General features: G+C 46.5%; 1 protein-coding gene and 1 pseudogene across 1 annotated transcript; both read left to right on the top strand.

The window, feature by feature from the left end:
• Nucleotides 1–35,842: 35,842 nt before the first annotated feature.
• On the top strand, nucleotides 35,843–36,631 carry LOC120848984. The gene has a single exon (XM_040221055.1). The coding sequence runs from the start codon at nucleotides 35,843–35,845 to the stop codon at nucleotides 36,629–36,631; it is 789 nt and encodes a 262-aa protein (XP_040076989.1).
• Nucleotides 36,632–37,183: 552 nt separating this feature from the next.
• On the top strand, nucleotides 37,184–138,588 carry LOC120848985 (annotated as a pseudogene).
• Nucleotides 138,589–144,179: the final 5,591 nt, after the last annotated feature.

Here is a 144,179-nt window from a genome sequence, read left to right as displayed (position 1 = left end):
TGCAACCTTCTGCAATGAAGGTATGTCATAGGAACTCCCAATTTTCAGAATCGTCCATTAGCAGAACATATGTAAGAGTGCAAGGGCTTCCTCGCTGCACATTTCTAGGGTTATTCGGTGACACAAAGCTGGAACAAACTCCCCTAGGACCTATATGTGATGTATAACCTTTCAGTTTGGTTCTCGGACATTTGGAAGTTCAAACAAAGCTGCAAAATTACAAAGAAGTCTATGTTAGAGGTTATATTGTAAACTCGTTAATGAGTACAAAACGCACAAAAGATGCAGTGAATATGCGTTCACTTTGGTCTAAAAAAACTTCCCGTAGGCCCGACGTCCGACGCATACCTTTCGCATAGATACTTTTAGATATTCCAACGTTAACTAAGGCTAAGAGAATGCGAAAATGTAGTGATGAAAGTTTAAAATTTACATCGATCCTCGAACACATTACGGAATCCGAGCACCGCTATGGCGAAACGACTGCTGCGGTCTCACGGGTGCTTATATCCAGATGATCCAGAGCGTTCTTGCGCGAAAAGGGTATAAAGTCTGATTTATTCATATATCCCAGAGGTACCTGCACCAGAGAGCACGAAGAAGCCTGAAATCGTCGGCTAGCAACGGCAAATCACGACTACCACGCCAACCGCGCACCGAACAAACTCGCATCTACCAGCTTGGGAATGTACCATCTTACCGGTGACGTCATGACTCTTACGAGGTCACGTGCGAGGAATCACTTTTGCGCACAACATGGTGAAAACCGGTGGGGTGCAACCCTCGAACGTCCGGTTTATCACTCCAAAGCCTGTAACTCATTGGTCTGAGTGTTGTGGAGAGGGAAAAACAGAGTGGGGTTTGGGGGGGGGGGGGGGGGGGGGGGGAGGAAGCTCTAGGCTTGTCGTAAGGACGTTGGACTGACGTACGAGCAACACGTTGAGACTCAAGGAGTAATAATGTTTAAAGGCGGACAGATGACGCAACTAAAGTAGAATATAGTAGGTAAAATACTTCAGCTTGTGCGAGTTGGTGGTTTATGCTTACACTTCTCAGCGCACAAAAACAGACACACTTCAGGCGTTCACTGACACAACGAAAGAACACTGACACTAAGCACTGTAAGTATTTTTTTTTTGTGATAGTGAACTTTTCAAGTGTCTTTGCTCTTGCGCACAGTGCGGTGTAACCGAATATTGTGCAACTTAGCCGATGATATGAGGCTTTTTGGCGCATTAACTCATGTTAAAACGACAACGTTTTTCAAATATAACATTAGGTTGAGCACATAATGCCACAACTTGTGAACCTGTGATAATGCACCCAGCTTTCCGTCAGGCCTTCTTTCCAATGATCGCCACCCCGCAGCTGCAAATCGCGAAATATTCAAGCTCTTTGGTTTGCTAATTGTCAACAGAATCGCGCTATTGAAAAATATTGAGGATGTATCTCCGTCCCCTTTTCTAAAAGAAGCAATTCAAAAATTAAGAACTGCAAACTCTTTCTAAGTTAAAAAGTTCGCATTTTCTTTTTGGCGTGGAGAAACTACGAAACACTATAATAAAAAGTGTCAGCCGTTTTTATTACTTATGCAGTTGATCTTCCTTATGAAAAGAGCTTAGTGGCGCGTTCCCTTCTTAGGGTGATGCACTTGCTTCAATATATTACTAATTAAACCGTGTTTTGAGGGTGGAACCCTAGTTTAGGCAGTTTGTCGAAAACCAGTTTGACCCAGTTCTCTTAACATTGTATTGATTCAGTTCAATTGGCGTACTCGGTTTCCCCTTCTCATAGTGCAGAACATGTTACAAGTCATCTCCGCGAACTGAACGCATCACTTTACAACGTGTCACAGGCGCCTCTGTAATAGGTCACGTGGCACTCGCACTGGATTGGATTGACTTCGAAGGCTTCTAACTTTATCTGCGGTCCGTCGTAAGGTAAAATAGTGGAAGGGAAAGGCTACGTAATGGCAATCTTCTGCATTACGATTTGGGCGTGATGACGACGGAACAAAAGCAGGTTGTGCCTTAAACACAGTGGCAAAAAAGTGAATGCAATGTAGCCTCATTGGTGAAGCGTTCTGCTGCCGCATAAATGATGCCTCGGGAGCTTTTAGCACCGCTAAAGCGCATCAGGTAATGTTTAAAGGCCTCGTGCTTAATTAAAGTTAAAGGCTTCGTGCAATACTAAAAAGGGCTCTAGAGAGTGGATATCTTTCTTTTATGTATAATTCAAGGCAGCATATCGTTCCTGGTTATACAAGATCACAAAAAATAGGTGACTTAAATGAAAAAAAAAAAAACAAGTTTTTAACCTTTGACAGAGGTATTTTGTTTTTCGCTATTTACACGTGTTCGCAGTTTATAGCTGACCAACCGTTTTTCTAAAAACATAATATCAATATGTTGTTGTAGCTGCAGGTAAATTGTGCATTTTAACGTTCGACCATCGGATATAGAGATCTCATAAATACAGGTTATTTAATTTACCGAAAAGTCGTTCGAATTCAGGTGTTTGATACGATTTTCTTATAGAGCACACGTAAGGTAACAAACAGCTATTATTCTTTTTCAAGACTTACCTGCACCGGATATTTTTTTTAACTAATAGGCCTCCCCTTGCGAGTTTTAAAATAGCGTAACCAAATGCTTCACAAAAGTAGCATCTTCGCCATGCGTCAATTCAAAATGCGGGTTGAGATCGGTGCAGGTGTCGTAGGGTCGACACTAGATTTTATATACGCTATTCTAAATCTTCCTCGTGCCATTACTTAGCGGATTCAGTACCCAGCATGACCACACTCGCGATAAGTGGAAATACAGGTGTCCACCTATTCATGGTACCTAACTGTCTGTGGGAAACATTTCCTATTGGGCAATTGTTCTGCATTTATTTCCACTAAAAATTAGGAAATTACCTATAAAATATTAAGCTAAACATGTTGAAAGGCACCTTTCGTTCACTCTCAAATCAATAACGAAACAGCATGGTATATCAGAATCACTTCCCCATCGCTCGGGTCAGACGTTTTCACAACAGTTCAGCTTCTAGGGTGCCTTGGCAGGTTATTCAAAGTAATTGTCAAAAACTCACAGCATTCAAAAATATTACCTTAAGAAAGGTACTTACTGCGCAAAGAAAATGAATTGCGCTAAGTACAACAGCCCCTGTCTCCTTGCTCTCCCTGAAATCCCGCTTACGATACTGTTTACTCTCCCCCCTCTTCTTAATATTACTAGCTATGCTGCCTCAACACACTAAGGACCGGACCCGCGACGAAGTAAAGTTGTCACCGAGACGTTGTATGGCTCATGCTGACGAACTATTTTATACAATCAACTGATAAGGCCCTTGCATGCATCTGTCTTCTAGCCGTCATTAATTCGCTCAGACCGTGACCAGATGAGCGATACGTCGTCTTCTAGCGTTTCTGTTTAAAGTTCAAATTTCCCAGTATCGCTGCAGAGTTTACAAAGCATCAAACTACAGTGCAAATAACAAAGCGAAATTTGAAGATGAAGTTTAAAGTCGGGTGCTGAGCTTTCCTCGAAAATTACAAAAAAAAGGACTTTAACTAAAGTACAATTATATACTCAAAATATTATACTCCAAGCAATGTACAACCTTTGTAAACCTCATTGAAGTAGTACTTTAAGTATTTTGAACTTAAATTACTTCCCAATGCGGGTCAGTTCTCATTCACACAAGTCACAGTGGAAGTTTCGTTTTTATATAAATCAATTCAAGCGTAAAAGTTCCCAAATCGGTAATCATCGTGTCAATTTCAGGCGCCTTAGACTGTTTATATTTCAGGGAGTTTATCAATGTCGTGCATTTGTATGTACATATGCTTTAGTACATTTTATTCTAAAAAAGTGCCCCAGTTTCATAGAAATAAATCGAATAGGTGGTGTGCTTTTTTGTTTGTTATTTGGGAACTGACTTGAACAGCTCCTTTTGTATTAGTTTATATCAAACACTTCTGCTTACCTCAAGGTCTTTTAGAAACGTCTCAACGTTTAAGTTGTACTTCTTTTCCAGGTCCTGTTTAAGATTCAAGAGCAGAATAAATTAACCAGAGCCTTGACGTCGGTAAATTAATTGCTATTCAATTCTAAATGATCCAATGGTGCTCATAGCAAAAATCCCCGACAAGGTTAGCGGAGGACTAAATAAATTAGTGTACTGAACCAAGAAAGTTCAGCAGATAACGGTGCTGCAAATAGTCTTTAGCAACAAAGTCGTCGATCAATCACTGGACATCAGCCGAATATATGAAAGAGTGGGCTGAGCGTTATGTCACTTGTTATTTTTAAACTGAAAGAATTCTCGGTTGTCCCAATTACACGGCCTTCTTCGCAACCTGTTAGCGATACAAGTTTGACGGTTATCTTGAAAAACTGCTCTGTTTTAGAGTTGTCCAAAAGGAGAAATTGACGATTTTCGGGTGGTTAGTTTTGAGCGGTTTTAAGTATTGTTCTTTCCGGGCTATACATGTGTCAAAGTTGAAATTTCGGGCAGTGCGGACTAACTACGTGTGCGCACTATACAAAAATATTGTGTTTCAAGCTAGTTGATTTGACGAGACGTGACAGAATTTGTGAATTAAACACTGCGTTAATCATGATTTATGTATAATAAAAACTTCTTTGTGAGCTACGAATGCCGACATCTGACAAGGTGGGCCATCTGTGAAAAGATTTTCCTGCTGAGTAAGTGAGCCGTGCGAAATATACACCGGGTGGGGACCATCTAAGCAAAAATTTTTGTTTTCGGCCCAAATTGGCCCCTGCGGACTATACGCCGGCTGCGGACCGGAAAATACGTTAATGTTAGCGTGTTTTAGAACGCAGCTCTTTGGGTCCCATTTTTCTTGTTTCGTGGCATCGGCATCCGCGTAGCTGCGCTAACTTTAGCGGAAAAACTGAGTTCACGTGACCGCAACGTTAGTTCCATTCGCCGCTAAATGTGGCGGGGAAGTTCAGTTCCCGCACTACATTTAGGGTACAAATTCATTTTCTCCGCTAAATACAGCGAGAAACTGAATTTCTTCATAGGTCACGTGACACCAAAACACGTGACGTAATTTTTCCCGCTAAATTTACCGGGGTACCTGAATAGGTGTTGTAGTCACGTGGTGTCAATTTTTCAGCTAAATTCAGCAGATAAACTCTGGGAGAAGGAGAGGGAATGGAGGAGGAAAAAGGGGAGGGTACGGAGGAGGAGGGACGTACCCTCCCGTCCTTCTCCTCAAGAGCTCCGCTCTAACTGAACGTTACAGAGATTCGTAAACTACTTTCTCTTTTTTTTTACTATAACATGTTCTAAAGTCGTTTCTTTAGTCCTTAATAGCTTAAAAGTTCCCGTAAAATTAGTGATCGGATTGTCGCTCTTGCTTAGTTTTAACAAAATCGTTGTACCCAATAGTAAGGCTCCCTAAGCCTTTCAGAAATTACACTAGCATACGGTGGGACACATTTTAAAATTATTTTTTACGCCAGTATTTATAATAAGCCGAATAAAAATGTAACAATTCCAAAATAAAAAGAATGAGAGCATACAAATATAAAGATTAATAAAGCTTGAACTTGGTTTTGGGCTAATTGGTTGTGCAACTTCGCAGCGCGGCACGTCTATCAATACAAATATGAAACTAGCTAATGGATGTCAAATGAGTCTATACTCAAATAACATATTATTTTGCAAAACACGTGTGTTAGGTAGTTGAAACTTCGAACTAACACCAAACGTCGCACAAGATGGCGGAAAGATGTTAATGTATCATAGCAAATACGGCAAAGCATTAGAATGTTGAGACCATGCAGTGCAAATCGCTAATTGCACAGAGGCGGTCTTAGAAAAAAACATAATTATTTAAATGTTTTTTTATTTATTTATTACTGTGTTTCTAGATTAATTGCAGAATGAATTATGGAGCTTCATTCCTGCTCTGCATGTGCAGTTTAGCGATTTTGAAAATTCTTTTGGGTTTCTTTGCGCTGAAAACTTTGGCAGCAATTGCCTTATTTGACTCTCTAACTGGTTCCCGTGTTTTACATTAGATCACGTTCATTTTTATTATGCACGTCATTATCCCTGCAAGTTTTCCGTAGAATAACAGAGACAGTGGTGATTTTTACCAATGGGCCTGGCAATATTTTGTTGAATTGCCCCATCCATTTTTTTAACATCGAAATCGGCCGAGAGCATGCAAGGTTCTTAGTAGTATGTCACAGCCAGGACTACTCTATTTATGGACTATACTACGACTTGGTGTCTTTGGCGAATTCAAGTTAGAGACAAAAAAAAACAAAAAAACTTGGAGAACGCTAAAATTTTGCCTTTATGAGTGGAACGCGAAAGCTACACATATAAGCTCCCGTTCGTTCCCGATTTCTGCAAGCGTCTCTGGGTAGGCCATGCAATAAAGAGAAAAAAAATTTCTGCGTGGCCTGGTCAGTAGAGTGTCTGCCTCGCAACTGAAGGGTCGTGGAATAAAATGGCGCATAAAATTTTTCAGCTTTTTTTTAAGGCAAATTAAATTTTCTTATAAAGTGAATTCATTTGAGACTTGCGGGGACCTTCATTTCGCAATAGTGCAATGCTCTATAAACTCGCATTCTACGCGTCATGTCATGTTTCACGTGAGCGTTGTGGGTTGTTTGAAATTCCCGCGCGAGGTCATATGGCGTTGACGTCATGACCCTATTGACCAATCAGAGTTTTTTCATCATAACACCACCGACACAAACGCCCGCTTTTCTGCGACACGAGCTCCTTAATGCTCTCGCGTTAAAAAAGATGTTTCCTAGTTAGGCTGCCCCTGGTGCATCACCCGCTTTTTAACATCCTTACAAATGCCAGCTTTATTACCTCACAAAGAACTTTTTTTATAAACACATCATGACTGACTCGCCCCTTCGTTAAAAAAAACAAACAAAAAAACATCACGACTCACTACGATGAACATCAAGTAAGTGACAAATATTGGTTTGTCCGCACCTGCAGATAGTCAGCCCCCTATAAAATTGGAACGTTTAGATTTGAAAGGTGCGCTGACAATAGACAGGAAAATACGGTACGCAAGAGCCTAACAACATTCCAGTTGTGCGCACAGTAAAGATATAAGTAGTATTTGTGTTCGAAGCGACGCGCTTGAATCGAGAGGTGTGTTAATACATAGACTTTCAAAATGTTAAATATGTTATCAAGTATGAAATACAGAAAAACAAATTTGTGAATCCATACCCAATTGCGTCTACATTGTAATACGATTTAGTACCGCAAGATGTTTCTCCATAGTGATGGCTGAAAATGATCTTGAAACTCACCGGATAGAGTGTTTTCAGGCCAACCAAATATGTTTGCAGGCAAGCAAATGCTTTTGCTCGATACACCTGCGTGTTCTTGATGTGAAAATGTCGTCAAGCCGAAAGAAAATGAGGTTGTCAAGATGCATTTCTAGCGTTTTGAATATTTACCATATTCTGCTTATAAAATGCATTCCCAAAGTAGAAATATAAATTAAAATTCAGCCATTCAAAGGGGGGACAACATAATATTTGTGTCATATAATCTCTTCTCTAATATCAATAGAAAAACACTTGGTCATGCTGACAACTCTGTAATGTGTGAAACACATTTTCTTGAGAGACTGCCTCGCAGTCGTCCACGTACATAGCGCATTCTGCGATGCTAAAGGGCTATATTAACTTCGGCCTGGTAGTTTACCGAGAAACACGGTAAGGATTATCGAAAAGTTTGTAACGGCACAATATAAGGGGTCCGTGAAACAGGACTTATACCTTCATGTAAAAGACACACGTCAAACACTATGTTTAAATGAAGTCATGAGTTAAGGGTCACTTGCGGCGATGAACCTGTACTACCTAAGGGGTGGCCTGCAGATTGTCTTAACTGGCCTCTCTTCCACGTAATTCTATATCCTTCACGGTGTTTCTATACTCCATTCACCCATACGATGAAGATATGGTGTTGTTTACCGGCTCCTTAGACCAATTGACTTTGTTAATAAGACATTGTCGTTTTCGATGAATAAATTAGTGTACCACTTTGTGAAAACTCCTATTACTCGCTTCGGCAAAAGCGAGTCCTGCTGCTTAGGCTTTCTAGCTTCAATGGCGCAAGTTATGAGTATCGTGTCAATCTCTTAGACCTATGTTGACCCCGAGGCTCGGACTTATATACAATACATATAAGTTCTTATAGCTGAAGCGAGTAACCAGCCGAGCCGGTTAAGCATAGTCATGGTGACCCTGAATCGTTGGGACAAAAAGGACGGACAAACATGAAATTCGGAAGAAAGATTAATAATCAGTTTTCAGACCACATCTCTAAATGCTCTTACAACCACACAATGATAAACACGCATTCTGAGGTCACACAACCGTGGAAGATGGCAGATAAGACCAAAGGCGGTCGCCAATATTGCGGAGCGGATGTGTTATGGGCTGTGGTCGACTTGTGAAACTAAGTATATTTTGATATCATTTTTTTTTAATTTATAGCATACATGCTGTAATAGCGGTAGTCAAGGTTAGGGATTTAGGTTATCATAGGCGATCGGGTGGGCCATGGGAAGGTAGAGTAACATGGGTTTTGTGCAATTATTAGGTGGGCTTTTAGTTTGTGATAAACGCGCGGGATTTCAGGTAGCTAGGCGATGAGCCGAAAAGGCAGGAAGGTCAAGGAGGACTTGAACATGGTAGAATGAAGAGAGCGCAAGCGGTTGGGCTAGTTATAAAAAACCGACTTCGAGAGCGTACCTGAAGCAGACAACATAGCTTCGCTATACGACTTTGTGAGAAGACTGAGGAAGGCCTTAAAGGGATACTGAACCAAAGAATTTAGTGCCGATAATAAGTGGCGCACGATTTTTCCACGAGCCAGCAGCCGCCGGTGTGTGCGAGCACACGCAACGAAAATGACCTAAAAGACATCCATTCGCGCTTAAGAGGACAGTGAAATGCATGGGCTTCCGGCCAAAGGAGAATAAAGACAGGCTTTTCATCTCTACAAGTGAAAGCTACGCCCTAGTTAGACGAATTAATCGCTTACCTTTTACACCAGACACCACTGTGCAGATAAAAAACTTTTCTTTATTCTCCTTTGGCCCGAAGCCCTTACATTTCACTATAATCTTAACCGCGAATAGAGGTCTTTGACGTCATTTTTTGTTACGTATGCAGGCGCACACCAGCGGCTGCTGGCTCGTGGAAAGAACGTGCGCAACCTATTATGGACACTAAATTCCTTGGCTCAGTATCACTTTAAAAGGCTAGAAAGAGGGTAGAAGGGGTCAAGATTTTAAGAGATGAGGGAGGCTTTAAAAGGGATACCACACCCAAATTTCGGCGCTTATTTTTCGGTTTATATCTGTTCAAAGGAGCGTATCACGTCCAACACACCAATACCTTGTTAAAAAAAGGCACGAAAAGGAACTTTAAAACGAATTAAACGATTAGCAAAGAGCACCTGGTGAATTTCGCTAACTCCTCGTTTGTAATACCCGTCTAGGAACCTTGAGATGTAGTGACAGTAACTGTCTTGCCTCCGGCCACGACAAGAGAAGACGGGAAGGAGGAACTCCCCTCTTCCCAAAAATCCCTTTTGTGTGACCAAGAAGTCGCTATTGTCCCTCTACAAGCTTATAGAAGATTAACCCATCACTCGAAATTCGTACAAAAGCAGCCGCTTCGGTAGCTGGAACGACTACGCCATCCTCTCGACGTCAGCCTCGCCGTAGCTTTGCTCGTTCCGAGACGAACTACTTTACTATTGCGTTGGATGTCACGTGGTCTCCGCTGGCTGTTCTCCGAGCACTTGGAAGAGTGGGCCGCTTATAACGAAAAACACAGCCACCAGGCTGAAATACAAACAAGCGATTGTCATTTACGGATATTGTGGATCATATTCAACCTATTTTTGAACACGACGGGTATATTTCAAATTTCGTTGAACTATCCCTTTAAGGAAGAGAGGGAGAAGCGGGTCCCTCTCGAGACGCAAGTCGGGGAGTTGACGAAGAGGGGGGATCGTGAAGCGATGTGGCAGGAGCTCACTAAGGACTTTAAAGGCAAGCTAGAGCCAATGAAGGCTGACATTGACGAGAAACGAGAGAAAAGGGCCTAACTTGAGAAGCAGATGGAGAATTTCAAACAGGGCTGGACGAGAGGAAAGGGGAGTTTGAGGATAAAGTGGAGCGTCTCATTTGTGTGCTTAAAGAGCACTCAAGCGGTTTTTGGAGAAGCTACTTTTTGGTGCGATGGCGTTAAGGAAGTGTCAGTGAATGAGTATCTTCAGTTTTAGAAGGCAGAACCGCCTATTAATCACGCAGGAATAAAATACGTGCGCACTCTTTTCTGTACTTGCGAGGACCAATGAAATTATCGTATGTTTGAAACGTTTGGCGGTCTTTGTAAAGTTTCGCTAAAAAAACAATTTTCAGTTCATTTAAATATGTTGTGCATGATAATTTCACCAGACGTAAAATATTTCTAGTTTAGAATACGCGATAGTGCAATTATCGTTTCACAAACAAGGGACTACGTTCTCTCCTTGCCTACCTCCGCGGGGAGTGAATTTCCCGTTCCCCAGGGATGCGCGGAAGCACACGCATCTCCGCGCTTTGCAGGCCGGTCGTGCCGGTCGCGGGCCGGCCGGCTCCTTCTATCCGCAAACGTGGCGTCGGTGGTGATCGTTGGCGTGGTGAAAGCTCATCGTTCCGCGTAAAAGCGCTATCCTTGACTGTGAATTTTCGTCGTGTGTCGCTATGATAACCCAGCACGTACTAGAAGGGAAGGTCCACCAACGCGTGTGGCGATGTCGTGGCGGCACCCTCAAGACAGCAGAAATGCCCGTGCCGTCGTGTTTGTTTACTTCGACTACAGTGGTGCTTTCTAAGCATTTGTGTCCTCGAACATCACCCGGATTTCTTATTTGGCGCGTTTCATGCATGTGCTCAAGTTCAAGGTATTACTGGCGCGCACCGTATGAAGGATGCGAATTTTCACGCGTTTTCATCACCGGAGAAAAGAGATTAGTGTTAGCAATCCTGAACGCTCGCAACGTCTATCTGATTACGAAATCATATTTCTACGTTGCTATGTCGCTGCTAAGATTACATTGTTTTTTTTATAATCGTAGAAAAGGCATGTGGCGATATTTGTACTATTGCAATGTCGTGTATTAGAGTCGTGATCGTCCAAGACGGCGCTGCATCTTTTTATTTTATTTTTTTCATCCACTGTACCCTGCAAGCCTATCAAGAAAAATAATAATAAAGCTTTAGACTATAGAAAACTGTCTGTCTATGTTCTGTTATGGCATTGAGTAGCAGTGCGTCCCCTTTTTAGAGGGGCCACTGACACAGCTGACGGCGGCGTATAGAAGTGGTCGCCGTGCTGACGACCTGCTGCGCTTGTTGCAGTGGTTGCAGGTGTGTGTACGCGCGGCGCAGAGCGGTCGTTCCGTTGCGTTTCGTCGTCCTCGGAACTCGAACATGACTCCGAAGGGCTGCTATCGTCCACATCGCACGTCGGAGTGGCGTCATAGGAAATCATCCCCAGGTCGGCTGTCCGCAGAAGAATTTCAACCTCTAACGGCGTCAGGTCATGATCGAAGCTCGAATGACAAAAGGGTTCGGCCGATGCGGCTACCTCGGGATCACTGCGCGACGGAACGTCGTCCAACGCCATTGGTCCGAGATCCTTTTGATAAGCGTGCGAGGACCAATGAGAGTGGTTTCGTTTTCGGATGGATCCGAGGTTTGGCGGCCTTCAATTACATTTTTAATAAAAAAATAATCACCGTATGACTATACTTTTTGGTTTTTAGGGATACTTATGGCGTCTAAATTCAGCTTTCATCATCAAAACACGAATTCAAAAATCACTTGAGTGCCCCTTTAAGGAAGACAAGGGTAAGCGCGAGGAAGGAGAAACAATGATGGCAGATGTGCAGTGTATTCTCGGAGTAGAGATCGATTAGGGGGTCGACCTAGAAGCGTTGTGAGGTGAGATGAAGAGGGAGTCGACAGCGACGGTAGTGTTAGAGGTGCAAAGGGCTAGAAAGCAGGGAGCGAGGAGTTCCAATTTGAAAGAAATTTCTCGGGCCAATAGCGAAGCAGCGCAAAAGAAGAAGGAAACAGATGGTTAGATGGAGCCTAAAGTGGTACCGGAGGTAAGTGGAGGGGTAGTAGCGTAGCGCCCTGGAGCGGAAGGCCAGCCGCCAGTATTTAGAAGAGTTCTTGCAGTGGGATTCTCTAACGTGCCGAAGATAGTAGAGGGAGTGCTAACCAAGGTATAATATAGCAAAAGGGTGTGAATCGAGGTCCATCCAGATAAGTACATGGTAGATGTCATTGCCAAAGCGGCCCCTGGGCGCGGGGGGGGGGGGGGGGGGGGGCGTCCCCCACCGCGCCCAGGAGCCGCTGCCGACTGTCCAAATTAGACAAAAAGTCCGAAGCACACAACAGCGCATAAAATATAGGCGAGAAAGTCTATAGAAGGGGGACACGCCCACGGAACGGGGGAGGCGGACCTAGAGCACAAAAGCGTGTAGGTGGCCCCTATGACATCGTTGTATATGACTACTAACAAACCCTTCCTGTTTTACAAATAAATGCACTTTATTTTTTTAGAAGTCCCCGCTTCGAGTTGTTCTTCCGGAATGGGTATGTAGCAAGGTGACCCTGCCACTTGGCTTCCAACGTTCCTTTGCTGCCCTTCTGTCGGAGCGACTCCGGCTTTAGTTTCTTTCCTTGGTAGATTTTGTTCTTTTTTTTTTTTAACCACGGTGTTTCTTTGTAGTACTGAACCGTGTCAGCGTTGCGTGTATTTGTGAAAGCGCGACTTCTCGTTTAATCGAAACCTCAAAGTGTTGCTTAGTCACGCATTTAACGATTCGGGGACGTGTTTTTCTTTTTCGACTCAAGTTACCGTTTGTTGCCGCACACGTTTTTCTTTTTTCGTTGTTTTGTCTGCTCGGAGTTTTTGCTTATTCCGCCATGCATCCGAAACTACGGTTGGAGATGTAAGATGGCGAGGAACGTAAACCTTTCGTAAATCCGGTAGCAGGCTCGGCTGGTGCTCAACCAAATTGCTCTTGAAGGTGGCAGTCTTTTATAATGCGATCACACAGCGCCTCGCCGTGCAGCAGTCACGTGAGCCGGAGCACCGTCCCAGATAACGGTGCCGGTCTAGACTGGCTATAATGACGTCAAGTCAATCGTCGACTTCCTGGGTGAGCTCGATGTCTACCAAGCCGCCTCAGGCGAAACGAATTCCCTCGTAATAAGCCGAATACTCCCACTCACTTTACAGTCTGGCGCTGCGCGCTGGTTATGGCTACAGCCCAAATTCACGAGCCTGGAGGAATTCCAGCGGCGATTCCGAGCAGAGCTTCTGTCGCCTGTTTACGAGTTACAAATCTAGAGAGAACTCGAGTCCCGAACGCAACATCCGCACAAAAAGCCTGGTTAAATATGTTCGCGCATTGCAGGAACTTAAACGAAGGGCGCAACCTAGTACCTTCTAGTGGGAGATTATAGCTTGGGTCCTGAGACGATCTCACCCAAACTACCACGTGTAGCTCTATGGCCGCACCTTTGAGACCATTAAAAAGCTAGCTCGGCATGCTTGCAGCACAAAGGAAATCTTCGTCGCTTAGAAGAGCGATCTTCCACCGCCTTTGGCTGAAAACTGTCTTGAATCCGCATGTGTTTCGCGGGGCCCCTAGGCAATCCAGGCGCCAAGGCCTCCACGGGGCGGGCACAGAATACCAATCAAAGCAGTCGTTTTTTAAAGAAAGTATTTTTTTTTCTGTCCAAACTAAAGGCAACGCTTTCAAAGCAGGAGGCTTCATGCCCAATCAAAGCAGCCAGAGGCGCTCTAGTTATGCTATAATGCAAGGGCACTGGAGGATGTCCGAAAACAGCGCTGGTACTGGCGTCTCAAACAGGTATTCGGACCAATGCCACAACAGCGCGGCCACTTCTAAAGAGAGTGCCCAAATACAAACCCGAGACACAAAGAAACAATTAGCGGAAGGGCTGGAAGTAAGTGGAGGTATCGTGAATATCCGGTGAACCCTCGCGCATCTATAGGCCGCGAAAAGTCGCGTGGCCACCTGGCAACCCAAATGGGAAATCATACAGTCGGCGCCAATGAAACCCACTACAGAGCCGCGGATGGCCACTATCACAACCAGAATTACGCACGCAGCTTCACATGTTCCATCTGTATGTCGCATTCAGCGTAATGCCGCAATATTCGAGCCACGCATGGCGATCACGTGGCTCGGTTTTCCTTTTGCCGAGATTTTGGATACCGGGGCTTGTATCTCGCTCAGAAGAGACGCTGGTAATGAATTATGCAAAAAAAAAATAACAATAATAATACTTCGTTCGTCAGACACACATCCGCAGCTAGCGTCCGATCCAACAAAATCGGCGGGCGGAGCCATAAGGCTAAAATTAATTTAATGAGAAGGAACAGTGTCAGCGCTTTCTTTATCTGCCAGGTCTCGCCGTACCCATGATCTTGGGTAGAGATTTTATTACTGTCCAAAACATGACGTGCGACATTCCTGGTGGCGGCTATCGTCTGGGCGACCGGGCGGACATGCATGACTGTTCACCAGACGAGAGAACAGCATCACTGGCCCAACCCTCCCAGCCCATTTCACAAGACCTGCAGATGCCTTACCATCCGAAATCTCCGAGACTCTGCACAAGTGTCCGAACAATGACCTCCAACAGAGGCAGCTGAAAGTTGAACTCCGGCCGTTCATTTCGCTGTTCGCAGAGCTACCAAGAAAGACGGACATCCCTCTGCATTCCATTGAAACCTGCGACGCACCGCCTTGGAGGTGCAATCCACGCCCCATCAGCGTGCGCAAAAAAGAACTGCTGGGCGCTGCCATTCAGGAGGTGCTTGACACCTGTGCGGTAGGTGAGTCAAAAAGCCATTGGGCATTTCCTCTCGGTCTCGCTCCGAAAAAAAAAAATGAAACTGCCAGGCTTTGCGTAGATTACAGACGGCTTAACAAAGTATCAGTACGGGACACTAAAGCTCCGTTCACACTCTTGCGACCGAGTAAGACCAAGAGAAACCAGACCGGTTTTTAAGCCTTTGGCGACTTCTTAAGGCCCGTTCACACTCTTGCGACCGAGTAAGACCGAGAGAGGCCAGACCGGTTTGTAAGCCTCTTGCGACTTCTTAGGACCAGCTCCGCTGCATCGCGTCCGGTTCTGAGAGGTCGCAAAAGGCTTAAAAACCGGTCTGGTCTCTCTCGGTCGTACTCGGTCGCATATATGTGAACGGCGCTTTAGGACCGGATGCGCTGCAGCGCGGAGCTGGTCCTAAGAGATCACAAGAGGCTTAAAATCCGGTCCGGTCCCTCTCGGTCGTACTCGGTTGAAAAAGTGTGAACGGGCCTTTATCCTTTTCCCAGTGTTTTCTCCGTAATGGACGCGCTCGGCAACGCCACAGTGTTCACCACGTTGGATTGCAGCCGGGGATTCCTTCAGATCAAGGTGCATTCGTTAGACGTGCAGAAAACCGCTTTCATTTAATTGTCACAGAGGGCTGTACGAGTTTTGCTGCCTGCCATTTGGTTTGTCCAACTTGCCAGCAAGCTCTCAGCGTTTGATGGACGTTGTGCTCGGAAACACAAAAAGCGCATTCGCGATAGCATACATGCATCACGTTGCTGTTTTCCCACCTAAATTCGAGAAACATTTCGAACACTTGATTATCGTGCTTGATCAGACGCAGAACGCGGGCCCATTAATTACCCCAGGGAAATTAACCTCCTCAGAGCTCTTATCGATAGCGGCACGCCCCGTCCCAACAAAGGAGATTCGCGTGCACTAACGAGTACCTGTGCCCCCATGACGGAAAAAGTTTGCAGCAATATTGCCGCGCGCACAGCTGGCGAAGTAGGCAGCGCGACCGTGGCCTAACCAATAAAAAAAGAAAAAGCGCGGCCGTGGCCTAATAATTATCGTGTTTGCCCCCCCCCCCCCCCCCCCCCCCCTCCCCGCGAAGAGTAAGGGTTCGAATCCTGCGAGCGAAGAGTCTTTTATTTAGTCTTGCAATTTCGTGTTCTGGTAAATTCGAGAATCCTGTTGCTTGTTCGAGGTCCGAATGATCTCCGCGCCGAACCTTCTACGCCGATTGTTCTAGAATTCCACGCGCGTACATACGGGGCTCCGCGTGCCGATGCGGAGTGAGTCTCGCCCCAGCGTGTGATCCTGCTGTTACTCCGCCATCGAAGCCCGCGACGCTGTAATGTTATTTTCAGTTTCCTTTTTCTTTTCTTGGTCACAAGTTTGCTCCAGTAAGCGTTTAGTTTCTTCAGTTATCATCGCCTTCTCAATTGTCATTCCTGGCATTCTGGTAGAGGTGCGGAGTGTAGCTTTATATGCCCGTTAAACGTACACCTCCGAAGGCAATTTCGGCCAAGTGAGGTGCTCAGCCCCGGAAGGCTACCCTTCGCAGAAGACGCCGTCGCCCGAGCAAGCCGCCGTACCAGAGGCCAATCCCCGGAACTGGGACCCCTGCCGCAGAAGCAGAAGACCGCGAGGATGACCACTTTACGCGTCGTTGTCCTACTCGTCGCTGCCCGTACGCCTGTGTCCTTCCATGGCGAGCCTTATGAAGACGTCGAGGACTGGCTACTGCAGTACGAGCGAGTGGCCCAGCACAACCGATGAACGGAAGAACAGCGTTTAGAAAGTCTTTAATTCGCGCTCGAAGGAACGACCAGGCACTAGTTCAAGAATCTCGAAACTTCTCTGACCTCGTGGACCGCCTGCAATGATGCTCTGAGACGGGCTGTCATCAACCAATATCGACGGGAGAGCGCCGAGAACCTTCTACGAATGAGTACCCAGGGCGCAAGCGAAACGATCACCAGTTTTGTTGAACATGTTCTGCGCCTTGTTGCCCGCGCCAACCCTCAAACCACCGACGAAAAGAAGCTTCGGATCATGATGCCAGGTGTAAAAGATGACATCTTCGGTGTCCCTGTCCGCAACCCCCTAGCCACCGTCGAAGATTTCGTTAAGGAAGCCACAAACAACGAACGTGCCCTTCAAGCACGGGCCTCCCATTACCAGCGACTTCCCGGCCTCGCTGGCCTCTCGACTTTCAAATTTTTCCTGCTGGCGCAAGCGCGGATTCGCCCTCAATCGCCGAGATTGTCCGGGAAGAAGTTCAGCAGGCGCTGCACCCACAAGTCCTTGTCAGCGCCGCTCCCGAACCACAGACTCTGAGCTACGCCGCAGCCACCCGACGACCACTGCCCTCTGCTCACCGGTATAAGGCGCCACACCGACGCGAAACTCCAGCACTGTAGTTTTCCCGGCGCCAGGAAGATCGGGCGCACGCCCACCAGCACAAACAGCACCACGAAAAACCGACGTGTGTAAGACGGCCGATCGACGCCCGTTGTGCTATCACTGCAGTGAAGCCGGCAACATTTACCGTCGATGCCACTACAGACAACTGAGACTGCGCGGGTTCCACCCGAACGACCCGCGCCTAAGGTACGAGGAACGCCCTCGCGACATCCAGGAGTACCTCCGACGCTCGACCTCCCCAGTGTCGTCTCTCCTCCGTGAAGCCCGCTCGCCATCGCCACGAAGTTCAGCGTCTCCAGCACCACGACCCCCCCCAAGACAACCTGTCTCCCCTGCGTCGTCGGGAAAACTAAGTGCGACAACGCCTGTAGGTGTCGTTGCCGAAGACGACCATAGTAAAGAGCCTCCAAGAACGCCGGAGCGCTCCCACTCTCCCGTCGCCACGCATTACAACGGCGCCCGCATTACAACGGCGCATTTGCGACGACTTCGAGCTGCTCTCCAAGCCATTCAAACCGCCGGACTCACACTCAAGCCGTCAAAGTGCATGTTCGCCTATGACGAACTGAAGTTCCTAGGCCACGTGGTTAGTAACAAATGCGTCCGCCCAGACCCCGAGAAGATTCGCGCCGTCGCGTCATTTCAAGCGCCGACAGACAAGAAGACCGTGCGAAGATTCCTTGGACTTTGCGGCTACTATCGACACTTCGTTCGGGATTTCGCGCAAATTTCCGCACTGCTCACAAACCTGACGAAGGACGCCGAGAAGTTCGAATGGGCCAAGGAGGAGCAGCAGGCACTCAACGACCTGAAACGACGACTCAAGATTCCTCCTGTGGTTGGACATTTCAATCAGAATGCGGAAACCGAGATTCACACAGAAGCAAGTAACGCGGGACTGGGTGCAGTACTAGTCCAAGTGCAAAAAGGCATCGATCGAGTCATCGCCTACGCAATTCGGACACTGTCCAAGGTGGAGAAACATTACTCCACGACTGAGAAAGAATACCTTGCGGTCGTCTGGGCAACCACGAAGTTTTGTCCGTACTTGTACGGGAGCCCGTCTCGCGTGGTAATGGACCACCACTGGCTTTGCTGGCTTGCGAACCTCGAGGACCCGTCAGGACGCCTCGCTCGATGGAGTCTCCGAGTACAAGAGTTCAACATGACTGTGGCCTAAAAGTGAGGCCGTAAGCACCGCGACGCCGAGTGCCTGTCCAGATCCCACGTCGCGACACATTTCGGTTGCAGCGACGACGATGGCGACGAGTGCTTTCTAGGAGCAGTTAACACCGACAACATGGCACGACGTCAACGGGGTGATCCGAAGCTGCGCGCATTCATCCAGCACCTGGAAGCGGGCGGGAGTACCGTGCCACGTGTCTACTCACGAGTACTGCCGACCTTCGCAATTCGACAAGGTGTACTCTACACAGAGAACTTCGGGGACAACAACACACTGTGGCTGCTGGTAGTCCCGACCGGCCTTCGTGAGGAGATTTTTCAAGCATGCCACGACGACCCTACGTCCGGACACCTCGGTTACACCCGAACGCTTGCCCGTATTCGTGAAAAGTATTACTGGCCTAAGCCTCACAAAACCGTCCGCCTCTGCACCCGATCGTGCCACGAGTGCCAGCGGCGTAAGAAGCCGCCGACAAAGCCGGCAGGTCTCCTGCAGCCGATTTCTCCCCCGAGCGCACCGATCCAGCGGATAGGAATGGATCTACTTGGCCCTTTTCCGCCGTCAACGTCGGGAAACCGCTGGATAATCGTCGCCAATGATTATCTCACGCGGTACGCCGAAACGAAAGCCCTTCCTTCAAGGACTGCTGCAGAAGTCGCCAAGTTCTTTATCGAGTCCAATGTCCTCCAGCATGGCGCTCGCGAAGTCCTGATTACAGATCGCGGTCTCGATTCGATACCCGAAATAGCTAAATTAATACCCTTGCACTCCTCCGGCTTACCCCCCTCCCTCCCCATCTATAAACAATCTCTATCTCTATCTCCCCCGTACCCCCCCCCCCCCCCAACTTTTCTCCCACACCACTCCCCCCGAGAGCCCGTGACGAACGCGCCCGGTGCGCATCCACCGATTGGCCCTCTCCTCCCCCCTTTTATTCTCTTCCAACATAACAACGCTTAGTAGTAGTAGTTACACATCGCGGAATATCGTTCATGGCTACGGTGTAAGATAATGCTCTCCAGGTGGGGAGAGCGCGCTCCCCACGACGTGCCCGATAAAGTTCCCTCATCACTCTCTCTCTTTCTCTGTCTCACTGTGGTTTGAAGCGGTGCCGGCAGGTGATTCGCCGACCTGTGGGCACGTACAGGACGGCTCGTGCCGCCTCATGTACAACACGCGCAGAGCTCCAGCGAGGTTGTCGCACGTTGTTCGAGGTGAGGTTCAGGTCGCACGTCCGGAGGCGCCCTGTCTCGTGACGACGTCCAATCCCCGAAGTGAAGAACCCAGGGGTTCAGTGGAGGTGGGAGACTTGGTAACGTAACGAACGGTTTAATTACATGGTAGCGATACAGTCGTCAAATCCGAGAGAACAACGGAGCAGCCTCGCGCTCCGCCTTATATAGTGTCCGTCTCTCCCTCACTCCCCGCGAGGGCAGCCAGTGCGATGCAGCAACCCGCCGTCAAGTGCGATGCAGCTAAGTCCGCCGCCCAGTGCGACGTAGCCAAAGTTCTCCGCAGTTAGGCCATGCCTCTCTCCCTTTTCCGAGCGCACCAACCACCACGCACACACACACGTCCCGCCAACGTCACGGGCGCGTTGAGACTTGTTGCCGCAGGCCCCGTCACGCAGGCGACGGTCCCAGACTCGTCGGGACTCGTTTCGCGCAGGCCCCGACAAGCGGGCGACGGTCCCGGACTCGTCCTGACTCGTTTCCGCAGCGTTGAAACTCGGAAGAAGGTCGCCGAAGGTTCCATTCTTAACAGCCCCTCCGGGGCCAGGGAAACCTCGAATGGCCGGTGGTACTATCGCTGGCCTGAAGAGGTGGGCTTGGAGTAGAACTTGAGAAGACGCTGCAAGCACTAAGCAAACTCGCAAACTCGCAAACCTCTCACAACGGAGGCATCAGCGGAAACGTCCCCCACAATACCACGCCACACCGCAGTCAAACGCTCGGAATCCGCCAGAGACCCGCCAGACTGGATTACGGATTACCAAAATTTGCCAAAACAATGCAATTTAAAACCTTAGTACAATTTCGGGTATCGAGACCCGCTGTCGCCAAAGCAAAACTCATTTTTCCAAAGAGGTCACTATGAACAAAATACAAAAGATAAAAACTCTTCGAAATTTGTGAGGTCAATTTGGGCAAAGCGCTTCACTTAGATCCTCATTCCCGTGGATGACGAAAACCTCTGAGATCATCCCTACTGTTTTTGGTGATATCAGAAATATCTGCTCAATCCATCGGCCTTGCAGTTAAATTTGCCTTTCCTGTTTCTTACGCTGAAGTCATAGTGATCGATTTTCACGTGATTTCTAGACGTGAAAATGCGGTCCTTATAGCGCCGATAAAACAATCCGCCTTTTTCATGCCCCGTCACATTGGTCCTAGCAATCTCCTGAGCTGTACCGCGAAACCCTGACATACTAGGGCCGCTCTTCTGCTCGACTGTCAGAGACACTGTCTACTCGCAACAGATGGTCAAAACTACGTGACGTCGGAGCCACGAGAGATCCTTTAATGATTCCGTCTTCCTCCGCCTTTTTCGCCGGCGCGTTGGGACGGCGTACGCTTTCTAGTGCTATGAAGTCGGGCTGTTCTACATCCCGGTCCCCCTCATCCCGTTTCTCTGCCTCCAACTCTTGGAGTGCTTGCTCCTTGTCCGCTGCCTTTCGCTCTGGATCACTCGTCAACAAAGGGGCGAGCTGACGCGATTTGGACCTCGTACACGACTGAACTAATCCTCCCAGTTGTTGACCCCTTTCGCGCAGCAGGAAATCTGACCGGTTAGAAAAAAAATAGGGATACTCCAACGGGACTGTTTGCGAGACAGCCGCCTCTGTCACTAGCTCTCCGAACGGGCCAGTTATCCTTACTCTCGCCATAGGCAGACAGACACTGTGCTTCTCGAGCAGCTGCTTGATCCAAACTACCTTTCCAGTAAAGTCGGATGTCATCCCATACGACGGATAAACAACGTCCATCATCGCTGCACTGTCACGAAGCACCCTGCACGGCTTTCCGTTTACCTGGAGCTCGTGAAGATAGGGACGAAGAAGCTCCAGGTCCCTGTCACTACCGCTCACGTACGAGAACACAACCCGCGGTTTGTTATACCTGGCCGCTGTGTGTCCGGCTCCTGACAGTTGTAGCACAGGAACGGCTTCCTTGCCTCGAACTGCCCTTTTTGGCTTTTCCGTGCCTCGTCTCCGTTCGAGGGATCTCCGCTCGAGGGATCTCCGCTCTTTTCTGGGACCTTTTGTCCTGTTTCTGGCTTCTCGGGCCTTTTTTCTCGCGAGCCGTTTCCCTGTTGGGAGGGCTTGCGCTGATCGCTCCGGCCGGGTTCGCTGTCCTCTCCGCTCAGCTTTCTACGCGTTGCGTACTCTTCGGCTAGCTCAGCGGCCCTTTCGACAGAGTCGACTCCTACCCTATCCTGCACCCAGAGCTTGACTGACTGCGGAATGCTTCGAAAGAACTGTTCGAGGCACACACACTCGACTACCTTGTCTCGGCTTTCGTACACTTCCTCGCTCTTCAACCATTCTATCAAGTTGGTTTTAAGCCCGTACGCGAATTCCGAGTAGCCCTCGCTGCTCTTTTTGGATGCGTTTCTAAACCTTTGACGGAACGCCTCGGCAGAAAGGCGATACCGCTTCAAAAGGCTCGACTTCACTTTGTCGTAGTCGTCCGCGTCTCTAGTACTAAGGCGCGCGACAACCTCTGCAGCCTCACAGGGCAACAAAGTCAAAAGCCGTTGCGGCCACGTTTCTGGGGCGAAGCTCAACTTCTCACATGTCCTCTCAAAGTTAACTAAGAATAGGCCTACGTGTTCCCCAACTTTAAACGGCTGCAGGAGCTTCTTCATTTGATACGACTCAGTCTCACTTGCTCGTACCGGAGCCCCGACTCTACTGTTCTGCGAGTTTAATCGCAGTTGTTCAATTTCGAGCTCTATTCTTTTTAGCGCTCGTTCCTCTGCCGCTGCAGCCTGCGCTCGTTCCTCTCTCGCTGCAGCTTCACTTTTAGCGTTCTGAAGTAATTCCCACGCAATTTTAATATCCTCTGCTTCCGCGCTCTCTGAAATTGCTTTACTGATCTCAGATTTCTTCATCTTTTGCTCCACCTCCACACCCAATTCTTCACATAAACAGAGTAAATCTGTTCTCAGTGACCTCATTAGATCCATGATCGCTGCTTTTTAGCTTTGGCTTTGTTCTAAAACTTGTCGCGAGGTTGTACAAAAACCTAGCGCACGAGTCAAACACTAAGGATTCTCAGCAGTTCAAAATTAATTACCCATAATCTGAAGCCTGGCGAATCTCAAAGCAAAGTCCAAACGCTCACCCACAGATGTAGCACGATGTCGCATGGTCCGATCCCAACCGCTGCCAACCAGTTGTTCGAGGCGGGGTTCAGGCCGCACGTCCGGAGGCTCCCCGTCTCGTGACGACGTCCAATCCCCGAAGTGAAGAACCCAGGGGTTCAGTGGAGGTGGGAGACTTGGTAACGTAACGAACGGTTTAATTACATGGTAGCGATACAGTCGTGAAATCCGAGAGAACAACGGAGCAGCCTCGCGCTCCGCCTTATATAGACCGACACGCGGGCTTGACGTCACGGAGCTGCGGCGGCGCTGCGATCGCGCCGGAGCCGGGGGGTGTGGGCAAAAGCGCGCACGTTTCGCATGGGCTTCATAGCATTTCAGCATTGCGCGAAGCTGTGTTGTCGTTAATTGCACCAAAATGTTCAAGAAAAGCAGCGGAGCGAGTTTCCACAAGTTCCCGGCAGACTCTGAAAGGCATAGAAGGTGTATAATATCCGTGGATCGAAAAGAATGGTCGCCTCGCGCGAACGACCGTTTGTGCGGCAAACACTTTCTTGAAGGCAAGTGCGGCTTCCATTCCATCCCGAGGCTTGCTTATGTGCAGGGAAACTGTTGTCTGATCGAGACCACCCAGATTTTGTTCCCATGATGTTCGCGCACAAAGCACCGGCCAAGCGCTCGTCGGAGGCTCGCTGCATGCAGGAGGGTATCGGCGGCGTTATCGAAAAAAAGTAACGAAATACGTTACTCGTTACTTGCAAATCAAAGGAACGCGTTACCGCTACCGATAAAAAGTAACGCACGTTACTTCTGCGTTACTTTTTTTTAAATTGTTTTTTAACACATTTTACGGTTTTGACGATACAGGTCTTATATCAAGAAAAATTATGTTAATGCAGAAACTGAACATAATTACTTTATCTCTTTTTACGGTTTCGCCTAAATACTTACGAGAAAAAACGCAAAAAAAAAAAACATGGCTTGACGCCTAAAACACGGAAAAAATTGAAGTGTAGTTTCTTTAAGGCTTGGGAATTAGTAATGAGTAACGTAACTACGTTACTTGATATAGTCACATAAGTACGTTACCCGTTGCTGTGTCGAAAACGTAACGAGTAGGTTACCAAGTTACTGAAAAAAGTAACGCGCTCCTGGTAACGCCGTTACTTGTAACCTGTTACCGCCAAGACTGCAGAACGGACAAACCGTTACTCCTTGTCACGCTTTGTGGTCATGAGGGTAGGAAAAATATCATACCTTGACTTGAAGGCGCTGTGTGTATTTAATCAATTAATGAATACACATACTTCCGCACACCCAGAGTCTGCTGATCCCGCCAGCAGTGCGGAAACCGACTCGAAGTAATCGTAGACCTAAAGAGACCTGTAGGCCTGCACCATGTCGGCCGTAAACTAACTTGGCGAAAAAACTAAATATACGAGGAACTTCTGTGGCAGCAATTTTACGTCGGAAGTCCACCAGGCCTTGTTTACAGCGCACGGATCCTCGTAGGCAACGCCGTTCACGCACAGTTTGTTTCGATACCGCTGCCGTTCAGGCTCGGGCCACGAGCTCAAACAGTCGGGCATAGCGTACGACATACCCTGTGAGGAAATACGACGCACAAATAAAGATACAAGCGTCCCTACAACGTCAACAACGAGCGCACGCCATAGAACGCAATGGCGAAAACACGGAGAGCCGGGCTGCTTTTGCCCACATAGCTACCGCGCATGCGCGGCCTTCCGGCCGTGTTGGTAAACAGAGCCGCTCCGCGTGTCGGTCTATAGGGTCCGTCTCTCCCTCACTCCCCGCCAGGGCAGCCAGTGCGATGCAGCAACCCGCCTTCAAGTGCGATGCAGCAAAGTCCGCCGCCCAGTGCGACGTAGCCAAAGTTCTCCGCAGTTAGGCCATGCCTCTCTCCCTTTTCCGAGCGGACCAACCACCAAGCACACACACACGTCCCGCCAACGTCACGGGCGCGTTGAGACTTGTTGCCGCAGGCCCCGTCACGCGGGCGACGGTCCCAGACTCGTCGGGACTCGTTTCGCGCAGGCCCCGACAAACGGGCGACGGTCCCGGACTCGTCTTGACTCGTTTCCGCAGCGTTGAAACTCGGAAGAAGGTCGACGAAGGTTCCATTCTTAACAACGTGCAGAAAGACCACGGTGTACCGGGGTATCATGGCAACGAGATAATGTTTTTCGCTCTCACACAGTTTCGGCGTTTGGCCGCCGGCGACATTGTCTGCCGCGGGCACGGTGGCAGCGGAATGATGCAGCCTTTCGGATGCCCGTCGAACGAACACTATCTGATTCCTCGCGCCGCGCGTTCAGCTTCGCCATGTCCTCACCTAAATAGTGTATCTTACGCCGTGTTCATGGCACAGATGACCCAAAAAATACTCCGGCTCACCCACACTAGCCATCGTCGTACCACTGCGTACCACCCGCAAAACAACGGGCTGACTGAGCGACTCAACAAGACAATCGCCGACATCCTGTCTATGTACGTCGACGTAGAGCACAAGACGTGGGACGAGGTGTTGCCCTACGTCACGTTCGCCTACAATACGGCGGTTCAAGAGACCACTGGATTCACACCTTTCCAGCTGGTACATGGTCCGAAGGTGGACCATGCAGGACTCCATGCTGCCCTATGAGCCATCTGACAATGAGACTGACGACGCCAAGCTGGTTGCTCAACGGGTTGAAGAAATCCGCCATCTCGCCCGACTCCTAACTGAAGACCAGTAACGCGCCGAAGCAGGCCGCTACAACCTACGTCGCAGGGACGCCCACTTCCAGCCCGGAGACAGGCCGCCCATCCGTTGCCGCGGCCTCACTGACAAACTACATGCTGAAATGGTACTTTGGACCATACAAGGTACTTCGCCGCCTCGGGGAGCTGAACTACGAGGTGATGCCCGACCAAAGCCGCCTGTATACTTTGGCCCGACGGAACAAGAACATCAGCACGCCGCCCACAGCAACCTGAAGTCGTCCACGTCGTGCGCCTGAAGCCGCCCTACGCTCGATGGGACTATGGACCTTATGTGTTCGAAATCACTATTTTGTTTGCCGATCTTTTTAATTGCTTTGTTTTGTGGTGCGTCGGGGCGATGCACGTTTTTAAAGGGGGTAGTAATGCCGCCTGCGCAGCTGGCGAAGTAGGCAACGCGGCCGTGTCCTAACGTTTATAGAGTTTGCCCCCCACGCGAAGAGTAAGGGTTCAATCCCTGCGAGCGAAGAGTCTTTTATTTCTTTCTCGCGATTTCGTGTTTTGTTAACTTAGAGCATCCTGTTGCGTGTTCGAAGTCCGAATGACCGCCGCGCGGAAGCTTCTATACCGATTCTTCCAGAATTCCACGTGCGTACATAAGGGGCTCAGCGTGCCGATGCGGAGTCAGTCTCGCCCAGCGTACGGTCCTGATGTTTGTGGGGACCCTCTCCCTGGCTCCTCCGCTCTCCGTGACCTTGCCGGTCCCCGCCGCCGTATTGTCGGGCGCTCCTTCGTTCCCTGTGACCTTCCCGTTTCCAGTCGCCGTCCTGTCGCGGAACGTCCGAGCTCTCCGGGAGGGACGGGGCAAGCGCCCCCTCACCCAGCGCTGACGTCGGAGGATCGGCTCGCAGCAAGGTTCCCGATTGGACGGTCGGCGGGACAAGGACTTGGGAAGGTCTTAAAAGGGGAACGGAGACAAAGGAAGAGGGCTTGGGCTTGGGCGGCCGACTTCACAAGGGACCGGTCATGGAGGCGAGCTCGGACAGCGCCGGACGCTGGCGCAGGGAGTGCGGGCACTACGTCGAGTGGCGGACTCGACAAGCGGACCGGACAGCGACCCTGGACGACGACGTCCCCATGACGCGGTGTGGATGACTACCGCTGGGACTCGGAGAAGCTGCTGGGGCAGCGGACTCTCCCCCGGCCTCGCTGATGACCGTCCCCCGATCCCGAGACCCCCCCAGGTAATGAGTGAGTGAATAAACCCTTTTGCCGAGAGCGAAGTATTGCAGTGTCATATTCATCCGGAAACAGGGTCTGTGGGAATCGGAGCTGGAAGATGCCCGCATAAACTGGCGCCCAACGTGGGGCCTGATTCTTGATCAGGCAGGCATTCCGATTTATAACCTGTTTCCGGTTGAATTAGGGCACTGTTTCGCGCTCTTTTTGGGGGTCATCTTTGTCGCGGGAGCGCCGCACGAAGTTTCGTTGCGGGAGCGCCGCACAGAGGTCCTGACATTATCGCCTGTCTGACTAGGAGGCGCGGATTTTGACCGCTGTTTTAAGGGATTAACCCTTTTCCCCAGCCTGTCAGTAATTCGCCTATCCCCCGTTACGAGAAGCGCTTTGAGTGTCTGCTGTTCAGCGCACCGTTGGATGCGGGCAGGTTGATCCTGCTACGCAAGAGCGCTGTGTGCGTCGAAATTACCGCACCCCTCGAGGCCTGTAGCGTCGGGCGTCCCCCCACCTACGCCTCCGGCCGTCCGCGTCCGCTGGGAAAGATGCCGGCTCACGCTTCGGGGGATGTGACGCGCCTAACCGCCTTTGCTCGCGTATCGATGCAATGGTTTGTAACGCTTGTTACGGATCGGACGCGTTAAAGAGGCATCGCTCTGGGTGGAGAACGCTCCCATTGCGGATGGCGGTTGCATGGACTGTGTTTGGAAATTATTCCCGCATTGCATTTTGTCCGTGAGGAGACTAGCGTCTCGGTTTGACCGCATGCTAGCTCCCAGTTGGCCTTGCTTGAGCTGTCGGCGCGGTTTTGGGCGTCGTTAGTTTACAGCGTTTTAAGGTACGGATGCGCTCTTGTGGTTCCGACCAAGATCGCTTTGAACGAGTACCTTGTGGCCAGAGGCTACATTTAGGGGCTGAGCCCACTAAATTGTGCCGAATACGCGATGTCCGGTGCGTGGACATCAGAATCCCGAAAACCACCGAATTTCCGTGTCACTTATCAGTGGCTTTGTGTAATGCTCCGAGGAGTCCTGTCTGATGCGATGGGCATAACCCGTGCGTTTCTGGTTGTAGAGTCGTGAGGTTGATTCCGTTTAATTGTGCGCACAGTTGGTTCCGGATCCTCACACCGCCATATCGATGGTTGAGCCTCGCGGCGGGAGTCACTCTTTCATTTCGTTTTCTCCGCCTCCGGAGGAGCGGCGGCAAGCGCGCGCTTTGCGCTGCCGCCGGATGCAGTACGGTTCTCGGCCGTGCTTGGGTTCGCGTTGGGACCCGAGGGCGTAGGGAGCGTAATTGGTCGTGCAGAGACCTGGACTAGAGTGAAATCATAAATTTAGGGCAGAAAAGACACCTAGGTGGGGAAAGAGCTGTGCTCGTGCAGTGGAGAACTGCACGAGGGGAGTGGCGGTCTTGCGATGATGTGACGAGTTGTTCATAGTTTTATCCTGTACAGATGCGCGGTTGGCCGGGAAAACGTACGGTTCACGTCGGCGGGTACGTGCCCGGGAAGCCTAGAAATTATGGCAGCGGCATGGCCGTCGGCGGCCTATAACTGTTTTGCGTTGGGTCCGCCCGTCGCTGTACTAACTGCAGCCTTTGCATGAATGGGTAGCGGGTGTTGGAATGCGGCAGTAAATGCTGTAGACACTTCGACGCTGCGGAAACTGTTTATGCAGAGCAAATATAGTTTATTAGCTCGTCCATTTCCAAAACCGGCCGGTTAGATTATTTAGCATTTTGGTATCGCGCTCGTTGCGCGGAAGTTGAGAGGTGCGCGTGTGGGATACTTACATTGTCCGAACCCTGCCTGTCCTCACAGTCGCAAGAAGACTTTTTAGTCATGCGACGTGTTGACTTGGCTGGGGGCGAGCTTTGTGCGCAGCCTTCGGCGTTTGTGTTTGGACACGTTGCTCGATTCGAGAACGTCGAAGAATCGCGAGACGCGTGGACGGCGTACCTTTATTGCTCGATCCCGGCCGGCCTTGACATCAGCTGGAAGACTTTTTAGTTATGCGGTGTCGGAGTTTGGCCGGGGGAGAACTCTAACGTGCGTCGATGCGCTTGTCGCGGTTATCGAGCCCGTGCGGGGTTCGGCGCGGACCGCCGTTACGCGCTCGTCGCTCCTGTTGGGTGGTCGCCTCCGAGCAGTGAAGCGGTAACGTCTGGTAGATGCCCAGAAGTTACGGACATAGCTTTGTAAATAGGCTGTCCAATGAGATCTGCTGTTCGCACGATCCAGGTACTGTTCCCTTTGTACTGGTGTAAGTGGCCGGTACCACGGAACAACGGCCTCTCAGTAAGGTGATTACCCCTTCTGATGAAGGCGCGCTGCGTAGCTTGGCTGTAGCGTGTTTGTAGCTCGGGTAGCGTGAACGCAGAGTGCATGAGTGCCCGTCATGGGTTGTTGGCAGCGTGTTTTTTTCGAGTCGCACCTCGCGAACGGGACTGGATTTATGGCCGTTTTTGTTTTACGGGAGGTTATTGTTAGTTTCTGAGGTTCTGTGCGTTCTTCGCGAGTGTGTTGGAGATCAATATTGTGGTCAGAGGTGTGCGGTTCTAACGCTCTGGTAGATTGCTTACTGTTTTAAAAGAATGCGGTTGAGTTTGATAGGAGCAAATGTTGTGTAGTGGGCGTATGTACGATTTGAGTATACAATGAGTGCTCATACTTTTTGGTTAAGGAATGGTTTTCCTCTTAAGTACCTCATGAACGCGCAGCGTGATGTTCTTGATGATTGCCTGCCTGCTAGTATTGAGATGAAGAGTTTCGTTTTTATTTCGTGGCATGTCCAACGATCGAAAGATTTTGGTTTCGTCTCGCTGTCTGATATAGCGTGCCGCTATTCGTTTTTGCGCATTTCGCTGTCTGTTACATTAGGGACGGAAGCGAACTTTAAGTGCCGGCGTGTTGTGTGTGCCTGAGTGCCCGTCCGTGTTGTGAGCTGTGGTGCTCCGGACCAGTTCGTGGACCGTGCTCCGTCGGTGACGAGCTTCCCAGTGAATGGACGTTCACCGCTGACCTGCCTGGTTTGATGCCATCATCATCATCGAGGGTGCTCGTCGTCATCGGCGACACTCAGCTGAACAAGCTCCCTGCCCAGGGTCCTGGGGACCACGCAACCTCAAGCCCCCCGGGGTCCGAGCCTTGAGGGAGGGGAGGTGTGGGGACCCTCTCCCTGGCTCCTCCGCTCTCCGTGACCTTGCCGGTCCCCGCCGCCGTATTGTCGGGCGCTCCTTCGTTCCCTGTGACCTTCCCGTTTCCAGTCGCCGTCCTGTCGCGGAACGTCCGAGCTCTCCGGGAGGGACGGGGCAAGCGCCCCCTCACCCAGCGCTGACGTCGGAGGATCGGCTCGCAGCAAGGTTCACGATTGGACGGTCGGCGGGACAAGGACTTGGGAAGGTCTTAAAAGGGGAACGGAGACAAAGGAAGAGGGCTTGAGCTTGGGCGGCCGACTTCACAAGGGACCGGTCATGGAGGCGAGCTCGGACAGCGCCGGACGCTGGCGCAGGGAGTGCGGGCACTACGTCGAGTGGCGGACTCGACAAGCGGACCGGACAGCGACCCTGGACGACGACGTCCCCATGACGCGGTGTGGATGACTACCGCTGGGACTCGGAGAAGCTGCTGGGGCAGCGGACTCTCCCCCGGCCTCGCTGATGACCGTCCCCCGATCCCGAGACCCCCCAAGGCAATGAGTGAGTGAATAAACCCTTTTGCCGAGAGCGAAGTATTGCAGTGTCATATTCATCCGGAATCAGGGTCTGTGGGAATCGGAGCTGGAAGATGCCCGCATGTTACGCCGCCATCGACGCCCGCGATGCTATATTGTTATCTTCTGTTTCCTTTTTTTTTTTTTTTTGGGGGGGGGGGGCACATGTTTTCCCCTTTAGGCGTTTAGTTTTTTCAGTTGTTATCGCTTCATCAATTGTCATTTGTGGCAATATCTCGGAATGATTGTATTTTATAAGAATTCATTCCATATTGCTCCGAGATCTCTCAGCCGTTTAATCACCTTCTTCGCAAGGGTGTCAAATGGTGTTCGAGCGAGCATCGACAATGCAGATTCATAGCCTTATCAAAGGCAGTGAAAGAAAACGCTAGTGTGCCAATTCGCGACAGAAACGAGCCATTCCTTTTGCAGGCAATTGCGAGGGATTATGGCGTCGGAGCTGCTCTGCAGGAACATGATGATATACATTGGCCGGTTGCTTTCGCAGGTCAGACCTTCGATTCCGCACAGCGTAACTAGAGTGTTCTAGAAAGAGAATGCATAGCCATGGTGTATGCATTAAAAGCGATTTGGCATGTATTTAGACGGCACAACATTCCAAATTCAATGTAATCATTTAGCGTTGTCATGGCTGAAGAGACTTCAGAACCCCGTCGGTCACCTCGCTCGTTGGGTACTTACGCTACACCAATACGATTACGCTATTGTGTACAGGCCGGGCGCTGCCTACAAACTGCTGATGCACATTCCCGGGCCCCCTTCCAGAGAAATAAAAAATGACCACATCTCCACGTGGTGAATGATGTTCATTGGTGCGAAGCTCTGGTGGTGCTGATGATACTGATTTTATTGTTCATAGGTAGCGCTCAGTGTGTTGATTTTTTTTTATTGCTCATAGGAGGTGCTGAGTTCCGGGTTGGGTTTCGACTTCATTATTACTGCTTTATGGTCTGCGAAATGCGGAGCTAGTGGTTCTTCTAGCGGATCAGCTTGGATCCGCTAGAAGCCATGGGAACGCATCTCCGCCGCTTAAGCCAACGGTCCATGTCAGAAAGAGAATGTGTGGTATGGAACGTGGTTATATACGCATTTGAGCATTTGAGCGCAGCGCCCTCTCGTCTATAAACGTTGAGCCAACGCATGCAAAGTTTAACACGATTATATACGCATTTGACCGCAGCGCCCTCTCCTGTATAGACGTTGAGCGGCTACATGCAACGTTTGATTTATGACACACAGATGGGATGGCAATCGATGTGAGCACGGACGCCGGACGGATGGACAAGGCTAGACCCTAAGGAGCTTCGCCCCTAAAAACATTTTGAACTTGAGCTTTCACACCGAAACCTGGCGTCTTTCCTTGCGCCTCTTCTCTGCACAGCACGCCACCGTCGAGCCCGGCAAAGCCTGCGACGGTGTCAGGGTGTGCGCGCGCAGGTAGAAAGCAGGATCTCGAGTCGTCGGGTACATCTTGGTGGGAAGAGGGTTTTTTCGACTCTTGTTGCTTTATGGCTTTTCCTATTTTGACTGTTTTGCGGGGCTGTGTCCTCCTGTGAACTTCCAATGTCTTGATATCAGCAAATGCTTAGCGCTGCCAGGTAAGAGCATCCACTAGTAACCTGGCTGTTTCTTACGTCACATAGTAATCACTCTCTCTTCTCGACGTCAGAATCTCATTCTCTTGCAACGAAACACAACAATCGACGCACCCGGACAAGTGTTTGGCCAACTCGGAAGCCTCGTTGCTATTTTAGCACCTCTCTTGTGCTCACACAATCGGGCTGGCCAACTGTGTGAAGCGCTTTACGTGAATTCCCGTGAAGCGTGGTTCTTACAGTCTGGCCAACACAGCAAGAACCACACTTCACCGGAATTTTGTAAACTACGCCAAGATCATAATTCACAGAAGGCTCCCTATGATTGTTACTACTGCCACTTCTTCACGCTAAAATAGGAGCTAATTTGTCCAGACGAAATCCGCGTTTAAAACCACAGTGATACCGAACTTCCCTGCCAAGGCCTTCAGGTTATCAGACACGTCATGGAAATATGGAAGACGCACACCTCTCTTATCTATTCCATCAGATCTTCCGACATCACAGCACTTTGCCAACCCAAGGATAATGGAAGATACAAAATGACTTCCATAACCAGCTAAGGACAATCTACACAGCTGTTTTCCCAACCCAGCTAGCAGACGGTGTACACAGGACAATTTCAGCGAATTAAACAGCACAAACTTGACCACATCCTGCATTACAATTCTCGAATGACAACTGAACCTAGACAAAAAGAGGTTTAGAGTCCCCCTTCCCAAGCAGAGACCATTTTAAACAAAACAAAAAAAAAACAAAAAAACGGATACCTTAAAGCTGTAGACGACCGCAATGGGTCTCTTTCACTGAAAATGATAACACAGAAGCCGCTGCGCGAACCGGGTGCTTCACAAGATCTCTAAAAACCGAATCCAAAGTGAGCAAAGAAATAACGTCCGCATACCTACCAGTTAGCACAACACTAACATAAAACTCTGTACGTTGGAATTCAACATTTGCCAGAGCACCGGATACACCAAATGGCGCATTAGACGAAGTCTGAAACAAGGCGACCACACGCTTACGGAGTGACTAATGATGATCCCACTCCCTAGTGAAAAACCAGATATGCTTAAGAAATTTCTTAATCCAATAAACGAACATCGTTAAACAAGAATATATAAGAGCCTCAAAGAACGTCATAAGAACATATTAGAACAATATAAGATTACACAGGGTGTTTTATTAAGACTTTCAGGTTCGATTGAAAAAAACTGTGAAATCTACCCTTACGCGTTTTGTGCAGATGCTTTATACTACCAGGCGGCAGAGTATAACGGGCTAATTGTAACGATGAGTCGATTAATTAAGTGTATAATCACTTAATTGACATTATAATTATTTGAAATAGACATATGCTTCCAACTAAAAAACTTGCGAAGTGCCATTAAAACCTCTAAATCAACTCTTTCTAGAAAGATGTATTGCAGGGAAGGCATTTTACGGCGTTCATAAAAAAAAACGATCAGTTTGAACGCGTCTCTTGGTATCGTTTTCCTATAGGAGCGCACATCTGTGCGTCGAACACAAAGTTTGGCCCGAAGTTTGCGGAACGCGTTCCTCGGACTCTCGCGACGCTGACGTCGTGTCGAGCGAGGTGTCAATCATTAGAACGCTTATTTCTTCGAGATCGTCAGAATGTAGCAAAGTTATCGAGGCGCGCGGGAGCGCGCGAGGAGCGCGCTGATTGAACGGCTGCGCCGATGACGTAGCGGCCGTTAGTTTCTACCAGTGTTGCTGAGCGGGCACCCCCATTCCATTCCAATTCCATTTTGGGCAATTAGAGTTTTCAATAATTTCATTGCTTTCAACTCCTAGGAATGGGGACACTGGGCCCATTCCCAATCCTGGAATGGCTGAATCGTTCCCATTCCATTCCTCTAATTCCTAAACGTAAAAAGTGTCAATTGACAGCTGCATTGCGTTGCACGGTTGGGCAGAAATATTAAAGAATGTATTTGGAAATACAAATACTGGGAAAGATGAAAATAGTTGCTTAAATACTGATACTCAAGTCTCCGATATATCTGTAAACATGTATCGCGATACATATCGGAAATACATTTTAAAAAGAGTCAATTTGTCTTTGGAAAATCAAATACAGCAATACATTTTAGGGAGGCCAGAAATAGAAATACTGATAATGCAATACATTTTTCAAATTTCTTTGAGACGCCAAATGAGATGAGGCATTAAGTTTGAAGGGAAAGTTTTTTGTTGTTGTTTTTTTTTTGGTCCCGAAATTACTTTCCTGCAGGCTTGGCCTTGAAGGCTGTGATTCAGGACGAAGAGTCTTCAATGGGTTCAAAAAACTTTTCATCAGGGATTGACCGCAGTCCCTTCCCTGGCATCCTGTCTGTCTGACCAGTCATGCGAAAAGACTTCGACATCTAAATATATTCCATGTCACGCTAAATCCCATCAAAATGTCAACACGCTCCTGTCCAATAAGGGCGCCCCTGTCCGCACTGATCACATGACGTCATGGTGGGATGAACTAGTATTCTTGTACCTGTAGGTGGTGCCTTGAACATGAAACTTTACTCACGCGGCTGTATGCAGTGGCGTCACTAGGGTCAGCGGCACCCGGGCTGGCCGCCCGGGGCGACACAACCCTCCCCCTGCTCATCACCCGCCGCAACACCCTTCCCCCTCCCTCTCATGGCCTGTCGCGACACCCCCCGCAGCTCTGCACCCGAGGCGCTCCGCCCCCCCCCCCCCCGCACCCCCCTTGTGACGCCACTGGCTGTATGAAAGGACAATACGTACTTTCGTTGTAGGTGACCTCGTTGAAGACCATGTAGGCAGTTGCATTTGAAATTTTTGAGAAAAGTGGACCATTTGAATCATCCTGAAGCACATGTCTTATATTCTGTTCCGGTTGAAAAATCAATACGGTGGCATCCCTGTTTTGACGGTGCTACCTGCCGACCCTCCGCCTCGAACGCATGAATGGCCGTCCTTAAGTTTCGCCTGGCATCATTCAAAAAAAGACCTCGTGGATTGCGACCTGAGATTGCCGGCACAGGTGCGAGCTCTCCGAAAAAGAGCGCGCTCGAGACGTGTCATAGGTGTACGAAGTCTGGGTCCGCACAGCAAGGCCACATTTGGCCTCTTTCCTGGGCATCATATTGTAGCGTGAGAATAAATGAGTTGCCGATGGTGGTACGCGGCGGGCCGCTTGTTCTGCTCTTCCCTAAAACCGGTCGTCGTCACAGCGGAGACGGGCTCGATTCGCTCCTGCCTTGGGGGCCCGCCGGTTCCTGAACACGTGCACCATGCATGCGACGAGGTCCCCCGGGCCGGAGGGAGGAGGGAAGTGGTTTGGCGAGTTTTGCCGCTGGGACGAGGCAGTCGTGACTCGGGAGTCAGGCCGGTAACCGGACCGTCGTTCCGCCAGCGGAAAGTTTTGTATCTCTAACCCCTGGTCACTCAGTGTCCTAGGCTTACGATCGTTACAAGCGGTAGAGTTGCGGAGTAGGTCCAGACTCTACGATATGACAGCGGTTTCAAAGCTGGTGGGTTCGCCTTCAGTCGACACCATCGACACCACGGACGGCCTAGAAGGAGCGGCCGACTCCCGGGTTCTGCGGAGCGGGAGCATCATCAGCACGGCGGCAATGGCCACGAACGCCCCGCTGTTCCGGCACCTGGGATGTGTCGAGGAAGTCGGCCAACCCGCAGACCACAGCCGACTTCCTCGACACACCCCAGGTGCCGGAACACCGGGGCGTTCAGGTCTATGTTTACGCCACCGGTATTTCAAGGCAATCCGGAAGATGACGTCAGCGACTGGCTGCTGTTCTACGAGCGGGTAGGGGATTTCAACGGTTGGGACGGAACGCGCCGTGAGCAGTACCTGTGCGTTGCTCTTGATGAAAATGCCAGAAAATGGTACTCCACGACACTGCGAGGGACCAACGCACCAACTACCTGGGAAGCGTGGAAGGCAGCGCTCAAGGAGACCTTTGGGAACAACAGCATGCAGGAGTGGGCCCATCTGCAGCTCAGCCAGCGGTTCCAGCTGCCGTCGGAGCTAACGGAACAGTACTTCTACGATGTACTTCAACTCTGCGCTCGAGTCAACGAGGCCATGACAGAGGAGGAAAAGCTCCGACAGCTGACCCGCGGCCTCAGGCCAGAAATGCTGAAACGAGTCGTTCTGGCCAACCCGCAGACCACAGCCGACTTCCTCGACACATCCCAGCGTCTGGCCCAAGCAAGTGAGATGGCCAAACATAATATGTGGGCTATGCCGTCACATCCACTGCCGGGATTCAACACTCGGCCGTCCCAACACGCGAGTCAGGAGGTACGAGCCAGCCAAACTTTCTCCGACCCCCAAGGAGCAACGCCACAAGGGATGACCGCACGGGCTTCCACCAACAGCCGTCTGCGCCACCACCTGAGGTTATGTCGTCGCCACAACTGCAATCGGAGGTAGGCAGCTTCTTCAAAACTCTGACCGAAATGCTTAAACCGCTCACCGAGTACAATGCCAGGAGGTCCACATTCCCCGCGCGCACGACACGCGCCGCCAACGGACAGCCTATCTGCTTTAAATGCGGAAGAGTGGGACATATCCAGAGGAGCTGCCCAAGACGCGACGTTCAGTCGGAAAACGGACCCGCCCGGGACTAAGGCCGCCTCCCAGGGATGCAAAGGGTGAGCCACTTCTCGCGACTTTCGCAAAGAGCCACCTGGCTATGCTGCCGGCAACAGTGCATGGTTAGAAGACGTCTCTCATTCTCGACACGGGATCGGCAGTTAATGTGATTTCGGGAAGATTTCTCAACACGATCAAGGCCCCTTTGAAGTGCAGCCCCTCGGGCATAAGTGTGAGGGTGATCAGCGGCGCAGTTATAGTGCGCGAGGCGAAGTTGAACCTGAGATAACAATCGGGGTCAACAAGCTTTGGGAGCGTTTCCTCGTAATCGAAGGTTTTGACTACGACGTGCTATGCGGCCTGCCATTTTGTCACACTGCGGGCGTGGTAATGGATTTCCCTGACAAGTGCATTTATTTGCTGGGACAAACGTTCGGGATTACCGGTCACGAATCTACCACTACAGGGGACGCGCCCGTTTACTGCTGCGAAGAGGTTTGCATGCCGCCACGCTCCGAGGCCGTGGTGTTGGTGAAAGCTGACATAAACGGACTGGCCGTAATTGAACCTGCGGCTGGCAATCACTCGAAACAGCGTCCAGTGATTGCTCGTACCATCACCGAACTTTCCGGAGGTATCGGATGCGTGCGAGTGGCCAATCCCGGCGGTTCTGAGCTTTTTATTGCTAAAGGCACAAAAATGGGAAACGCGATCCCTATCGCCGATGTTCAGCTGGGCGTCGCCGCTGCACTGACCTCGGAGACACCTGGAGCCAGGAAAAGCGTGTCGTTCGGAGAGACCTTGGAGCCAAGCGAAAGAGAACGCCTTCAGAATCTTGTGAGTGAGTACAGTCATCTCTTCGCATCGCCCGATTCTCCGCCTGGAAGGACTCATGTCGTGACTCATGGCATCGACAGAGGCAGCGCGACCCCACTTCGACAGGACCTGTACCGGCACTCACCGTATGAGCGAACTGTGATCCAGGAGCAAGTCTACGAGATGCTCGGGAACGGCGTGATTCGCGAATCGTCCAGCCCTTGGTCATCGCCAGTGGTACTCGTCAAAAAGCGGAATGATACCTGGAGGTTTTGCGTGGATTTTCGACGAGTGAATGAGCTCACCAAGAAAGATGTTCACCCATTGCTAAGAGTCGACGACATTGTCAACGCCCTGCAGGAAGTAAGGTACTTCACGACACTTGACTTGGCCAGCGGATATTGGCAGGTCGCCATAGATGAAAAGGACAAGGAGAGGACGGCGTTTTCGTGCAGTTCAGGATTGTACGAGTTCAATGTAGTACCATTCGGGCTCTGCAATGCACCGGCCACCTTCCAACGCATGATAAACAAAGTCCTGTCGACAATGCTGTGGAGGGTGTGCCTCACATATCTGGACGATATCGCAGTCTACTCCAGGACGATCGAGCAGCACCTGTGTGATCTTCGGGGCGTTTTCGGAGCCCTCCACGAGGCCAACTTGCGTCTACAGCCCTCCAAGTGCACATTTGGTGCCGAGGAGATTCGATACCTCGGACATGGGATCAACCGAGTGACTGTTCGACTGATCCCGAGAAGCTGAGAGCTGTGAGCAACGTTCGAGTGCCGAGGTCAAGGGACGACGTACAGAGTTTTCTCGGCCTCTGCAATTACTACAGGCGATTCATTAGTGACTTCGCAAACATTGCTAGACCCCTCACCAACCACACGCGAAAGCAGGTCACTTTCCACTGGGGTGATGACTGCGATCTGGCATTCAAGGCTCTGAAGAGGTGCTTGACCACGGCTCCCATTTTGTCACTTCGATCCAGACTTGCCCACAGAGGTTCACACCGACGCCTGTGGGTATGGGATCGGCGCGGTCCTCGTTCAGAGGAAGGACGGCCAGGAGTGGGTGGTGGCGTACGTGAGCCGACATCTCAATCGAGCGGAGCAGAACTACTCGACAGTGGAACAGGAGTGCCTCGCGGTACTGTACGCGTGCCGACAGTTTAGGCCGTATATATTCGGAAGCCATTTTACGATTATCACGGATCAGTCTAGCCTGACGTGGCTAATGAATGCCAAAAATCCTAACGGAAGACTCGTCCGGTGGAGTATTTTGCTGCAGGAATACAACGCAACCGTGACGCACCGCCCGGGCAGAAAGAGCATGAACGCCGACGCTCTCTCACGACTACCAGTAGAACAGCAGACCAACGACGATGAGAGCGAGTACCCGCTGCTGGCCTTGCGAGAAATCGACGTGTCAAAAATGCAAAGAGAGGATGGATTTTTCAAGGCGCTCATCGACCACCTCGACGAGCCAGAGGCACCCGTCGCAGCGAAAACGAAGCGCGTTGCCCGGGCCTTTCACCTCGTCGATGGAGCACTGTATCACCGGGCAAGAGTGTTTCAGAAGTTCCGGTCAGCCTTGGCTGTCCCCCGCCAGCTACGTAAAGAAGTCTTGTTATCGTGCCACGATGATTTGACCAGCGGGCATTTGCGAGTCAAGAGGACCTGAGAGAGTGTGCCAGAGGAATTACTGGCCGAGGATGTTTCGAGCCGTGCGCCGCCATGTGCGGTCATGCCCTGATTGTCAGATGAAGAAGACGCCACCCTTAATGACTGCAGGAAAGCTACAGCCGATACCGCCCAGCCCCAAGCCATTTCAGCAGGTAGGAATGGACTTCCTGGGGCCCCTTACCAGGACGACTGATGGCAATCGCTACGTTGTCGTCATCACGGACTACCATACCAAATGGGCGTAGGCGGTCGCAACTCCCGATGCGACAGCGGCAAGCGCCACAAAACACTTTTTGGATCGCGTCGTCCTTCGACACGGAGCTCCCCTAAGCCTGATCAGCGACAGGGGAAGGCACTTCGTTGCGGATATGATAGAAGAGCTCTTCCGATTGACCGCCACGAATCACTACCGGACCACTGCCTACCACCCGCAGACGAATGGGTTGTGCGAGAGATTTAACCGCACTCTCTCGCACATGATAAGCATGTACGTGTCGGCTGATCATTGGGACTGGGACCGTTTTCTGCCATACGCAATCTTTGCCTACAATATCTCTGTGCATGGCACGACGAAGTTCACGCCCTTCTTCCTTTTGCATGGACGAGAGGCAACGCTACCCCTTGATGCGGCACTAGGAGTACAGTCCGACGAGGTGCGGGCCCCGAGCAACCAAGTGGTGCTGTAGAAGTGGCAAAGAGCCAGAGAGCTTGTTTCCACTCGTGAGTTTTAAGCACAGCGGAAGAACATGCAGAGGTATGACGTCAACAGAAGGGAGGCCACTTTTCGCACAGGAGACCTGGTCTACATTCGGACGCCCATCCGCAAACGCAATCGGACCACGAAGTTCCTGCACCCTTTCCATGGACCCTTCAGACTGCTGTGCCAGACCAGAGCGAACACCTGGGAAATCGTCGTCCGCACCAGGCGTCGGAAGGACACCGTGAACGTGGCACGGCTAAAACCGTACTACGACCGTCCGGAAGACCCCGACGGGGACGGCGAGATTGGGGAGGATGCCTCGGCGGGGCTTGACCAAGCTAGTGATGAGAGTTCGGAGGACGAGTTCTTTGATGCCGTGGACGTACCGAACACTCCGGAACCGTCGAGAGCTCAAAGTGAAAGTGCTAGTACAGTGACCACAAACCCGGCAGATCATGGACTCCGACGCAGTGCAAGACTTGAACAAAGGAAGGGTCGGGTGTGAAAATTGTATGCGCACTAAGTACTCCGTTGCCGCTTGTTTCTTCTGGCATGAAGTGCTTGTGTGTCCAGATGCTGCGCTTGCGTTTTTCTTTGGTGTATAATTTATATGCGTGAAATTCTTGGTGTGTGTCGCGGGTGTTAATGCTGAGATTGGGACCTCTTCAGCTGAACAGGGAGGAATTTGTAGCGTGAGAATAAATCAGTTGCCGATGGTGGTACGTTTCGGGCCGCTTGTTCTGCTCCCCTTCCCTAAAAGCGGTCGTCGTCACAGCGGAGACGGGCTCGACTCGCTGCGGCCTTGGGGGCCCGCCGGTTCCAGAACACGTGCACCGGACCGTCGTTCCGCCAGCGGAAAGTTTTGTATCCCTAACCCCTGGTCACTCCGTGTCCTACACTTACGATTGTTACAATATCACCAGAGCAGCGGGTCACGTTCACGTCGACTGATGACGTACCCTTGAGCCGTGCAATATTACAGGCGCAGACGCATTGGGATACGTGTTGAACTTCGCTAGTGAGAAGCGCCACTGTCGCGTCCCCCCCCCCCCCCTTTTTTTTATTCTTTGCTTTGAAGCTTGCTTTTTGTAGTGCATTTTTTTTCGTATAATTCTGCTAGGGCTTCACGCGGGTTTGTCGTTTCCCGCTCATTTTATTTCTGAGCAAGTGACTTGCTGACTGGCGCGGTATAGCTGAACGTAAAAAAAAATAATGTATCGAAAATATTTGTAAAGAACCTTGCCCATTCCATTCCGGCCAAAAGGCATCTAATTTCATTCACATACCATTTCCCTCGACGTTGCCGCCATTCCATTCCCATTCCATTCCGTGCCGCAACACTGGTTTCTACATCCCTACGCCAAGCTAAACTTAAGGCTTTGTAGAGTGTCCATAGTCGACCTTGTAAAGCTCCAAATCTTTCCAAAGTTTCTGTACAAAAAAAAAGTAATTCGAAACCTCGTTTGTCTACGTTCTCGCTGACGTCATCGTGATGTTTCAGAACTTTGCGAAAGCCGTGATTTGAGCCCGAATTATTAGCTTCAGATCGAAGCAAAGTTAAACTTTGTCAACATGGCGGTGCTGAACGCTGCGGCCGAGCTTATCTTACGCCAGCATCGGCGTTGCTACCGAGACCACCGGGACGCGGGGACGCATTTCAACTCTCCGACGACGACTTTCGGCGACAGTACCGGCCATCGAAGGCCTTTGTGCGTTGACTCTGCGAAGATCTTCGTTCGGCGCCCGGACTCTGGAGGCGGCGGACAATCGCGTCTACGAAGACCGTGGAACAGCAAGTTCGCTGCGCGCTCCGGTTCTTCGGAACCAGTAGCTTTCAAGGCATGGTGGCGACTGACTAGCACCTGTTAGTCTCCCAGATGGCTGTAAGCCGGGCTGTCAGAGTTGTTGCGGCTGCCATTGTCGAGTGCCTCGGAAGTCGTTGGATTAGCTTCCATGCCGAAAGCAAGGCCTCCACCAAGGAGGGCCTCGCCCGAGCCGACGGCATGCTTGCCGGCGTAGTTGGGTGCGTGGACGAGACTCATATCGCGTTTTCCACTCAAATTTCACTGAAAATATGGTCTGAAAAAAGTTTACATGCCTGCGCCGCTAAGGAGACGAACTCGATAATGAAATTGAAACCACTCAGACTCTCATCGAACCTGTCCCGCGTGGTGGCGCTTTGGTATCTCCGAGTCAAGCTGCAGACGCTGCAAACGACAGGCTTTGCTCAAGATTTGGCAGTGTGGTGCTGTTTACATTGTCATCGCGAAAATTGCATGCAAAGAAACGATTTATGTCTAATAGCACTGGCACCTATGATCTCTTGGTAAGCTGAATCGCGGATAGAGGCCTGTATTGCTGGGGTCGAGCGGCACCACTGGCAGTCATCACTTGACACGAGCTAATGCTTGCTGCAGGAGAAAGGGGAAAACTAAATTTTATTACGTTAGTAGGTTTCTCCACCATTAAACTTCTATCGTGTTTTTCGCGAAAAACAGTTAATATTATGGGCAAGAATATTAAACGCGTTAGAATACCAGTCTTTTCTAAATAAATGTTGCGTGGTTGAGGGTCGAGGGCGACTTTGTTGGGCGTTAACTTTGATGTGTTTAATCACACAAGGGGTACCGAGAGTTATTGTAGAGTCGTCCGTGATTTCGGAGGCATCAGAGCTCAGGAAACTATAAGTTAGAAGGCCTTTACTGGGGGACATTCGGATCGTTTTAACCGTCTGTACATAGTACTTCTGGTGAAAGCTTTTTCTTTGAACTGCTGTGAGGGCTTCTGTGACAAACTGAAACTCGGAGCGTGCTGTTCAGTCGCTGAACGTGTCATTTATTTAGCAAGCGAAACAAGCGACGTCCGTAAAATCAATGGTGCCCCGGCCCATTTTCGTTTTAAATAGAAGTTTGAAGGTACGACGCATGTCTAGTTGATCTTCAAGCAACCCATATAATGATCGCAGCACGTCATAAAATACTCGCCCTCGAGCACCGTGCAAAAGCCTCCTACTTTTGCGTGTTTCTCCTTTAGACTTGCGTGTATTGACTGTTGTCAAGCGACGGCCGCCGGTGATGCTAGCGACGGGCTCCCGATCCGCGATCCAGACTAGCACTGTGAGAGTTCTAGTGCATTGTGCCCGCGGAGTGCTGCACGGAGAACCGGCCCCGAACGAACTTGCCAAATGCTGTCGTCTTAGATGTCGTAGATAAGTACCGACCTTAAACCGAAAGTGGCGCCTTTTTGTACGACGTGATGGGTGGGAATGCGAGAGTGCAGTCGCTGTCATCGTTTATCAATGAGCATTGGTTGCTGCAACGTGTAACTTATATTTGCGATGACTTCCATTTAAGCAACTCGGCTGTCAGAGATATTTACAGACAGCGTAAGTTTCCGAAACCAGTTGACTGCAAAACAGCCTACACTAAGAAAACTGTTGACACTGTACGCGCAAGATCTTGCTTCGTTTTAAGGATAGTATTATGATTGAACCACTGAAAGGATACGGCTTAAGTCTAGTTCGTTGGATACCTAGCATTACGTTTCGTAATACTTTTTATTTCCCTGACGAGAGCGTTGGGAAAGAGAGCTTTCTCAAACAAAATATGGCGGGGCAAGATAGCTGACGGTCGAATATGATTTTGCTCAGCTCAGGCCTCGGGCAACGTCTCCATGTTTGGCTTCCCCGGACGCTGAGTGAATGGGTGACAGGTTTCTGCTGTGGGAGCTTTGTCGGCTAATGTTCCTCTATCATCCGCACATGGATGATGTGACATCTCGCGGCCTCTGTGTTTGTCCTGAGCCTTTCAGTACACACCGGTAGGTTTCAGCGTCTCTACGACAACATAGCGACTCAAATTTTGCAAATGAAGCACGGGTCGTCAATTCCTCCCTTCGTGAAATATCAGACGCTTACAATTCAAGCCCGCGCTTGAGTTTGTGGCCCGAGGGACGCGATTTCGAGCAGAAATTCTACTCTTTCTTTCGGTTCCGCCGTGCGAATGCCTCATTGTACCAGACGCACTCCCATCGTCTGCTCTCGCTCCTCGTCTGAGCGAGGCATGACGGGATCGAATTTTGGCCCAGCGACGCTACGGACACCAAAGACAACCAACAGCGAACGGCGTGAACGCTCGCCTCCCCGCGCTGTCTTGTGCTCTCGTACACCGCGTAGGGTTCGAGAGGGATTTTCCGTCCCTCTAAAGTTAAAAGTTGCGAAGTTGAGCGCTCGCAGGGAGGAGGAAACTTCGCTGCGTTCTTTCGGTCAATCTCCCCGCTACGTCAAAAAGCAAAGAATGTTTTGTTCCACGGGTTTAGTGACCTTGCTCTCCAGTGACCGAGATGCGCAAAACACGTGCACCCCACATCAGTGCATCCTGCGAGGGAGGCGAGGCAGTGGTTTTCGCGCCGCGACCACCGGATACTATCGCTGGCGGGGCCATTTCATTAAAATATCTACATCACGAAGCGAAGACAGCGCTGTGTTCCTTGACTACCATTGCCTTTGATCCTTGGTCGATATTTCACTGTAGCCACACAAGGTAGATTAATATTAGGTGAAAATGATTATGGGTTTGGGATGGAAACTGAGCTTACGCCAATTACCGCAGAAGAGGATTGCATACGCGGGGACGCGATACGGTGTAACTCATGGAATGATGTAGACCACACCCTGTGCTCTTTCTTGGAAAGTTAATTAGATCCTAGAAAACGTCAATGAGGCTGTAGATAAATGTGACAATAGTAGCTCTCAGAATCAGGATCCTCAGCACCTGTTACAGCCATTCTTGCCAGTGTTGACGAAAGACCTGGGAAAACCAATATCCTACAGTACCAAACCAAAACAAAAGATGTGCGCCCCCGGACGTGCTGTGCGAGACCCATAAGTGGCCGAAAACGGGTACCTCTGTGCGGCGCTCGAGGAAATGATCGACACAGGCGCCGTACTTGAGTCAAAAAGCATATGGGCTTCGCCGATGGCCATCGCTCTAAAGAAGGACTGCACAGCCATACTTTGTGTTGACTTCTGGCGCCTAGACGCAGTATCAGTCAAAGTAAGTTGCCCATTTCCAAGTATTTCCCAGTGAGGTGTGCCCTTGGAAATGCGACTGTTTTTACGACCCTTGAATGCAGCCGGGGAAGTTTCAATTGAAGTTCATTCGACAGAGGTGCAAAATACTGCATGCATTTGCTACAGAAGACTGGTTGAATCCACTCGCCTTCCCTTTGGATCAACTTACTCGACCTCCAACATTCAGCGTTTAATGCATGTCGTTTTTCATGATGTGAAAATGAGTTCGCGATGGCATACATGGATGATGTAGTCATGTTTTCGTTAAAAATCATGAAGCACGACGTGAAAAGCCTACAGAGATATATCTGGCTCATTTGAAAGTAAACATATTCGGCAGAAGTCTGCGGTGTTCGGTGAGAATTAAAGTCTTAAAATGTAGTTGCAACCTAAACTTTAAAGGAAACCCGACGTTTCGAAGACAACTTGGTTTCTTCATCGAGGGTACCTAAAAGCACTCGGAACAGCAGCAGCTCTAACCCCTTCGTCTTCAAAAAAGAACAAGAAAGAGAAATAAAAAAAACGGAAAAACTGGAAATTAAAAAAAAAAAAATTGTAAACTACTCTTTTTAGTTATGGAGAAATTCAACTCGTCAGCTTTCTGGTCAGGACACGGAGGCCATATGCGTACACAGGGGGCAATGCGCCCATGGATTGTTTAGGTTTTCTGACGTATGGCTGGATTTGCCACGATTCCAAGAAAAGGCTTCCTGGGAAATTGGGCTCTATGCGCGTTCATGAAGTCACTGCGATGTTTAAGGTATCGTAATGTTTGGCGATGGCGTTTCGCTCACTGTTGAACATCCGCACGTCGTTCTTGAATTGGCGGATTCGCTCGGTAAAGTTTTTCGTCTCGCCGATGTAGGTTTCGGGTCACTCTGCGCATGGAATGATGTAGACCACGCCCTGTGCTTTTTCTTCTGGTAGACGATCTTTTGGTCCTGGCATGAACCTTCCCAGTGTGGACGTGGGCTTGTGGGTCTCCAGAAAATCTTTTTTTTTTTTTTTTCCCCAGTATTTGTGCGAGCGCTTCGCGGGTTCCCTTTACGTAGGGAACGCTGATGTGCGAGACTCGACGGGGCTGCCTTTCTTCTACTAGCATCTGGTGTTGTCTGGCGAGACTTTGACGTCGGGCGATGCGCTCAATGAAGGTACTAGAGTAGCCATTTTTCCAAAGTTTAGCCGATGTCGGCTTCCCTTTAAAGTTTTGGTTCGAGCTACATTTTAAGACTTTAATCTGGGTGAATGCTTTATATATATATATATATATATATATATATATATATATATATATATATATATATATATATATATATATATATATAACTGAGAAGAAAAAACCTTTAGTGAAAACAGCAACAACGGACGATTTAATCTTCGACGTTTCGGCCGGAGTCCGGCCTTCGTTAGGAAGGCTTCCTGACAAAGGCCGAACTCCGGCCGAAATGTCGAAGATTAAATCGTCCGTTGTTGCTGTTTTTCACTAAGGGTTTTTTTCTTCTCAGTTTTATACCCACGCCTTCGGCCTCCCGCCACCATGCCCGTTATATATATATATATATATATAAATAACGAAGCCTTTTAGCCATCTGCTTCGCAAAACACACACCCACACAAACACACAAAAAAGAAAGAAGTAGTGTTGAGGACAAGATCAAGAAACCACTTTCATGTGATTTTTGAGGGCTCTGACTGAAAACGCCCGTCAAAATCTGCCCACTTGAACTGTTGGCTTCTTTTTGAGGGTGGTGAAAACTGTCTCTGGATGCCAACAGTGTTACGTGAACTCATTAACTTTCACTCTGAGAAAGCGACGGATCGTGGACATCGATCACATGCGCAACCGTCTCTTTCTTGCTTTCTTTTTTTTTTTCATTTACAATTTTTCATTTGATCGTAATATACGTATATATACACAATACTTACATACATACATACATACATACATACACACATACATACATACGTGCATACATACATACATACATGCATGCAGGCATACATACATACATACATACATACATATATACATACATACATGCATACATACACACACACACAAGTTGGATTGTTATGCCGCTGTAAAAATATTAAACCCTGATACGAGATCGGATTTGCCGGGGTATGTGAGCTTTAGCAGCAAGACATTTTTAAAAATACCAGAACTAGGGTCACTAAGCCGTCCAAACAGCTCACATGAGCTCCTCCGTGCCATGGGAAGAGCGGGCGGTCCGTCTCCTAAATATTGTGTTCACAGAATGTATTTATATCTTGCAAAGCCTTCATAAGCTTTATCACAAAATAATATCGCACTTATTCACACTTTGGACACAGACTTTTGGAAAATAGATGGTACGTCACAGTATTTAAAAGGCCCCTAAAAAAACGTTTTAACAGTCTCTTCAAAACACGCTTGTCAAAAAAAAAAATTAGGCGAAGAAAATTTTTTTTAGAGTAATATGGACGGCCCGAGTTGTTTTCTCTCTCGGCATTTCGGGCGGGTGGAGGAGAGATGGACCGGATTCGCCTTCACGTTGAGGTGGAAAGAGCGAACGATCGAGATGGTGATTCCGGAATAACCCGCGACGTCTCGGACTTTTCGCGCAGAATATGAAGTAAATCTTTCGCCGCTAATATTACTCTAAAAAGATTTTCTTTCGCGTAAGATTTATTTCTCGACACGCGTGTTCGAACCAGACTGTTTAAAACAAAATAGTTTACTTTTCAGGGGTCCTGTGAAGTGCTAACCACTCCGGGGCACGCGCATTCATATGTCCTGAAGAACAATTTTAGAAAACAACGTTAAGTGCATTTAAATGAGGGCATCGGAGTGCCGTTGGCATGAATTATGTGGAAACGAAATAACTTACATTAGCGAAATCAGACAGCATGGCATGGCAGAGACGGGCTATTGCGCAGATCCGGTCAGCCTCCTGTTTGATTTTTTTTTTTAATGAGGAAGAATGGAGGGGGAGGAAGACGTGTCCGAGTTTTTTTTTTTGTGTTCTTTCTGTAGCACCGACTCAATACCTATTCTATTTCTTGAACTGACGCAATCGTCGAACTTACGGGTAGCTTTAAGCTACACTTTGTTTCATCTTAAGTCCAGACGTAGACGTCACTACGGGCTAATGGGACCAAATATGAAGATTCAAATGCTTAACTCCCTGGGTCTTTTTTACTTGCGAGTCCTTCAGTGATAATAAAATACGAACAAAAACATGATGAACTCCATGATGGTGCGCATTTCGATTCTGTCTGATGGGTCCCATCAGCTGATAACGTCGGCTGAGTCTGGACTTAATAATAAACGACGTATAAAACGTCCTTTGCAGTGATCAAAGCAAACCGTTTTAAACTACTGTTCGCTCCTCCCACGCCGCCAAGTTAGCACGTTGAAGTTTTAAGCCATAAGGTAAAATAAGGAACATTTGCACTGGGAAGGCATCCGCCCTTCTGTACGCGCACGTTGCAAGCTCACGAACGCTAGTTGCGCATGCGTGTCTTTTTCAAAAATGCGAATCGCGAATCGGTCAGCACGGTTTGCTTTGAAATTTCTTCGTAAACGGTGGGGAGAAGTTATCATCATAATAACCGATCCTTCTGGCGCTCATGCCGAGGGATCGTGGAGTCGAACTGGCCCATTTTGAGGCTCAGTGGGGGTCCGGTTCAGCCATGCATGATGAAGATCGGTTTCGTTACCGGACTCAACAAGCTTGAAGCTTTTCCCAGACAACACATATTATCCCATAGATACACTTCGAATCTACCAATGTCCCTCGCGGGAATTTGCCATTCCTATTATACCCTTAAGACACCCAAGTAGGTACATTCCGGTTTATGTACCCGCGGCATATCGTAATGAGTTTGCGTGTAGATTATGAATTTTCAATTCGTCTTCGCATTTCGACAATACCGAATCGGAACCTCAACAATTGTCTTTTATAAAATGTTTACTTTTTTAATTAGTTTATATATGGTTTGCAACTCCGACAATACATCACCTTACCCTCCAAGAGATGGCACAGGTAGCCCTTTGGTTTGCAGAAACCAGGACAATGAGGCAGTTGCGCTCGAAGACGGAACTAAAAGAGCGTATTATATCCGCTTCCGATGAGATCACAGACGACATGCGGAAGGCAACCTCCAGAGATTATGAGCGAAGGCTGCAGAAGTGCCTCAAAGTTTAAGTCGGTCATGTCAACTGAAGAGAATAGCTAACCATTTTGTACAAGTGACCAGCGCCCCTGACAACCGCGAGAATGGCGAGCTTTTATTGACAGACTCCTCTCGGGGAGATTGATTGCTGTTTATCTCGAGAGCGCTTTTTTAACCTCCCATGTCGCAAAAGTGCAGACCAAGTATTGTCCAAAAGGACGCATTGTGGCAGTTTCCTCACCAACCGTGCTAGAGAGTCTCGGCAGCAGCGTCGGAAGCTGTACCCGACCAGGCTAAAGAAAGCAGACAACTGGCAGAGGAAATCCTTCGGCAGCAAGAGCGCCATCGCTATGCACCCGTGTTTTCTTCTCTTTTTTTTTTCTGAATTTATGCTTAGACCAAAGGTACTTTAGAAAAACATTATATGCATTTTATTGGACCCCGGTCGTTGGGGACTGCCTCAATATATATATATATACCGGGTGTTTTCGCGAAGACTTTCAAAAAACCTAAACATTAGGGCGTTTTAAATAAAAAAAGAAACTGTCTTCGGCAACAAACTACCAGACACGGCGGACGTCAGGAATTGCCAAAAACATACTAATTAACCTAATAATTAATTAAGATGTGTTAATTAACTTTTTAATTAGTGGAAATAGACATATGGTTCCAATTAGGAAGTTGTTGAGCGTTATCAAAAACCACTAAATCAGTCATTTTCAGAATGACTTTGAGCGCGTGAGAAGAGTAGTAGTGCACTAAAGTCACCCCTCGTGGAGCAGGTACAAGGCTAGCGGTCGCGGGAAGGCGCCCGCGCGATTTTTCGCCTCTTATCTAGCCCCAGCCTTGTACCTGCTCCACGAGTGGTAACTTCAGTGTGCTACTACTCTTCTCACGCGCTCAAAGTCTTTCTGAAAATGACTGATTTAGTGGTTTTCGGTAACGCTCAGCACTTTTTTGATTGGAACCATATGTCTATTTCTACTAATTAAAAAAATAATTAAGAAATTTTAATTAATTAGCTGGGCAATTAGTGTAGTTTTGCCAATTCCTGACGTCTGCCGTGGCTGGTAGCTTGTTCCTGAAGACAGTTTCTTTTTTTCTTAAACGCCCTAATGTTTAGGATTTTTTAAAGTCTTCGCAAAAACACCCGGCATATATAATATAGAAAATATATATATATTTTTTCTTTTAAATAAAGGTGGATTTAAAACCCCTTCGTGTTTTAAAAGTAGCGCCAAGTGCGTCGATCCACGAGGCACGTGTAAGGTGCAGCCATTCGGAAGATCATGGCGACATAGCGGGCAGCACTGAGCTAGATTTTATAGCCATGTTCTTCCCAGAACTGGCGCGCGGCACGTGTCTCTAGCATTTCCGCAACAATGAATAGCGCTACTTTTCCCAGGATAGAGGAGCTTTAGCTGGAACCTACGGGAGCCAGAGTTCCGCGTCGGTTTTCCACGTGCCGCCGAGCCGCTATTCGCCGAGATCCGATCAGGTGAGCATCCGGGTCAAATGCCGTGCAGGAAAGTAGACGTTGTACGCGCCCACACAGTACGTTGCCCTGCTTTTGAGCGCGCCGCGCGCCTCGAACGCGCGGCGCCGCTATTCGCCGAATTCAGTCACGTGAGGAGCAGGATCAACATGCCGTGCAGGAAAGACGGCGCTATGGGGATGAACGCGCAACTCTGGCTCCCGTAGGGATCCTCTAGAGGAACACTAGGTGGAACAAACCGATAGCGCCATCTAGCAATAGGCGTGGCGAACGCCTCAGTCGTCTGAGTTGCCGTCAACAGTTGACCCTGGCGAGCTTTTTTGCTCTATTTTGTTTCCCAAAAAGGGAGCTACGGTTTGTAATTTTACGAGGTAAAACCAACCTCTGAAATACACTTTTGAAGAAAAGCTTAGATTGCACGTGCAGGCGCCGATATCTATTGCCCAGTTTAGAATAGGCCTCGGCATTTCAGCTACCATATATAAAATGTCGCTGAAATGCCGGGGCTCGACCTAAATTAGACGCAACGATAGGCCCCTTCCAGTAGTAGTCTAATGGCGAATTCCACTGGGCGTTTTGGAGCGCGCCGGGATCAGTTGACCAGATCCGGACTGGAGCACACGATCCGAACGGGGTCGTGCCGCCTACGGATCCCCTGTGGAACATGACCACTGCTCCGGGAGGGGGGGATGCCTTCCCTTCATTGAATGGCCCGGGAATCTCCTTTCCGCGGCCGCCGCGGTCGTTTCGAAGACATTCTCGCAATCGCGGCGCTAACACGTGTTCGACGCACGAGCGGCAGGAATGGCTCAGGCGCTTCTAGCAAAGATTGCCAGAATGCCCGTAGCGCGCCAAATACCTTCTCTTCTCCTTTCTGGAAAGCGAACCGGCTGTCGAGCCAAGGGCTAAGCAAGCGGCCATTACGAATTCTTCTGATCTCGAGACAATCTAGGAGGCCAGCCCGCGACGTGCTTCTTCTTCTTCTGAGGCGACATGGGCGAGATCACGCGAGATGCCCCACGAGAAAAGAAGTCGCGTGTGTGCGGCGAGGGCTGGCCCGGCTGGCTTCCGGTTGAATCCGCCGAAATCGTGGGAGCGACTTCTCTCGGATCCAGATCGAGATTTGGAGCGGAAGCTAATCCAAAACGACCAGTGAAACACGTCGGTCTCGATCCCGATCGCCCAGTGAAATAGGCTCGCTCCAGAAAAGTCGATCCCGACGCGCTCCACAGCGACCAGTGGAATTCGCCGTAACATTTTCGTGAAAGGTGTATTCCACAGCTAGGTTTTGCCTCGTAAAATTACGAGGCTCAGATTGTTTATGTTAATCAGTGGCTCTCAACCATCGATGTTTCGCGGACCCCTCGTGGATCGGTGGAGACGATGGAAAACCCCCTTCGTGGTGAGGGGATGGGAAAGCTATAGGTTAAATATAATAATGATTTAATAAATGAATATATCTGAGGGCTAGTGTGAATTCAACCTGTCATATTGACATACGAGAAAACTCGCTTGAAAACTGAAACACTTCATCTCGACTCGAGAAAAGACAAATGTATTGCCGGGCTTGACTGATGAGGCAGGGCTTCGCGGACCCTCCCTTTGAGAAACACTGATGTAAAAGATAAGACGGCGAAGGAAGATGGTAAAACACACCTGTAATATACACCTTTGACGAAACGTTCAGATGGCTACGTGCATGCGCCGATTTTTAAGGCCGATTTTCGTTCGGACCTTGGCATTTTATGTTTGAAATAAACAAAATTCGATACTTTTCAATCAAAATTCAAGGGTGCAAAAAACTGCACCGGGTAAATTTACCAGAGTGGTTTTTTTGTTAAGAAGAACACAAGCATGATTAAACACCAGAACAGTCCGATATCTTAACGGTTATATTATTCTCTTTAAAGGACCAATGCAACAATATTTGTACTTTGCGCAAATACCGCTTAAAACGGATCCTTAAAGGAGCAATGCAACAATTTTTGTACTGTGCACAAATACCGCTTAAAACGGATCCCTAACATTAATGACCTATGAAACACGCGTTCGTTTTTCCCCCCACGCAATAGAAGTCCCAGAAAAAAATTTAAGAAAAACAAGCAGCCTTCACCCCCTCAACTCGCAGCCAGAACAAGCGGCCACGCGATATGGAGCCGATTATATGCCGCCAGTGTTGATCATAGCCACGCGCTGGGGTTGGCAAAGCGCAGGACACGCGCTGAGTTCCAGACATTGTTATGGCTCGGCTGTTGTCGTCGTTGCAGCGATTGGACACGGGTCACAACCCGAATGCTTCTCGAGCTAGCAATTGTCACGAGCCCAAGTCGAGTGCCCACGCAATGCTCGGGTCCAATCTATGAACCGCATTCAAATATCGTCACTTGGGTGTACTGCGATCCCCGAGTTACGTCATCAAATTTTGCAAAGGAGAGATTGAATGAAAATGATCGCTTTTGTCCTTGAAATTACACCGCAACAAAGGAGTTTCTTGGCCAATGGCGTTGCGTGTGAGTATCCTTGAGTCCCAGGTGTGCCAGTAAGCTCGTGTAGAGAGAAAAACATTCCAATTGAATATCGTTGCACAGCTCCTTTAACGTTAATGACCTATGAAACACGCGTTCGTTTTTAACCCCACGCAATAGAAGTTCCAGAAAAAAATTTAAGAAAAACGAGCAGCGTTCACCCCCTCAACTCGCAGCCAGAACAAGCGGCCACGTGATCTGGAGCCGATTATATGCCGCCAGTGTTGATCATAGCCACGCGCTGGGGTTGGCAAAGCGCAGGACACGCGCTGAGTTCCAGGCATTGTTATGGCTCGGCTGTTGTCGTCGTTGCAGCGATTGGACACGGGTCAAAACCCGAATGCTTCTCGAGCTAGCAATTGTCACGAGCCCAAGTCGAGTGCCCACGCAATGCTCGGGTCCAATCTATGAACCGCATTCAAATATCGTCACTTGGGTGTACTGGGACCCCCGAGTTACGTCATCAAATTTTGCAAAGGAGAGATTGAATGAAAAGGATCGCTTTTGTCCTTGAAATTACACCGCAACAAAGGAGTTTCTTGGCCAATGGCGTTGCGTGTGAGTATCCTTGAGTCCCAGGTGTGCCAGTAAGCTCGTGTATAGAGAGATACATTCCAATTGAATATCGTTGCACAGCTCCTTTAAATAGGTAAATTCTTGTAAGACGTCTCATTGTGTTTTTTCTTCTTTTTAGCCTTGCTTGCTTTTCCCAAGCGCCTCCCCTCCCGGTTAAAAATTTCAGTTGAAATATACCTACCATATTAAAAAAGAGCCCTGATAATCATTGATAGGATTTACTGGCATTTCCTCAGAATATCCCGCAGTTATCTTCAATGAATGTATATCTTGACAATGTACCCAGAATATCCGGCGTATATTTGCACGCATCAATCGGAAATTACACCATCTTTATGGGGTTTCGCAGGGATATCACTTGGGTGTACTTCTGTTGTCCGGGTTAACACCGTTTAATAATTCTACCTATGACAGTGGCAGCCTGTACATTTTCCGCGCTAAACATAAAAGCGTATATCGTTACCACTCAGTAGAAAAGAAGGGCGTTTAACTCGGCATTTCGTGCATAAAAAATCTAATTATCGGAACCCGTGCCCTTGAAATGAGGATAAAACAAAATCAATATTAGTTTTGTTCACGTATCACGGCTTCTGATCGCAAACACTACTCTTTGGAAATTAAATAATCATAAAGGTGCTCGAAAAAAAAAAGAGAAGAAGTACTACCATTTGACATCAGGCATTTCGATGGCACGAAGAGAAAGTGCCGGCCAGTTGCGGGGCTCGATTTCCTTTCATTGCGCGACCCACCTGACGGAGCCTTATAAGAGGAGGGGCGCCATACAACCGAGAGTTCGGCCGCGCGGCGAACGAACTCCAGGTGACCGAAACTAATCCTCAGTATTTTGCAGGAGTGTACAAGATGTACTCTGCTGGTCTGGCAAGTAAAATGCCGAGATTTACATTTACACGAGAGATCATCTAACCAACATGCTACGCGCTCGTAAACTGCCCCCTCGAATGGCTGAGTTGAATACGAGAAAGAAAACGAAGGAAGTCATGAGCTGATTGAATTGAAACAGAAGTCACAAGAAAAAGGCGAGGTGCTCAATTTGAAAAGCGCTAAATATATAGACCACTCCGCAAACAACGTCCGGAGTTCCGGGCAATCGATGCCCTGGAATTCAACGTTTTTGTACTGGTCTCATCGTGGCTTTGCGTTGAATCTACAGCTATCACAGCCGAACCGACAAGCGCTGACTGTTCGTCGAGTTTGTTTACAACGGCAGCCATCTATGGACCCCTACGCAAGCCGATTGGTGGTGTGTGATCCTCTTAACAATCGACATGGTAACTTGGTGGGCTGTCTGGGGAACTGTGGTAGAGAGAGTAGCGCGTCACCTTGGAGGGAAGGGAGTGCTGCTGGTCTGACGTCGTCGCGCTGAAATGCGACGCAGGCGACTGATGCTAGCTCGCGCTTTACGTGACCCGGACAAATCTTACCATGCGGCTGGCGGATAACGGAGACATCTTCTACATGGTTCAGGGAGGTGAACTGAGCCCTCCACGGGACTAAATGTTCCACAGAACCTCATTTTCTCAAATTTCACGAGTTGGAAACTATAGCAAAAGGTAGTTGACGGAAATATTTAAGCCCACGGTAACGAATATATAGCATACCAATCTAAATCACGAAATATTTTGCATGCTGAATATTTTAGAAATGAAAAAAAAAAGAGAGACATTTACAGTGGGTGTTAAAAGCGGGCTGCAGCAACGCGGTTCAGTATATTTTCACCGAAGCATGCTTGCAATCCGGAAGAAAACGTTCTCAAAAACTAAAAGGAGCCAAGGTGGAGTACAAAACAACACAACTACCTCCACCACCTGCTTTGTACGGTATACCAATAATGCGAATAATTCCTGTTTATGTATTATCGCCTTTTCTTTTTTGCAGGAGTACTCTTTAGCGAAACAACACACGGACACAAAAAATAGGCCTTTCGCCTTCCTGCATACTAAGCTAGAAGTGTGTCTCCACGTCGACGACCCGACGCAGAATTGTGCGGCTGATAGGCACGCCATTTATTTCTTTTTCTCATTATAATTGCGTCGTATCCACGTCGCTTTTCCTTATACACGCAACATGGCGTCACTGACGCCTCCCCCGAGAATGCTATAATTCACCTCGCGATGCTGCACGGAAACCAAATAGGCTGCATGTTTGGTTAGCTTTATAGGGTGGATTGTGTTCTCAGTTCGGATGGTTCCAAGGGCAGGATGATCCTTAGTCTTTCAGTGCCCGGAGTGGGTGGTACTCTTACATTTGGTGGTGCCTAGGGACGATTTTTGTATGGAAACAGATTAGCTCATACCATTCTTTCTTTCTGGTGCTGCGTGCACTTCCCTTCAGCACCACCCGGATACAAAACCTTTGCGCTGAATTTTCTCAATCACCAAAACAGAGCAAGTGCGTTTTCACGCCCTTTGCTCTCATCCTCGTTCTGCGTACCCTTTATAAACCACCTGTTTCTGCTCCTCTCTTTTCTGCTTTTTCCACAGCTATCTGCACCGCGCGCTTTCTCACACCACCTGCTTCTGATTCTTCCATTCCTGCGCTCTGGATCCTTAGCTGAGTCGGCAGAGCGCTTGGTTTCCCCGCCGGCAGCGGGGGTTCGATCACTTTTTTTTCAAGATCGTTTAGCGGTTACGCAATTACCGACCGGCACCTTTCGGGCTTAGGCGACTCCTAATGCTGTATGGCCCTATAGGCCAACGCGTTTGTTAACAAACAATCCCGCGTTAGGCTATACCAGTTGTCGGCATTGCGTGTGCGAAAGGAACAGTATTGCGAGGGGTGAAGCGACACAGTGCATGCATGCGTATGCGCTCTGTCGACAGAAGCGCCACCGCATGGGTCGTGACGTCCGAGCCGAGTGTTAGTGCCTATAATGCTGCCGTTTTAAAACAGGTGTGCCTCACACTACATCACACATTGCGACTTTCCAATGCACCGGGGGCTGCCTCCCGAGATCGTAGTCTTACATCCGACAAACCTCCCCCCCCCCCCCCCCAAAAAAAAAAAAAAAAAACTTTTTTGTCAGTTACCGAGAACAGTTCCCATTTCCAGATTAATAAGAGAAAAAAAAAATGAATAAGTTAACGACAACTACTGAAACCAAGCATATCTTCGGGACAGGGCTACAGTGCGCGAAAACTGAGTGTTTGCCGATGAGTTGTTTCTCTGTTCCGCTGAAACATACTATATTATTTGTCGATGACACACATTACACGACGAGATTTAAACAAATAACCGCCAGTTTTGTTTTTAAATTACAAACGTTGTATTATCCGGGCATATGTACCTAGACATTTATTTGTTTGCAGTTGGTTTGCTCATCTGTATTGCTCGAGGAAAACCAAGCGATATCTCGCTCCGTTATATACATAATTTAAAAAAAGGCCTGCCGGTGTGAGATAAATTTCACTTACAGAGCTGTATAAAAATAAACGAATAAAGTTCTTAAAGCACGTGGTGTGGACAAACCTGAATGATGGAGGGTTTGATGTTGAGCTTGATAATGACATCCTTGCAAGAGACAAAAGTTCTCGTTATAAGCCTGCCTGCCTTGGCGGTGTCTAGCGGGTCTGCAATAAAGTGATACTTCAAGTAAGCTATCGAGGGTGGTTTTAAACATCGAGGAAAGAAACGGCACGTGAGAAATGGTTTGAACGTAAATTTAGTAGATCTTTTATCTCCTTGCTTTCTGTAGCGGTTTTGTTATGTAAGCTGCCAACGTGATCTACACATTGGTACTTTCATAATATGAAAGGAAGTAAGCAGAGAAATGAAACACTGCACACTAAGAGAGTTTACAGCCTTAAAAGTGCCAAAGCGCTCTTCGAGTGACTTCTACCATTGACTACATCCAAACGGCACTCTTATTTTGACAAGGTACACCATTTTGATTGCACAAAAAGGTTGCATTGAACACCTTACATTTTGAACAGTGTAAAAAGGGATTATAAAAAAATGTCTACACGCTTAAGTCAGAGAGACGGATATCGTTTGTAAGAGCGTCCGCGGCACTGACACCAGCGTTACCCAAGTTCTTTGAGGGACAATACCGAATAATTATAGTATATACTAATGCTTTTCACTTAGAGAAATATTCCTTGAAAGTAAATATGTTATGGATTGCGCGAAATATTGACGTGGAAGACGATACAAACGTGCAATCCTCGTGAAAGTGGAGGCGATGCACACGTGAAGATGTCTGATTAACGTGTTGGGCGATAGAGCCGTCATCAGGGTCATGCCTCCTTTCTCTTGCGTGATCATTTGTGTCTGTTTTTGCTGTTTGTATAATTGCTGCTCGTAGTAGATAATATCAATAGAATTTTGCTAAGATCGCGAGCATAATTTTTTGGCGTTCACCAGCATCCTAAGGTGTTGGTGTTGCACCAACATAAGTAAAACTTTCTAGAGTGCGTCGTTGATGTCAAAGGTGTACTTGCGGTTATCATCATGGCAGTGCTGAACTGCAGAGGCGTGTTTATCATGGTGAATATTGGTACGAGCCTCTGCCAAGCGTATCTATATTAACATATCTTCGTTTTTCTATACCTCAATGAAAATTTAATTTCGTGGTAAATAAAACTGGATAAAAATATACAAGCGGGATAATAATATCAAAGTAGCTATGGAGTGTTTGCTTTTGGATCGACAAAAAGCGCCCTACTTTATCGTAATTTATCTCTGTGACGTTGCTAGATGAATAGCATTCGGCTAGGAAGGTCACAAATATATTCTATTTTATTCTATTCTATACAGGTTTGTTTACCGATGATTGTGCTTTTGTGTTGAACAATTGCGACTTAAAAGTGGTGTTTTAAATGAAAAATGACTATGAATGCTAGGCGTGTCCATGCAAGTTTTACAAGGATTACAAAGAAAATATACACTGAATACAGCTTAAATAGCGACTTCGTCAAAACATAATGTGCGTACAATTATATGGTTCTTGCGCTGTCGAACGGCCTTCTATGAAACGCTCAAGCAGACGATGTAGTTTTAAGGGTTGGTAGGACATTGAACTTTGAAATGTTCCGCAAACAACATAAAGAAAACAGCATATCATACATCTATTAGACCAATTCTATGATATGCTTGTTTTGTATGAGAACCTCCACAGAAATATCTCATTAAAAAACAAACCCAAAAGAGCCGCGTGGTTTGTTCTCGGACGATACAGAGGAAAGGACAGCGTTACCGTTAAGAACCACAATTGGGAATTGCTCTCAATGCGACGGAGCAAACTAAAACTTATTTTTATCTCATATTAATGGCTGGCTGCGTATTGATAAAACTACTTACTGAAGAAAACGCATTATATCTTTAGTAAAACCAACAGCTGTTTTAAGATAAGAAAACATCGTGCCAGAACGAACTTTTCCGCCAATTCTGTTTTGTCGAAAAACATTCCACAATGGAACAAGATGTCGGAGGAGCAAATATGCTCTGAAACCGGAATTTTCGTTCGTTCGTAACCACTTTCAGTAACGTCTTCCGGCAAAGCGGGGTAAGTTCTGAATAAAAAGTAACACCCCGAGAATTATTTTTGTGATCATCTCAATCCCAGGGTAAGAGAAACAATTAAAACGTACCTTGAGAGGAATATAATTCCTCAAGAAGCAGCTTAGTAAGGTACAAACTAACACTAATCATCCTAAAAAAAAACAAGCTAGAAGATATTAAGTTTTTACAGCACTTACTCAGGGGTGGTCCTCCACACCACCTCATTGTTTGGTGTACTGAACTTGCACATCCCACCTCTAAAAGTGCTAGCACGATCAAAAATATCAGTACTGCCATTGTAACGACCGGGATTAACTGTGAGAATACCAGTAGCTGATAGCGAGCACGTAGTAAAGACTATTGTGGCAGCTGCGACCAGCTTTACTTTATTTGAAACTGCCATATTAAGGGAAGTCGCAGGATTGAGGTGTATTCAAGTCATTAGTGCCAACCCTCCATTCGTTACGTTGATGTATCGGATGGGTCGCGCGAGATACGGCCTGTTATAATAGAGTATGCGTTCGTGCTTCGACCTTGTCGCAGGATAATTTTTTTTTCTGGACACATACGAAGGAAAGAAACACTTTCCGATACTGAAATTGCGAGATGAACGTAGAACCGCCAACAAAGGCAAAAATAGAAAGATCTTGCGTGTCAGATTTGGGAGCTATTTCTCATCACCAACTAGCGTCAGCCCCACATTTTTTTACGGAAAAAAATACATAGAAGTATGATTGTCTCCGAAACTAGAGTGTCATAAAAGAGGGTAATTAATCGTAGTTTCACATTAATATATGCGCACGAAGCAAAGACCCTTGTGTAACCGGCATTTTAGTTGTCAGTTTCATCGAATGGCACTTGGGCGATTGACCAATCAGCTCGCTCCATTGTTGGCACGAAAAAGCGTTACACCGACGCGTTACGGTTACGCCGACGGCGACGCCGCTCAAGCTAACTCGATATTTTTGCAAAGCTTTATCTTAAAGAAACGATTGGGTTGAGGCCGATCAGTACCAAAATGAAACATGCCTCCAAGCACCGGAAAATGCAAAGATTCATGCGGCTGCCTCTGATGTTACTGTGATTCTTTGCGTCTCCTTCACCGCTGCGACCCTTTTCCTCCTACAATGCAACGTTGTGTACCCTTTCCCTTCTTTCCTGCTGCCACCCTTTTTTCCTTGCCACATTGCCACGTACCCATTCTCTCCTTCACCCATATTAGGGAGTTTTCGTAGACCGCGTTTTCCCCTCCGCTAAAGCCTCCGCAACGGAGAAGCCGCTGCTGCGCATGCGGGCCGATGGCCTTGACTGTAGAGTTCCGGATATCGTAGCGGGCTGCGGAGGGCTTAGCGGAGGGGGAAACGCGGTCTACGAAAACTCCCTAGTCTGGGTGCTCGTCGGTTTCGAACCGTAAACTTTCAACACGGGAGACCGACGCAGATGCGGGACTTGAGGCAAAATATGCTTTTGAAATTTTCTTGCGACAGCAATGCAACACTTGGAATAACAAGCTCACCTATGTACTGCAGTGTCTACAGCCGAGAACAAACTCGCCCGACTACCTCAACTACGCCCCAACATGCACGGTTCATTCCTTCACCTTTTCGAACAAACAACATTTGTTTCAATCCCGCGCTCAATCACAGGCATCAAAGACTGTTTCCTAGATGTGGCAGCTATGCTGAAAAGCACATCGCTTCGAGAAAAGCAACATGGTGGAGATTCTGCTACTTGATACTTGCGCTTTCAGAACCAAAGAAAGAAAAACAACAGCGGATTAAGACAGTAAAGGGGGACAAACGAAAACAGGGTTCTTACCCAAATATTGCAGTCTTCCATTAATAGCTGGTGAATGGCTGCAATAACCCTACCAAAAAATCCGGTATAACTTTTTGCTCTCCGGATTATGGAACCGGAAATGTATCTGGACTCTATCTGGACTCTATCTTGAATTTGGGTTTTCAGAAATTATTCGTTTGTCTGCAATGTAATTCGGGTTTCCAGAAACAAATTTCCGGTTCCATAATTCGGATAGCGAAAAGTTATACCGGATTTTTTGGTAGGGAAAGGCATCAGCCGAATGGGAAGCCCTTTCCTGGCTGGCATTCAGATCCGTCTTCCGCATGAATTCGGGGCACTCGCACTCGCTATGTTTGCAACAACCCCGCGGCACTCCACGCACGTCAAGTGCGGTAAACATGCACACTGTGCCCGAACTCACGCACCGTTTCCCGCTAAATCTCGCAAGTCGCAGTCAGTCAAGCTGGTCCAGCCACCAGCCCCAACCACAAACAAGGCGTGTTGAGAACTGACTGAGTGACCCAGGGGCAACGGGAACACATGCGCCCTCTCTGCTTCCAGAAAAAAATAAAGCTCGCATCAACAAAAGATCAACAAAAAAGCGCGCGCAGGGGCATCTTCAGGGGGGGCAACCCATTTGGATATATATTAGCTTGACGATGACTGGAGGCGCGCGAGTTTATCCGATAATCTAAGCGTATGTTTTGCGGTCGTCACGCTAACGCTGTCGATCACGTCCGAAAAAAAGGCTGAGCCGGATTCCTCGGACTGTTATAACGTTTGTATGCAGAAACCAAACGCTTATGCTCGATCGCATGGTGCTTAAAACGTCATTCCCTTCGTATTGACGTCGTTTCCACGCTTAAAACTCGCGGTTAGCGTGAGGTTCAGCGTGACAGTTTTTAGAGTGTAGCAGACGTTTGTCTAATTTTGTCTTTGTTCGCAGATGACTTGTCAGTGTGTTTTTTTTGTGTTTTTGTTTTGTTTTGTTTTTGTCGGGGAATGAAAAGTAGTAGCAAACAAACTCGTAATTTTTCACTCATATTAGCAGGTGACGTATCTGAGCGGAATTTTAGCTGCCTCAATGCATGCCGTTTGAAATCTCGATGAACACAATCGGGTCCCCGGTGAGATCAGTCGGCAAACGGAGAAAAATTTCACGGCTAGGGGCCAAACAAATACTAGGTGCATTGTATGGTGAGAGTATCATGCGCCATGCAAGCAATACCACTGACCTCTATGAAAATTCGCTGGATCGCGGTCACTACTTGCTCGCCAAAGCACAGGTGCGGCCACCGGACGGCCATCATGGGCACGGAAAATTTTCCTTTTTGAAATGTTGCGGAGGCTGGGCCGCAGCGTGCTGAAGGCACGTGTTCTGCACCTTCGTTGTCATTCACAGAAGAAGCTTGTTAAAACCCTGTGTAAGGTGAGAATTCCCTTGGAGAACACGCGGACATTTTTTAAGAAAGCACAGCACCTCAAAAACATTGCGCAACTCGTGAAACGCAAGTCTCGCCGATCTCGCGACGTGATCGAAGCTTTCTTGACATGCGGAAGTGTCGCGTCTCTATCTTCGCACGCTTGAATATTGATCACGTATCGACGCCGCGTGAATTTGTTTCGCAAATGCAACAGGCTGAGGACGAATGTGCCCTGGGCCGGTTTGCTCATCTTGCGGCTGCGGACGCGGCCGCGGCCAGGAGGGATTTTTACGTCACGTGACCAGCTCCATGGGGACAAGAAAGTACCTAGCGTCCCTGCCTAATGGCGGAGAGATCCGCATCGCGTCAAGCACAAAAGCCTAATTTCGCTCGCAGAAACTGATTGGAGGGACATTCAACTGGAATCTAATTGACCGCCCCTTTATACTGTAGGAGCGGCAGGTAAAGTTACGGCCAGGGAGGGCAAATAGGAGCCAAAATAAAGAAAAAAACACACGAGATAAAAGCGATAGCAGTATTTTTATATACCTCCGCCGGCGCCGCGCCTCGCGCCTTCTGTTGTGGTCGAGCAAAAAAAAAAAAAAAAATAAACTGTTGTGGTCGAGAGGTTAAAGCGCCGGTACTTGTCGTCGCGGCGTGAAAGTTCCGGGTTCAAATCGCCCTAGGGACTTCTTTTTTTCTTTTTTTTTTTGTATTTTGCGCGTGTCTTACTTCTGAACTGTGATCCTTTTTTGGAAATCATCCACTTGCACTACTGCGCCTTACACGCTTTTACTGTTAGTCCCACCTGTTCAATCGAAACACCGGGAAGAAGAAAAAAAGATCAACGCAAGTTAACGCGCTAATGCAATCATTTCGTAATGTTCATTAAAAGGAAACTAAGGTAACAGCATCAGTATGGCTTTCACACAAGCGGAGCCGAAACAAGCATCCTTTCCCCAGCGTTTACAATTTTATCTGTTTTCAAATAACGCTCTTGCTACGATTCCTTTCAATAACAAGAGACGCCTATTTAGGACTAATAAAAACTGCAGTTGTTGCAATTAAAAATAAAATAAAATAAAACAAGCAAAAAAAAAAGACTAGCAGCTGCGGATACATTGATTGAGCGAAATCCTACAGGCAAGGAGCAGGTCAAACGTCTGAGAAAGTAGTAGAACTGAACTAAAAGAGATCATACTTTTACTTGCATGGAATGAGATAAGAAGTATATTTATACTCTTTACATTTTGTTGTGGCAATCGTTTTGTAATATTAACACATTACTTATTCAATTTTAGTAGAATAGCAGACGATCACCACCAAATGCAAAAAGGAATCAGGCATCGACCATCGCAAACCCTTTCTCTCATGCAAACACCTAACCTGACTTTGGATCAACAAATGGAATTAATTATAATTAATTCCATTTCTTGATCCAAAGTCAGTTTAGGTGTTTGCATTAGAGAGAGGGTTTGCGATGGTCGATGCCTGATTCATTTGTGCATTTGGTCGTGATCGTCTGCTAGTCTAACTAAAATTCAACAAGTAATGTGTTAATATTACAAAACGATTGCCACAACAAAATGTAAAGAGTATAAGTATACTTTTTATCTCATTCCATGCAAGTAAAAGTATGATCTCTTTTAGTTCAGTTTTACTACTTTCTCAGACGTTTGACCTGCTGCCTTGCCTGTAGGATTTCGCTCAATCAATGTATCCACAGCTGCTAGTCTTTTTTTTTTTGCTTGTTTTTTTTTAATTGCTACAATTGCAGTTTTTATTAGTCCTAAATAGGCGTCTCTTGTTATTGAAAGGAATCGTAACAAGAGCGTTATTTGAAAACAGATAAAATTGTAAACGCTGGGGAAAGGATGCTTGTTTCGGCTCCGCTTGTGTGAAAGCCATACTGATGCTGTTAGTGAACATTACGAAATGATTGCCTTAGCGCGTTAACTTGCGTTGATCTTTTTTTCTTCTTCCCGGTGTTTCGATTGAACAGGTGGGACTAACAGTAAAAGCGTGTAAGGCGCTGTAGTGCAAGTGGATGATTTCCAAAAAAGAATCACAGTTCAAAAGTAAAACACGCGCAAAATACAAAAAAAAAAAAAGAAGTCCCTAGCGCGATTTGAAGCCGGAAATTTCACGCCGCGACAAGTGCCGGCGCTTTAACCTCTCGACCACAACAGAAGGCGCGAGGCGCGGCGCCGGCGGAGGTATATAAAAATACTGCTATCGCTTCCATCTCGTGTGGTTTTTTCTTTATTTTGGCTCCTATTTGCCCTCCCTGGCCGTAACTTTACCTGCCGCTCCTACAGTATAAAAGGGCGGTCAATTAGATTCCAGTTGAATGTCCCTCCAATCAGTTTCTGCGAGCGAAATTAGGCTTTTGTGCTTGAAGCGATGCGGATCTCTCCGCCAGTAGGCAGGGACGCTAGGTACTTCCTTGTCCCCATGGAGCTGATCACGTGACGTAAAAATCCCTCCTGGCCGCGTCCGCGTCCGCAGCCGCAAGATGAGAAAACCGGCCCTGGAGCAGCGTTTTACTTTACTCTTACGACTGAACTTGCAAGTTGCGGCACTCACGGTCCAGAAACGAGCTTGATCCAGTGGCGACGGAAGAGGGGTACACTCTAAGAAAAAGTGAGCACTCCCCTCGTCATCGTGCGTTTTGACGGCTGTAACTACCCCACAGGCTTACTTAACTACACACTGGGCTCGAGCCATTGAGAGTTAGCACCCTGTTGGCAGGTGACAAGCATGGGGTAGTCACGTTTTATAAACTCTTGAATTGAACATTCAAGTGCAGGCAGTCGTTCAATAGTAAAAGTCACTTCAAAAATCTCAAAAAGTACTTGAAACTTGTTTTCTTTGTACGTTGGTTATCATATATTAAAATTTGAAACGGTCGAAACAAGCGTGTGGCTCAGTTCGCCTAAACTGGCAGAAAACAAACAAGTACAGGCAACCTTGGTAGGCACCTGCTAAAACCCGAGGCAGATAAAAAGTATCGCGGTTGTCCTTTGTGGTTCCGTCCCGGGTTTTACCATGTACAGCAGTAAAAAGCTGGCAGCTGGCGTCGGGCTCGAGGAATTTATCCAAATCTCTAGAAAAGCACAGGAAGCTACGCACAGGCGTGAGTTGACTTGAATGTTCGCCGGACGAGACACTCTCGTCGTCTTTTATTGTGCGGTTCAGTAAAGAGCGTGCTCTCAATAAAGGTGTGATCGGTCAGTTCTGCGTGCAGATTAGTTGCAACTGGCCTCCTCGGTTCCGCCGAACTTGCGCGCCTGTCGTACCCAATTTTTTTTGCTTGCAAGTGCAGTGAAGTATGGAGCATTGAACACCACGACTGAGGCCGGACAGGACGAACGTACACAGATATCTGGGATCATGTCCGTGTATTTCACTATTTCTTTGTCTCGAGGTACATGATTCGCCTTCTCTGGTTCATTTGGCACGATTCATCGAGCATACTCGATAAAAAATTGCTTCAAACAAGGCCAGTTAAGACACTAGCGTTTGACAGCGTTGCGTCGAGAACCGAAAGCCACTCACCGGCACGTCTGTGCTTCGTATCAAGCGTGGAATCCAATTCAATGAATCATCTTGGCACGCGATATAAGCAGCAGGGATGTCCTGATTTCTTGCTGCCGCAACGCAGTCAGACGCACGCAGTCAAACACTACTGTCTCAACCAGGATTTAGATAATTTAGCATACGTATTTCGCGTTCGTTGCAGGTGAAGGCACGGGCCCGAAAGCAGCCATTCTGCACTGTCCTCTTGGCGCGAGCGCGAGCGCATAGAACGGATATTTAGCGAAAAAAAGAAAACTGAAATAACGCTTCGGGGGGGGACCGGCGGACGGGCTTCGCTAAAATCACCTGCGCGTGCTCAGTGTACTCAACGTATACCCAACCGCCGCTAAAGTCAGTCTGGATATGTAAAAAGAGAAAAGAAAATGCATCAGTGTGTTCAGAAAGTTGTGATTGCAGAAATTGGTTTGATAATTAATACAATTAGTTAAGCACGCTTCTGTATACTTGGAGTGTAGGCAAGCGAGAAAACGAAACTGTTCAAAATGTGACGTGTAGCAACTATTCAAATTTATTTATAACCTGCAGTTCACTTTTGGAATGGCCCTACACTAAAGATACGAGCGCTTTCCTAAGGGCAGTAGAGGAAAAGAATATATACGGCTAAATCTTGCACAGTCGTTTCGTATTTATGCAAAATATGACAGTGGTCACCATCCTAATCGGTCACATAAAATACAGCAGTATATAAGCTCGTGGTGTCGACTAAACGTGTGTATAGGAATGTAGAATGTCGATGTGTGATGTTGTATCTTTGCTGTTTCTGAATGCGTTGATGTATAAAATGCTGTGATGTCGCGTATGACTGAAGTGTGGCGTGGGATATGTACATAAGGTATTGTCTGGCGAGGTGCTCAGAGCAAAAATTGCTGGTTTCTCTTTTTCTTTAGTTTGAGCGCTGTCCGTTAGGTGGCGCGTGTCGCCGCCCAATTCAAGGAGTTCGCGCGTTTATGTGTCTACCTATTTGAGTGAAAAACATGGAGGCGTTCCATGGCTCCACGTAGCAGCCACAAAGGGTTCGGCCTGGTTCGGTTCTCGGCCTCTCGTCCAAATGGGATCAGTCCCATAGCCAGTTGAATGGGTGTTCCGTGCGGTGAATAGCGCCTAGTGCGTGCACAGACGCGGTGAGGATTACCAGGGAGTTGAAAGTGGATAACGAATGCTAACAGGTGAGCAGGAGCGTTGGACGATCTGAACCGACGCCGCTTAAATCGGTGATGCTTCGCCTCGCCGCTGTCAACCGAAAACGCCTTATCACTTGCGGCAAGCACAGCAAGCAGATGCTCTGTTCAATAAAGACATCATTCCATTTGTCGCTATTTTGTTTCCTTCTTTGAATGTTTTCTCGCCTCGAAGTAAATGCAGCCGGCCTCGCGAAAGCAATCGCTGACAAACCCCCTCGAACGCGCCCCCGCACTCCCCCCCCCCCCCCCCCCCCCCCCCCTCACATCGTCGCCCCAACTCGTATTAGGTGCGGTGCCGGTGCTTCGAGGCGCGTTTCGGAGTGCTTTGTGCGCAGGGAAGGCAGCGAACGGGCGTACGCACTTGAGAATCGTATTTTAGCAAAAAGCAGTCCAGCTCGCTAGGCCTTACTCGTATTGCTCCACTGTCACGTGCCAGCCGCCATGTTGCTTTTGGGGGTGCTCACTGTGATTACCTGCTGATTGCGTGCCGTGTGACTGCCCATGGGGTTGTTAGTATAACGAAGGGGGGGTAGCGATATCTGTGACGGCTTCTGACTACCCCAAGTGTAGTATTCTACGACAACACTTTTGTTGAGAGTGTAGGCCTACCGTCCTCCACAGCGTTGCTCTATTTATTTTTTTTTTGTCATGCGATCCATTCGAGTAAGTTTGAAAAATGGCCTTGGTTAATCTATATTATAGCAACCACAGATTTTGTTCTTTTGATAGAAACTCGCTGCAACAGTTGGGCGATTGAGAAGACGACTAAGCGCGACACACCTTGAAAACTTTGCCACGGTGTCGATTCTTGATAAGTATTCAAGCGTGCGAGGGCATAGAAAAGCAGCACTTCGGCGTCCCAAGGAAGCTTTGATCATTCCGCATGACCGGCAAGACTTACGTTCGACATGGTTTGTCTTTTTCCTGAGGTGCTGCGCTTTCGTAAAATTTTTCTCGTGTTCTCAAAAGCAATTTTCACCATTTACACAAGGTTTAAAAAATCTCTTCGGCGAATGACAACGAACGAGCAGGACACGTGTCTTTAGCACGCTGCCACCCAGCCTCCGCAATGCTCCAAGAGGTCAATTTTCCGTGTCCTATGATGGCTGTCCGGATGCCGCAATGGCAGAGCGGAGAAGTGCGATTTAGCACTTATTCAAGAGATCACTGAGGAATGCGGAATGCATACCCTCCTAGCATCCATCAGGTAGGGATAGGCATCCTGTGCAGTCTCCATGCAAATCGATGTCAGCACATGTAGACGTTTACAGACGGTCCAATCCATTCGGAGATCAATTTGACCTTCGTCAGGCGCCATCTTTCGTGTCTCTGCACATAGCCACTGTTGGCGAGCTTCGTGGCTGCTTGCATCTGCACCCTCCACAGGCAGGCGACCCTGGTCGCTAAACATAGAATGTGAGTATAGCAACTAATATTTCAAAACTCTTTTAAAGTGTGTGGCTATGCAAATAAAATGTGTCTTCCATTTTCTAACACATTAATTATAAAATTACAAGGTCAGGTGGAGAAGGCTTATTCTGAATCAATATCCCATCAGCCTTCGATATTGGTGTGGGCAGAAAGAAGGCTGGCCCTCTAAAGATATCTTCAAATGATTCTAAAATTGATCAGCTTCAACGTCCTAGGCTGTTTTACTTAGATGTCCTTAACGTTTTCTAGCCTGTATTTTCCCTGTCGGTAACCATGTTCGGTTTGCCAATTTTTACGCATGCATTCACCTGGCTTGAAACACACGCACGCATTCACCACGCACGCACGCATTCATCTGGCTTAAACACAACTTGAACATTAGCTTGGATTGAATGTGAAGCTGCAAATTGTGTTTACTTCAACTTCAGGAAATTTGTCAAATTCAGCGGACAGCCTCTTGACTTCTGCTGTCGGAGCGTATGTTTGCAATTTAGTGGTTTTCAATTTTGTTGACTTCGAGATCATAGGTGTACCACCGCAATACCCTTTTAACACGATATAGATTCCAGCAAGGAGTAAAAAGGATATGAGAAGCGTGTAGGACTTTCCGCACAACCTTGAATGTTCGAAAAGCATGTAAATATTCTGTACGAAGAGTGTGAGCTTGATAATACATTCTTTCGACACGAACATGGGTGTTCAAAGTTATAGTGTGTAGCTACGTACACTCATTTGGGAACCGCAAAAAGTAGGTCGCGTCCTCGTTTTCCCACAGCACACAAGTCTACCACGCCATCGTCGAACGAACGGATACGAATAGAGAAAGTTGGACTCCATGGTAACTGGTGAGCATTATAAGGGAGTCGATTTTTGGCTCTGTAATTATCTAGGGCATGCAATTTTTGACGCACCTCAAGGTTAAAGAGGTAGCTTGGAGCTGCAGTTCTCTACTGCCTTGCAGTAAAATATGCCAAGTGCACTTCAACATTCGGGCAAAAGCATGTGTAGTTTCGGTATCTTTCAAAAACTTATTCGAATTGTTCGCTGAAAGTCCTTGTTATAATCAAAAGGCGAGGGAAACGAAGGGTGGAGAGTAGGAAGCAGACTGGACGCTGGACTGGGGACGCCTAAACCCCTTCTCCTCTATTTAATTCCGTGTTCTTCCTCTTCCCCAACCTTTGGTTCACTCGCCCTTTACTCTAAGCCTGCCACTGACTAAAGAGTTGTTGAGGTTTCTCCTGTTCGTGATCTTTCTAATTTCTGTGACCACCGTGAACTTTTCGCAGACTCGCAGAGTCCCGTGATGCAGCCAAGAGGACGTCGAAAGCTATCTCAATGAAGGTACCTTGTCACTTCAGTGACTGTAGCTTTGTAAGTTAGCTTTGTAAATAAGATGTCAAACCATCTCGCCGAAACAACCACTCTTCTTGTAAGTTACTGATTAGAAATTGTGAGTTACGGTAGGTTTCAAACAGCGGCCAGGCTGTTTAAATCGACCGCAAAAATCGATTTATGAAGCTATCGCGCAACGATTTTGCGCAGCGCTTCCCACACGTCGTGCATTTTTTTTTAATGTGCAAAAAGCGATATTACCTGAGGAAAAAGTAAAAAAAGAAAACGTCTTCACTCATCTGGAAGCGCGGCGAAGCCACCGGCCTTCAAGCAATAGGGCGCCTTTTTGCGCCCGAGTTAATAGATGGCGCAAGCTGTCACAACGCCAACTGCAGCCGACGAACGATCTTTCGGTGACGAGAGCATCCGTCGAATAGCAGACGATCCGTCGCCTTAACTCTGCTTGGAAGCGCCGGCGGACTTTCGTCCCATGACACCCCCCGTATGAAAGTACGGCCTTAACTCGTTCGCTGGGAGAAAAAGGGACCATACCGACGTTAGGCGTCGAAGACAGCGCAGATAACGCTCGCAGAACCAAAAGCAGGCGCGGTAACAACACGGAACTTCAAGGCATGCGACATAAGTACCCCGATAAAAACAGTGAAAATAACCCGACAAACCATTTTTTTTGTCGATCATGGGGTATTTAATGTGTTTTGTTAGTAAAGATGATAAAATCATGGATTGAAAACTGACATCCAAAAAGCTCGCGCCAATTTTGGCTTTAAAAGATCATCAGCTAATGACGCCGGCTCTCGGCGCCGTATGCTCGATCGTTAATAGGAGTTGGCGTCGCAACCACTTGCGCCATCAATTGTCTGCTGTGTCGAACTGCGCCCTATTGTTTAAGACCGGTGGCATCGCTGCGTTTCTATAAAAATTAAGCATTTTCTTCTTTTCTTTTTTGCTCTTCTTAGCTAAGTTTTGTCTTTGCAAATTTTGTATAAAAAATACACAACCTGTGGGAAACCCTGCAAAAATAGTAGCCTGATAGGTTCAAACACTGATTTCTTTACGGTAGACTTAAAGAGTCTGGCCGCTATTTGAGAAACCTTGTACATGCCGTCGACATGAAGCTGTGACAATCACACTGTTCTGTCAAAAATCTCCTCACCTTGAGTATGGAGTAGAAGTTGCCAATTTGTTGTCATAGTTTAGCATCCCGGGAATTGGTTGATTTAGAGCTGGTTCATTTTATGCAGATTTTCCTGGACGCTTTCGTTTTCTTTTTGTTTACTTTCGCCTTTGCATTTTTTTCGATAATAGGTACCACTGAACATCTTTTTGTGATCCAACAGCGGTTGACGCTCTGCACCATTTTCTTCGAGATCGGTGCGGACCAAAGGCGAAAGGGTAAATTTCGTCGCTGTTTACTCTCCTCGATGAGGTTCGATATTAACAAAGTAGAATTTGTTTTGTTTTGAACCTAACCTGTAGGCGTTTACATTCTTTATTTTGTCGTTGAGCATATTCGTGCTCACAGAAAGCACTGTACTACTCTTCTCGTGCTGTGCGCACACGATTAGCTTGCTAAGGGTCATCTCTATACTCTAGTAAACCTCCGAAATTCGCCACCTTTAAATTCCGCCACCCTAGACAGCTGTCTGCTCTGCCAATTGGGAAGTCCGCCTATGATATTTTGGCCTATAGTATTCTCTTATAGCCTCTATATATTTCATAAGTATAAACGGTTCAAAAATGTTTTTTTGGTTGCTTTATTTTGTTTTTAAAAAGAAAAGTTCGTTGGTGAAAAAAAAACAAAAAAACTCGAGCGTAGCTTTATCATGCTGCATATATTTATGTAGAATGACGTGTGGATGGCGCGAAAAATGAAACCTGGTTATGGACGCAGTCGTCATTTATGTTTCTTCAAAAAATTACGGTACTTTGATTCTATGGATTCATACACGATCACCATGAGCCAAAAATACGAGAAGTACGATACTTGGCGGCTGCATCACAAGCCCTTTGAATTTCCTTCGAAGACCATCTGAAACTTAAGTGCTGACCACTGCTTGCACAAATGGTTGATGTTCGGTAACACCTGACGCAGCGCCTGGCGACTATCACGAGCCAAATCCGAGACTGTGACTAGGACCAAAAAAATAACAGAGAACACGCCACAGAATCTTTGTTGCGTTGTTCTTAATTTTATTTGTCTTAGTCTCTACGTTTAAATTATGATGTTTCCCAACCAGCTCGCCTGCGTGCTTCTTCTACACTTGACGTTGCCAGCTTCCTGGGATGCAACCTTTTATATACATAACGGTTTAGGAACAGAGAGACATGAGTCATCCTCCTCTCCCTTTTCATTCAGCAGCCCGGCGGTGATAGTAGTTTCCATTTTTCTGGTTCAATCAGTTTCCGAATTTCCACCACTAATATTCACGTAGTTTACGTCAAAATGTTTTACAACGATTTAATATTTCAGTTGGTTACTGAAGCTATTCCTACTCCTTCGTACATATATACGCTTCAAAATTAGGTTTTTTACGTCAGTACCCCAGATTCCTAATTTTTTCGAAATATTTATCTAGTTTTCTTCGGTGAAATTGCACCAGAAATATAAAAAAAAACGTCTTAAATGTTTTTTTTTGTTTTTCTATAAACTTATATTGCTTTTATATGTTTTTATGCGGTTCGTATATGTTCTTACATGACAAATGTGATCATGTGCGTTTGTTGGACCAAGGTTGTTCATGTACAAATTTTATTTTTCACTAGGTAGTGCCCATCGCGCACATACACTAGGGTGCAGTGCGCGGTGATCTGGATCACATATAATCCGAAGAACAGAACGAGGGACTAGATTTTAGATGTGAAACATATGATCCCTCAGCGTTCTCAATTTGTACAAATATGATGTACAATCTATAGGAACGTTTCATCTAAGATGATTGTCACTGTACATATATTCTGAGGTGTTTTCCACTTTGAATCTACTTTAGCGCTATTGCGTGATCAGGTGTGGCAATTCCTTCCGTACATCTTGATTGGTAATTTAGTTATACGATTCGTTTTTAATCTCTAACGTATATTATTTTCGTTTTGAGCACGTTTGCAATTTTATGGTGCTTAGACCACTACTGAAGATTACAATTATGGATTTCTTCCACTACCGTCATCACGGCCAATCCGCAATCCTTCTGGACATACGAAATTACAGTGTCATCTGAAAACTACAACACTGTGCTTGATAATTTGGCTTGGCTGGAACGAGTACTGTACCTTGCGATACGCCTTGGCTGCAAGTTGAGGAAGCGAACACAGCTTGGTTTCCTCCATTTATTTTGCGTTGGCTAGTGCGTGGCGCATAAGAGGGTTGCTCATTTCGTTTATTATAGTTTATGAATCTCAAGGATTAATTCTGCACATGTCTAGGGAAACTAGGAACAATGTTTTATAGCCGCCTGATACTCAAAAGACTTTCAGTGATGCATTTTTCATACTGTGCGAAGGCTATCAGCATAGCTTGTTGCGGCCACGGATTAAATGTCCAGGGAGGAGGACCTATTTTTGCACAATGGTTCACACTGACTCGCGAATAGAATACGTTTATCCAGAATAACGCCACAAAAAAAAAGAAAAGCGGAAGCAAAATGTACAATAGTACTGATAACAGCATTACAAAATACGACACAAAAGACGAGGCGTACGTTGCATTGGGAAAAAATTGCAAATTGGAGGGCGATATCTAGCAGGACGTTATACAGTTTTATTTTTTTGATTTTTTTTTATATCCTTTATTTACTTTGGGGACGCTCGCTGGTGCATGTCTTTCCTTCAATTATTTTCGAGTGAAATCCATGAAGGTTCCTGGGCATGATAGTAGTACTATCCCACAAACAGCCACTACTAAATCAAATGATTCATCACATCATTAGACGCAAGGTTATCTAAACCTGCTTAAGTAACCTCTTTAGGAAAGTTCGGGAAATTCGAGGCCTATTTGACAAAGAAGAAAATGAAGGGACTCAAAACTATGGAGTATTGTTGTCGCGGGAGAAAGCAGGGGGGACTAAGCAATGATTAATTGATAGCCAAAACTACGCGCAGACGCGCACACCAATATAGTAGCCCCTAAACGAAAAACGAATTGACATTTGTGAATTGTAAGCACGAGGTGTGCCTCCGAGACACCTCGCCCTCTCCTTTTTGAGTAAAATTGCGTGCTTCTACACTTACGGATAAAGTTCGCCTCACGCCCGCAATCAGAGTGAGAACGAACAGCTTTCTAATGGGCCGTCTCAAAAAGCTAAAGGCTGATTGTAAAAGAACCGATTACATTTGACTGGCGGCGTGCAGAAAACGCTGACCCTACCGGACAACGGGGGTCGTCTTCGTTCAGGTGAGCCGAAGATTGTAGAAACACCGATCGAGTAATGGAACCACCGTCACGCCTGGCGACACTGCTAAGACGGACGCGTTTGTGCGAGGAAATGGTGAATAAAAATCCGAGGGGTTTTTGTTTCTTCTTTAGCCGGTTTAGTAAAAGGGTAGCCCCATTCGGCTCGGAGCTGTGGTGGCTGCCCGTTGTAAGGTGCGGCTGAAGGGTAGTGTACGACTAGACGAAAGACGAGAAGCTCTTTCAAGATCGATTAGGCTAGATAAACTGTGCACCCTTCTACACTGCACCGCCAGTTCACTTTGACAGACAATCTATACAAACCCTGCTGACAGCAGTTGAAGTGTTTTAGAACAAAGAGAGCAATGTTAGCACAGGCAAAAAGGTGGCATTAGGCGACTCAAGAGCACCGGAGAAAGAACCTGATATATGTCCTCGGTTTGTCAGTAATATTTGAGAGATGAAAAAGCCTGCGTAAGGTACCAAAAGAGGCGGATCCAACTAACTCCAACGGTTTATCCGACAAACAGGTGGTATTGGAATAAGCCTATTCTTATGTGTTCCCAACACACACATAAATAGAAATTGAGACCTATCTTTACCAACAATGTTCCTCGAAGTGATAGTGCGATATACCAATAGTGTCTAAGAATACAACAGAATATGCCAGATCTGCATCTCCTACACATGTATCACTCTGCGGTCTGACACGCGACTTCCCGAAGTTTTCAACGCGCTCTGTACCTGGCCTGCCACCATTTCATCCCTGCTCTGTCCAAGTTCAGTATCGGTGAGTGCTTTGTTTCTTGCGCAAACCCCATTCGCAAATAACCTTAGATGGCCTATGGCCCTTCATACAGGGTCTATGCTGTACGGCTCTTTTATTAAAAATATGTTCGACTCGAATATTGTGAGGTAACCAATTGAGGCAACTAGCGTGTTGGTTATTACTCACACTAACCTGAATCGACTTTTAATACAGATATTTTTTTGTGCTTAGAATATATCCAATTATGTTGCTGCGTAACTTTCAAAATAGCTCTCTTCGACATCTTTGGACGAACTCCTAAAATATGTAAATAAAACGAGATTAAAAATAGAAACAATTGTTGGCATTTTTATATAATTGAAATTATATTTGACGTGATTTCACGTGGTTCAATGTAGTCGATTCTCAGTTTTTGTCAAATTGCCATATCGAAACTGAAACAATTCCTTACGGGCGCATATTATTCTGCTTAAAATATTTACAAGCGATCCTTGTGCCTGTATACACTTTTCCGAGAAACACTCGACCCCAGGAGTAGCAAACCGTTTTCGAGCCCAATTACTAGGTTTGAGGCTAGCCTCTCACCGGCTCCCTGCTAACCCTAACAGAGTGGACTGGTGATTTCGATAAGTGCAGCCTGCAAAGGCGCAGTTTCAAACGCTGCTGGTGGTTGAATTCTCGTTATTTCCAGCTGTATTTTTTTGTTTCATTATGCATGTATTTTCCCGAGTTCTCTGAAAAAGCATTGTATCATCTTTAAAAAAAAAAGCAATAAAAAACGTTTAACGATTTTTGTTGGGTACGCGCGCGACAGAACGAATGCGACTGGAATGTATAGTTCTAGTTATTTGTGTGTGTGTTTTTACGCTAAGTTTTTTTACGGCGACGAGCGATTCACCGCATGTAAAACGACAAAGCGCTCAGCTGTCGAAAATAAATTACAACAGAAGCGAGCCGAAAGGCATGGATTTTTCACACTTACAAATAATGTGTTTACCGATGGACAGGACACAGACATACAATGTAGCAAGTGCTAATATTCGAAGAATATACTGTACGTACCACAGGATGCAGCGTTATCTAATGTATATATATATATATATATATATATATATATATATATATATATATATATATATATATATATATATATATATATATATTTGAGAAAGATCTCAAATAACACAGTCACAGTCGACGACAGTCACATCTTGACGATCGGACAGAATCCAAGATGACTTCGTTTTGGGCACGCTCGGGGAGAGCTTCCTTTTTTCACAACAGCACCAAGGCAACGGAACGAACGCGACTGACCCAATTCCCACCCCAACCCGGACAACTGTTTTTGGAGATGACTGAGGAATCTGCGCGGAATATCTCTGGGAGGGGAGAGAACAATGTTCGCAATATTGTGTCGAAGGTTGTCCGACGTCCTTCACCTTTTACGTTTCCCGTGATTGTCGAGCGGAAATCTTGAATGCCAGGCACTTACCGGCCTTATTTCTCACAATGCAAGATGACACAAAAAAGGTAGGCCGCACGTATTAAAAAGAAATAAGTGGAAACCTTCAAGATGGGCGAGAAAGCGTTGAATGCAAAACCGCAAAAACGTAGGCAAAGAACCGCGCTCAGCGGGTCATCACAGTTAAAGAGAGTGGCAGAAAATTTCTAACGGATAGAGGGCAAGCAAGTCGCACCAGCCGCATCAACATCAGCAACATGGCGGCGGCCTAGCAGCGTTTTTTTGGAAAGGTGTATAATCCGAGCTGGTTATGCTGAGATACACGAGAGTTGCTGGTGGGCGCAGATGATAAGACCTTTAGTCAAACATCGCTAACTATACCAAGTGTTTCTGTTTAGTCGTGCCAACTGTACCACATAAAAAAAATAACAACGAACAGTTTGAGTAGTGCTCTTTTAATTTTGTCCTTAGTGTGCCACACTTCACGGTCAGTAGGAATGAGGTTGCTTATGTAATTAAGCGGCTAATCAACCGATATATTTAGTTAACATCTTATAAATGTTTTCAGAGATTGACTCTAGACGGCATATTGAATTTACAATACTTGAAGCCAAATCTTCCTACGCTCGACTCACACGCTGAAATAAGCGCAGAAAAGATCACTGCGGGTGCTACAGGAAACATTATGTCACATCCGCAGTCTGTTTCAAGTCCTAACGCAATGGGAAAAGAGCGACATCATCGTCGAATAAGTTGGCCGGTGGCAGATATAGCGAGTTTTCTTGTGCTAATTTCAGCGAGCGATTGAATTGCATGGAGGTTGGCCCTGAATTTCGTAAATCCAATATACCCTCAAATTCAATAATTAAAAAGTGTATTAAAATATTTTTGTTAATCAATCGCCTAATTGCACTAACAAACTTGTTATTACTGGCCGCGAGGACGTGTATTACTTTAGAAAACTTGAAGGTGTCCTAAACTCCTAATGCAGCTCTTCTTTTTTGTAGGACTAAGCACATTGGGCCCAGCTAATCAAAAACACCCGGTATATATATATATATATATATATATATATATATATAGAGAGAGAGAGAGAGAGAGAGAGATAGATATATATACATATATATATACCACTTTGCTCCTACGCTGGTTCTCTTACACTACTTCTTCTTTTATTAATACATTAAAACGTTAAAGTGGGGCCATAGATTCTTGTAGAATTGCATTAGATATAATGTAGAAAATAATAACAATATATGTCACTTCATCATAAAAAAGTTTGCATAAAAGTTTGATTTTTTTTCAATTCCTTATATCCTTTCAAAAAGACTATTATAATTATGACCAAGAGGGATATACTAGCAAACATTTTCATGGGTATTTCAAAACAAGTAACGTAAATCCCCAATTCATGCATATTGGGAATGACAGTCCTCATTATGAGGGAGTGACCTGTCAATTTATTCGGAAAAGGCGCACTTATAATCATGTTAATTCCAGTTAAATTTAAAGTGGTTCATAGTTTACGTAACTTGAGCGTCTTTATTTAGAGACTATGGTTTCAATTCAAGTGCATTCTCGCCTATACTGTGTACCTCGTCAAACACTGAGGAGCACAACAGGGGATCCCAGAATTAACAGATCATATGTTGGGTAACCTGGTATACCTACAATGTCTGGCTTGTTATAGTCAGATAATGTACTAACTACCGTGTTAAGCTTCTGGCTCCCTGGTAGCTGCTTTCAATAAATAAATAAACCAGACTCACAACGTTCGCCTAGGTTTACTTTATTTTGGTACAGAACGCCACATAGTTAACACGACCAAACAATGGACGGTTTTGCCTGCTTGGAGCTCAGCTCTTAGCCGCCCGTTTCCGGCTTGAGCACCGTCGTCGGCGTCGGTGTAACCGCGGATTGCATTATGAGACATTTCCCATTATGACGTTACACGTGACCTCACGTGTAACGCCACGAGAGTTATCCTCGTGAGAGTTACGAGGGTTACCTTCACGAGGGTTACGAGAGCTACCCTCACGAAGGTCGCGAGGGTTACCCTCACGAGGGTCAAGTGGGCTACACTCATGAGGGTAACAACGATAACGTGACTACGTTACCCTCGTGACGTCATATTTAACGTTAACTGTGACGTTATTAAGGAAACACGTGACATATGACGTCGCAGGCATCTAACATTGCCAATATTCTGGCTAAATTTAGCGGAGCAATTCTTCAGCTGATTTGGCCTAAAAGATGTCCTGCTAGATTTACCCTCGTGCCGTCAAGTGTGATGCCACGGGGGTAAAATTTTCTCAAAAAATGTAGCGGAAGCATTTCCCCCCTAATTTAGAGGGAAAGGAAGAGGGCCATACCCTCTCCTCTGTACCCTCCTCTTCGTCTCCTTAAAAACTGCGCTCTAGTTCGGCGTTACAAAATATTGTAAACGTCTTTATTTTTTTTTTCACTTAAAACTAAAATTCTGTAATCAAAACTACTACTGGGAAAAAACCACTAACCCAAATCACTAAAGTTATCACCGGATTTCTTAATTATTCGTTTAGTTTCGCTCTAGGTATATGGGGAAAAAAAGTGAAAAAGTGCGGATGTCGTGTTCTCGTTAACCGTGCTGTGCGGCACATATGTTATACATCATGAGAAGGCAGCACAAAAAGACATAAAAGGAGTATACAGACCGAATAGAACAGAGGGTTGACTCCCAACTGGTGTTTGATGTATAACGCCTACCAACTAGCCCCTCTTTCTACCCTATTACAGTACATGGGTGCCTGTATTTTGTTTAAAATAGATATAAAAATTTACGCATGTTTTAGTTGGTCGTATAATAACCTCGTGAGCACCATAAAATAACGTACGGTGAAAGCAACGTAATTGCTAAGCCACGTCGGGATGCATTTGAAAAATATTTCAAGCGCAATTCAAGTTTCGGTGCTTGCTCCTTTTCAACAACAACGACCTTTTATGCATTTTCCATATAATTATTTATATTGAGTATACGCTACATAGTTTTGAGTTTCTGTGATTGCAGTTTTCTCGTAACGTTCTACTAAGACAATGTACAAAAATCTATCAACTATCTGTGTCTCAGCAGAGAATAGGCGAGGTCTTGAAATATTCCAGTCTTTAGAACACATATGCACATCAGAAACGCGCAAATGGCGGTATAGTCATGTCTCGTTAATATGGACCCCATTAATATGGATACCCAGCAATATAGACACCACGTTTGGTAACAAACTGGGAAAATACATGCATTTTTCTCTTCTTAATATGGACGACTCACATTATAGAAGATTTTTTCTGGGAACGGAAGAGTCCATATTAACAAGACATCATTATATATTCCTTCTAAAACCAGGAGAGGCAAGGGACTGTTCACACGTTTCCGTGCCGGCCTGTGGCAGGCGTGAGGATAGAAATTTTTTAAGGTGTATATTTTTATGCTCCAAAACCTCGTGAATCCAATATCTGGGTGCTCTTAAGTGCTCCAGATTTTGTAATTAAGTTCTCTAAATTTTATATTTCCGTGCCCCCAAAATTGTTTCGGTATTACATTATGAATTTAGCACACTTGTCCTTAATTGTTAACAACCACACAGCAATTGTTTGATTATACTTGTAGGTCCTGGACAGGCACAATGGGCAGATACTCAACAAAAAAACCGCGGTTGTCAGCTAAAGCACCCAGAACGCATACGCGTGATGTTGCTGCCGGCGTTTCTCCTCACAATGGCGAGACCTGCGCACCGGCTGTGGCCGCTACGCCTAGTGATGCCATTCCCTCAACACCGATTGTGGACAATGTCCTGGAACCACCTTCTGCGATCGTGAATGTGACTTCAACTGGCAAGCCAAGCTCAAGTAACTTCCTGCAACTCCTGTATCTTCCTGCCCATCAGAAAGGTATTTCTCGTGCCTCCCGGTTTAGTTAAGAATTATCTACGTTCTACAATGGGACAGGCTAGACTAAACCATACCTATTTGCTCCAAAGCCACAAGGACCTTGCTTTCCTAGTAGACCTAGACATTGTAGAAAGCTAGTTTATTAAGCGAAGAGTTAGAGAAAATACATTTTATGTTGCAAACTAGGATTATATTTAGCACCTTCTCAAAGATATTTTTGAAAGGTTCGTTCATTCATGAACCCTATTCTGTCTATCGCGCAATTATTTATCCTTTGTTTCTAACAAGCTCTCGCTTTTCCTTTGTATTATTTGTTTGTATTTATATGCGTAAGACAGTATCACAAAAATCTATAACATTTGTGCTCATTTTTTGCTTTGTTCAAGGCGCGAGTAAACTGCCCTTGTTAAGTAACGACAATTTTACGTTCTGTGGTAAACTGATTCGTTCGTCAATATTTCATGATTGTAAAACACAAGTTAAAAGGTATATATGCAACAAGGTACTGCGGTGGGCTAGTTGGTTCATACTTAGTGTTCAAACACTAAGTATGAACCAAACAGCAAACTGTCGTCTTTGCGCTGTTTGAACACTAAGGTACATATGCGTTTGCTTAATTTTGTTTTGTTATTATATTTGAGCTTTTCATTATATATATACAACGGGGCGGTTGGACGTGAATTGAAATTTGAGGAGTTCCAGGAAAGGCCTTTACTTCACCAACGCTTCAAGCGGGGAGCGCTTTTCTTGAGGGTGGGATGGTGTGTCCTAGATATATATATAAATATAGACTTTCATAAAAAAATACAAATTGTGCGCATCTTTATATGTCTTTTGTACATATTGTAATTTATCATTTATTTTTCTTGTTTTGTTTTCTATCATTGAGTGAAAGTGCTAAAGTTAAATTTAATGTAGTAACAAGCCGCACCGTATCATTAAATGCGCGAGAACGGTAATTTTGCAGTACACTTGACATTTCTGGTATGTCCCGTTTCTTCGAGGGTATGTTACAAATAGCATGTTTAAATCATACAATTATAATTCTTGAATTGGTACATCATTTATGTGCCCACTTAAGAAGGAATGCACTCACCATGCGGAAATAAATTATTCAGAGCTTTCTCACTGTAGGACTGATTTCGTCTGTGTATCGTTCTCGACGTAGTTTTAGCGTGTTCACGCAGTCGCTCTATAAGCGCTTCACTTCCGAACTTTACTAAACCCCCCCCCCCCCCCCCCCTCAAGCCACATTCTATGTCTGCTTACCGGGAAAATTGAAACAACACGCCTTTGGTATTACCGTAAACTGGAAAAGCAATTGCGCCATACAGGATAGGCGGAATAGGCGCGGTGTTCAGAGTGTCTCCGCTAGGTGGTGCTGAGGGTACGGAATGGCCACGGCTGCCATGTTATAGGTAATAGCCTCCGCGATACTACCAGTACTACCCTGGGCAAAACTGACTGTCTTCGCAACTTTGCGCCCCAGTCAGGCAGGTCTTTCTTCCGGGGGCCTGCGCGTCTTACACACTACGTTTGGGTCTGCTTCCAATTACTGAGTGTCATCAGACGATGAACAGGGTTTTCCATTTTCTTGAGTCACCAGCAATTTCAAGGTAGTATTGTGAATTCTGTAATCGTCGCCGATGTCTCCATCTGTTTTGCCTACCAGATGGATAAAAGCAAATTAATTTTGTATGTAGGGTCACATTTTGACATCGTGCTTCAAAGTAAAGCGTTTAATAAGGCCGCTCCAGATATTATGATGCACTCGATTGATCTGCGGATAATCATGTTGGAACGCTGTTCTGAAAAGTATCTCTTATCATGCACTCATGAATGTAACTATCGTCTGCAACACCCTGTTGTCCAATCCCCGAGAGCGATTTTGTTTTCGGTGAAGAGCTGAGCAGGCTTGAAATATGACGGAAAGGAAGCACCTACGTGCATTTACTGTTCGGAATATCAGCGTTCAAGAAAATCAGAGAGAGCGTCCGATGTGGCGCCAGGTAAATTTCGCTTTCTGTTATAAAATGATAGTTTTTAGTAGACAGTCGTCTTCTTGCCGAATCCATAAAACCTACCGGCAACCCTTCTCGCGTTTCTTTTTTGATTTTTGTACTTAACCTATCCCGAATGAACACGTCACTGCTAAAGACCACGTTTGTTTTAACTACCTCAGGCTTTTGAGCGCTTTTCTTGGAGCAAAACCATGTTGGTTCTATTTATTTGAAGTACATTATTGACCGTATTGTAGGATGAACCTCTAACCGCGATTCAATTTCTAACGTGCATTTTATGGTCCTCTCGTCGATTCAAAGGCATGAGCTCCTAACGTACAAGGCTAACCATAAAAATAACGAATTGACCTTCGACAGTGAACACTTCGTAACACCGAGTGCTCCGCGTCTTTGACGACACTTTATGGATTCGACAGAGCAGCTCGGCAAAGCAACCGACCAATGTATATTTTTTTTTCTTCCGCCACTGATGCATAACTGAGTAGGATATATTTACTTATTTACGCAAGTTATCAGCTGATTCTGTTTGTTTTCGAAGGCACCAAGGCGTAGTTACCTGGGTACATTTGTCTCAAATCGTGGCTTCAACCGCATTCATGAATGTCTGAAAGCTATTGCTCTGTCTCCTGAAATATCTATTCCAGCCGCTGAGTAAATACTCACTTTACCGGGCTGAATTCACGACGACCACTGCCGCCACACAAGAACAGGGCAAAAACAAAACAAATACTACAACTGAAAGACAGGCATTCAGCGTGCCAGTCTACAACGTGCCTTGCGGGGAAGCGTACATATAACTGATATGAGCCGCGTCGGAGCGGGTTGTTTTATTGGCTGTCGCAAATAGTTACTGTGATCGTTTACTTTTTACAAAAATTCCTGCCAAGCATTGACTTTACTAAGAAAAAATAGATACTGGTAACTTTATTTATATATTAGATTATAAAAAACCGTACCTTCAAAACGACGACTATAAAAGGGAATGGCGTAGTGTTCGTAGTCAGTGTAGATGGTAACTTTACCGGAATCACACTGTCAACTGCACTCATAAAAGGCAAGATCTGGCAATCTTCAAGTGCTGAAAGACTATCTTCACGTCGCATAACACCTCGACTCGAAACTTTTTTATACTTTTTTATGTCTTGTTGAGCTAAAGATCGTTACTTGTCAGCTTGCTCGCCCACACGAGAGGGGAAGCACACTGGTATAAAGAAACGTACTTTCGCTGAAAACAATCTTAGAGGAACTGCCAAAGTAAAAATGTTTACTTCTAACATACAAAAATTAAATAACTGACAAAGTGCGCGCGAGTTGGTGTAGCGGGTATCTCCTCGCCTTTCTTTTTTTTTTGTCCCTTCACTTTTTTTTGTTGCTTTTGAAGAGGCGAAGAGTAGGATACCAAAAAATTGCGCGCTTTCCTGAAGGTAGAACAATTAACGACTACCTCTTCGACTATAGTCACTACAGAAGATTGCGTAATGTAAAATATAAGGAAGCGCTCAGTTTTCCGCCGAAATAAAGTTCATCACGAAAATGGACTGAAGGCGCGTACGGACATCGACACGGAACCACCATTCTTCAAAACTACGTGCTCGAAAAGCTGCCAGTCATCCATATACCGACGACACCTCATCAAAATCTGCACAAAGACGTGGTCTTCGACCAGGTGCGTGATCGTCCAATCATCTACCGCGGAGGCACATCCACGTCAGCCTTCGAGACTATAAAGGAACAGCCCAACGGACTGATGGCCAGTGGGCAAGGTGACAGCAGAAGCGACATGTCTTACAGATGGCTCTTTTCTTGCGTGCAGGTAGGTGAGAGTTTTTGTGACTGCTCGTATCGCTCAGACCATCGTTATCTACTGCTGTTGCCTTGCAAAAGGCGAGCGAAACTGTTTTTCGCTGCCATTGCCGATTATTGTTGGGGGGGGGGGGGGGGGGCACTTGCGCTGATAGGTGCGGGGATGTCGAACAAAATCCTGGCCCAAACACAGACACAATGCAGCAGATACTGGAATGCCAGAAACAGATGACGGTTTATTTATCATCTAAAGCCGCAAGCCAAAAAAGTTTTGATAAAAGACTAGAAGCGATTGAAGCGTCCACTTCAAAGATAACTGATCTTGTCATGACGCTTGATGTTACACAAAGAAAGGTGGCAAACTTGGAAGCGACCATATTAAAGCTACAAGAAAAAATCGATGACTTAGAAAACAGAAGTAGAAGAAACAACTTGGTAATCCATGGAGTGGCAGAATCCGAAAAGGAAACGGAGTGGGACTTGAGACAAAAAGTAGCTGAAGATGTTTTCAAAACAAAACTGAGTGTTGATGTGACGTCTGTCGAAAGGATTCACCGTCTTGGAAGGCTACCTAGCAGAACGCCGAGGCCAGTCATCTTAAGCTTTGGAAGTAATAACGAAAAACAAAAAGTACTTAGGAAGGCCAATAAGCTTAAAGGGACTCGTATTTTTATTAATGAAGACTTTTCAAAAAATGTAAGAGTTATCAGAGGAAAGCTATGGGAGAGTGCAGCTGCAAATAAACGAAATGGAGACAATGTGCTCTTATCGTACGACAACCTAAATATCAATGGAGTAACGTACGGATGGGACTCGGATACTGACCAGAGAGTTCAAATTTTTGCAGCCAATGTACCGCCCAATGTACCGCATCCTGAACAATTACGTGAACCTAATTCACAAGAAACAAAAAACCTTCTACTGATCAACCTTAGTGCCCGAAGTATTGTAAATAAATCGCTTCAACTCGAACACATCTCAATGGATCATGACCCCAGTATAGTGGCTATCACCGAAACCTGGCTTGATTCATCAGTGCTAGACAATGAGATAGTTCGCCCTGGTTATAATATTTTTCGAAAGGACAGAGGGAGTAGAGAAGGAGGTGTGGCCCTAATAGTTCAATCGTCCCTGATCGCTTTTGAAATAAAAGGTGCTCCAGGTATTGAAAATGTATGGTGTAGGATCAAGTTAAAAAAAACAGTGAATTAATAGTAGGTGTAGTGCATCGCCCTCAACAAATGCCTCTTGGATATTTTAGGGAGTTAAATGAGTTTCTTTTTATGTTAAAAGTAAGTTTAAAGAAAGTTATTTTGATGGGAGACTTCAACCTCGGTGGGATAGACTGGGCTACATTAGGAACTGGGGACAGTGAAGTGTCGTGTTCCGAAGAATTTCTGGATTTGGCCTTCTCGCACAACTTGACACAGGTTGTCAAAGAGCACACTAGGGTTCAGGGGGAATCACGATCCCTAATAGATTTAATATTTGTCAGTGAGACACTCTCCCGTCACATATACGATTGTAAGACTCACCCGGGAATTTCTGATCACAAAATGGTTCACTTCAAAATATCGTTGGAAGCTACGCTTAAGAAAAGAAAAATATCTTCATACCGAAGCTTTAAGGAAGCTGATGACGAATCAATTATTGATCAACTAGGCTTTAACTACGATACATTTGAGAACCTTGCTAGGAACCCCCTGATCGGAGTGAGCGAGCTATGGCTTAATTTTAAAAGGACTGTACTAGAATGCATTCATAAGTTCGTTCCAATGCGCGTTAAGAAGCGGAATCCAAATAGTACTTGGATTACAAGGGATATAATCCATCACAAAAGACTCTTAACCAGGTGTAGAACAAAAGCGCGTGGGAAAAGTGATGGTTTGCTACAGGCTAAATTACGGACGCTAAGTAACGGAACTTAAAACAAAAATAAAGGCATCGAAATTCTCCTTCTTTAATGTTAAAATGCATAACTCCATAAAATATTCACCGAGGAGGTTTTGGCGACAACTAACATCAAGTAAAAAAGGAGTTACTAAAGAGATAGTAGGAGATAGGGCTATTAAAAACAAGAAACAAATCGGAAATTGTGTAATGAATATTTCGTCAGCATTTGTTCTACTGATAATCATGTCCTACCGGATTTTTTTTTTTTTTAAATGTTCCCCCAATGAATGACGTAGAAATATCAGAAGAAGGTATTTTTTCTTTGCTACTTGGTATCGATTTAAAAAAAGCTGCTGGTCCTGATAATATTCTTAACGAATTCTTATATCGTTACAGTGAATGGTGTTCGAAGTATCTTAGCCTCGTCTTCAAGAGATCGTTGTCAGATGGAACTGTTCAAGATGACTGGAAAATCGCCAAAACAATAACTGTACATAAGAAAGGTAACGCCCCCCCCCCCAAGCTCAGTTACAAACTATAGACCCACTTCGTTAACATCTAGTTGTTCTAAATTGATAGAACACGTCATCTCAAAGCATATAAGAACGTTTTTAGATGTTTATCAAGAACTTGATAGCAAGCAACACGGGTTTAGAAAAGGTTTATCTACCACTACTCAATTAACGGAACTGATTCACGATTTTTCTTCGACTCTTGACAATAGAGGCCAGGTCGAGATAATATTTTTAGATTTCCAGAAGGCCTTTGACAAAGTGAATCTTAATAAGCTACTCGTTAAGCTAGAGCCTTTGCTAAAGAATCCCAAACTCCTGCGGTGGATCGAAGCGTTCTTGACTCTTAGAAAGCAGTTTGTTAGTATCGATGGGCACGATTGGATGCTACGAGAAGTGCACTCGGGAGTCCCACAGAGATCTGTACTCGGACCCTTGTTATTTTTAATTTTTATAAATGACGTTCTTCGTGACATTACTGTAAAAGCAAGGCTCTTCGCTGATGATTGCAATTTATATAATTATATAAACGATGACAGCGATTCCATCGAGTTGAACGGCTGTTTACAAAAAATTAGCAATTTGTGTGAAATCTGGCAGATGTCTTTAAACCTGAAAAAGACCGTTTGCATGTCAATGACACATAAGAAAACTCCCGCGGTGTATAAATACCACTTAAACGGAAAGAGTTTGTCTAGAGTAAACGAATTTAGATACTTAGGGATAACAATAACTAGCGATCTTCGACGGGACAATCACATTAATAATATAATTAAGAAAGCTACAGGTAAACTTTGGTCATTAAGAAGATCGTTAAAGGTGGCCACTCTGGAAACTAAACTGCTAGCTTTTAAAATGATAATAAGACCAAATTTAGAATATGCTAGTGAAGTGTGGGACCCGTACACAAAGAAGTTAGTATTAAAATTAGAGAGGATTCAGAAATTGGTGTTGCGCTTTATTTTTTCAAAGTGTAGGAGGCTAGATTCACCAACGAAACTGTATTCCAGGGCAGGAATAAGTCTACTGGAAGAAAGGCAGAGAATTAAACGCTTGAAAATGCTTTACTTAATTTTAAACGGGACACTTCTGCTAGACAAAGATAGATTGATAAGATACCATACCTCTAAAATTACTCGAAACAAACATACTAGAACACTTGAAGAATATCGTTACGCCGAAAACTGCTTTAAAAATTCATATTTCCCTCAAACGATAAAGGAGTGGAATGCGCTGCCAGAAAGCACTGTTGCAGCCAACACCGTTTCTGAATTTATGAGATGTCTGCAGAAGTTATCGTAAAAATTATGTATCTAAATCTGTTGCTCACAGTGCTTTGTTTATTTCTTTTTTGAGTGTGTTTGCGTTGTGTTTGATAATATAACCATAAAGTACGCTGGTAATGCTATGTTGTACACCATGTTCTGCGTAACTATTTTATGTTCACTTTTGTTGCTCAACCCTATTTGGTCCCCCTTGTAGGGACTAATAGTATTGTCAAATAAAATAATAAAGAAAGATATGGAAATAGATTGCATGTTGCTCAAAAAATATTAAACTCTTCTCACCTTTTGGAGGTTCGATTGCTGGTATTTGTGCTGCAGTACCCCAAAGTTTTTGAAAGTTCGAAGTTTCCTACAACTCCATCACCGTTTTCGTGCGTCAGATTCTTGTGATACATACATGAAAATGCTTTTTTTTTTGTTACAACATCAGGGCACGTCTTGGGCTGAATGCGTATTTTGATGCGGAATTTATTGGGATGTTGCTTCTTCAAATTTCTTAAAGCAACTAAGAAGAAAAGAATAAATAGCTGAAGCCAGCGTTTTTGTTCTTCGAAACCATGTTATATTTTAGACTATCATCTTGACTGTGGTTCGCTGTCGCTGTTGAGCGTCGGTACCGTTTCTTTACCTGACATCTCGCTGAAGAAGACTGGTCTGTGGTACGGCCGAACCATGCTACATGCGTTTTGGACAGCGTAAAAAAAAAATGTTGGTCAAGGCATACGTGCGTTTACATTTTCTTGCTTTAATTGAACATCTATTTTGTTATGAAAGCCACCCCCAATGTATTTTTTTTTCGCTGGCAATATATCCAAAAGCTTCATCATCTTATTCGGCGATGCTTAAACCATAACTCAATATTGTCACGAATGACACTTGATGACGCGGCGAAAACTAAAGCAAACTGAATGTTTCAGAAAGGCAAACGTGTGCCCCAATATGATAAGACTGATCGGACGATAACGGGCGTCGATGGCGGAGTAACGGCAGTACCAAATCGATCGCATGCGAAGACTACCCGGCGTGGTGCAGTTTCTTTTAAGCCCTCTCTGGGACCCTGGAAAAATCTGTCACGATCCTTCTTGAACTTTACATTTTGAAAATAAACAACTTACACCACGTCTCACCCTTCGATAAACTAAAAGGCAAAGCTACAGGCTGCCAGGTCCAATCAAGAGCCAGTTAGGAACCACGTGTCTTTCCGTGGTGCGTGCCTGCGAGTCTTGCACACTGGTACGCACATCGGGGCGATACACTGCCTGGTTTTTAACCGGCTCGTGATTGGACCTGGCAGTTTGTAGCTTTGACCTTATGTTCACCTTAGTGTGAGACGAAGTATAGACGATTCTCTAACTTCCTTGTATCATCTACTTACAAAAGCAAGGATAAAAAGTCATGCAGTGCCAGGAATCGAACCCCAGCCACCTGCGTGTGACCTTAGCGCGTGGCCCGCTTGGCTACGACCGCGCGTGAATATACGCTCAAACCTAATAAAAATGCAAGATAAAAACATAATTTATCAATATATTGTCATGGGTAAGTAAAATGTCTTGCTATTTTTATGCACTACCGCTTGGCGATGTTTCCTGAATGAAATTTGTTTAGATTTACTTACATTGATCGCATTCCACGCTCGATTACTTGTAGGACAAATGTTACAGCTTTGCGATTCTAACATCAAACTTCGACTGTAACAACAAAGCTTCGAGCCTCTAATAAAGTAGCGAGCTTTTCCATTATACGCAAGAAGCGCGCATTGCAATGCATCAGGCTTTCGACACATCTTCACTTGGAAACAAGGCAAGATGTCCAAGAGGACTTTCGAGAGCCAGCTGTAAAGTTCCCACAACTGGGACTGGCGGCAACAAACGTTGTTGTCTTTTTTTATTTCACGCTAGGACATTAAGTTTGAAAATAACGCCCATATACTAACGAATTGCCTAATTATGTGGTTGGCTCCGTTGACTACGCAACCAGCTGCATCGCGAAAATATTGGGCTTGAACCCCGCCCGTTCAGGCCTGTGTTTCATGAACGTTTGCTTTCCTGCCAAGTTAAAGCTTTTTTGTTTTGTTTTTGTCAGCAGTAATTACGTGTTCTGGGGCAAAGCCTTTGTGAACTTACGATGTGCATAAAAACAGAGGTGACTCGCTCTTTCGGGAGAGTCGCCCTTATGTCTCTGGCGCATGAAACGTAATCATTTCTCTTTACGTTTGTAGGTAGGATTTATCCTTGTACAAAAAAGGTTGAATGAATGGCCCCGATGTTTTGGGGGCCCCAAGACGCTCAGGGCTTTGCAGCGCCCTTGAGCAGTGCAACTACACACGCTGTGTGGAGGCCCCCAAGGATTCGGGCCTCCTATTCTGTATATCCCAGTCAAACATGTTTTACAGTACTACATTTGCTTATCCGTTTGGATGAGCTTAAAGGTTTCACGGGTATCATAATGTGTGAAAGAACGGAGTCTTTGATGAGATGACTAAATAAAGAAGATCGTTCGTCTATGCTACAGAAAGGAAGGACTTGTTCTTGTCCTTTGACTTATACAAAATACTACACGTTTTCGTTTGCAACATGGAAACAAGCACCCGGTTACAAAAAAAAAAGCAATGAGTTACGAACAATGACTTTATTTGAGATTAATATAAACTTCTTAGCGAACCTTCCGCAGTTTTGTGCCGGTAGTCAAGTTAGTGAATGAAGCAGGATGCACGAATCTGTCGTACATCTACTCCAATTATGCATACTTAAAGTAATGCTCCTAACGAATGGGACATGACATATTAGCTTCTGAATATCAAATAACGAGGGTATTACTCTGTTTACATACACTTATGGGTCTCATAATACGGCAGCTTTTGAATTGCGATAACGTTGCATCAGAAGTCGTTGGTTGGTTGCGAAAGACCTACTCGCAGGAAGTAGATATTTATATTACTGAATTGTGTTAATCAGTTCTAATGGCGCCGAAAAACCTTATGGACGCAGTCCAAACGTGTTCCTAGACCTTCCTTCCTACGGTAGATTCTAAGGAGTTAAGTAAACAAAGGTTTACACAGTACAAGATGATGTAAAATGCGTTCGAAGTTTGACGATTTTCCGCGCAATGATTTCTGCAACAATTTTTCACGTATTACACGCAAGCCCGGAACATCTAATTTCGGTACACCATTGTGTTAGAACCCTCTGACGCTCCTTTAGTATCGGAAAGGTAATTCCAGTTTCATCGTATGACATCTGCGTTATCGGCGAATCAGCTCTGGATCCATCGCGCGAGGAATACGCTACGCCAAGAGTGGCGCGAGATGACTGGTAAACCGCCCAAAGGCCATGCGATAAAACTGACACTACATTTCCAATTTTACAGGGGTATTTGTTTTGTGCACATGTAAGGAAATACAATTCTATTCATAAATTTTTTTATAACTCCGTAATAACGTAGGAAATCGCACTTCCGAGTATTCGTTTGTTTTTTTCGGCGAAAGAATATGGGGGCTGATTCTATGGGGTGACGAAAAAAAGCAGTCGACTCTGACACACAAGGTCCTTCAATTCCTGTTTTTTTGTTGTTTTTTTTTTGGCGAGACTGCGTTCAGCTTGCATTTCGAAGCTGCCGAAGTGTTGATTTCGGCCGTGTGTGCACAGAACGAAAATTAATTATCCTGCGACAAGGCCGAAGCTCCAGCATCTATTCTATTATAACAGGTCGTGCCTCGTGCGGCTCATAAAATACATTGATGCCACGGTTGGAGGCATGACACTAATGACTTCACATCTAAATCCTCCGACGGCCCTTGACTTCGATCTTTCAAATGAACTGAGGTTGGTCGCAGCTGCCACAATAGACTTTACAACGTGCTCGCTATCAGCGACCGATATTCTCGCACTTGATCCCGGTCGCTACAATGGCAGCGCTGATATTTTTGATCGTGCTAGCACTTTTAGAGGCGGGATGTGCAAGTTCAGTACACCAGACAATGAGGTGGTGTGGAGGACCACCCATGAGTAAGTTAAGTAAAAACGTAACGCATCGAACCTTTTTTTTGTGGTTGATTCTGTTAGTTCATACTTTACCAAACCGCTTCTACAGAAAAAGAATTGCCGCAAGTTTCTTTCATATCTGTTTCTCCTAAATCTGGGATTAAGATGGTCACATTAATAATCATCAGATTGTTTATTTCTACACGGAAGATACCCTCATTGCCCGAAGGCGTTACTAAAACGGGGTTACAAATGCGAAAAAGATATTTCGGTGGCAGAGCACAGCTGTTTCTCTTGTTAGGTGTTTTTGACAAAACAATATTTGCATACCTGTTTGATCTGGCACGGTATTCTTTTATTTTAAAACGATCACCGGTCCGACTGTAATTATAGCAGGTTTTGTTTTTAAGTAAGTGCTTTTGGTAATACCGGCAAGGCACTTAATCTTGATAATAAAACATATTCATTATTTGCTTCGTCGAGCTCAGAGCGATTCTCAGTTATTTCTTGTTTTCAGTACAATTTTTTCTGTACCACCCGAGAACAGACCTCACGGCCCAAGTAAAGATTTTCAATGTATTTTTTTTTTTAATTTAATATTCCTGCGTAGGGAATACGGATACAACGCATGCTTATTTTAGGATTAGCGTAATACCTGCCAATTGTGTCTTTTTCTTTAAGTTTGTACCGGAACAGTTTAAAGTTAAATTTCCTGCCAACCCTTAAATCTATATTGTGGATTTGAGCGTTTCATGAAAGGTCGTTCGACAACGTGTCACCATAATGTTGTCTCTAGATTTTCTTGATGAAGTCAATATTCAAACTCCCTATTCTGTACAAATTTTCTTCTTACCCCTAGAAAGACTTACCTTGACACGCATAAGATTCAAATTCATCTTTCATTTACAATACCAGTTTTAACACGTATCGGGTCACGCTATAATTGTATTGCATCTTGCTCACTCGTAATGATCCTATACAAAAGCACAATCATTGGCAAACAGACGTACGATCGAGTTGCTAATTGGCAAGGAATGTCAATATTACAAATTAAAATAACGTTTTACGCCTTTTGTCGAATTAAACGCAAACACTCCATAGCTAGTTGGATTTTATTATTCGACTTATATATTTTTATCATGTTCCATTTACCGCAAAACGAAATTTTCATTCAGGTGTGGTACAACGTAGGTGTGTTGAAATAGAAGTAACTGAAACATGCTCGTACCAATATTGAGAGCGGTATGTCTCTGCGGTTAACCACGCTCCTGATGAAAACCGTATGTGCATACACCTTTGGCAGCAAAGACGCACTCTAGAACATTTTAAGCTTTTAATGTATAAATCAACTTGTACCAAGGCCTGCATCCTAAAGGTGTTACACTATTACCCTTAGGATGCTGGTTTAAAGACTAGCACCATAAACAGTAAAAAATGACGTAATGGATCATGAACGAGAAAGCAGGCATTACCCTTGTGTCAGCTACACCGCCTTATATGCTTGATAATTTAATCGCGCACATTCACAGGTCCTTCGGTTTTACGAATATTACACGTAGCTGTATCTTTGCCCGTTAATATATGGCGTGGTGCGTAACATATCTACATTCAAGGAATGTTCCTCTAAGAAAAAGGGCATTAGTAGAGGCTAGAATTACTCGGTATCATCGCACAAAGAACCTGTTTAGAGCTGGTGTCGATGCGCCGAACTTTCTTAAAAGTGGCGTCCGGCTCCCTCCCTTCAGCCCCTTCCACACTCTTTCGAATCCCGTTTTACACCCTTCGAAATGGAGTGTGTTCGATACAATACCCATTTCTCAAATAAAAGTGGGGTATTTTGGGAAAATAAGTGCTAAAAGTGTGCAGTCAAGTAAGCAAGTCGCCGGAACAACGCTTTAGCTCATTTAAGGCACATTGCGATGATATCAAAGTGTAGAGCACATTGGTACCTTACCTAAAACAATCGCCGCAGAAAGTAAAAAGCTAGAAACACCTAATGAAATTCACTTCTAGAAATTTCCCATGTGTTCTTTTTTCTCTTCATATATGAAACCAACGTTGATTGCTTTTCAAAAGTATAATTTTTTTTTTGCAGACCCGGTAGACACAGCCAAGGCAGGGAGGCTTGTAACTAGAATCTTTTCCTCTTGCAAGGATGTCATTATCAAGCTCAACGTCAAACCCTCTATCATTCAGGTTGGTGGACTGCACGTGCCTTAAGAACTTGATGTGTTCCTTTTTATGGAGAATGGAGTTCCGAGAGTGAAATGCATTGCACACCGTCAGGAACTTCGCTTAATTAAGTCTATACCTGAGCGAGATATCGCTTGGTTTTCTTCGAGCAATACTGATAAAAAAATTCACCGCAAAGAGGTAAACGACTTGACACATGTCCTGATTGTACACTATTTCTTGGGTTAAAAGAAACTGAAGATTTTCAGTCTAAAACTCTACGTGTATCGCGTGCTTTGAATACGAATGTAGTGTTTTCAGCGCAACAATAAACAACCGGTCACCAAACACTTAGTCTGCATGCAATGTAGCCCTGTCCGGAACAGATGCCTAGATTTCAAAACTTGTAATTAACTGATTAAAAAATTATGATTTTGGTAATGGGAAAATCGGGCTTGTTCTTAACAGCTGCTGCAATTAATGTTTATTTGTGAGCTCTGTTGGACCTTAAACCGCGATCTCGTGAGGCGGTCAGTTGTGCATCGGAGAGTCACCATGTCTGATGAAGTGTGAGGCTTCCCTCTATCAAAACGGCAGCATTATACGCACTAACATGCGTGCTGCAGTGGCGCTGCTGTTTTCACGACGCATGCGCCGACGCTTCACCTCACATGAATCTGGTTTTTGAGCACGCGCAATTCCGAACACTGGTATGGGCAAACTCGGGGTTGCTTGTGGAGAGGGCGTTGGACAACAGGGCCAACCATCCTTAGGAGCCTCATAAGCACGAAACGTGCCGGTCGGTCATTGCATAAAATCTAGACGATTAAAAAAAATGGAATCGAACACCGTTTGCCGGCGTGGAAGCCAAGTGCCGTGCTGACTGAGCTAAGAATCCAGAACGCGGGAATGGGAGAATCACAAGCAGGTGGTGTGTGAAAGTACCCGGTGCAGAAACGTGTGAAAAAGCAAGAAAGAGAGGAGCAGAAACAGGTGGTGCATAAAGGGTGCGCAGAACGAGGATGAGAGGAACGGGCGTGAAAACGCACTTGCTCTGTTGTAGTGATTGTATCCGGGTGGTGCTGAAGGGAAGTCCACGCAGCGTCAGAAAAAGAGTGGTTTGACCTAACCGGCTTCCATACAAAACACTTCCCTTGGCACCACCCAAGCTAAAAGCACCACCCAGTTCAGGCAAGATTAAGGGTTATCCTGCCTATGGCACCATCCGAACTGAGAGCGCCGTCTACCGAACATGAAGCCAATTCTGTATCCGGGTGGCACCACGAGGTGAATTATAACTAGGGATCCGTGTTTTCATAGTTGATACTCTTTCTCGAATTTGGGTGTATTTTTTATGTTTAGTTTTTTTTTTCCATGCATTCGGTGTTTTTGTCTTAGTTGGTTTAAGTCATAACAAATATACACAAAAGAACAGCGAATCTGTAAGAAAAAGTTAACCCAGAAAAGCAAGATACAACCAAATTCGAAAAAATAAACTCTGAAAAAATGGAACCCTAATTATAGCATTCACGGCGGAGACTGTGACATTTATAAGGAAAAGCCAGGTGGATACAAGGCAAATATAAAACAAAAAAAAATGAAAAAAATGGCACGACTTTTAGCCGCACCATTCGGCGCCGGGGAGTCAACGTGGAGACAGACACTTCTAGGTTATTTGCAAAAAAACTGAAGGTATTTTCTTTCTTTGTTCTTGTGTCTTGTCACGAAACAATACTCCTGGACGAAAAAAAAGGAGATAATAAAAAATAAAAACAAACGTTTCGTCTCATTGCGATACATTTCAATGGAGGTGGTGTAGGCAGTTGTGCTGTTTTCTACACCACCAAGGCTCGTTATAGATTTGAGACCTTTTCCCCTTCGGATGGGCAACCATGCTTCGGTGCCTATATACTGAAGGACTTTGCTGCAGCCCGCTTTTTATATACACCGCCAATGACTTTATTTTACCGATCTCGACATATCGCGAATTAGGCGAATTGTTAAATTCTCAAATATTTCGTATGCAGAATATTGTCGCGAGCGCAGGAGGCGGTATGGCCGTGGCCTAACGGTTATCGTGCTTGCCTCCCAAGCAAAGAGCCAGGGTTCGATTCCCGGGAGTTACGCGTCCTTTTATTTATTCTTGCAGTTTAATGTTCTGGTGAATTCGAAAACTCTGTTGCTTGTTAGGGGTACGAATGTTCTAGTCGCCAAGCCTTCCAGGTCAATTGTTCCAGAAGCCAACGCGTGTACGTAAGGGGTTCCGCGTGGCGATCTGCAGTCAGTCTCGCCCCAGCGTTCGACTCTGCTGTTACGCCGGCCTCGACGCCCGCGACGCTCTTCTGTTATCTTCTGTTTCCTTTTTATATCTGGGCACAAGTTCGCCCCATTAAACGTTTTAGTATCCTCCATCTATTCTTTGTTTCCTTGGCTGTCCCTTCGTGGCATTTCGGTGGAGGTGCGGGGTATTTGCATTTTATGCCCGTGGACCGTACCCCTCCGAAAACACGCCGGCCAAGTGCCGTGCTCAGTCTCTGGGAGCTACCTTTCGCAGAAGACCAGACCAAGGCCCGGTCAAGTCGCCGTAACCAATGCCTACCCCGGAGCTTGGATTCCTGCCGCAGAAATCAAAGAAGCAGACCGCGACGATGACGACCTTGCCCGTCGTCATCCTGCCCGTCACTAATCGGACTACAACGCCCTTTCGCGGTGAAGCTCACAAAGACTACATCATTATGAACGTGTAGCCCGCCACAACGGATGGACGGATGAGCACCGCCTCCAGAACCTCTACTTCGCGCTTGAAGGCACCGCGAGGCGCTGGTTTGAGAACAACGAAGCCTCCTTTATTTCGTGGGAGCTATGCGCCGCTGAACTGAAGTGGACGTTCATCAACTACCACCGTCGGCAGCGAGAGGAAAACCTCCTTCGAACAAGGGTGCAGGGCCCCAACGAAAGCGTGATAAGATTTGTCGAAGCTGTCCTGCTTGTAAGTACTCGGGCCGATGCGGGGCCACCGAGAAGAAGAAACTTCGCGCTCTCATGCGTGGGGTGAAAGGTGAAATTTTCGGACGGTTGGTACGCAATCCCCCAACCACTGTCAATGGTTTTGTAACCGAAGCCACCAATATCGAGCGCGCCCTGACAGCCCGAAAAAGCCACTACCACCGAATCGCCGGCGCGCCTGCTGTTTCAACTATCGCTGCTTCCCTTCTGGACCTCAATACTAGAGGTGTCGACAGTCTTCGGGAGATCGTCCGTGAAGTCGTCCAGGAAGATCTCCTCAAGATACATCCCGCTGCGGATCGCCCGTCCTCACTGTCGCTCGCCGAGGTCGTCCGAGAGGAAGTTCACCGGGCCTTCCAATCTGAGGTTCCGATCGACACGACGACGCCAGAGGAACCGACTTTGAGCTACGCCGCCATTGCCCGACGACCGCCGCAAGCTAACCGCCAGGCCACGGCGCCGCCCCGACGAGACCCTCCGATGCCGCAGTATCCTCGATGCCAGGAAGGACAAGTCCAAGACGTCCGCCGGGAGCGACTCTCGGCGAGGAAGACCGACGTGTGGCGAACGGCCGACCGACGCCCGCTTTGCTACCACGTCTACTGCGGCTGCCCCTACCGTTGACTTGGGCTGCATGATTTCCACCCGAACGACCCACGCGCGAGGTACGGCGAACGCCCTCGCGATATGGACGACTACCTCCGACGCTGGCCCTCTTCAGCACCGTCTCTCCGCCGTGAATATCGCTCACCATCGACACGACATTCAGCGTCCCCAACTCCACGACCCCGCCAACAGAGCTTGCCCCCCCCCCCCCCTGCGTCGCCGGGAAAACTAAGTGCGGCAACGCCTGGCGGTCGGGTTGCCGAAGACAACCAAAGTAAAGTGCCTCCAAGAATGCCAGAGCGCTCCCACTTTCCCGACGCCACGCATTACAACGACGCCCCTGCAGTGGTGTTCAACAACCTAAACATTAAAATCGACGGCCACGACGCATCGGCGCTCGTGGACACCGAAGCAGACTACTCAGACTTGAGTAGGAGGCTCTCTCGCCGCCTTGGAAAGGTGACGACGCCCTGGGAGGGGCAGCAGCTACGAGCTGCTGAAGGACGCCTTATTACGCCTGTCGGAAGGTGCACTGCTCGAGTCGAAATCCACGGTGAGACGTGCCCTCTCAAGTTCGTTGTTCTGCAAGACTGTGCGAGGGACGTTATCCTCGGAATTGAGTTTCTCTGCGAGTATGGCGCCGTCATCGACCTCGGAACAAACCGGCTGACACTACAAAAACCTGCTCCGCTACCGGAGGAACGAAGAGCGACGCTATCCACGGTCCGAGTCTTCGCAAACCACGTAAACTTACCACCGCGGTCGAGTGCTTTCGTACTCGCCGGGATCGATGAAGCTTTCTGCGGCGAAGTTCTCGAGGGAAGCCTCCAACTGCTCTTGGGGAGAGAAATAGGCGTCGCAGGAGGCATAGCTGATCCTCAGAATGGGCGGACCCTGGTCCTCGTGACGAACTTCCGAACTGAAACGCAACACCTTGCGAAAGGTACAGCCAAGACAGTACGTCGCCAGCGCAGCTCGACATTGACCCAAGCTTCCGGACCCGAAATGACAGCAGCTGATTATCCTCCTCGCCGAATACCGCGACTGCTTTGCGGCGTCGTCGAACGTGCGCCAAACTGCTGTAGCGAAGCACCCTATCGTTATTGAGGACGACGCGGGCCACGGAAGCAGTACGTGGGCCTCTCCAGTCGTGCTGGCTAAGAAAGACGGAACGCTTAGGTTGTGCGTGAACTACCGGCAGCGGAATGCGATGGCGAAGAAAGACGTCTACCCAGTCCCCCGCATCGACAACACTCTAGACCGGCTGTGCCACTTGTAATGTTTCTCATCGATGGACCTGAAAAGCGGCTACTGGCAGATCGAAGTCGACGAACGGGACCTAGAGAAGATAGCCTTCGTCACGCCGAATTGACTGTACGAGTTCAAGGAGATGCCCTTTGGACTATGCACGGCACCAGCAACTTTCCAGCGTGCCATGGACACAGTACTGGCAGGGCTGGAGTGGGAGAGCTGTCTCATCTACCTTTACGACGTCGTAGTATTTTCAACTGACTTCGAGGAGCACTTGCGACGACTACGCTCTGCTCTTTAAGCCATGAAGACCACCGGACTCACCCTCAAGCCGTCAAAGTGCCGGTTCGCCTATGACGAACTGAAGATCCTAGGCCACGTGGTTAGTAACGAAGGCGTCCGCCCAGACCCCGAAAAAACTCGCGCCGTCGCGGTATTTCCAGCACCGACAGACAAGAAACCCGTGCGAAGATTCCTTGAACTTTGTACCTACTATCGACGCTTTGTTCGGGATTTCGCAAGGATTTACGCACCGCTCACAAACCTCACGAAGGACGCCGAGAAGTTCGAATGGGCCGACGAGCAGCAAGGGGTATTCGACGAGTTGAAGCAAACACTCCAGACTCCTCCTCTTCTTGGACACTTTGATCAGGATGCGGAAACCAAAATTCACATGGACGCCAGTAATGCAGGACTTGGAGCGGTACTAGTTCAAGTGCAAGTAGGCACCGAGCGAGTTATCGCCTACGCAAGTTGGACGCTGTTCGAATCGCAGATAAATTACTCCACGACTGAAAAAGAATGTCTTGCGGTCTTCTGGGCCATCACGAAGTTCCGCCCGTACCTGGATGCGAGCTCCTTCCACGTAGTCACGAACCATCACTCGCTCTGCTGGCTTGCGAACCTCAAGCACCCGCCAGGACGCCTCGCTCGATGGAGCCTCCGACTATAAGAGTTCACCATGACAGTGGTTTACAAGTCAGGACGCAAGCGCAGCGACGCTGACTGCCTCTCCAGGGCCCATGCCGAAACAACTTCCGGCAGCAGCGACGACGATGACGACGAGTGCTTCCTAGGAGCTGGGAACACCGACGACATGGCACGACGTCAACGAGACGATCCGGAGCTCCGTGCCTTAATCGAGCACCTGGAAGGATAGGGAAGTACCGTACCACACGTTTTCTCACGAGCCCTGCCGACTTTTGCCATTCGACAGGGTGTACTTTACAAAGAGAACTTCGGGGACTACTCGCCGTGGCTGCTGGTAATCCCGACTGGCCTTCGAGAGGAGATCTTTCAAGCATGTCACGACGACCCGACGTCTGGACACCTTGGTTACAGCCATACGCTGGCCCGTATTCGTGAAAAGTATTAGTGGCCCAAGCTCCCCGAAGCCGTCCACCTCTACACCCGATCATGCCAGGAGTGCAAGCGACGCAAGAAACCGCCGACAAAGCCGGCAGGTCTCCCGCAGCCGATTCCTCCGCCAAGTGCACCATTTCAGCAGATCGGAATGGATCTACTTGGTCCTTTTCCGGCGTCTACCTCAGGAAACCGTTCGATAATTGTTGCCACTGATTATCTCACGCCGTGCGCAGAAACGGAAGCTCTTCCTTCAGGGACAGCTGTTGAAGTCGCCAAGTTTTAGAGCGCAGCTCTTAGGGGCCCGTTTCCAGCCTGAGCGGCGTCGCCGTTGGCGTCGGCGTCGCCGTCGCCGTCGGCGTCGGCGTCGGCGTCGGCGTCGGCGTAACCGCGCCCCTCCCTCTCCTCCTCCTCCCTCTCCTTCTCCCCCTCCTCCTCCCCTCCTCCTCCTCCCCCTTCTCCTCCTCCCCTCCTCCTCCCCCCCTCTTCCTCCTCCCCTCCTCCTCCTCCTCCTCCCCTCATTGTCCGGCTTGAGCGGCAAGGAGGAAAGCAGTACGAAGGTGGAGGAGGGGGGAGGAGAGACGAGGAGGCGGAGGCGAGGGGAGGGGAGGAGCTTGAAGGACGAGGAGGTGTTAAAGGAGAGGGAGGGGGAGCAGGAGGGGAGGAGGACTAGCAGGCATGATCACGAGGGAGGAGGAGGAATATACCCTCCACTCCTCCTCCTCAAGAGCTGCGCTCCAATTCGGCGTTACAGGAAGTTGTAAACGGCTTTCACTTTTTTTTCATCGAGTCCATCGTACTCCGGCATTGCGCTCCCGAAGTTTTGATTATAAATCGCGGATCATCGTTCATGGTACAGCTCACCCAAGCAATCCTCCGGCTCAGTCACACCAGCCATCGTCGTACCACTGCTTATCACCCGCAGACCAACGGGCTGACGGGGCGACTCAACAAGACAATCGCCGACATGATCTCTATGTACTTCGACTTAGAGCACAAGACATGGGACGAGGTGTTGCCCTACGTCACGTCTTCCTACAATAGGGCGGTTCAAGAAACCAATGGATTCACACGTTTCCAGCTGGTATATGGTCGGGAGGTAACAGCCATGCTAGACGCGATGCTGCCCCATGAGCGAGCTGAAAATGAGAGCGACAACGCCCAGGTTGTTCCTCAAGGGGCCGAAGAAGTCGGCCAGCTCGCCCGACTCCTGATTCAAGACCAGCAACGCGTCAATGCGGGCCGCTACAACCTTCGTCGCAGGAACATCCACTTCCAGTCCGGAGACGGGATGTGGGTGTGGACGCCCATCCGTCGCCGCGGCCTCTGTGAGAAACTGCTGAAACGGTGCTTTGTACCATAGAAGGTACATCGTCACATCAGGGAGCTGAACTACGAGGTGATGCCCGACGGAACGAGAACATCATCACGCCGTCCACCACTACCTGAAGTCGTCCATTTCGTGCGCTCGAAGCCATACTACGCTCGATTGGACTGCGGACTTTGTGTGTTTCAAATGACTCCTTAGTTTGCAGTTCTTCTTATATGCTTTGTTTAGTTTTGTATGGCATCGGGTGATGGGCTTTTTAAAGAGGGATTAATGCCGCGCGTGCAGGAGGCAGTGCGGCCGTGGCCTAACTGTTATCGTGCTTGCCTCACACGCGAAAAACCAAGGTTCGATTCCCGAGAGTTACGCGTCCTTTTATTTATTCTTGCAGTTTAATGTTCTGGTGAACTCTGTTGCTTGTTTGGGGTTCGAATGTTCTAGTCGCCGAACCTTCCAAATCGATTGTTCCAAAAGCCAGCGCGTGTAGAAAGGGCTCCGCTTGGCGGTCTGCAGTCAGACTTGCCCCAGTGTTCGACTCTGCTGTTACGCCGGCCTCGACGTCCGCGACGCCCTTGTTTCCTTATTTTTTGGGTGGGCACAAGTTCGCCCCATTACACGTTCCAGTTTCCCCCAGTTAGTCTTTGTTTTTTCAGCTGTTCCTTCGTTACAATATATCGAGATTAAGGGCCATATGCTGTGTATTCGTTAGATTGGGCTGAAATATTCGCGTCAACACATTTTGCGATAGTGTTCAACTCGCGAAATTTCAAGAATGAGGTTCTGTGTAACTATTAAATGGGTGAAAACAGCGCAAAAAGACGAAGGACCAGTAAAATAAAGCACACAGTCAAAGTGCTGACTTAGAACCGAATTTTTACTTCTGCGCCATTCAGCAAGTAAACTTAAAACCAAATAAACATACAAGCACTCGACCCGATAACACGTCATCTTCCCATCAAGCCGACACGAGGCTACACGTATTTACCCGAATTTTCGATACAATTTATTTCATCACTAACTAGGGCAAGTGACGGAAAATTCATGCACAGGCCCGCGTCATGGTTGGCAATAGAACAAAACTTCATCAATCTCCCGAGCATGCTTAGTTTTATGTCGGGCTAAAATCTTAATTTTATTAAACATTGAAGAGCATGCACATCTGTCACGGAGGACCGTTAAGTTACCAGACAGGGAGGAGCGTAAGGACAGAGAATATTCCCTCGGCCCGTCATTAACACACGTTACCGTTGTGCTCAATGTACACTTTTCCACAGGACAACGGAATAAGGTACACCACCCCACACGCGCAGGCGACAAACGGGTTGCGGTGCTTAACTTGACATTGTGTACCCGCGAGACCACCTCGATACACGGCTGCACACAGCCGCCCCAACTTAGCTGGAGCCGAAAACACAACTGGCACGTTGTACCTACTTGAAGCCTTCTTGACACCGTGGGACACCTTGTGCATATACGCCAAGAACGGGTCTTACTGATGGTTTTTGTCTTGCCTCAGTACTAGCAGGCCTTCTAAACACTTTAATGAAGGATTCCATGAGCGTAAGGGTTCTCTGTCATTACGCTCCTCCCCGTCTGGTAACTTAGCGGTCCACTGTGACAGATGTATATTCTCTTCAATGTTTAATGAAATTACGATTTTTGTCCGACATAGAACTAAGCATGCTCGGGAGATTGACGAACCTTTTTCTATTGCCAACCAAGACGCGGGCATCTGCATAAGTGTTCCGTCACTTGCCATGGTTAGTGATGAGATAATATGTATCAGAAAGGCGGGCGAATACCTGTAGCCGCGTATCGGCTTGATGGGAAGATGACGTGTCATCGGGTCGATTGCCTGTATGGTTATCTGGTTTCAAGTTTAATTGCTGAATGGCGCAGAAGTAAAAATGCAGTTGTAAGTCAGTGCTGTATCTGTGTGTTATTTTAGTGGTCCTTCGTCTTTTTGCGGTGTTTAAACCATTCAATAAGATCAACAACCCATTCGCCCAACTTTACATCTTGTTCTGTGAAACATTTGGTCCAGTGGAGAACTCAGAATTTTCCCTGTCACGTTAACCCTGGCGAGCTTTTTCGGTGCTCATCTTCCAAATTGATATAAAATTTCCGATCGCTAGCCGCCAGGCCCATAGTAATAATTCTCCCGGTCGCGTGAGGCTCACGCCACCACCCGTTGCTTGCGTCGCATTTCAGCGCAATGACGACAGACATGCAGCACTCCCCCCCTCCCCCCCCCCCCCCCTCCCATGGGAACGCGCTAATCTCTCTACTACAGTTGCCCGGAAAGCCCACTATGTTATCATGTCGATCGTTACGAGGATCACACACCACTACGAGGATCACACACCACCTATCGGTTGGCATAATGGTCCATAAATGGCTACCGTTGTAAACAAAATCCGCGAAGAGTCAGCGCTTGTCCGTTCGACTGTGATAGCTGTAGATTCAGCGTAAAGCCACGATGAGACCAGTACAAAGGCGCTAAATTCCAGGGCACCGATTGCTCGGATCTCTGGACGTTGTTTGTGGTGTGGATCTTTTCCGCGCTTTTCAAAATCTACACCTAGCCAGTTTCTTCGTTCTTGTGTTTTGTTTCAATGCCTCCTGACTTCCTTCGTAGGTTTTCTCGTATTCAACTGAGCCATTCGAGGCGGGCAGTTTGTCAACGCGGTGCTTGCTGGCTAGTCGATATCTCGCGTGAATGTAAAACTGGGGAGTTAATTTACCAAACCAACAGAGGGTATTTGGGTGCATTCCAGCAAAATACTGGGCATTAGTTTCGGCCGCCTGCAGTTCCATCGCCTTGCAGCCGAAGTCTCTGTTATATGGCGCCCCTCTTTTTATAAGCCTCCGTCAGGTGGCGGGCACCTTGACCGGAATTCGAACCCGGCAACTGAGGATCTGTAGGCCGGCACTTCCTCTCAGAGCCATCGATGCGGCTGTCGCGGCATCCCAGTACTGTTTTTTTTTTTTCGAGCGTCTCTATGATTACATAATTCCCAAGGAGGGGTGTTTGAGATCAGAAGATGTGATCACTAAACATGACTACCCACTCATTTCTTCCGCACCACGGCTTCCAACAATTACATTTTTTTATGCACGTAACGCCATGCTAAACGCACGTCTTTGCTACCGACTGGGGGCTATAAACGCTAACAAAAAAAAAGAAGAATATAACCATTTAAATATTGGATTTTTTAATGTTTAAGCGTATTTGTGCTTGTGGTTAGATAATAGACAGGAAAAAAAATACCTGTGAGAGCTTCTCGCACCATTGTTTTTTTCGTTTAATTATTACTGAAGCGAACCGGGACCTGAACAAAAATGGGGCGTGAAACTCGGCGCATGCACAAAGGGATATAAACTTTTTGTAAAAAGGTTAATTCACACGTGTGTTTTACCTCCTAACATTACAGAGCGCAACTCTATTCGGGTAAAATAATAGGGCTAAAACACTTGTCAGGGCCGACGGCGGGCGGCAACACAGACGTTCGTGTCGAATGTCGGCGGCGTTGGGCGCATGTAATAATAGATGGCGCTGCCTCCTTGTTTCTCCTTGATCTTCATAAATATGTAGACTGCGCGCGACCACCGTGGCTTATTTAAATTAACCATATTTTTTGGCAAACTACCTTTGGTTTAGAAATAAATGCGGACATATATGGCAAAATTTAAAGTGAAAGCAATAAACTTAACGTCGGTTGCATGACAACGCCGCAGTTGCTGCCCAAGGATTTTCTTTTCTGGTCGGCTACACGAATAGTGCCATCTATGTTGCCAGACGAGCCCCGCCACTCAACTCGGTCGTTTGCGTCGCCTTCTGCTGTTGACCATTGCAAGTGTTTTGGCCCCATCTTTTACAGGAAGGGAGGTTCGCGGGTTAATTTTACAAGGAGAAGCCTGTCCGTGCAATGCACTTTTGACGAAAATTTTAGACCGCTACTTGAAGGCGCATATCTTTATGGCTCACTTCAGATCGAGCCTCGACATTTGAGCCACTCTTTATATAGGAAAGGTGAACTGCCGAGGCCCGATCTAAACTGGGCCTTGCAAATTGGAGCCTGAACATGCACTTTACGCTTTTCTTCAAAGGTGTATTGCACAGGTGGGATTCAGCTCTTAAAAATTCCAAGGCGTAGCAACCTTTTTGAAACAAATAGGGACAAATAGCTAGCCAGGGTCAACGGAGTTTGTCAACCTAGACGACTTAGTCGAGTGGCGGGGCGTGATTGCCACGACTATTGCTCGATAGCGCTACCTCCTTGTTCCTCCTAGCTTTAAAAAAAATTGAGGCTGCCCCCGACCACTGTGGTCCATTAAAATGAACATATTCTTTTTTAAGGTGTTTTGGCCTAAACATAAATGCAGACAAAGGTAGCAAATCTTGATGTAACCGAGATAAAAAAAAAAACGCAGATACATAACGATTGCGCTTTTCTTGTGACGTAGTTCCTCTAGCAGTGACCTGCCTTCCCTCGCTGGTCAATTACGCCTATCGAGACCGCTGCCGAAATGTTCGTGGCATGGTTTGTGAAAAGATTGTCAAATGCGCCTCTTTGGACACTTCTTGGGCCGAAATTTTGATACAAGGGATGTAGCAAAATACACACAAGATTAAAAAAAAAACAATTATTGTCCCTCAGGAGAGCCTCTCAAAAAGATCCTGCAATTCTCGCGGTTGTGAAGAGCGCTAGTCATGTGTACAAAATGGTTGGCTACGTTCTTCAGTTGACATCTCCCCCAACTTCGAGGCACTTCTGCAGCCTTCGCTACATAACCTCCGAAGGCACCCACCCGCATGTCGTCTGCAATCGTATTGAATGCGGATGTAATACATTTTTTTAGTTCCGTCCTCGAGCGCACTTGACTCATTCTCCTGGTCTCTGTAAACCAAGACTACCTGTGCCATCTCTTTGACGGTATGGTGACGCATTGCGGAAGTTATAAACCATATAAAAACCAATATAGAACGGTAATATTTTATATATTTTATATAAGACAAATATTTAGGTTCCGATTCTGGATTTGTGGATTACGAAAACTAATTGAAAATTAATATTCTACGTGCAAACCCAATATGTAATGCTGCGGGTACATGAACCCGATTATACCTGGACGTCCCAAGAACATGCTGGGAATGACAGTTTTCCGAAAAGGACATTCCTATATTCGGCGTGTATGCTTTGGATAGTGTGTTTTGTCTGGGAAAAGGCTCACGCTTGCTGGGTCCGGTAACCAAACCTATATTGCTCATGCATGGCTGAACCGGACTTCCACACAGCCTGAATAATAACCTGTTCGACTTCATGATCAAACGACGTGAGCGTCAGAAAGACCGGTTATTCCAAAAACAAAAACTACTGCGCACCATTTTCGTAGAAGTTCAAAATGAAACCGCTGTGATTGATTCGCGATGCGCACTTCTACAAGGCAAACGCATGCGCAACTAGCGTTCGTGAGCTTGCAACACTGCATGCAGAAAGACGGATGCCGTTCGAGTGTAAACGTTTCATATTTTACCTTAGGAATCAAAACTTCAGCATACATGGCGACGTAGGAGGAGTGAACAGTAGTTGAAAATAGTTTGCATCAATCAGGGCACTGGATGTTCTATACTTTGTTTCACAATAAGCCCAGACCGCGGCCGACGCTATGAGCTGATAGGACCGATCAGGCAGAATAAAAACTGCATCATCATGCTGTTCATCATGATTTTCACGTGTTTTATTATCAATGAAGCAGTCATAACTAAAAAAGTCCCTCTGACTCACGTATTTCAAGCTGCAAAACTGTTCCCATTAGCCGGTAATGACGGCTGCATCTGGACGTATGATGAGGCGAAGTATGGCTCAACATTTCGCGTAACTTCAACAGTATCGTTAGTTGAAAAAATAAAATAGCTATTGACTCGATGCTACAGAAAGGATATAAAGAAACACTTGACCACGTCTTTCTCCTCCTTCCATCCTTCTTCATTAAAAAAAAAAAAAAATTCAAACAGGAGGCTGACCGAATTTGCGCAGTATACCGGCTCTGCTATGCCATGCTGTCTGATTTCGCTAATGTAAGTAATTTCTTTTCTATATACTTCATGCTAACAGCATGCAGATGCTCTCATTCACTTATACCTAACGTGGTTTTCTAAAATGGTTCTTCAGGACATATGAATGTGCGGTAAAAGAACTTGTTGTTGGGCTAGTTGGTGCTGACTGTATTGAACCATGATTAAAAGCGCTAAAAAAGACGTACACAAGATAGAAGACAAAAAAAAAAAAACATTGATGACAAACAGCGCCCGTGTTTTTAGAGCGCAGCTCTTAGGGGCCCGTTCCCGACTTGAGCGGCGTCGGCGTCGCCGTTGGCGTCGCCGTTGGCGTCGCCGTCGGCGTCGCCGTCGGCGTCGGCGTAACCGCAACATTCGTAACCCTCGTGAGGGTTACGAGGGTTACGAGGGTTAATCTCATGAGGGTTACCCTCACGAGGATCACGAGGGCCACGAGGGTTACTCTCGTGACCCTCGTGAGGGTAACTCTCGTGACCCTCGTGAGGGTAACTCTCGTAACCCTCGTGAGGGTAACTCTCATAACCCTCGTGACCCTCGTGAGGGTTACCTTCACGAGAGTTACCCTCACGAGGGTTACTTACCCTCGTAACCCTCACGAGGGTTACGAGGGTTAGTAACTTTCATGAGGGTAACCTTCACGAGGGTTACCCTCACGAGGGTTATGAGAGTTACCCTCACGAGGGTCACGAGAGTTACCCTCACGAGGGTCACGAGAGTTACCCTCACGAGGGTCACGAGAGTTGCCATCACAAGGGTTACTAGGGTTACCCTCACGAGGGTCACGATAGTTACCCAGGTCACATGACCGCCCCTGGGGTCACGTGACCTGGGGATACCCCCGAGGTCACGTGACCCCCCGTTGACGTCATAGCCACTGATGACGTCATCAATGACGTCACTGATTACGTCACCGGCATCCGCATCGTCATCGTCATCATCACTGATGACGTCATCAGTGATGTCACTGTTGACGTCACCGGCATCCGCATCGTCATCATCATCATCATCACTGATGACATCACTGATGACGTCATCGGCATCGTCACGTGGCCCCAGGTCACGTGACCCCCCAACGTCACGTGACATCCCAAGGTCACGTGACTCCCACAAGGTCATGTGACTCCCACGAGGTCACGTGACCCCCCGCCACCCAAGGTCACTTGACCCACCCCCTTAGTACCCTTCCCTCCTCCTCCTCAAGAGCTGCGCTCTAATTCGGCGTTACAGGGAGTTGTAAACGGCTTTCATTTTTTCTTCTATCTTGTGTATGTCTTTTTTTAGCGCTTTTAACCATGGTTCAATATGAATGTGCCTGTCCCGAAGTGTCGAGCGCTTTAAATACTATGACGTACCATCAATCTTTCAGAAATTTGTGTTCGAAGTATGAATAAGTGCTATATCATTTTGTGATCAGGTCTCCAAAAGCTATGCGAAATATCAATACATTTTGCGAACGTCATGTTTTGGGAGACGGAACACCTGTCCTCCGATGGCATGGAGGAGATCATGTGAGCTCTCTGGCCGGATCACTGTTCCTAGTTCTGTTATATTTAGAGACTTCTTGTCGCTACAGGCCGCATACCCCGGCAAGCCCGATCTCGCATCAAGATTGAATATTTTAACAGCGGCATAACAAACTCCCTTATGTATGAATATATGTATGTATGCATCCATACACCGAAACGGGGCCCTGACGTCACGCAGCTACGGTGGCGCTGTGTATGGCACTGCCCATGCGCAGACGCCTCACGCGGTTTTGGTTTCTGCGCACGCGCAGTGCCCACAACTGCTATGCGCAAACACGGGATTTTTTGTAAACAGCTTGTCGGTCTATACATGTATGTATGTATGTATGCATGTATGAATGTATGTATATATACATCTGTGCCACAACATATTTGTACCGAGAGTCCTGTTATACACGCCATCAAATGAAAAAGTATAAATTAAAAAACTCGGCAAAGGAAAAAAACAAGAAAGAAAGATAGACTCGTGGAAATGGAGCGTGCCGTCCTGTTTTCGTCCTCTATGTTATTCTCCACGAACACCGAGAGATAGACGGTTGCACATTTGACCTATGCCAACAATTCGTCGCTTTCTTAAAGTCTGATTTCGTAAGTTCACGCAATACCGTAGGCATGAGGTGACTGTTCTCTCATCTGGCTAACAGAAGCGTGCAGTTGAAGTCGGGCAGATATTGACACGCGTTTTTGGTCACAGCGCTCGAAAGTCATGCGAATGCGGTTTCTTGCTCTTGTCCTCAGCACCACTTCTTTCTCTTTTTTTTTTTTTTTTTTGCGTGTGTGTTTTGCGAAGCAGTTCGTTCAAGGTTTCGTTATCTCGCCACATTGCACAATGACATATCTATAGCAAGCAATGATCCAGAAATATTTCTGTAGGGTTTTGACGTCGTGAGGATGTGGTTATTCGGGGTCTAGGATGTTTCGGTACCGGACGGTTTGGGACACGGTCGCTTCGGTCCCGGACATTTTGGTACGTGGTTGTTTGAATACCGGACGTTTCGGTACCGAAACTTTCGGCGAACAGTGCAATGGAGAATTTGGGTCGTCAGAGCGTCCGAAGGCTCTTTTTTTTCTAATTTAAAGAGTGCTGCTTGAAATAGTTCATCCACTCACATTTAAGATCACACTCTAAAGAGTTTATCCATTTTTACAAATATATAATATCGAAAATTGTTTACGCGATTTCTGATATAGACACTGGATGCTGTGTTGGAAGGAAACAGGCAAGTTGCCTGCAAATGTGAGAACTCGAGTATTTGTAAGTTCTATCGTCAGTCATACACATATGTTACAAGCAGAGACTCTAAATATTTTAGAAAGTAGTAGCCGTGTTTACGTTTTATCCGAGATTAAAGAACATTATCAATGACGCTGAGAAATAAATAAAAGCCAGTGGAGGCACACAGTTTTGATGACACAAACATCTCTAAAATGATACAGTATGCTAAAACGAAACGCTATAAGCTACACCTTTCAGATAGCCGATGATGCCCGCTCTTGCATAGCGCGCCGCGAGCATTCGAAGCCAAGAATTGGAGTCCTTTTTTTTCGCCTATTTCTCTACAACCCCCATGATGACACGGCCGAGGAGGCGCAGGTTCAGGGAGTCTTCCTTCTGCGAGACGCCCAGGAACTTCCACAGGCTTCTCTGGTGACATTGAATGTGGGTCTGAAACCCTCACTGCCACGCTTCCAGAGAGTTCGGTGTTTTGGCATCATCACGGAGCACGGCAGCATGCTGGTTCCAAATAGAGGCTGGAAACCTTGGATCCCTTTGGTCTCGTGCGGTCAGTCGTCCAGGAAATTGCCCTCGAAGCAGTCTTAGACCGGAAGGAACTCCGGAGGAAACCCTGGCACCCTGGGTTACTCCTCGAAGGCATCAAAAACGTCCCCTTCGGGTACGAGAGCAATTGCGGAGATCATGCATGACATCAGGTGAAACGCGCCGTCAACCCGATGCGAATCTTGAAGACCCTCGCTCTGCAACTTCCTGTACACGCGTTGGCACAGATGGAAGAAGCAGCCAAGAGCTTGACAAGATGGAAACACCCTCCTAAATGTGTTAATAGTTGCTTGTTCGAACTCCAAAGGACGGTGGATCGATCAGCCGCGGCACACTTCCTGGAGGAATGACCGCGCCGCTAACCTTGCAGTGGACTGCAAATAGCTGATAGAAGAGAGGAGGTGCCACTTTGAAAGTTCCATCTGCAAACCACTGCCGTGAAGAGCCTAGCAGTGCCAGCAGGTCTGGGCTACAGAACACAATGAGGCGCTCTGCGTAAGTCGCATCGGAATCTTGAAGAAAGAACGGTGCTTCATCCTTGTTCACGGTGTATTCGGCTTGAATCACGACGTCCTGCAAATGGGAGGGCAACGGGTGAGACCGGGTCTCGTGGGCCCGAAGACTCCTAGAAAATAAAATCAATAACAGTAGAGTAATAAGGAAGTGCCACTACTGTTGAATTGAGAGAGGTATATTTAATGGCTAGAAGGGTGGCATATTTATTTAGGAAATGAGCAGTCTGGCTTCCTATTATATCCGTCAAGTTTACTCCACAGACATGCGTAGTGGCCAGGCAGCGGGAAAGAAGAAGGCTATTACACCGACACGAGCCCAGGACCGCGCCGACTTAGGATAATTTCGCTCTTCAGTTATAAAATGTTCTGTGTGTAGTGTAATTAAAACGCGATGTAGAGGAAACGTCCTCTACACATGCATAAAAACTAGAATCGTGTAAAACGTTCACCTTTACGTAGAACTAAGAATAATGAGTTGATTATCGGGGATAATTACCAGCTCCAACTCACATTAGGCTGCTTTTTATAGTAGCTTGGGAAGGCAGGTCGCACCGTACCACCGCAGATGTTGCTTTCACCGAATTGCCAACGATGCACTGGTTACTTTCTTTCACCTGGCGAGACCTTTCCTTGATTGCGGCGGAAGCAAATTTATCCGCTTGTTCGAGCAGAGATGGCCCGCGTGTAAGGTCGTTCACCATTTCGACCACGTACCGTGAATGGTGTGTTCTAGGGCCTTACATTCGATCTTTCGACTACACTGCAAAATCACCACACAATGCATCAGTATCCGCTTTTAGGAGCCATAAGCAGGAAGATCGTAAAATTTCATGTAAATGAAAATTTTCGTTCGCATCTAATTTGCATTGCATTTTGCGTGCGTCTTAATAAAGTTAGATGTTTGCATTGTGCAAGCTATACATGAGACGACTTTGTCCAATAAGGCGTACTTGGAAGTGTAAGCCCACATAGAAAAGTTCGTGTTTGAGTACCAACCTTTACTTATAGATACCGATATACTGCTTAATTGGGTGGCAATTAAATGCAAGTTCTAGAGCGTATATTTCTTATGAAATATTGTAGCGAATGAAGGTGACGAAAAGCCGAACAGTGAACTGAAAATCAAGGTTTAATGGGCGAACTTTTGGCAACCAAAAATAAGTAACGAAAGAGTGTCGAGGCAGCAGAAAAGCGGGCGGCGGTTCGGCGGCAATACAGAGCGCTAGCGAGACTGACTCGACACGGTCGCGGGTAGCTGCTTATCTATTGTGCGTCACTATCTTGAAAGTTCGGCAAAGAAGGCTCGAGCGTCGCGCGCTCGGGGCGAAGATGAACTGGCACTTTTGAGAATAACAAAGCAGAGGGAAAGTTACGTCTGGTGCGAGAATGAGCGGGAATCTTCTAGAAGACCGTGACCAAGCGTTGCTTTCTCGGCTCTGTGGCCGGCAATATAAGGCCGCACATACCTTGTCCCCGTTCTCTTTTTGCTTGTCGTGTTCGAACCCATGGAATTAAAAGCTTGAGTCCTCCTCGTTTGCTCGGTTAAAAGAAACCCATCACCGAAAATCTTGCCCCGATTCGCGAAGACAGGCAATGGCAGGCCGGAAATATAACCCTTCTATATAACCAGAGGCTAGACAAAACGTCCCAAGTACGGAGTAAAAATTAACCGAAAAACAGAAAAAGAAGGTTTACTCTTTACTGCGAAAGTCTCAGCAGAACATGCAAGTGTAAACACATACAAAAGCACGAAAGCAGAACTGCTTTTGTGTGCTTTTGTGCCAGATGACGCCCACAACCGGACGCGTGGTACACCTGGAGATATATAGGTCAGCAGGGCGGGTCAAGGTCAGCGGTGCCCTCAACTGAAATCACCTGCTGAAATGACCACTTACCAAAATGACCACGTACTAAAGCGACCGCACACCGAAATGACCGCGCACCGAAACGATCATCCACCGAAACGACCGTGTATTGAAACAACCGTGTACCGAAACTCCCGCCCCGAATCATCCGGTACCTCAATGTCCGGTATAAAGGCAGAGGAAACAAAGACAACATTAAGTTATATCACACAATAACGGTACCCTCAGCTCTATGCCGATCTAGTCGCTGCAAATCTAATCGCTCTATGAACACTTATCGTTGGGCTCGAAGTGCCGTTGTCTACGGTGAGCATAACGTCATTTTGGGCGACGTGCGACGTGCGCGTTGTTCGCCAGCTTCGCACGGCCGGAGAAACGAAGGAAACAGAAGTATATCGGGTGCCTTGGTTTGGTGTAGCCACATGACTTCCGGCAACTATCTCCTCGTCTAAGTTCCTTCTTCCCCGGTCAAGTTTCGATTTCTTTTTCGAGCAGTTTCACTTTTTTACTTTATGAAAAATATACGTGACATTGTAGCAAAATATTGACACATTATTAAAAAGCCTGGCAAAGAATTAAACAAAAATGTAAGGGTGTCATTTCACCATTAAATGGACAGAGTTTCTACGTTTTCTTCAATGACCAGTCAGTAGCTACCACCAGAATCAAATCTGAGCTGAAAAGGCCTGTCTTTAAAGGGCAACTCCATTAAAAAGGTCGACCCTATCGAAATGACTCATATCGCTTTAGGGGGGCAAAATATGGCCATACCCAAAATATCACGTCAAACCGACGCCGCGTTACCGATTAAAACCAATATTAAAAATGTTCTCCCGGCTCGGTTAGCGGCCCGAAAGCGGGTGAGCAACGCTGGCAACGGGTGAGCTAGTGAAGCAACACTGGGCAATGACGTAGGTCTAGTCCTACGCTCTCGTACGGACGCCGCGGACGCTTCGTTTCCCGTGGCATTCTGCGCTTCTGCTGACGGCAAGAGGTGTCTACCACATTATCCTGTGTTCTCCTATTTTTATCAGCGTCCAGGCAGTTCATTTAACTCCAGCATTGCTTCCGCGACAGCGAGGAAGAGAGCGAAGTGGTGCTGCTCGCTCACGCGCGTGTCGTGGAGCCGGAGAGACTCGCCGGACTCGCGTTGGGCAATGTCGAGCACGACTTGTAGTGCTGTGCGTTGCACCAACAACCCGGTGCGCAACCCGCAGCTGCGGTTCCACAAGTTCCCAAGAGACCGGAAGAGGCACAAGGTGTGGGTCGGTGCCGTTCGTCGGATAGACTTCGGAAGACCGTCGACTCCGAGCTCCAACGCGAAGCTCTGCTCCCAGCACTTTACGTCAGACACCTACACACGGTATCTGCGGCTGCTGACTGTTGCGTGTTTCTCCACGAAATACGCGTCTTTGAAGAACGATACGGTGCCGTCGCTGTTCGCGTACCGTCCGCCGGCTGCTTCAGCACGATCGGCCAGACGCAGCAGGTCGCGGCTGATCTAACTAGCGTGCACATAAAGGCACCTTAGCTTAGCAACTGAGACCGCTTATGGATACATATGTCCCTATATCTCCCATTATTCCTTTTTCTCTCGGTCCGCGAGCAAGAAACAAATATAGTCACGCTGCGCCGGCACTGACCGCGTCATATTTACAGCAGTCGGATTCGCTCTTTGGCTGGCAAATTTATAAATGTACACTAAAACTTACTACATTTGGTGAATATTAACAAAGTGAAGCGGTAAAAAAGAAAATGTGGAGCTTACCTTCTGTTTTGAAACTCCACGTGCGGCTGAGCCGGCATTGTGGGTGCGACGGCTCGGGAGCGCGGGACCAAAACTAGGGCATGCCGACGACGCGCCACTGGTATCAATGTTGCCAGTCTGCTTCAGCCGGTAGTTTCGGTTTTGCCGTGCCGCCGAAACGATACTTGGATTCGCGATATCTACAAAACTATACACACTCCCGAAAAACAAATTATATCTCGTGATTCAGGGTCGTCGACTTCGACTAAATAGATAATAGCATAAAAATTGTAAAAATGCAGTGGAGTTGCCCTTTAAGTACTTCGAATCCCTATTTCCTCGCCAGCCTTCTCAGCTGTGGAAATAAGAACGTAGGGTTAGGTGCAGCCTGTATTACTGATGCCGCACTTTCATGAAGTGGATGAAGTCTTTGCGTGGTTCGCTTGCTTGTTCTTTATCGCTTCTTAAAACGTCCATTGTTGTCGATGTCTATGCAGTCCGATTGCTGAAAATGGGACTCTTGAGAAACACGTTTTTTTTTTTCTCCACACCACTAGCAAAGACGTCCTGGTTGGACGAGGATTCCTTCCAATTTTTGTGTCTTATGTTTATACATTGTTATGAATCTCGTTTTGTTTTTTTTTCGACGATCTCTGACTGCAATCTCAAAGGATGCTAAATATAACTTTTATGAAAGACCCTGCCGAAAAACACAACATAACTGTTTGCTGCCTTGATAATAACAATAACAATACTTTGTTTCAAATAAAGAGAGCTGGGCTGTGCTGGAAAGGCCGAAGGCCTGCAAATCTAATCGTAACTGTTTCTGAAAACCTGAAATCTAAAGATATATTTTCTCTAAACATAGGTAGGCGCCTGCTACGCGAACAAAAAAATCCTCCTGCTCCTTTTATCGAACTAGGACCACGCGGACTTTTTCCGTCGCGCACCAGTCGCCTAGTTGTGTTTGGAGATATTCGTTTGTCCTTTGTCCCCTTGTTCGACTTCTCCAGGGATTATGATCGTCATTCTAGTCCAGCTCTCTTGCACCTCTGCATTAATTTGATTATCAAAATAAGCTTAAAAATGTAGTCCATTCATCCTTGCTTTTGTTAGACCTGTGGCAGTTTATAAAACCCGTTTGCTTTACTGACGTGTAACTCCTGGTTAGCTCCGTAGTTAAAGCGCTACACTGTACATCGAAAGGTCCCTCGTCCGATCCAGGAGCAGAAGAAAATATTCGGTCGCGCTCCAGTCGCGTAGCGGTGTTTGGAGATCTGTGTTTGTCCCATGTCACATTCATCCCCTTGTACAGAGATTATTATTTTCATTCTTGTCCAGCTCGCTTGCACCTTTGCATTAAGTGCATTATCATCTAAAATCCAGGCTTTTATGAATCTATCGCAATCATGTAATGCACAAAGCGTGTCCGATATCCTGCAGTGTCGTGGCAGATGCCCCAGTCACAACCTTCAAGAGAAGGTCAAATTTCTAGTGTAATTCTTTGATTACGTCGAAACGGTAGTTGAATTTGTACAAGCTGTTGCTGCTGTTGGTGATATCTTGAAATTTCGTTTTTTTCCAAATCTTTTTACTCAACGTATGTGTTTATAAATGCATCGACTAGATGTCTCGACATAAAGACCTAGACATGGCAACCCTGGAGCGAAGGGACGAAAAAAAATTGACAGACACGAAACTCCGAACGCAGCTAACGATTTACGTTTTAGACCATATCCTTTAATAGACCCTCAACCATATAAGTAGACCACGCTGCCTGAGGTCACACAACCGTAGCAGATACGACCCAAAGGACGAACAACAAAAGACTGCGGCGATCGACAAGAGCTCACTAGTTTGCACAGCGACGTGTTGCGCTCATCGTGGGGTGTAGATAAATTTGGGCAGGATTTCCTACATGCCCAATGATGCATGAACTGAGAACATTTTTTACGTAGTGAACATAGTGCTTTTTTTGTTATTTTGGAAAGAGGCGTTGTGGATTTATTACGGTACAATCACTTGAAAGTTCAGAAATCGGGGAGGGCGAGCAAGCTTTCTGAACTTTGTCTCTGTGGTGCCTAGCGCGGCGCCACTCGCGCATGAACAGAAGAAGATCGTTTTGCCTGCGAGGGTCTTGTGATCTTTGAGCACGCGAAATCATAGAACTGCGAGCGACTGATGGCGCAAGCCAGACTCTGATGTCCTGTAAAATATACCAAGGAGTATTCGGGCTGTAGTGTCTCTTACTACGCGGATACGACACTGGCGACGAGAATTCAAGAGCCTACAACGCCTAGAACCTCCGACCACGAGCCATGTCTACTGAAGGCAAAATGGAAGCCTTTTCAGGCAAGTCATGGGCCTTGTGGATTGAACGTCTCGGTTTCTACTTCGTTGCGAATGGCATCAGCGCCATGGACAAGAAGCGAGCACTCCTACTTCCGCTCTGCGGTCCCGAAACTTACGAGATCGTACGAGCGTTGGTGGCACCCAGAGGACCCGGGGACGTTGAGTTTGACGAACTCATAACAATCGTCAGCGCTCACTTTGATCCTCGACCGTCAGAGCTCTATAGCCGGTACAAGTTTCAACGGCGAGACCAACTACCGGACGAGTCGATCAACAGCTACGTTGCGGCGCTCAAACATCTGGCGGGTGACTGTAATTTCGGCATCCTGGCTTCCGCAACTACGCGTGTTACATCAACGACGGCGCCACAATCGGCATCGCAGCAACCAACTTCGCAACAGGCATCCGGTGCAGCGGCTACGGCTGGACAACCAGCAACGCCACAACGGGACACCAAACTGCCGTTGGACGTGATGTTGCGTGACAGGTTTGTCTGCGGCATCTGCGACGAGCTTCTGCAGCAGCGCCTGTTCGCAAAAAAAGATTTAACGATCTCGAGTGCCTTTGATATCGCCATCCGAGCAGAGAGTGCCTCGAAACAACAGCAAAGCATCAAGAAAAAGGAAGACCTCCAGATCAACAAGACAGGGGCAGCAAATAACGACGCTGCTTCACGCAGCAATCGACAGTGCTATTGATGCACAGGTCAGCATGACCCACAGGGATGGCGATTCAAAAATACAGAGTGTCGCTACTGCAAAAAGCTTGGACACATCGAAAAAGCATGCATTGCGAAGAAAAAGCAGCAAGGCAAACCAGCTGACAAGAAAACTAACCACAATGTTGCAGCGGCTGAAGTGGTGAGCCAGCCAACGTGCTCATCTAGATGTTCCTTTTACGAATTGAACAAGTTACACACGCCAGGGGGCGTTCCGAAGTTCCATGTTTCCCTTCAGATTCAGGGTAAGCCACTTCAGTTCGAAGTCGACTCTGGCGCTGCATGTTCGTTGATCAGCAAAGAAACATTTCGCTCAACTTGGCCCAAACATCCACCCAAGCTCACGAAAGACGACTTGGAACTCTACACTTGGAGCGGTGAAGGCCTAAAACTTCTTGACTCACTTCAAGCAAGGGTACGCTTCAAGTCAAAAGATTACCTCCTGCCACTTTTGGTGATGAAAGGATCTGGCTGCAGCCTTTTGGGAAGGGATTGGCTCGACGCGCTTCACATCCGAGTGAAAGGAATCAACCAGGTGCAGCATGAGACCACACCACCAGAGGTGGAGGAAGTCCTTCGACAACATCCTAATGTGTTCAAGGACGACATCTCTGGATACACGGGACCTCCAGTACAATTGGAGCTAGAGGAAGGAGCTTCACCGAAATTTTGCAAAGCTCGGCCGGTTCCTTTTGCGCTCCGGTCAGCGGTAGCAGATGAGCTCCAACAGCTGCAGAGTCAGGGAATAATTGAGCCAGTCCAACACTCTGCATGGGCTACGCCGCTGGTACTCGTCCGAAAGAAGAGCGGAGCCATCCGACTTTGTGGCGACTACCGGAGCACGGTAAACGCCGCATCAAAACAAACCAGCTATCCGCTACCCACAACAGAAGTGCTGTCGAACCTCAAAGGAGGAACTGTTTTCTCAACGCTGGACTTGTGCCAAGCATACCAGCAGCTAAAGGTAACGGACGATACGGCAGCAGTACTGACAATCAACACGATGAAAGGACTGTACAGGGTGACGCGACTTACGTTCGGGATCTCAGCAGCGCCCGCTATTTTTTAGCGGATGATGGAAACGACCCTCACTGGCATCGACGGAATAAGCGTATACCTTGATGATATTCTCATCAGTAGAGTGACCAAGGAAAAACACGCTGAACGCCTGGAACAAGTGGTATCGAAGCTAGGCAGCACCGGTCTGAAGTTGAAAAAAGAAAAATGCAAGTTCGCAGTCACCGAAGCTACATTCGTAGGACACAGGATTGACGCTTCAGGGGTACACACGACTGCGGACAAGGTGCAAGCAATTATGGATGCTCCAGAGCCAACAGGAAAAACCGAGCTGCAAGCCTTTCTGTGGTTGCTCGCATTTTATGACCGCTTCCTTGAGAACAGAGCCGCAGTCGCATCAGTCCTGTACAAGCTCCTTGAGAAGAATGTTCCTTGGTTGTGGAAAGACATTCACCGGCAAGCATTCCAAAAACTCAAAGAACTAGTACAAAATGCACGGTCCTTGTGCACTATGATGAAAACAAACCCCTGCTCCTTTCCTGCGACGCGTCTCCTTAGGGCGTGGAAGCAGTACTTGCGCAGAAAGACGCTCTGGGACGTGAGGCTCCAGTGGCTTTTGCGTCACGAACACTAGGGGCTGCGGAGAAAAACTATTCTCAGCTTGATAAGGAAGGGTTGGCTATCGTCTATGCAGTATGTCACTTCCACGAATACATCGCTGCACGACAAGTAACCATCTACACGGACCACCGACCCATTTTGGGCATACTTGGAGGCACAAAACCGATACCACAAGTCTTATCCCCGCGTATGATACGATTGTGCATCAAGCTAAGTGCGTATGACTACGAGTTGAGATACCGACGGGGACGGGCACACCAAAACGCAGACGCTCTGAGCAGGCTGCCTCTACCTGCTCGTGTCGACGAACCCTGCTCACCTGGTGACCTGCTAATGTTAGCCTGCTCGCCAATTCCACAACTCTGTCCAGAACGCATTGCAGCGCTCACTGAACAAGACAAAGTTCTAACACTCGTCTACCAGGCCATACAGCACGGCAGACTAGGAGAGTTAAACAAGGACGAGTGCGGGGCCTACAAAAGTATCGCCAACGAACCTTCGACGCTCAACGGTTGCTTGACCCGAGGTATAAGAGTGGTGATTCCTAGTACAGAAAGAGCTCAAGTACTCGACTTGCTTCACGCTGGACACCGAGGCATAGTGACAATGAAGGCAGCTGCCCGAGGTTACGTTTGGTGGCCTGAGTGGATAAAGACATCAAAGCCAAGGCAAGGGCGTGCAGCATTTGCCAAGAGCACCAACGGGCACCACCTAATGCACCATCCCCGGAATGGCAACGACCATCGAGACCATGGGATACACTGCACATCGACTTCGCTGGTCCCATTGAAGGTAAAATGTTGCTGATAGCAGTTGACGCCTTCAGTAAATGGCTGGAAGTTCGTCAAATGAAAAGTATCAACTCCAGCTCACTGATTCAGGAACTTCGTAACTTGTTCAGAACGTTCGGTGTACCACGCAAGCTTGTTAGCGATAATGGTACGTCATTAGTGTCAGACGAGACCGAACAGTTCTTTAAAGATAACGGAATTCGTCATGTCACAAGTGCTCCGTATCATCCGGCGACCAATGGTCAAGCGGAAAGGATGGTGTATGAAACCAAACAGGCGTTGTCTAAGGACAAGACAGGAAGTTTATCGTGCCGACTTTCCCGATTTCTACTGAAACAGCATACAACGATTAGTCTCACGACAGGAAAGACTCCGGCTATGCTAATGTTTGGTCGTGAGTTGTCAACCGCAATCACTCTACTACATCCGCAAGCCAGAGGGAGGGATGAGGAGACGTTGGAGTCAACTACGTCCCCAAGAAATATTTCGGCTAACCGAGAAGTGTATATCAAAAACTTTGCTGGAAAGCCATCGTGGATCCGAGGAACCGTATTAAAAAGACGGGGATCTCGTTCTTGGATCATCAAAACAGAACAAGGTACGGTACGGCGACATGAAGACCACATAAGGAACACTATTTATTTATTTATTTATTTCAGATACCCTCAGGGCCAAAGGCATTAGAGAGGGCAGTGGGTACAATGTATAAGTATAAAGTTAAAAAATGCAGTGGTTATTAGTGCAGTAAATTGACTCTTATTTATACAATGTTAGCTATGGCGTTCTTGAACTGCTGGGGATCTTTGATTGTTGCTGTCGGGGCGGGAAGGCCATTCCACTCCACTGATGTGCGAGGAAAGAATGACTGAAAAAAAGCATTAGTTCTACACGATGGAATCCCGACTTTATGAACATGATCTAATCTAGATGAGATGTATTGGGGGGGTAAAATATGTTCGGCGCGCAAGGAGGGATGAAGAAACAGTTTGTGAAAGAGACAAAGATCAGAGATTTTGCGGCGGGATGTTAGGAATGGCAGATCAAGGTTAGATTTCATTGTACTGATGCTTGCAGTTCTATTATATTTAGACAATATGAAACGAACAGAATTATGTTGAACCATTTCAAGTGAGTATATCAAGTTTTCGTGGCTTGGATCCCAAACTGAAACGGAATATTCGAGTTTAGAGCGAATGAGGACCTTGTAGAGTAGTAGTTTTAGGGATGAAGGTGCTTGAGAAAAGTTACGTCGAAGATAACCCAACATGCGGTTAGCGTTATTAATGACGTACAAGGTGTGAACGCTCCAAGTTAGGTTCGATGAAATGTGCACACAAAGGTACTTATAAGAAGATACGGCGTCTAAAGGCACATTATTAAGAGAGTAGACGGGCGAGTTAATATTTTTTCTAGAGACACGCATAAGTTTACATTTGTTAATATTTAGTTTCATGCACCATGTTTTGCACCATACAGAGATGGCGTTACAGATTGAAGAGTGGTTATATCGTTATCACATAAAATTTCCCGGAAAATTACACAGTCATCTGCAAACAAATGAATATGGGAAGAAACACAAGAAGAGAGGTCATTAATGTAGATAAGAAAAAGGAGAGGGCCAAGCACAGAGCCTTGGGGCACGCCGGAGTGGACGCCACTTGGGGGAGATGTGAGGCTGTTAGCTGAAACGAACTGAGAACGGTTAATGAGGAAGTATTCGATTCATATAAGAAGTTTGGAATAGAGATTAAGCTGACTTAATTTAAGAAGTAAAAGATTATGACACACCTTATCAAATGCTTTCGAAAAGTCTAAAAATATGCAGTCAGCAAGTGATGATCGGTCAAGAATGGCGTTTAGTTTATGAGTGAAAGATACCAATTGAGTTTCGCACGAATAAGTTTTACGGAAGCCGTGTTGTGAAGGTGTGAAAAATGAGTTCGATTCAAGAAAGTTAGCGAGGTTAAAAAACAGAATGTGCTCAAAAATTTTACACGGGATGCATGTGAGCGAGATGGGTCAATAATTAAGGGGAGAATTCTTGTTACCTGATTTGTGGAGTGGAACAACCTCTCCCACCTTCCACTCAGCAGGGAGATAACCATCTTCAAGGGACTGTTGGAAAACTTTTGATAAAATGATAGAATAAACACTGGTACTTTTTAAAAATTTTGGGTCAATTAAATCGCAACCAGGGGCAGAAGATTGTTTGAGTTATCTAATTACGCTTTCAACACCACTGGGATCAATATTAACAGGAAACATTGCAAGGTAATCACATGAGTTTATATTAGGCAATGGGACGTCTGTAGTTACGGAAAAATTGCGTGAAAATATATCATTAAGAACGATGGCACATTGATTAGAGGGAATGACATTACCATCAGTGTTGACGAGGGTGATATCGTTATTATCTTTTGGGTTAATAACACGCCAAAACTTTTTTGTGTCAGTTGTTGGCATGACTGGCAAAGTATTTTGAAGATACTCTGCTTTAGCTTCTCTTATCGCTGTTACGTATTCCTAAGCAAGCTGATATGCGTCCCAGCGCGCATCGTTTGAAGAAAGTTTAGCTGACCTGAACAGTCGTTTTTTTTTTTTGTTAGATAGACGTTTAATGCGAACGTTAAACCACGGTGCGTTACTGTTAGAGATAATAGTGCGAGTAGGGATGTACTTATTCGTTAGAGCATTAACCTTGGTTACAAACATATCCCAGTTATTTTGTACGCTACGTTTATCAAAATCCTTCAAAAAAATATCAAGAAACACGGATAATTCAGAATTAATGGCTTCAAACTTCGCATTCCTGTAGTTTCGAATAGTTTTCACTTTTTTAATGGCGCGACAGGTTTATGTGTAGTGATAGCAGGGAATGATCGCTCAGGCCGGGTAAATAACTGATGTCAGATACAAGATCGGGCTGAAGTGTTAGTATGAGATCTAGGACGTTTGCGACATATGAGGTTGTTCTGGTAGGTTGTTTCACGAGTTGTGTGAATGAAAAGACAGAGCACATTTCTAAAAATTCATTAGCTAAGGTGGAAAAGGGGGCCATACTGGGTGTCCCGCCACCCCATGTTATATTTGGAATGTTGAAATCACCAAACAAAAATAAAGGTAACGTGGGATAGCGAGTTCTGACAAGGTTGGTTACATCGTGTAGATCGTTTACAAAACTAGACGAAATAGGGGGGGGGGGGGCGATAGCAAACACCAATGAAAATTCTTTGGTGGCCCACTTCCATGATAGCCCACACAATCTCTAAGTCACTGGGGACATATATATACACTGATATGGAAATTCTTTAGATATCGCCAAAAGAACACCGCCTCCCTGACGGGTTATGCGGTCACAGCGATAAACAGAAAAACGATGTGCGTCTTGGAAAATTTCATGATCACGGAACTGAGAGTGCAGCCAGGTTTCAGTTAGCACTATTACGTCAGCACTACAGCTATTTACTGCAGAAGTTAAGGAATCACGCTTGTTAATAACGCTCCGAATGTTAGAAAAAAGTACCGAAACATTAGATAAAATTCGTCCACTGCACCTCGCGTTTTCTTATCTCAGACCATCTGTCGGCAGACTGGGCTGTTGGTTATCAGGGGTATGATCTGACGCAAGTCGTATCACGCTTTCAGTTGCAGTGTCATACGTGTACTGCCTCCTATTTATGACAAGTTTGTTATAGCGAAGCTGAAACGGTGGTGCTTCTGGCTGATTTTTAGCAAACTCAATTAGTTTTTTTCCGAACGTAACGCGTAGCAGGAGAGAAATCCTCGCTAACATTGATGTTCTTTTCTTTCAAGTTGGAGCGTGCGGAAAGTATGCTGTCTTTTATTTTGTAGCTTGAAAATTTAACTATGAGGGGGCGACATTTATTTGCCGAGTAGAACCCTAAACGACGAGCACGCTCAATTGCACCGCCCGAAAGGGTGTCAACAGTTCCCGCAAGAAATTTCTGCAATTGTTCCTCCGATTGTTGCCATGATTCACGAGAATCAGGAATTCCGTGAAATATAAGGTTGTCGCGCCGTGACCTGTCCTCCAGTTCGTCTAGCCGCGACTGTAAAGAGTCATGCTGGCTGGTCAAGACTTTCACGGAACCCAACACACCGGTCAAATCTTGATCTAAACTGTCAAGTTTTTTTGTTTTTTCTTCTAAGGTATCCAACCTTTGCTGGATGTGACCGATTTTAGTTTCTATGTTTTTCTGACCAGCCTTTATTGACTTTACGTCGGCGACCAATTCAGCCTGACTTTTTGCCGAATGAATAGAGCGGGCCTGAAGGTCTTTCAGAAGGTTAAAAATAACAGACATCTGCTCGGAGGGCTCATCAGGTAGAGATTCAACCTCAAGAGCAGCCTCTGAACGAGTAAGAGGGCCCGGATTCGTCTCGACGTCGCCGGAGCGCAACAACAATAACACCATCGAAAAACAATCACAAGCAATATCACTCAGCTCTCCTGGGCTCGGGAGCAAAAGAAGGCAACGATTGTCGCATTTTTTAGCGTAGAGTGAAAATTGTTTACACACCTGCGAAATGCAGAAAAGCGGCATGAGAGCCATGTCGTCGTCACTGCACCCGAGCCCACTGGAGTAGTGTTCGCGTGGCATGCTGTTTAAGTAGGGGACGGGAACTGATGTCACTGTTGCTGACGCCGTTGTGCTGAAGGTTGGGAGTATCCGAGACGGCCGATCCAAGGTGATGCTGCTGAAGAGGCACACGTGGCTGCTGATCTCAGACGATGACATCAGCGGAACCGAGATCCCGGTCGAAGCAGAAGCCAGGGGTAAAAACCAGAGCAGGAAAAACGCCAGGATTTCCTGCGAAATGCAGAAACGCGGCATGAGAGCCATGTCGTCGTCACTGCTCCCGAGCCCACTGCTCCCGAGCCCACCCCACTGCTCCCGAGCCCATAACAGACTCTTCGGAAAAATTGCTCACGGGATCCTCTGCAACACGAAATATTAATAATGACCTACAAGCTGCGCCAGCACAGTGGACCATGCCGACCATTGAGGGACCTGCACCAACCGAAGAGCAAGATACCCCAGACGCTCAATCGGACATCCTTCCTGTTCCAGACGCGGTTATAACAACGGGTTTGTCTAGGCCTCAACGTCAAAAACGGCCTTCTCAAAGATACGGCGACGGCATCTGAGGGGGAAGGAGTGTGATGTCTAGCGCGGCGCCGCTCGCGCATGAACAGAAGAAGATCGTTTTGCCTGCGAGGGTCGCGTGACCTTTGAGCACGCGAACTCATAGAACTGCGAGCGACTGATGGCGGAAGCCAGACTCTGATGTCCTGTAAGATATACCAACGAGTACTCGGGCTGTAGTGTCTCCTTACTACGCGGATACGACAGTCTCCTTGCTCTCTGGCACTGCCCCTAGTTTCAAGTTTTAGTAGACACAGCTACTAGCAGGTACACACTGCTCTAAAGCAGGTAAAAGTCTGGGAAGTAGGGGCGGTGCGGAATCCGTGTTTCGTGCTTTTTGCAAGGTGACTTGGGAAGTGCTTTTGTAAGGTATGCGGAATATGCAATCGATTGTGTTATGCCCGTTGCTAGCGTCTCTACAACAAAACGAATACGATAATCTACAAAGCCGCGATCACAAGCCAAGATTTACTATAACAGTACATATTCATTCCAACAATTTACGTAAGATGGTTCGAAAGCCGAGAAAAAAATATCTGTCGGCTAACGCAGAATTCGAACGTCCAAGGGCTTCTGCGGACAGCTATTACGTAATCACCTGGCTGTGCCAGGTTTTTTACGTAACAGCAGTGTCTGGTCGCGGATGTTTGATGCACCCGGTGCGAATCTCGACGGCCTCCGGAGCGATGTGACAAGAACGTAACTGGACACACGTTTGTCGCTACGCGAAAGCTCAATTACCTCCAGCCAAATGGCATTCCTTTCGGGGCGACATGGCTGCTGAAGGCTCGCAGTCGGGATTCCTCATCTGACATCTCCGAAAAGTCAGCATTTGCAAGCGCAAAAAAAAAAAAAAAAACACGGTAAGCAAGCAAAGAGGAAAACGAAAGAACCGCGATATGAAAGCCAAAACCCCGCATCGCTTCCAATTACTAACATCTGCGACAGCTGCTAAACACACACTACTTCACTTCAAGATGTCTCACTCAAGCACCTGGGTCAGCATGAAACACTGATCACTTCGGCGGAACGATTAGTTGACGTACGCGAGACAGGCGGTAGTGGAGACTTCGGCGGCCATGAAAAAATGGCGAAGCTTTCGCTTGTTATGGTATGAATCCAAACTGAAGTGCCTGTCTTGTAAATTTTTGTAAAGAATTATAACTCTCATCACATCGGTTATTCTTTAAACAAAAAAAAATATGCCGCTCAAAAGGAATTTGCAACATATAACAAAGGTTTAACAACGAAGATCTAAGCTGTCAATCAAACTCTTAGCCAATGAGAAGTATAGCTGCCGATTAGGATCCAACGTCTCGGAATCTCAACTTCGTGGCGCGCGATTTAAAACGGGCGAAATAGCAGCAAACTAAAAACAGTCTTACGGAATAAAAATTGCTGTAAAAAATGAATTTTTTCCTCGCGAAAAAATAGTTTTTTGACATGCTTGTTTCAATTAGGCTGTTTAAAAAAACTTTTTTTTTTGCAGTTACTCTTTAAGGAACGTTTTAATAAGGTTCGATGAGGTCCTTATTAAAACATTCCTTTAAGGAACATTTTAATAAGGACAGCCACAATTCTTGGGAATTGTCAACTACCCCTTTAGAAGACGCTTATATGCGTTTTTTTTTTTTTTTGCACAGCGAGTGGATTTTGTATCTTATATTCACGAAGTAGTGCACACGTTTATTCTACTGCTGAGCGTTATGCGTTTGTATAGCAGTTGGTGAAGAGACTGAGCAAGGTGGTAGACAGTTCTTAAGTAGTAGAGTCGAGCTTTTGGTTGCGTACGAAAGATGAGGGATGAGCTGGATCGTGCGGATTTGGTTGCGTCAGAAACCGACAAATCTGGTAAGTTCGACATGCTTCCGGTCTATGCGTTTAACTGAAGAGTAGACAAGGCGATCGCCTCCTTTTTTTTTTTCTTTCGAAGGACCCCTTGCCTGGGAGGGGGGGGGGGGAGGGGGAAAGGATAGTTTGTTTTTGATTTGTTTTTTAATCTTGTGGGGCTTTATTTAACGTCTGCTGCGACGAACTTTTGAGGGAAGTTGCTTTTTCAGAAAAGTAAGATCTGCATACGTTCCCGGATAACCCCCACCCTGTGGGAAATATGTCTTGGGGTTATCAACCTCTCCGTAGATTGCAGTTTTCGAAATGCTGGCCAGACTGCTAGGGGCATTGAAGACCCCCTGTGTGAGTACAAGATAGGTGTTCCAAATAGGAACGAGGCTTCCGAGTTGTTTAAACACGTCTCCAAGTGTACTGATTGTGTTGTGAGGCAAGACACTGAGGTTATGTGCAAGGAAAAAGACGTCTTAAATGTCTCGTAAAAAAGTCACTGATAATTTCCAGGAATAATGGATGTTTTAGCAATATGTACGTTGCTGTTACATACATTATTAGAAATCTTTTTAACACTTAGGTTTTTGTTGTTTTATTACCGTATCTTCTTTATTTTTCTTTGGAATATTTTCTTCAGGTCGGCCATCGGCCGGGAGGAAATTGTGTGGTGGAAGTACTTATCCTGGATGCTTTGTGTTACTGTTCGCCAATAGAGAGAGCGTTGGGGCTTTCAGGGTTTGCTTGTGTCCTTATAACTTGTGACTTCTTGTCGGTCGCCGGGATCTTTCGTTCTTTTGTCCGCATGGATGGTTGGATCCATGTTAATGGATATACGGAAGCTTAAGCCACCTGGAGTAAGTCTCAAAACACAAACCTATGATTCTTCCCGTCCTTTTATGCAAATTTTCTTCCCAACTATCATTACACTTAGTGCGATATCCTTCCGGGAATTGAAATGTCCTTTGGGAAATCGGGCAAAAAAAGAAAGAAAAGAAACATCACCTTCGCCTTTTTTCCAATTTGTCTCTGGTCAAACATTGTCAGCGTTACCCCAGCATCGGACCTACTGGTGTCTGGGGAGAGACTTTGCCACATGGCAGGGAGTCCCAATTTTTCTCTTCCCGTCTGTCGTCTGCTATGCTAGTTAGTTAGGCCTCATTCAGTTTTCTCTTGATAATTTACTCCACACTTCTAATGGCTTCTGTGTGTCTGTAGTCCTTTTCTTTTATGTCCTTCTATTGTCGCCAGCGAAACCCTGGGCCCCGGTTAAATATGTTACCCCTTCAGAGTGGGCGGAGCGAGGCCCCGTGCACTTCAAAAGCAAGTGCTGTAGTGTCTAGTTTTCATTAAGGTACGCAGCCCATAATGTGCCAGTCTCCTGAAATTTAGCCATATTAGCCTTCGAAATCGAAACTCCCGTTCTCGGCTCAAACGGTAAAAAACTTCAAAAAGTGAATTGTCAAACACATTTTGCTTTATCATCTTCTGTTTTTGTTACGTGTACATTGTTAGATTTGATTTTTCCTCCATTTTTACCACCCACATTTTTCTGTCTTGCTCTTTCACTCTCAATTCCACCGAATTAGTTTGCTCAACAACATCACTTTTGTGTACGTATTTAAATGTAAGCTTTCGAGTTCAATTCCTCCATTTCGTGTTTAAAGTTTTCATGTATCAATACTTGAATATATTTTGTGCCCACCGCATATTAGCGATTTCGGACAACACTTCCTCAAATTTCAATATACTAATGGCCTCTTCGCTCTCAAAGGATGACGAAAGCATGTCCCCCTGTACACCCTCATTTGGTGTGCCTACATGTGCTCCCAGTTCCAATCTGCGTACGCTTCCTTGTCAAATTTTTATCCTGATTGAACCTCTGGTTCAATGCTCAATACTGCAATGCCAAAAAAACAGTCCTGGAACAATCACTCCTTCTCATATGCCTGCAACCACTTCAGATCTATTGTAGTTCATAGTGCCTTCAGGTTCATAATGGATGAATTTATATTTTCTTTTCGAATTAAATTCTGCTCATGTTCCTCTAATATTTCATTCTCTCAGTCAGCCAGACACCCAAATAATTCCAGTTTTTTACATGGCCTATTACAAAGTGTTTTGTCCTCAGTTCCCTCTTTTTGTTCTTAACCGCCATTACCCCAGACTTGTCACTACTAACACTTATTCCCAAGGTGTCCCCTTTCTCTACACATACTCCAGCTAGTTTTTGTTGTAACGTTTCCTGGGTCATCTGTCATAACTACAGTGGCGTCCGCATACATCAGTCCTGGTATTACTCGTGCTACATGTGTTCCTCCTTCTATATAATATCAAAACCTAAGTTGCTCTGCTTTACTGCCTTTTTTATTTTTCTTAGATACCATGAGGAGTAGAATTGACAGAACACAACCCTGCCAGTGCGCCCTTTTTATTGCTGTGGATTGTGCAGCTTCGGCTTGGCATGTCATAACTACATTATAGTTTGTGTAGCCCTGCTGAAGAAACCTAAACCAATAAGGATAGAAGTTGTACTCTTTAGCTGACTTTAGAGGTTTTCCTGGCTCACATCATCGTACTCTCCTTTGATTTCTAAATAAGCTAACCATAAAGGAGGTTGGTTCAATATTGCTATTATATATATACATTGTGTGGTGACAAATAAATTATCCTCCAGTTTTTGTCTCTTCAGAATCCTTTTTAAGCTCACCCAGAATTTGCATATACTCTGCCCATGCCTTTATACTTCTCTTCACTATTTGTATAGCTAGTCTGTATGAAGCTGAAGTCACCGTTATTGTGGGATATAACTTAATGTTGTCGTTTTTCCTTTGAATTTATATATTGGTCTCGTTTCACTTACTTTCTTATCATTTGGTACCTCTGTTCCCATAATTATTTGATTATTCGCATGCCGTAATGTCAATTTGCTTTTTTTTTCCTAATCTCTTAATGAGTTCTATGGGTAAGTTGCAAGGGCCTGTCGCAAGGGCCTGTCGCTTTACCCGCTGGAACCTTACATTCTGCTTATCATATTATCTTGTTGTTGTCTCCATTGTTAAACAATTCTGCTCCTCATTTACACTGCTGCTGGCAGTGCTATCTACTGTCCTCTAGTGCTCAACCTGAGAGAAAGCCACTTCGATTATCCGCCTAATATATTTTCGTGCCTATTCCCCACGATTCGTCTCCCCTTCTCCCTGTAGTAGTTTATTGTTAAATGTGAGTAGTTACGTTCCCATTTTATTTTGCCATCACATTTTGTTTCTGCATTAACTAGCACTAGGTAGAGGGCTTCACAGAAATTTTCTTGCAACCCTTTTGGTTTTATCTCCGAATCCGTCAAGTTCTTCGAAGTGGCCACCATGTATCATATAATAATTATTTTCAGATTCAGACCAATTTTTTTTATGTCCTTCGATTTTCGTGTAAACCGTTCTGTATTTCTTGAGTTCTTTTCTGTTTTCAAGAAAGCAATGACCGGTTACAGTAGCTTTCAGCAATAAGCATTATCTGAAGCTTTCCTCCTTTCTCTCTCAGTCTTGTTCCTTTAACTAACATGTCTAGACCTCCGCCTTTCCGTTCGCGCCCCCCCTCCCCCCCACAATCGGTTGCATCACATTCAGGAGTAGACTTGTATGTACGGGGATTTCTCTTCATTTCTAAGGTGAATTTCTGCTACTATGAAATTTTCAACCACTAATTGTTCACCATGCACTCCACTCCCACTTCATTTTTGTTGCTACCTATCTGCATGTTTATCACGCCTATATTGAGCCGTTTTTTCCTGAAATCTACGGGGCTTCCTACTGTTCTCCCTGCTGCTCGAGCGGTACTCACACCCCAGAGCTCCCTAAACTATGGTACTGGTGCATATCGTACAGCTAAATCTGCACAGGTCTCCCCTGGGATCTGTCGGCCCCCCAAAAAATCTCTAACATGCCGACCCAGGCCCTTTCTCACTCTCCTACCTGTGTCTAAACTGTAGTAGATTCCACAGTGAGTAAAAGGGAAGGAATGAGCCGTATAAACTAGTGCATATTATCACATGCACCCTCTCACTGACCGCTCTTAGTTTACCCAGTCCTGCCTCTATCTGTTTTTCCAGGCTCTGGATCCTCCCGTTCATTACGTCGTTGAGTTCTGCGTGGATCAACAGTCGGTTTTCCCCCCTTTATGTCACCCCACAATACCTCCTTCGCTTTTCAATGGCATCTACCATGTACTTTCCTGGCTGGGCCTTTACTCGAAACCTTTAGTCCTCTTTCACCTTGCCTAGTAGTACTTCTAGAATCATTGCCATGTTAGATACTCCCATTACCAGGACACTCCTAACTGCCGACGGCTGACCCTCCTCTCCTAGTCACTACGCTGCTACACCTTCCATCTACCACCGGTACCAGGTTAGGCTCTTATAATTCAGCTGTTTACTTCTGCTTTTCGCTGTCTCACTATAGGTCCACAGATCTCCTTCGAGTTGGAAGTTCTCGCTCCTTGCTTTCTAGCCCTTTAAACCTCTGGCACTGCCATCGCTGTTGACTCCCTCGTCATGTCATCTCAAAATGATTCTAGGTCGACCCTCTTCTCAACCTCTACCTTCAGAATACCCTGATATTAGTCCATCTTTGTTTGTCCTCCCTTGCTTTTCCCTTCTATTCCTTAAGTACACGGAAGAGACGCTCCACTCCATTCTCAAACTCCCTTTTCCTCTCTTCTAGCCCTGCCTTCTACGCACCCCCCTGCTTGAGCCTCTCCAGCTGCTTTTTATGCTCATTCATTTTCTTCTGTTCCTTGTTAAGCTCAGTATCCAGTTTGCTGTAGCTTGCCTTTACAGTCCATAGTAAGCTCCTGCCACATTGCTTCAGCTTCCCGTCTATCCCCCAACTCGCCGACCTGTATCTCGGGAAGTACCCGCTTCTGCGGCTCTTCTTTAAGAACCCTCTATATCTTTTCAAATCTAGCCTTCCACTCTTACAATCTTCTAAGGCCTTCCTCGATCTTCTCACAGAGTTGAAAAAATAAGCTATTTTTCTCTGCGTCAGCTAAGCTCTCGAAATAAGTTTCTTCTAAATAGCACAGCCACCTGCACTCCGCATTCTACAGAGTTCAAGTTCCCCTTGACCTTCCTGCCTCTTCTACACTTTGCCTAGCAACTGAAAATTCCGCACGTCTATCACAAAGGAGTCTGCTAAAACACTACACAAATATTCACCTTACTCTACCTTCCCATGGCCCACACGACCATCTGAGCTAACCGAAATCCTTAGCCCTTCCCCTATTTAAATATACCGCTTCTACACCATTTATGCTTTAAACATAAAAAAATACGATTAAAAAGTGCTTAGCTTCGCAAGTCCACTACAGTCGAAAATACGTCCGCTCCGCAATTATGGCGACCACCTTTTGTCTTATCCGCCACTATCGTGTGACCTCAGACAGCGTGTTTCACCTTGTGTGGCTGTAGGCATATTGAGGGATGTGGTTTAAAAAAAAATATATTCAGCTGTCTTCAGAATTTCTTGTCTGCCCGTCCTTTTTGACCCTTCGCTCTTGTGTTTCCATGTCTATCCTTAATCAGCTCGGCAGTCTACTTGCTTTAACTAGAAGAACTTATATCGGTTTTATATAAGTCTGAGCCTTGAGGTTGAACAAATGTCTAAGACATTGAAACGATACACATGATGTACTCCATTAGAGTTTCTAAGCCTAAGCGGCAGGACTCACTTGTTCTCAAAGCGGGTGATAGTCTTTGTCACAAAGTGGAACCATTCTTCATTAATCCAAGACACGGTATCCTATTAAGGAAGTCAATTGGTACGTAGAGCCGGTAACCAACAGCGTGCTTTCCGCTTAGGGGTGCATGGAGTATAGGTGCACCGTGAAAGATATAGAACCCCGTCGTGGAGAGGCTACCAAGCACAAACATCCTGCAGGCAGTAGGTTCATCGCCGCGGGTGACCCTTCAATCATGACTCCCTTTAAGCATAGTGTCTGACATGTGTCGTTTAAATCAAGGTATAGGCCCTGTTTTATGAACTTCCTATATTGTGCCCTTCCAAACTCTTAGCTAATCCTTACCCTGTTTCTCAGAAAACTACTAGGCCGAAGTTAACATAAGCCTATGTCATAGCACAATGCACCCTTCACATGTACGAGCGCGATGAACTCTACCAAGCAAATGTATTCTACATACTGCAGAGTACGACCAAGCTGTTTTTTTTATTTATTAATGTTGAAGAACCCGTTAGATGACGCAGCTTTTACGTTGTCCCCCTTTGAATGGCTTAAGTGCCATTTTTAAGGCTACTTGGGAACGTTTTGCCAAATAGACAAAAAGCTAGAAATGTTTCTTGACAACCTTCTCTTCACTTTCGTCTTGACGACATTTTCATATCAAGAACCCGCAGTTGTATCGAGCAAAAGTATTTGATTGCCTGCAAACACATTTGGTTGCCGTGACAACACTCTATCCGGTGAGTCTCAGGATCACCTTATAACATCAGTCAAGAGATACATTTTGTAGGGCAAGGAAGTATCACGATGCACTTGCAATTTGATATTGATTGGCACAATCGCTTAATGCCGGCGAGAAGCAAGAATGGCGTTTCACAATTTGATTCTTTAATTAATCTAAAAGAATAGTACTATATAAAAAAATTTAAACGATCCATTTTTTCTTACACAGACCGCTTTTGTGCAGTTAGCTATTTGCACTGCATGATCTCGCTGTTCCAAAATACTTTGCCGTATTTTCGGAGGTTCATTATCATCCTTTCAATATCTTGTGCAACGTTTCGTGGTAGTTCGATGTTTCAAAAACCAAACTCACGTGCTTTGCAAAATATTTTATTTCATTATAAACTTACCTGACGTTCAGTAACCAGTTTCGAAATCGAGGATTATAAAGCTCCTCTTATTTACGAATTCTTATATTTTTATTCGGCTTATTTGAAACACTGACATAAAAATTAGTTTAAAATATGTTTTACCGTATGCTAGTGTAATATCTCAAAGGCGTAGGGAACGATACCCTTACTGACAACGATTTTTTTTAAACTAAGCAAGAGCGACAATCTTGTTACTGATTATGCACGAATTGTTAAGCTATTTAATGTACTAACCACAAAAAATTAGAATATTATATAGCGAAAAAATGAAATACGTTTACAAATCTCTGTGACGCAAAATTAGAGCGCGCTTCTTGAGCTCTAATTGAGCTCTTGAGCTCTACAAGCAAACTCTAGAGTTTGCTTGGAAAGCATATAGCAAAATACCGGGAGTTTATAGATGACGTCCTGAACTAGCAAGGACCGCCAATAAACGTTTATTCTCTCTCTCTATCTTTAGTGGGAGGAGAGAAGGGTAGGGAGGAGAGGGTATGCCTCTTTCCTCCCTTCGTACCTTCTCCCCCTCTCCTCCCTCTTAAACTCCTCCTCTCCCCACCTCCTTCTCTCCCCTCCGCCTTTCATCCTCCCCTCCTCCTCCCCTCCCTCTTCTCCTCCTTTCCTTCTCCTCCGCTGCACCCTTCCATTCTCCTCCTTCATATCCTCCCGTCGTTCTCCTCCTTACCCTACCCTCCTCCTACGGTTTCCCCACTAAATTTAGCTAAATATTTGAAGCTACGTGACCTCAACACTAATTCAGTTTTCCCGCTAAATTTAGCAGAGAAAATGACGTCATATGACTTGGTGTCACCTCATCTATCAACAAATTTAATTTCTCCACTAGATTTAGCGGAAAAACTGAACCTTTCCGCTAAATCTAGCGGGGACTTGAATTGTTTTTGAGGTCTCGTGATATCGATTTCCCTGCTAAATTTAGCGAGGTTACGCCGACGCCGACGCAGCGAAACACAGAAGCGGGCGCCAAAGACCTGCGCTCTAATACACGCCGACATTACTTAAAACCGCTGAAGTCTAACTGCCCACAGAACGCCAATGTCTCACGCTGGAAAAAGCTAAAAACAGCACAGTTTACCAATTTAACCGTCAAACTGGTACCGCTAATTGGTGCTGAAGAAGACTGTGAGATTGGGAGAACTGGGGAAGCTTCAAACTTAACAAGAATAAGTCACGTATTGCTGAGCTGATCTTACTCTTTTATATATTCGCCTGGTGTCCAGTGATTCATCGAGGACCTTCTTGCAAAATAATGTTTTCAGCACCGTCATCTGCTGAACTTTCTTGGTTCATTACACGAAGTTATTTAGTCCTCCATTCACATTATAGGAGAATTCTGGTACGGGCACCCCTGAAACATTTAAAAATTGATAGCGATTTCTTTTTTTGCCGGCGGTGAGGCTTTGACATGTTTTTTTCCGCACTTGATTCTTAAACAGGACGTGGAAAAGAAGTACAACATAAACGTTGACACGTTTTTAAAAGAACTTGAGGTAAGCCAAAATGTTTTATGGAATTTAATACAATAGAAGCTTTCCAAGTAAGTTTTTACATAAGAAAAAAATGTTAAAATTTTAGTTGCTCGCCACACTCAAATAGCTTTATTTGTCGGGCTTAATCACACCGCCTATTCTGCTTATATCCATGAAACTGTGGTACTTGGTGGAATAAATATTAAAGCAGATGTACATGTAAATCCACGGCGTTGATCAACTCCCTGATATTTGAGCACACTCTGATGTCTGAAATGTACAAGATGATTACAAATTTGGTAACTTCGACGCTGGAATAGATTTATTTAAAGAAACAAACCTTATTTTGAGACATGAGTAAATGAGAACCGAACAGAATTGGGAATTGCCATTTCTTTAAATTACCCGAGACTGGGGCGAGAAAACTATGAAGCATCAAAACGTGGAAGAGAAATGCAAAGTGATAGGAAGACAACGCCTCGAATGCAGCTCACTTGCACTCTCACTGTTATTTCAGTATTGGGATGTAATGTAAGTATATTGTAATTAAGAACTACTTCAAGAGGTTTATAAAGTTTGTTCGCTACTTGAAATATATTATTTAAGTATTTATTTGTATTTAAAACGTAGAGCGAAACAGACGGGACGGAAGAAAGAGACAAGCAATCGCGGAACTTAGAACTGAAGTTCAGCGATTGTTTGTTTCCTTTCTTCCGTCCCGTCTGTTTCGCTCTACGTTTTAAACAATCGTGCTTTACCAACACGCCTAAGTTTCTGTCCTGAATTAATTTGTAATTTATTTAAACAATTTCTATATACTTTGAGACGAAAGCAGAACACACGAGTTCAAACTAAAGTTTCCAAATTAGAGTTTGACGCTTCAGAGATTACAAACTGACGCTTTGTAATCTCTGAAGAAATACTAGAAAATGTCTACTTCCTCCACAAACATGTGATGACAAATTGTCATGCACCTCATCAGGTCCTTTCACTGAGTGAATTAGTGACGGCTAGAAGACCAATACATACGAGGGCCTTATAAGTTGATCGTGTAAAATAGTTCGTCTGCGAGAGTAAAACAACTTCTCTGTGGCAAATTTACTTTGTCTCGGGTTCCGTTCTATGGGTGTTGCAGAAGCTAGCCAATAATATTATGCAGAGGAGGGAGAGTACGCTGCAGCATAAGCGGAATTTCGGGGAGAGGGTGAGGGAAACTAGCCAACGCCTCATAGGCTAGGGATACCACAGCGTTTGCGAGTCGGAATACAAAGATGACGGATGGGTGGGGCCATGGCATGGGCGGCAGGCGGCTGTGAATGTCGGCTATACCAACGACCCGTCGGCACGTTGGTTAGCCCAGCGGTTGCGTTGCGAATGTGGCGGTGGTGGGGCGCGGAGCGCCACTAACCGGCAGCTGCACATGCGTGGCTGTTCAATTAGGGAGCAGCCGTCGGAGCTGTTCGCACTGTTTCTTTCTGCCCCGTCTGTCTGGCCTTTTTCAAACCGTACGCTCGCAGTTGTTTGTTCGGCGGATCGGCAAGCCCAACAAATGTTGCACTACGGAATGCTTGAGGTAACTACAAAAACACCGTAGAAATCTATGTGTTTACGTTTCCTCAAGACGGTGACCTCCGGCATTCGTCGACAAGTGCCATCCCCCGGGAAAATCTTCTTCTGTCTGAACACAGCAAGGTAATAACTCCTCCTTGTATCGATTCGGCTTGCCTCTTCTACAGTTTCAGTCACTTTCCATGTCGCCTGAGCATATTCGAATGACTTTCATAGGTTGGCATCATGTCGGGCGTCATTAAAGGAACGGCTCAATATGCTCAATACCCGTTAGTTGTATTTGGCTACGTTCAACAGCTTACGTCGAGAACTCAAGATGCGATCGGTACTTTGACAGCCATTTCATACGGAGCACGTGTAATTCCTCTCGCGGACTGATTAGACGTTGAGTGGAGTGCCAGGTGGCCGTTTAAATGGCTCCCTGTTAAACATTTAATTTCATTACTACGACTGGGCAACCGCACATTTTCCCCAGTTCTGTATATGCTGTGAACACATGTGAACACATTTGGACACGCGTCTTTCTGCACGAATATATTTTCGGGACATCTGTACTTTGTCAGAAAAGCGGGAACGAAATATAAAATACTAATAAATTTCTGTCACTAATGCGAAGACAAATTTGTGTTCCAGGTGGGGGAGCGTCATTTGACGGAGAGTGACATCCTCCGAGATGCGTCATACGCGGATGATGCTACAGGGTCCCAGGTCACGATTCTATTGAAGCATCTCGGCCTACCCCCCTGAGGCGCTGCCGAGCAGGTTTCCCAAGTGCCCCGTCTACCTCTCTACAGATCACTCACACGTAAGAGAAGCCCCAGAGGCTCGAAGGATGCGCCTCCACTTATGAGCGGTAGAAGCCTAATGGCCTACCCCATTGAACCGTTTGCAGTGATGAAGGACAAGATAAGATTCTGACCCCAAGTATCCTGCCGACCACATAAGAAGCAAGCAGTATGCGGTCTGGAGAGCTATTGAAAGGAATGGTTGGCTTATTTTAGGGCACACTGTTGAAAACCCAGTACCACGGATCAAAAACTTCACCATTGTAAATGCCGACGCCAGCCATACTTTTCACGTGGTGAAAACGACAAGACTAGTATCAAACTTATGCATTCCATCAGATGTGGAGAGCAAGAGGGCGGCGATGGATCTCCTGAATGGCATTGAAAAATGAGATTGTGCCATAAGCAACAAAAATACTAACTAAAACAAAGGCGAGGACATTTTTGAGACAATTCACGAGCTGCTCAGATTGTTGTTTCCGCTGCCAGAGGAGCACAAAGTGTATGCTGTCCAGTTCCTCTGGGAGCAGCTGGAGCTACACTCACGGAAAGAAGACCGGAGTTGCTACTCGGTGGACTTCATAATCTTCTGTTGCATATTTTTGTTCGCCTTATCTCCTCATTCCTAAAAATATGTCCATAGCAGGGAAACGTTTTCCTTCCACTCCCGATGACTATCAGATCAGTCTGTTCTATCAACGAAATGAACCCCCATGCAGAGCAAGAAAAGGCAACAATCCTCAACTACATGAAAAAAAGATCTTTGAGCTTAGCGATAAGCAACTTTTGGTAAATCTGACAGTAGAGGAGGTTCATATCAAACTGTAATGATTGACCCTAAAATAGGCCGCGTGCAAATTCAAGAATGAGTCTATTGAGTTATTCGCGGCAGCTTATAGAGTGTGCACGCCGTGAGTGCCTACTGTGTAATTGGCGGCTTACATAAAGCGCGCGACAAAGCGATCGCCGGTGATCAGGAAAGGGATTAATCTTGTCAGACGCCTATCATTACATCTCGTCGCCCCTAGCTGTTGTCAATGACGTACCGCTGCACAGGTCTTCTTCCTCGGCTCGAACAGTGCAACTGTGGCGAACTTGGCTGCGATGCGACTTCTGGTGGAGCCTCAGCTGGTCGAGACTGCCCCGACGGAGACTGTTCTTGATAGCTTGGTTGAGTAGTAGCTGGCAGCTTGAAGAAGTTGCTCATCCCTGACCTCGTGTCATGGGATGTAGTCACCTATACCTTGCGCACGTGGTCTGCGCGACTATCGATGTGTCACACCATTTGAACTGCACTTTGTACATCCCATGTCCCACGCGTTGCGGGACTCCGTCACCTAACCACTTAACCTCCGCGCAGAAATTTCACACATCCGCACGCACAAACGTTCTTTTTGGTTCACCGAACGCACAGCTGCCATCCACGTGAGTTTCAGGTTGAAGGCTGTCTAGTGGAGAGTGTAGCTAGGGCCAGATCATCAGCTCCATCAGGTTCTTCGATGCAACAGCATGAGGTGTCAAATGTTCTTTAAACAAGAACTCGGACACTTCGCAAGCCACGGTTCCCTCCTCCTGTTCTACAAGTGTCATCTTGAGTTCATGAGCCACGCGTTCGACCCTACCGTTACCTGCTGGATCTCAGGGAGAGGTACACTTACTATGAATGTCGTTATGTTCTAAACATTCGTGTGGTTTTTGGCTTACAAAAGCCGTTCCATTATCTGATTCGAAGAGATCAGGTGCTGCGTACGACACGAACAGTCTGCGCAACTTTTCGGCAACGACCAAGGAGCTTATGGGCGGCCCTACTTCAACGTACGCTCAGTTGGAAAATCCATCTACGGCCACTAGAAGACACACTCCCCTTACTGGCTTGGCGAAGTCAATGTGAATTCGGCTCCAAGACCTATTGAGATTGATCCAGAAATGTGTAGGCACTGGGGTTCACTCACTCTATTCTGTTGGCATTTTTTACAGTGCGTTACAAACACTTCAATGTCCGCGTCAAATTTTGACCACCAGACATATGGTCGTGTGACCGCCTTCATGGCCGTTATTCTCGGGTGGTTTCCATGAAGTAGAAGCAACACCTCCTTCATCAATGACACGGACAGGATTACTCTAATTGCCTACAACAAACAACCTCTCGGAATCGAAAGTTCACCACTTCTCACCTCGTAGATCCTTAACTCCGCTGGCACGTCTTGTGGCCAACCCTTTTGTGCCCACTTTATGACTTAGGACAGGTGAGGGTCTTCCAAGGTCTCTTTCGCCACCGTCGCTGCGGTCACCGGTGAAACTGGACTGCTTCTAGAAGTAGCACGTCTCCAGGCTCCTCGGTCTCTTCCGGGGTTACCTGCACGGGCAGCCTGCTGAAAAAGTCTGCATTCCTATGGTCCTGTGTGGGTCGGTATTTCAGGACGTACATGTATGCTTACAAATTTAGCGTCTATCGCAGCATTCGCAGTGAGATCACAATATAACTATTTCTGGGGTTGGAAACTGCCCAGCAGCGGTTTGTGGTGCGTTACTAAAGAAAATTGGTCTTCCAAACAGCTACTGATGAAAATTTCAAACGCCAAACACTATAAACAACGCGTCTCGATCAATTTGAGCCTAGTTTATTTCTGTTTTGTTTAGTGTCCATGAGGCGCAAGCAATAGGTAGCTCTCGACCCTGGTTATCTTGATGTGATAACAAGTCAACAAAGCATCTGAAGTCAACAACTACTTAATGTGATTATACGCCATATGATGCTTTAGAGCCCAGTCCCATCTTGACCCGTTATCTTGCAACTTGTGAAAAACTACCGCCACCTCCGATCGTTCGTTTAAAAATCTAATATAGAAATTTATTATACCTAGCAATGCTTGCCACTCTTTCGTGTTTGTAGGCGCGGACGCCTGGGGTATAGAATATACGTTTTCCTGGCTGTGGTAGGTGCCGTGGCTGTTGGTCGGATGACCCAAAACTCTAAACTGTAGGAGTAAAACACGCAATTAGGGGTGTTTTCACGCAGTGCTGCCTTCGGAAGCCGCGTCAGGACTTCAGTGAGAAATTTGTCGTGTGTCTTCTGCCGTCTCGCTAGCGATGAAGAAGTCATGTAAATAGACTGCCACCTGCGAGACGCCAGCCAGCACCCTGTCCATGGTTCCCTGGAACAGTCCTAAAGCAACAGGACTATCCGAAGGGCAACCGCCAAAACGTGTAGAGCCCCTTTACTGCGTTGATCGTGGCTAGCTCAGCTGCCGCATCATCATGCAGTAGCTGTTCATAAGCTCGTGTTGAATCCAGTTTGGCAAACACGCGACCATTTACCCGCCCAGTGAAAAGTTCGGTTGAAGTCGGCAACGAATAAACGTTTTTCCTCACAGCTTGCTTGACTGTACTTCTATAATTCCCGAAAACCCGTTAGGTTCCGTTCCTCTTTCGCACCACGACTATAGGAGTGGCCAAGCCGGCCAACTGTGTGGGTTCAAGGAACCTTTGGTCTTGCAGCGTGCCCAGATCGGCACACGCGTAACCCTCGAAAGCATAAGGTACGCTTCGGCATTTCAGAAACCTTTGCTGTGCACTTTCCTTCAGGTCGATGCCACTTGGTGGTTTTGAAGCTCCTTAAAAAACTCTCCGAAGACGTCTGGGAGTCTGGGAACACTAATATATTTGGTGTTGGCGCTTCCGTGCAGGCCCACCACTTGAATTTCCAGTGCCGCAAATCAATCTGGGCCCATCACTCTGCTTGCCTTGTTCGCGACTACCAGCAATGGTAAAATTAAAGTCGTCCCTTTTGCCCCGACCGGCAACATGGCTTTCCCTAATACCTTGATGCCTTATCTGGTCCTCGTGACTAGCTGCGTGTCCGGAGCTTCGAAAACTACTTTTTGATGCGCCTTCAAATTCTTGAATTTTTTTTCGCAAATGATCGAGTGTGCAGCAGCAGGGTCAGCTTTCATTGTCATGTTTTCGCCAAGTATTTGCACCGTCTTTATTATAGTCATGCATAGAGAACGCTTCAACGGTTGAACAGTGCTCTACTTGATGAATGGATTGTATGTTGCCCTTTGCCTTGCACAATCTTGCTATGTGTCCCCTTCTTGAGCAAGCGAAGCTAATCGCGTTCCAGAACCTCCACGAATCTGGGTCACGATAACCCCGGCAGCGATGACAGCAACACGTGTCATCTGTCTTTTTTAACCGGCTTCTGTTCTTCCTTGGCGAACCGAATCGAGTGGTCACGTTTATTTTACTTTCTTCTTCGCTCCTCTTTTTATTCCTTTAATCCCGTTGTTTTCCTGTGATTTCTTTCGTCACCGCCAATTCATATGCAGCCTCAACGGTCAATATTTTTCTGTAAGTAAACGTTGGAGAACTACAACTTGAGCCATTCCAAGAAGCTATTTGTCGTGCAGCATAATGATATGTAAAAAAGGGTTTTCGCCGAACCCATAATTTTCTGCCAATTTAGGAACTTCCGTAATGCAGCTCGCAAGTGTTTCTTTGTGATGTTGCTCTCGCTTTGAAAAGACGTACCTTGCGCACAGTTATGGCCTGCGTTTGACGTGGTCTGACGTGGTTCTTAGCGGCGTCGACGGTGGTCCGGTAATCCACATTCGCAGGCAGAAGCAGTTTGACGAGCATTGATATCAACGAACAGATCTCTTGGCCACAGGCACTCAGCAGTGGTGTCCTCTTGTCGGCATTGGTTATCAGTCTGTTTGCTGCACAACATAATTCCACACGTTCCACATTTTCCCAAAAAGAACCATTTCCAAAATCAAACTCGCGGATTCAATCACGAATCGACAAATTCCCACGGCCGCACCGCACTCCGCTGCTTCTTTTCCTTCGTCGCGAATGTAATGATTGACACTAAACCAGGCTGCGCGAGGAATTAAGAATGCGTTTATTGTGTTATTTGAGGTGGCTTGTAGAGTGCACGCTGTAAGCGCCTGCTATGTCATTGGCAACTTACATACCGCGCGTGCCAAAGCGATCGCTGGTTATCAAGAAAGGGTTTAACCTTGTTCGATGCATATCATCCCACAATTACTTTTCTGATCCTTAATGCGGAAGTATCACCGGTGCGGCGTTCAATTCTACAGTCCGGCCAACAGCGCGCTGGTATTCATGGTTCAATACCCCACGTGCAAGTTCATGGAAGTAGCCCACATTGTCTACGTGCATATAGTGGACGCTAAGTTTCTACGCACGTTCCTAAGACACGTGATAAGTCAGGTGGAGAAGATTGGCTACCGGGATATGTCTGTCGTCGGTGACAATGGCTCCATCAAAAAAAAAGTAATGTCCTATTTTATGACCTCCTCTCCCCTAGGGAAACCTCAAGTTTGCTATCCACGCCCCCCTTGACCCTGACGGGCGCTGTTCTTTGTAAGTCACTGTGCACACATCGTCAAGTGCATTTGGAACAATTGGCTCAAGCAAACGAATGACCGCCTTTGCTTTTACATTCTTGAGTTTGAGAAGCCGACAGGGGTGCTCATGCTGCAGGCTTCTTTTGAAACCATCGGGGAGGGTTGCAACTTGAATTGCGAA

The sequence above is a fragment of the Ixodes scapularis genome, unplaced genomic scaffold (genome assembly GCF_016920785.2).
Source record: "Ixodes scapularis isolate PalLabHiFi unplaced genomic scaffold, ASM1692078v2 PGA_scaffold7__128_contigs__length_106722199, whole genome shotgun sequence".
In the NCBI taxonomy this organism is placed as follows: Eukaryota; Metazoa; Arthropoda; class Arachnida; order Ixodida; family Ixodidae; genus Ixodes; species Ixodes scapularis.
Note: the sequence above shows the minus strand (reverse complement) of the source record. Positions and strands in the feature narration are given on the sequence as shown.

Bases quoted from the DNA above. Each gene is read 5' to 3' on its own strand.
- LOC120848984 (XM_040221055.1), top strand. From the start codon at position 35,843: ATGTGTCGAGGAAGTCGGCCAACCCGCAGACCACAGCCGACTTCCTCG.